Genomic DNA, 138,005 nt, shown 5'->3' with positions numbered 1-138,005 from the left:
CACACACTCATACCTACGGACAGTTTAGAGTGTTCAATCAGCCTACCATACATGTTTTTGGGATGTGGGAGGAAACCGGAGTTCCCGGAGGAAACTCACGCAGGGACGGGGAGAACATGCAAACTCCACACAGGAAGGCCGACGCTCGGGAGTGAACCCTTGATCTCAGAACAGTGAGGCAGACGTGCTAACCACTCAGCCACCGTGCCGCCCTTAATTAATTTAAATTATTATTATTAAAATAAGTTTTGAAAACGAATTCAGAGACTTAATGTACTTTAAAAGTGTTGAAATTACATAAAATGCACATATTACTTGTATTTTTGGTTTTAAACATATTGTACGTCTCTCACAGAATTACATTTAAAAATATGTGGTGTTAATGGCTCTCTCAGCCAAAAAGGTTATCCGACCCCCGGTCTATATAGATAACTTTGTGCGCAGAAAAAATATACCATTGTTTTAAAAAAAAAAAAAAAAAAAAAATCACAAAAATATAAGCAGTTACTCACAATGTTGCTCATTACTTGAGTATTCTTTTCACCAAATACTTTTTTACTTGTATGTGAGTACATTTTTTTTGGATGACTACTTTTACTTTTACATGAGTAATATTATTTTGAGGTAATGCTACTCTTACTGTATTAATTAATTGTAATTGTATTTTTGTGTTCTGTCAATTTTATATATATTGAGTGTTGTTCCAAATCTGTTGAACACTTTCAAAACTCTTTCTCGGGTGGGCTAGTATAAGAACTTTTAAACATCAGCGGATTTTAAAGGGCGGTCAAGGGGGGCAGGCCACCCTGGTGGCCGAAAAGTGTCATTGCATGTAATTTATTTTCCTATATACGTATATAAAAGTTGTAAAGCAATAAAATTGCAACAAAATTAATGAAATGAACAAAAAAATATACTTTTAAAATGGGTCAAAATTGTTTTGCGAGCACCTTAGACGGTCATTTGCTTTGCATATAATTAAAATTTTAAAAAAATTAGTAAAACAATATTTTTTTTAAATGTTTTTTTTCTTTGATCGAAAATATTTTTTGTGATTGAAGCAACTTTTTGGGGGGATTGAATGATTTAGACACAAATGTCCTTATCATAATATGGCCCAAACACAAAAAGGATTGCTTCAATCAAAGAAAACTTTTTCAATGGAAAAATTAACTGTTCAAATGCTTTTCAAAAGTTTCAAAAGTTTTTCAATCTCAAATATTTATTTGCATTCATAAACTTTTTCTATGATTGTTTTTTTTTTTTTTGACTGAATTGATTTTCTTTTTGAAAATCTATATATTTTTTTTGAAGCAACTTATTTTTTGATTGAATAATTAAGACAAAAAAATTCCCAGTCAAAATGTGGCCAGAAAATTAATCAACATTACTTCAATCAAAAAAGTTGCTTCAATTAAAAAAAACAAAAAACTTTGCTTCAATCAAAAACAACTTTACTTCAATCCAAAAAAAAAAAAAAAAAGAATCGAAGAAAAATAGCTTTCACCTGCATTATTTTTTTTTTTTTAGTTTTTTGAGTTTCAAATTTATTTTTGCATTCAAACAATTTTTGGGGGGATTGAAGCTACTTTTTTTTGGGTTGAAAATATATATTTTGATTGAAGCAACTTTTTTTTTTTTTTATTGAAGCAACTTTTTTAATTGAATAATAAAGACACAAATCTACCTCCATATGGCTCCGCCCGGGGGATACAATTTTTGACTGGGGTGACTACATTGGCACGACACCGACGGGCGTATCATTTTCAATGAATGATGTTCTTGCCGAAACGTATTGCCTAAGTTGCCTGATTTAGATTTCCCCTCAAGAATGATGGGAAAAAAACGCTCATTGTCAACTTATTATTATAAATATTCTTGTAAGTTAATTTTATTGCTTACACTGCATTATGGAGTCATCAACATGTTGTGCCCCCCAGCCCCAAAAATCAAACTCCGCCTAAGCTTTTAAAGTGTTGAAATGAACTCTGTGGGAGTTGAATTAACAATCCCAAATTTGCAGTGAACTATCTATATTTGATTAATTTTTGCTACTTTCATAATGTTCGTGAGTTTAAATGAATACAATGGCTGCTGTAGACGGGGATAAACAAAAAAACGAATGTTACGAATATCAAATTGGTTCTAGTCAAAATGGACTGGACGTCTTTCACCATCATTGGCAGCTAAGGAGGTATTAGTAGAGAAGGAAAAGTATTGTGAAATGCAGTGTTTATTGTATTTTTTTTCTTTAGCCCACCTTGTCTGTTTGCTGTTGAGTAAGAATTTCCCGCACTACATGCAAAGTTAATATTAAACTGGATTTACCGTCAAACTACGAATCTTGGGGATAAAGTTTACGTGCTCGATGAAGCAAGCCACGCGTAGGAGGAACTGCAGAAGAAAATGAAGACCGTCCTAGTTGCTATTTTCGTCTTTATACTGCTCGGCCAGGGTGAGTGTTTCACGCTCCATTGACAAGAAAACAGATTTACTGTATGAAAAAACATGTTTCTTTGTGTAGGTAAGGCTCTGAAGTGTGTCTGCGGAGGAGAACGTCAGTGTCCACAATCGACAGAAACCTGCGCTGGTGACAATGATGTCTGTGCCACTGTTTTTCCCATTGGTTCAGGTGAAGAGTTCACCCAAGTATTGTTACTGTATATTTTAATAATGAGTTGCAGGTAGCACAGAGGAGAAAATAAAAAATATCCAGATTAATTATTTTTTTATGTAAGTATAACAAAACTTAAAATGGTTATAAACGTTTCAGATTTTACACTAGATGCACAAAAATCACCAAATGCAGAGATAATCACCTATATTTTCAGGATCAATAGCAACATTTAACATATCATACAAATTTTTGCCCATAGCAACTTACATTTTTTTTCAAGCAAGTTTTTTTCCATTGTATTCAGGTTTCAAAATGCATGCATGGTACAAAAAATATAATAATTACCTTAAATCCTCGAACAAATCACTCCTGAGACAATCCTTCCTGTTTGTATGCTGTACAGCTGTTGTAGTTCTTCAAAAATCCAAGCCTAAATCCGGCTTGGAAATGAGCGTGCGCTGTCTTCGAATGACTATTTTTAAATGAAGCTCGGCCCCCTATGGTAGGACGAGACGCAAAGAATGACAAAGTGTTAGGTCAATTGAGTTTTGAAGTCTATGAAACATGATCTTTCACAACCCTTTTCTCTTTCAAATACAACTTTTTACAAATTTTTATTATCATTATTTTTCCCTTAAGTAAATATAAATTCACATACTGTAAATCAGGATGGTAAAATTGACAGCCCGCAGGCCGGAAGCGGCATGCCAGAGTGTCTAATCCTGCTTGACAGGCACAGTGTAGCTCGCTCATACTGTACATACAAAATCACGTGATTTTATTTTGATACTGGCGCCATAAAACCAAAAATTTGGGATTTGTGCACAATTGCTCTTGGCTTACTTTCGTGTCCGCGGTTACATTCGTTCATTCGCCCCCTCCCAGTCAAAATATATTGGACGTCTAACACTGTCGATGGCAGCCAATCAGTTAACAAGGAAGTCACTCAAAAATGCCGCAAAACCAACTCATTGCCTGCCATTGACAACAATAGAGGTTCAATTCAGTAAGATTAGATGCACTGGCTGTGAATGGTCATCTTCCAGTGCCACTAAAAAAAGTAATTTTCTCAGCTGAATTTTTATTTTACTTTCGGAAATTTTTTGTAACATGAGACATTTTTTACATATTCCCCAACCACAGGTGCCACTAAATTCAAAGGCTGCAATACATGGAATGAATGCATGAGATCGTCTGATACCACCCATGTACGTTTCTGCTGCACGACTGATTTCTGCAACCGTCTTCTTTGATGGATCAAAAAAAATAAGAAGAGTGAAATAAAAAAAGTGTCAAACTTGCAACCCCGTCCACCGTTGGCATTGAAATGATGTTGGTTTTCTAAAATAAAATTGAGATAAAATCAGAGTATGTTCACTGTTTTTGTTCCTCCTTTTTTCAAATACTTTAAAAGTAAATAGATTTGTTTTCCCTTTTCCAATTGATAAATCTATTTGATTTTGTTTTTTTTTTTTGGTGTGTTTTTCTTCCGGAATAAAGAGGCTGCAGCTAAAAGCAGTTTCTGCTCTTGCACTCCCTTTCAAATGAAACTGCTTTATTTTAAGACAAAACAACTGTTGTGTTTGATAGAACAATATGTCTATATGCTGCCATAGCAGATTCATCGCGAATGAAGCCCCCGAACTATTTTTAATTTGCCCGTTTTACCCTGGAAAACCCAATTTACAAATGTCCTGCAACCGTTTTTGTTTTAACCCAGCCATGAAAACAAGGTAAGTAATTTTATTTATTTTTCAAAATGTCATTTTAGCTTAGAATCGTTCATTGATGTCTAAAATTTAGTTTAAAAAAAACGACTTAAAAAAATTATTCACTTGCATATTTTAAACTTCTAAACAAATTACATCACAATGTAAAAAATGGCATATGTAAAAAAGTCACGGATATTTACCTCCTAACTATCGCAAAATTGTATTTTTATGTTACTGTCACATTTTACCCGATATGTTAGATGATAAATAATTGATCCAAAACAAAGAAAATTGGAAAAAAAACAAACAAACAAAAAACGTTTAAAAGGGTAAATATATGAAAAACAAAATCTCAACCACTCCTTGATATCTGCGATTTCTGCATCGCGACCCTTGTTATATTACCATGTTTCACCCATAAAACCCCCAAAAAATCCAGCTGTGGCCATTCACAGCTGTGTCTTGACACTCAGTGATACATGCGACATGGAGTTTTTGGATTGAAACAAAGTAAGTATGCGATAATATCTCGTTAAAGTCATGGCGTCTGTAATTCTGCTCTCGCGTGCGCTCACCTCCAGATAGGGTTTTGCTGTTTAAAAACTTTTTTTTTTTTAAATGGCCTCCTGTCCAAAATTTTTCTTCCCCCAGAAAATTGAGATTTGAAGTTTTCCAATGATGTATCACACATGCATATCGGACAATTTTGAAATTTGGCCAAATTGAGGGTCTCAGAGCGGAACTTCAGGTCACATGAGTGTTTTCTGCTTAAAATCTCAATTTTTGGGAGGACGACAAATTTTGAACAGGAGGGCACTTTAAAAAAAGATTTTTTTAAACAGCAAAACCCTAACTGGAGGTGAGACCATGAGAGAGCATAATTAAAGACGCCATGATTTTAACGAGATATTATAGCGTGCTGACCTCTTTTCGGTTCAAAAACTTCATGTCGCATGTATAACTGAGTGTCAAGACACAGCTGTGAATGGCCACAGCTGGATTTTGGGGGGATTTTATGAGTGAAACATGGTACTACTAGTATAACAAGGGTCGCGATGCAGAAATCGCAGACATCAAGGAGTGGTTGAGATGTCCTTTTTCATATATTTAACCTTTTAAACGTTTTTTTTCTTTCAATTTTTCTTTGTTTGGATCGACTATTTATCATCTAAAACAACCTTGATAATAACGTATGCTAGGCCGCGGGCGCAGCACATTTGTTCCCGGAAATAATTAGCCCCCACACGAGCTAAGATGACTGGAAAACAGACGTTTTTGGAGATATTTTTACGGCGAAAAGGGCACCTGACGAGCTACAACCTCGAAGACCCACGAACTGCGAAGGTGTGGATTCCTGACCCGTTTGTGAATAAACCGAGTGACTCAAGCATGTCTGTGCAAAAGGAAGATCAACCTGTAGAGATCGCAAATGACGGCGACCTTATTAAACGTACATTTGAAACAACAACTCTACCGAGGTTCTGGATTAAAGTCATTCTGGAATATCCTGACATCGCTACAAGAGCATTGAAAATCTTGCTACAATTTCCAACATCGTATCTTTGTGAAGCGGGCTTCTTAATTAATGTTTAACGACAAGGCGAAGTCGTTAATGGTGAGAGCGGTGTGCAGTTGTTGTGTGCAGCTTACATGGCAGGATGTATCTGAGACCTTTTCTACAAGTCCTTCCATGATCAAACGTAAGTTAATATTCCTTTCTTTCAAGAAAGTTTGTAGTGTTTACTTTGGAATCGCTGCATTTGCAAATTTTGCGGCTATGTTTACGTTGCTCGCATGCGCAGAACCGCTTTGTTGCAATTTTTGATGGGTTGCAAAATTTGTCAGAATACCGGTCCGTGAAAAAAAGACCCAAATAACACCGGTCTGTGGTGCAAAAAATGTTGGGGACCCGTGATCTAAAATATCGGGGGAAATGCGACAGTAACGAAAAAATACAATTAATCGATAGTTATGAGGTAGATATCCGTGACTTTTTTACAGACACCATTTTTTTTCATTGTGACGTAATTTGTTTAAAAGTTAAAAATATGTGAGTGAATAATTTTTTAAAGTCGTTATTTTTTAAAACTAAATCTTCGACATCAATGAACGATTCTAAGCTAAAATGACAGACATTTTGAATGATAAATATAAATATAATTACTTATCTTCTTGGCTTGGTTGAAACAAAAGCGGTTGCGCGCTGTCTGTAAACGGGGGTTTCCAGGGTAAAACAGACAAATTAAAAATAGTTCTTTTGTTGTGTGATGAATGCTTTTATTTTGGCATAAGAAGCATAGAGGTATTACTTCCGCACATACACAGAGTTTAAGGGGGGACTGAGGGCATAGCCCCTCTGGTGGCCGACTTTCTAATATATTAAATAAAAATTAAGACTTTCCCGGTAAAATGCTGTCTATAGAAGTTGTAAAGCAATGAAACAAACAACAAAAATGAATAAAATTAACATAAAATATATTTTTATTATGAGTCAAAATCATTTTTCGAACATGTCATGTAAGGAGACGGTCATTTGGTAGGCGTAACCAAAAAAACAAAAACAAAAACAAAAAAAACAGAAAAGGCAAGATGGATGTACGATTTTTTTTTTCGAACCTAAGCTTTCAAAAGCGACAACAACTACTGAACGAGAATGTGAGATGTGGACCATGAAACGCCGGAGAGCACTGTTTAAATGGTGAGCGGGGTTTAGTTTGCCCCACTAAAGACGTTAATTGTACAACAACAAAAACACTCTTTTTCAACGAATTATTCTAAATATTCCCGCTGGAATATTCAGTCAAAAAAAGGATGTGATGTCTACTTCACCACTAGGTAGGACAGAAAATTGATACAAGCTAATCGTTTGTGTGGACTGTAATTGCTGTTTCAGAAGCTAGTCATAAACACAAATCTGAATTGCTGTTTTTCAAGATGAAACTGATTTCATTTCATTTTTATTTTAGTTTCATTCTGCAAGTGTTGGTGTCATGAGCGACCGAATAAAGTCAGCAAACCACACGGACGTCTGACGTTTTCATTTCAGCGCTTAGCTTGCTGTGTAGCTAGGACTTAGCTTAGCTTATCTTGGCGAGGACAGTACAATGATGTATAATACATTTTTTGGATAGTTATTTTGAGATTTTGCGGTACTCAAAGGGTTCTGGATTCACACAGAAATTTGGGTTACATCACCAGCGTAGGAACAGAATTTGTTCGTAACCCGTGGACTACCTGTATCTACAAAACAACAGCGCAAATCAGGTGGCGAATCAATCATTCGTACCCTCTCAGTCAAATGGATTTCACGTCTATTGCCGTCATTTGCAAATAAAGAGATTTTAGGAAAGTAAAAAGTATCCAGTATAACAGTCTTTTATTTGCTTGTCTTCTCGCACAAAGTTAATATTAAACTCGATACGCCATGACTTTAACGAGATATTATCGCGTACTTATTGTTTCGATCCCAAATCTCCATGCAGCATGTACAGTGCCTTGCAAAAGTATTTGGCCCCCTTGCGTTAATACTTTGTAGCGCCACCTTTTGCTCCAATTACAGCTGCAAGTCGCTTGGGGTATGTTTCTATCAGTTTTGCACATCGAGAGACTGACATTCTTGCCCATTCTTCCTTGCAAAACAGCTCGAGCTCCGTGAGGTTGGATGGAGAGTGTTTGTGAACAGCAGTCTTCAACTCTTTCCACAGATTCTCGATTGGATTCAGGTCTGGACTTTGACTTGGCCATTCTAACACCTGGATACATTTATTTTTTAACCATTCCATTGTAGATTTGGCTTTATGTTTTGGATCATTGTCCTGTTGGAAGATAAATCTCCGTCCCAGTCTCAGGTCTTGTGCAGATACCAACAGGTTTTCTTCCAGAATGTTCCTGTATTTGGCTGCATCCATCTTCCCGTCAATTTTAACCATCTTCCCTGTCCCTGCTGAAGAAAAGCAGGCCCAAACCATGATGCTGCCACCACCATGTTTGACAGTGGGGATGGTGTGTTCAGGGTGATGAGCTGTGTTGCTTTTACGCCAAACATATCGTTTTGCATTGTGGCCAAAAAGTTCAATTTTGGTTTCATCTGACCAGAGCACCTTCTTCCACATGTTTGGTGTGTCTCCCAGGTGGCTTGTGGCAAACTTTAAACGAGACTTTTTATGGATATCTTTGAGAAATGGCTTTCTTCTTGCCACTCTTCCATAAAGGCCAGATTTGTGCAGTGTACGACTGATTGTTGTCCTATGGACAGACTCTCCCACCTCAGCTGTAGATCTCTGCAGTTCATCCAGAGTGATCATGGGCCTCTTGGCTGCATCTCTGATCAGTTTTCTCCTTGTTTGAGAAGAAAGTTTGGAAGGACGGCCAGGTCTTGGTAGATTTGCAGTGGTCTGATGCTCCTTCCATTTCAGTATGATGGCTTGCACAGTGCTCCTTGAGATGTTTAAAGCTCGGGAAATCTTTTTGTATCCTAATCCGGCTTTAAACTTCTCCACAACAGTATCTCGGACCTGCCTGGTGTGTTCCTTGGTTTTCATAATGCTCTCTGCACTTTAAACAGAACCCTGAGACTATCACAGAGCAGGTGCATTTATACGGAGACTTGATTACACACAGGTGGATTCTATTTATCGTCATCGGTCATTTAGGACAACATTGGATCATTCAGAGATCCTCACTGAACTTCTGGAGTGAGTTTGCTGCACTGAAAGTAAAGGGGCCGAATAATATTGCACGCCCCACTTTTCAGTTTTTCATTTGTTAAAAAAGTTTAAATAATCCAATAAATGTTGTTCCACTTCACGACTGTGTCCCACTTGTTGTTGATTCTTGACAAAAAATTAAAATTTTATATCTTTATGTTTGAAGCCTGAAATGTGGCGAAAGGTTGCAAGGGTCAATGGGGCCGAATACTTTTGCAAGGCACTGTATATAGTTGATTAGTCTTGTCATCACTAGTCACCCGGTGTCCCCTTTCCCCCCTCCCCTCTGGGGACGTCTTCACTGCAAACCCCACCCCCGCCCCCCATGCTCCTTTACTCCACGGCAACTCTACAAAGTGGAACTCCTTCTGCAACTACTCATCATCAGCCCTGACACATCTACAGCCTGTCCGTTCTGGGAGTGGATCTCTCCTGATTGTGGTTCTCCCCAAGGTTTCTCTTTTTTCTCCAAGGTTTTTTTTTTTGAGTTTTTCCTTGCCGCCATGGGGGGGTCTAAGGATGGGGGATGCCCAGGATATGGCCCCTTTTCTTCATCTACTTTTTTTTTTTTTTGAGTGCGTATTAAAATGACTCTGCAAAGCCCTTTGAGACAAACCTGTTGTGATATTGGGCTATATAAAATAAAATTGAATTGAATTGAAACGTGGTAAAATAACAAGGGTCACGCTGCAGTAATTGCAGACCTCAAGGAGTTGTCGAGATTTCCTTTTTCATAAATTTACCCTTTTAAACGTTTTTTTTTTCCCAATTTTTCTTTGTTTGGATCGATTATTTATCATCGGACATATCGGAGAAAATGCGACAGTAACAAAAAAAATGACAATTAAGCGATAGTTATGAGGTAGATATTCGTGACTTTTGTACAGATGACATTTTTTTCGTTGTGACATAATTCGTTCAAAAGTTTAAAATATGTGAGTAAATATTTTTTTAAAGTCGTGTTTTTTTTTTCAAACAAAATATGTGACATCAATTAATGATTCTAAGCTAAAAACGACAGAATATAGACAAAAATTTAATATAGACAAATTAGGGCTGTCAAAATTATCGCGTTAACACGCGGTAATTAATTTTTTAAATTAATCACGTTAAAATATTTGACCCAATTAACGCACATGTCCCACTCAGACAGTATTCTTCTGCCTTTTGGTAAGTTTTACAGCAAGGTTTTTTGTGCTGTCTAACAGCGAACTCTTGTGGTCGCTTTGCGACATGGTTTATTGCTTTCTTGCCAGTTCAATATGGCTGCACGACGTCTCGGGCTGACGCCTACGTTGTAATGTTGTGCTTATATGATCCTTGGACAAGATTTGTCCGTAAGTATGGTTGTTGTAAAGCATGTACATATTATGTTAGTAAGCGAAATGTTATATTTTTTGTATGAGACGCTTTTTGTTTATGTTTAGTGAACCTGTATAGCGTGCTAAGCTAACGTTGTTGCTAATGCAATGCTTGTGTACTTTTATTTTGTAGTTTTACGACGGTCTAAAGAGGACAATGGTTTGAGGCCATTTTATGAATAAATCAGATGAAAAAGGAAGAAGTCTAATTATTAAGGCGTCGTTCACTAGCTGTCTAGCTTTGGAAAAAGTAGACGCTTCGGAGTGAGGACAGCATAGACAGATTTAAATGACAGTAGAGTGAAATGCCCACTACAGTCCTTATGTACCGCATGTTGAATGTATATATCCATCTTGTGTCTTATCTTTCCATTCCAACAATTTATTTTACAGAATATATATATAATTTACAGAAAAATAATTCATATTTTATAGATGGTTTGAATTGCGATTAATTGCGATTAATTACGATTAATTAATTTTTAAGTTGTAATTAACTCGATTAAAAATTTTAATCGTTTGACAGCTCTAATTTATTCACAAGAATGTTCAATGTAAAAAGCTCTTTGTCTGTGTTTCCACTTGGTCAGTTTTGACGGAGATAGGCTCCCTATTAATCAGCCATGCGTCCCGTCAATATATTATGAAGTCTATAAAGTGTTATAGTTATAACCGCCAAAAGCTTTTTTTTTTTTTTTTTTTTTTTTTTTGCATTTCTGTGGTTTTAGGAGGTGTGACACCCCCCAATTAAAAAAAAAAAAAAATCTGGCTCCGTGGTGACCTATAAATCAGGGCGTTTTGGCAACAAATTCTAGCTACTTTCACCCCTGCCTTTAGCGGGTTTGTTTGCTATTGACCAAGTAAGTCAAATCTACCAAAACATGCAAAGCTAATATTAAACTGGACTTTGATCTTAAATAAGGACATAAAGGGTATAAAGGTAGAGAAAAATTGAGAAACCTCAGATCTTCACTCGGACAACATGAAGACAATCCTGATTGCTCTTCTCGTCTTTTTACTCGTCAGCCAGGGTGAGTGTGTCGTGCTCCATTCACACTGCAACGTTTTTGTAAAAATCATATTTCTTTGTCTAGGCGAGGCCCTGGAGTGTATCTGTGGAGGAGAACGCGTATGTCAGCGTTCGTCAGAGGCCTGCATCGGTAACGATCCTGTATGTGCCGTATTTTACAAGACTTTTTCACGTAAGTAGTTCTTTGAAAGGTTGCTATAGTCGTAATGTATAATGACTTTTCTTTGCTTGAAAAAACAGCATTTCGGTACTGGGTACCTTTCTTTTCCATATTATTACATATTTTTCTGTCTAAAATGGACAACTACATTTTTTGCAATTACATTTTTCCCCTTAATCAAATGCCATGAAATTGTCTTGGTCCTGAAAAAATTGCTATCCTGATAATACAGTGGGGTAAATAAGTATTTAGTCAACCACTAATTGTGCAAGTTCTCCCATTTGAAAATATTAGAGAGGCCTGTAATTGTCAACATGGATAAACCTCAACCATGAGAGACAGAATGTGGGGAAAAAAAACAGAAAATCAGATTGTTAGATTTTTAAAGAATTTATTTGCAAATCATGGTGGAAAATAAGTATTTGGTCAATACTAAAAGTTCATCTCAATACTTTGTTGGCATAAAACGGAGCCCAAACGTTTTCTGTAACTCTTCACAAGCTTTTCACCAGTGTTGGGAGTAACGCCGTTACAAATAACGCCGTTACATAACGGCGTTATTTTTTCAGTAACGGGGTAATCTAACTAATTACTTTTTCCGCCGTTACAACGCCGTTACCGGTTCTGACGGTCAAAAGCGGTGCGTTACTTACTCGGAATAAATTAAAGAAACTACCAGCCGTGTCGAGTCGAGACTCTGCTCTGTTGATTTGTCATCCAAGACTTGGGGTGCGTTCAGGTTCGAGGATAGCGCACGTACTTCTGACTCCAAGCTGTTTGTCCCTGCTCATTCAATTAGATAATGCTTTCCAAAGTTTGGTAATGTTTCTGTGTTTGCTACACCTGATGTTAGCCTCGTTCCCATCTCCCACTGTCAGCCAGCAATAATTCTGCTTCCATCTTGAGGACGGCAGACGCTTTGAAGGTGACGTGAATTTTCGGGAAACGGGCCTACCTGAATGCAGCCCCTGGAGAGATGCGATGGAAATGATTGTGATTGGCTGAGGGTTGGAGTCATGTGTCTTGGTAAGCCAATCAGAGCCGGTGATTTCACAAGCAACCCGGAACAGCGCGTGCGGCAAACACACACACACGCAAAACAGATGCACAGGGTCGGGATGGCAGAGCATTCAGAAGAAAAATTGTCCTTTAAGAGGTGGAGATATAGACACTATTTCAAGTTTGTCGAAATTAAAAGAAAGAACCTGCATGTAATGTGTAATTTATGTCCTGGGGCAAAGTTTTTGTCGACATCTGTGGTAAGCAATTCAAATCTGCTGAAGCACCTAACAAGTTAACTACCTGTCTGTTCTTCTCTATTCCACTGACTCGAATACTGCTCAGAAAATTTCAAATTCTTTGACATACAACAAATTCTTTTTAAAGTAACGGGAATCGTTACTTTCCCTGGTAACTAGTTACTTTTACAATAGAGTAATTCAGTTACTAACTCAGTTACTTTTTGGAAGAAGTAGTGAGTAATGTAACTAATTACTTTCTTAAAGTAACGTGCCCAACACCGCTTTTCACACACTGCTGCTGGTATTTTGGCCCATTCCTCCATGCAGATCTCCTCTAGAGCAGTGATGTTTTGGGGCTGTCGTTGGGCAACACGGACTTTCAACTCCCTCCTCACCCCATGGCGTCAAAATGATAACAATAACGGTGAGCAAAAATCCCAGAACCACACAGGGGGACCTAGTGAATGACCTACAGAGAGCTTGGACCACAGAAACAAAGGCTACTATCAGTAACACAATGCGTTGCCAGGGACTCAAATCCTGCACTGCCAGACGTGTCCCCCTGCTGAAGACAGTACATGTCCAGGCCCGTCTACGGTTCGCTAGATAGCATTTGAATTATGTTATGTTCAGATGAAACCAAAATAGAACTTTTTGGCAGAAACACAGGTTCTCGTGTTTTGAGGAGAAAGAATACTGAATTGCACCATACACACTGTGAAGCATGGGGGTAGAAACATGCTTTGGGGCTGATTTTCTGCATAGGGACAAGGACGACTGATCTGTGTAAAGGAAAGAATGAATGGGGCCATGTATCAAGAGATTTTGAGTGAAAATCTCCTTCCATCAGCAAGGGCATTGAAGATGAGACTTGGCTGGGTCTTTCAGCATGACAGGGCAACAAAGGAGTTGCTTCGTAAGAAGCACTTCAAGGTCCTGGAGTGGCCTAGCCAGTCTCCAGATCTCAACCCCATAGAAAATCTGTGGAGGTAGTTGAAAGTCCGTGTTGCCCAACGACTGTCCCAAAACATCACTGCTCTAGATGAAATCTGCATGGAGGAATGGGTCAAAATACCAGCAACAGTGTGTGAAAAGCTTGTGAAGAGTTACAGAAAACGTTTGGGCTCCGTTATTGCCAACAAAGGGTACATAACAAAGTAGTGAGATGAACTTTTGGTATTGACCAAATACTTATTTTCCACCATGATTTGCAAATAAATTCTTTAAAAATCAAACAATGTGATTTTCTGTTTTTTTTCCCCCACATTCTGTCTCTCATGGTTGAGGTTTACCCATGTTGACAATTACAGGCCTCTCTAATATTTTCAAGTGGGAGAACTTGCAGAATTAGTGGTTGACTAAATACTTATTTGCCCCACTGTACTTGTTTTCTTAAATGAATATAAAGTTAATGAATGTATACTTCTAATCTTATGTTATCTATGACTTATTTTTCCTCTTGAAAAAATACCATTTGATATTTGTAACACCTTCATCGTACGTGTGTACGGTTCGACCCACAGGTGACATCCAATATCAAGGCTGCAGTACACACCCTCGTTGCATCTCAACACCCAGAGCAAACTGCTGCCACAGTGACTTGTGCAACAGATAGTACTGTAATTTCATCTTCATGAGTGCCATACCTTGATGGATAAATAATAAACATTTTGTGAAACAATGTGTATAGACTTGTCCTTTGTGCTCTTTTTAACATCAGCCAATTCACCTGATGGCAATCATCACGTTCACCGTTTTATTTTCCACCTATCAATTTACTTTTTGAGTTATGCACAGAGGTGGGTAGTAAAGCATTACATTTACTCCATTGCATTTACATGTACTTCTTAGAGTAGTTCTACAATGCAATACTTTTTACTTGTACTTGAGTAGGTGAGTGAAAAAGAAACACTCTTACTGCACTACTGAGGGCTACACTAGAGTGGTTACATTTTTGCTCTTTATTCTACATATTGACTCATAGACTTCAGAATGTATTGACGGCTCAGATCGGTCATGAACTGCGCCTCGCATTCAAGTAGGGGCGGTCCACATCAAGAGGAGCTATTCATAAACACGCGCAAACAGCGATCTAACGCCGGATTTCCTTTGAAAAAGTGTCAAAAGCTGTACCGCATACAAATAGGAAGGATTATCTCAGGAGTGATTTGTTTGACGATTCAAGGTAATTATTATATTTTTCGTACCATGCATGCATTTTGAAACGTTGTGAAAAAAATCAATGGGAGAAATTAGCCGCTATTGCACTGGCATAATAGTTTGCAATATTTTCGTAAGATAAATGCTAACTGCGCTGTTTTTTTTTTTTTTTTTGGCTTTTAACCAAGAATCAAGATTGTTTTACGTCCATATCTATTAAGAATTCAGGGATTTAAGCATTCAATCACAAGAATTCTCACCGGGAAAGCTCTGTTTACATCAGTCGGCCACGAGCTACATTCACTAACAGACTAGCATTGTACTTCAACATATTTACGTAAAAGAAACGCTAATTGCATGTTTTTTTTTTTTTGCTTTTAACCAAGAATCGAGACTGTGTTACGTTCATATCTATAAAGAATTCGGGGATTTAAGCATTTATTCACAAGAATTTTCACCGGAAAACCTCTGTTTACATCAGGCAGCTGCTAGCTACATTCACTAACAGACTAGCTAGCATTGAACGTGGACATATTTACGTAAAATAAACGTTGACTGCACTTTTTTTTCCTTTTAACCAAGAATCTAGACTGTTTTACGTCCATATCTATAAAGAATTTGGGGATTTAAGAATTTATTCACAAGAATTTCCACCGGTAAAGCCCTGTTTACATCAGGCGGCCACTAGCTACATTCACTAACAGACTAGCGTTGTACTTCGACATATTTACGTAAAATAAACGCTAACTGCACATTTTTTTGCTTTTAACCAAGAATCAAGACTGTTTTACGTCTATATCTATAAAGTATTCTGGGATTTAAGCATTTATCCACAAGAATTTTCAACAAAAAAAGCTCTTTGTCTGTGATTCCACTTGGTCAGCTTTGACGGCCTCGCCAACAATGCAGGGCCCCTATTTATCGGTCCAGTGTCCCGTCAATACATTATGAAGTCTATGATTGACTTTATTTTTGCCAGAGATGCCGACAGACGCTGTCTGTTTCACAAAGGATATGTTGCAACAATAACCACATGCACCATTACACCAATCAAAGGAACAAATGTTTTTTCTCCACTAGAGAGCGCTCATGCTCTTTTACGGGTGATGTTTCACGTAGACATGTGCCAATACCGGTTTCAAGGTATACTGTGGTATGACAACGTCATGGTTTCAAAACCGTAAAAATTTTCCGTCATACCGTCCCTACAGTATTAGCTATTTGTTATGTTCTATTTTATTGAACATTAAATTAGGTTTGCATGCAATTTTCAGCTATTAAATTGGAATTTGTTTTCAGCAGGGGCGGATCTAGAAAAATATTTATCTATCTTTAAGGGTGGCAGTTTCCCCCCATGCCACCCTGTTGGATATCTGGTTATCAGACAAATTTTAGCAAAACAGTTCCACCAAAATTCGACTAGTTCCACCAAAATTTGACCAATATTCTCCTCAAATGAATACTACCTGATCCTGTTTTCTCTTCTCTTGAAACTAGATCGATCCACAGATTTATAACAGTAGACCTTTTTGTACGATTACAAAGTTAGTCAGTTGACCTGGGTTTTACAATCCAAATAAATAGAAAAATGAGCACATTTTTATTTATTTATTTTTTTACAGCTCTTTTTACTGTACATATTCATACAATAAAATCTCTTCCAAACTGTATCTCTCTCACACACACACGCACACTCGCACACACACTTGTGCTATCTGCCGTCTTTGATGTATTTCCGCTGCTTACCTATCAAATAATTTAAATTAAAAAGGGAAAATGGGCACTTGAAAATGATGATGATGGAAGTGATGACGATGATGTCCTCAGTGGTTACCAAGCTCCAAGACTTATACAGTGAAGTGCTGTGAATAAGCCGCGTTTAATATTAAAGAAGTGCTTTGGCGCCTTAATGATATGAGGGCAGGAGCTTGGTTTAGTCAGATAAAAAGTACTTTGCCGCCATCTTTAGGTGGCGCTAGGCAATCACAAGCCTTTTTGGCTTTCTAGCAGGGGGAAATCACTGCAGAGGTCAGGGGTTGGCGTCCCACAGGAAGGAGTCATTGCGCAAGACTTGCGCCAGTTTGCGGTTGAAGGGCGCATAAAAGTCGCGCAGAATGTGTTTGGTGGCGGGCAGCATGGGGCCCAGGTTCTTGTCAGCCGGCCTCCTGCTATTAGAGGCGGGGCTTCTGTTGAGCTCCGCCTCCATCTGCTGGCTCAGCGGTGCTGAAAACATATAAATGGGGTTATTTGACTTCATTTCAAGCATTAATTGGGGATTTTTTTTTTAAAGGTAAAACATGAATTGCAATTGAAAAGATTAGCCACTAGAGGGCAGTGTTGTATAATCAGCTTTTTGGGGTTATTTATGGTTCAAAAGAAAAACATATTACAGTTTTTTTCCTCTAATCGAGCAAATTTAGGTCTCACCCAGACCAAGGAAGTGGAAGACAGTGTGCATGGTGGACTTCCTGTTGGAGGCGTGGTCTTCTAACCGCAGGACGAGAATCTGCTCTCTGCCGAACACGCTCAGCCAGTCCAGCAAATAGACCACGTACAGGCCTACCTGCAGTCGTACCTGCCCACATATACGGTGAAAAGTTTATTTTTGAAAAATGTTTACTTTTGAACTCATTCACCGCCATTAATGGCGGTCTAAATGAATTGGAAATCAATCATCGTCAATGACAGTTTTATTAAACATACATTTTTATATAACAGTTATCTAACATATGAATATATGATGTCTGCTTTTAGCAAACAACTGATTATATTTTCCAAAAGCTTTTATTTTTTTGGACATCAAAATGTATATTTTTTTTATAGGTAACAATTTCAAATGAACCATGACTTGCTCAAAAAATGTCTCATCAGCCCAGTGACATAATAACCACACTCGAAAAGCATGTATGCCCTCTTCTGGCTAACTTGGAACCTGCAGGCAATCACAGGTCCACAATTAAGGAGATAAGAAAGTGAGTGAGACCTTGAGTCCTCCCTCCGCGTGGCTAAAAATGATAACTAATCTACATAATATTGTTAAAATTCCGACTTGTTCCAAGTTTGTGACTTTGAGCAAGCGTGGTTGTTTGCATGCAAAACTTTCGTCCCCACGTCTGTACAGACAGCTGTAATGTATTTTCCACGCTTCAGCGGGCGTGAGGCCATATTAGCGGATGGGCAATTAGGCCACTGGCGAAGTGCAGGCAGTCCGTAATGGGCCGGTCTGCTCAGGGGGCTCTGGGACGGGGGGCGTTACTCACAGGCATGGCGTTGTTGACGCTGGTGTTGTAGACGCACGAGCGAAGCGTGTAGTCGGCCAGGCAGCCGTCCAAAAGCTGCACGGACTCAGACACCTTCTCGTGAAAATCCTCCGCCGACTTGTTGGCGATGCCGAAGTACAAGTAGTCCGAGTAGAGCCTGACGAATGATAACATTCCGGAGTCAAGAGAGTGAAAAGGAAAATCGGGCCGGGGTCGACTAGGGCCAACCTTTCCACGGGGTCTCTGAGCATGACGATGAAGCGGGCGTCAGGCTGCAGGGCATGTAGGAAGTCCTGGATGAGGAAGGGCGGCTCACCTCCGCTGGTGGTGTTGTCGTAGAAGTACACCCAGGCGTTGTTGTCCCACATTGTGGAGGCGCTGGCTTCGCCTGAACAACAATATTTCAAGACAAAGTGAATTGATTGGATCTCATTGATGTTGACAGACATCCAATCGATGTTGCCATTTAATAATTTTTTTGGTAAGCCTACTTGATTCCTTATTCCAGTTATTTCGTTAGTTTATTATTTTGCTACTACTTAGTCAGGTAGTATATATTAGTTAGTTGATTAGTCGCTCCTTTAGTTAGTTTTTTGCCTTGGATGTTGGTTAGTTGGTTGATCAGTTATTCTAGCCAAACAGTCATTAGATTATTCTATTGCGTTAGTTAGTTAGTTAGTTAGTTAGTTAGTTAGTTAGTTAGTTAGTTAGTTAGTTAGTTAGTTAGTTAGTTAGTTAGTTAGTTAGTTGACTGGTATCTTGGTTGGTTAGTTAGTTCAGTTATTCAAGTCAAAGAACTATTAGTTAGTTCAGTTCTTCTAGTCAAAGAGTTATTAATTATTTTATAGCATTTGTTTGTTTGTTTGTTTGTTGAAAGGTATCTTGGTTGATTGGTTGTTTGGTTAGTTCAGTTATTCACGTCAAAGAACTATTAAATCGTTAGTTAGTTAGTTAGTTAGTTAGTTAGTTAGTTAGTTAGTTAGTTAGTTGTTTGTTCAGTTATTCAAGTCAAAGAACAGATTATAAGTTAGTTAGTTAGTTCAGTTATTCAAGTCAAAGAACTATTAGTTAGTTAGTTAGTTAGTTAGTTAGTTAGTTAGTTAGTTAGTTAGTTAGTTAGTTAGTTAGTTAGTTAGTTAGTTAGTTCAGTTCTTCTAGTCAAAGAGTTATTAATTATTTTATAGAATTTGTTTGTTTGTTTTTTGTTGACAGCTATCGTGGTTGATTGGTTGTTTGGTTAGTTAGTTCAGTTATTCAGGTAAAATAACTATTAGTTAGTTAGTTAGTTAGTTGCCTGCCTGGTATATTGGTTGGTTCAGTTATTCTAGTCACAGTCATTAGATTATTTTATAGCGTTAGTTAGTTGCTTAGTTAGTTGGTTGCCCGGTATGTTGGTTAGTTCAGTTGTTGTAGTCAAACAGTCATTAGATTATTTTATAGCATTAGCTAGGTACCGTGTTAGCTTCATTAGTTGGTTAATAAATTGTTAAGTTAGTTAATTAGTTCAGTTATTCTAGTCACAATTGTTACATTATTTTATAGCGTTAGTTAGTTACTTAGTTAGTCAGTTAGTTAGCTCATACCTTGGTTAGTTGGTTGATAAATTGTTCAGTTCATTACTTGTTTAATAAATTGTTGAGTTCATTAGTGGTTGTTAGTTTGGTTGATTTGGTTAGTTGATGAGTTACTTGTTGAGTTAGTTACAATAATTGGGTGGTTAGAGGGTTAGTTATTCTTGTTTGGTTGGTCAGTTGCTTGGTTTAATGTGAGTTAGTTGCTTACTTGGTTGGTTAGGAGAGCTTGTTCAAAGCAGGCGGACTTGCTGCAGTATATCAAGTATTCAGCATGATTCAAACTTGGGTTTGGGCACCAATGGGTGACGCCGACTCACCAATGATGACGTCGGGCTGAGCGGGTATGCCACTTTGGTTGGCCGCCTGGCTGCCTTGGATGAAATGAGCAGCTTGGTCAAACAAGTCCAGGTAGTCGTCCACCGGGTATCGGTCGTGGAAACCCTCGCTTAGACGAATGATGCCTGGAAGGAAACAAATAAAGTGTGAATCCATCAGTTCCCTATCGCAGCCAATTAATAACAGCACGCAAGGTAAAACAGCAAAGAACTCGCGAGTGGGTGTGCAGATAGCGGATAACGAGCAGATCTAGGAGAAAAAAAAACGCTCCCCAGCTGCATCATTATTCCAACATAAGTGTCACATGCTGCTCACAAGGTGGGACGGCGGCAGGCGATGCCGAGATGCGTCTCTCGCAGGGATTTTTTTTCCCCTCATCCTTCCTTTGTTTCATCTGGTTTCTTTTTGATCATCTCGCAGCTGATGCTAGTGAGTGGCATCCGCTTCACCACTGAGGAATATCATGTATAATGCAATTTCCTGCCAAAGGGCTGCATGATTGGAAGCAGGAGATTTTGATGCATAATTGACAGCTACATCAACTCACAATATTTAGTTTGCAACAATAAGTTTTTATTTTTCATTGGATGCCATTGACAGAGAGAGACTTCCAATCTATTTTGACTGGAAGGGCTACAAGCCTCTCCCAGTCTAAATGAAATGGGCATCTACATATATTATGATTACATTGCAATGACTACGGAAAAACATAAGATAAACTCAAAGCAACCAAAAACGAAATTTAGAAGATGCGTGCCAGGATATCAGCTGTGCAAACTGAGTCATTATCCCGCGATAACGCCGGAGCTGTTCTTAAAGGCGGTATTAGGAGATTATCAGTGTGCTGCGTGGGAGCGTGCGCCTCTTTTAACTCGCTGTCGTTATCTTATCTGCTTCCGTAATCAAGTCATTGCGGCTTTGAAGCGAGTTTTAACCCCGTCACCAATTGACTTATCGCTTCCGTTAAAATGTTGCCTTCATTTATGAGGCCCAATTAGAGGTTACAGTACAGTCTCAAGTTTTAATAGTGAAGCAGATAGGTGCTCTTCTGTCAATTTTATTCATTTTTTGGGGGGGAGTGAAACTTTCGATTTTTACAGATGAAAATATTGAGTAATCGTCAACTACAACTAGACAAAATAAGTTTTCATCAACAAAAACTAGATGAAGACAAACACATTTTTAAATGACTAAAATATGACTAAGACTAATTAATTTGTATTATTGTCCAAAACAAGACTAACACGGAAATTTAAAGGGCTGCCAAAAACAACACTGGAATAATGCAATATAAAGTGTCTTCAAGTGTCCAAAAACGCACTATGTAAATCCGAGGCATTATTATTATGATAATTCACTGCTAGCCCCTCCAAAAAAAAAGATTGGACATCCATTTCCGTCAATGGCACTGACCCCTTGAAATGAACTGGGTGTCTATCATCGTCAGTGGCAGCCAATGACAAGGCGTAGGTTTGCATAGGGACGGTAGGGACATAACACCACCAACTTTTCTTGGAGGGACAGAAGAAAAGAAACACAAGAGAAGAAAGAAAGGACACACAAACAACAAGAAATACATTAAACGTCTAGACTAGCTACTAATATGCTGGTGCTATCTTCAGCTAGATGTATTTCCAGTTAACACCATGTGGGGGCCTGTTGATCAGTGAAAGGGGGGGGGGAGTCTATAAGCTAAGTGATTGAAAGGGGTAGAGTGTACACAAATCAGTTCTGTGATCTAGAACCCAGTAATCGTGTGAATCCTTTGTGAGTGTAAGCCCGTTGGCGACCGACCCTACCCCGCCCCACCGCCAATCCCGGCACTGGGACCCCCCACCCGAGCGCGCCCTATCACATCCCGCCACACGCAAGCCCCTCCAGGCGCGCAACAGCCACGCAGACAAGCAGAGACGCCACGCAGGCACCAACCCAGGGCCCCGGCTCCCACCCAGCCAGCCCGGGGAGGGAGGGCGGGCGGGGCGGTGTTCCGCGCAGCCCATACCTCCTCCTGCAGCCGAGCAAAGGAGCCATCATCACACCCCCGGGATCCAGGGTGGTCCCCCGGGCCACATGCGCCCCCATCAACCGGCCCTCAGGGATGGCAAGAGGGGATGCACCACCAACCCCAAATCCACCCCCACCCCCGTCCGCCTACCCGGCCCGCGAGCCATAGCCGCAGCCCCCCAACCGGCACGGCATGACACGGGACCCCCAGCAGCCCACCAAGCCCAGGGCAGGGCAGGGTCCCCCGCCAGAGCAGGCAACACCCAGCCGATACACTGGCGCCCAGCCAGCGACCCGCGACGGAGGGGGGCTACCCAGTCAGAAAAGAGAGGGGAAGGCGGAGGCGGGAGAACGCTAAGGAGCCGCAACAGGGCTCCCGCGGCCAGCAGCCCAGGCAGAGGGGAGGCCACGCCCCAGGAGCCACGCCATAGGGAAAAAATGTGGGACCCACCTACCACCCTATTACTGTGGCTGCCAGGTTCCCGGCTGGCAGCCATTACCCAGCACAGTGGTGGGATTGTGAGAGGAGGGTAGTGCTATGTATGCATTAATAAAGGAGAGTTTGGCTTGGGGCAGTGGGACCGCAGCATGGAATTTCTACCCAGCCACCCATCCCACCGCCCTCTGCCGGAGCTCTTCTGTGGAGAATTATGTGTGTGGTGCGGTAAAAAAGGTGCAGGGCGGTAAAAAAGGTGCAGGGATGGCGGGGCTTGTCTTCAACTCTTCAGGAGACTCAAATTGTCCCCACTAACCTTTAAGCAACCTTATATGCATTATATAATGAGTTCAGGTATACAAGTAATTTAGATTGCCTTCCCATATGTTGTAAGGAAAGATTTGACCCTATCATTATTAAGTGGATTATTTTTATTATGTTCAAACTTACATTTACCCTTTTTCACTTGCTGATTGCGCCAGTCCATTTCCCCCCCTTCAAACGCACGTTTGATTGGCTGATGACTTGACCCACCCTCGACACATGCACACACACACACGCATGCTCACACTCACACAGCTCCTATAGTAATACATGCTGACAACATGCCCCCCCCCTTCGAAGACAAGGGATATTAGAAGCTTTTTTTTTTTTGGCCAGCAGCAGTCACTGTAAGTAAATTAAAAATAAGCCAGTGTTGTGGAAGTGGGAAACACACCACTAATTTTGCTACTGGAAGTCTGACCTGCGTCAGAGTTGGCGTAACATTAAACTGTGTGAACTTGCTAACCGGCAAAACTCGAGTAGGAAGCTGCTTAGAGGGAAGTGTCCTTCTGTTGGTTTTTTCTACTATTAACGTTAATTAAACTGTGAGACATGTAGTGATCCCTGCTGGAAACTGTAGAACCAGAAAAACGAGACCAAGAAGCCGCATTACCTCAAATGTTGCTCACACAACACAACATAATCATAATTAACTAGGTACATAAAAAGAAAAAATGTTTTTTTGCGATCCGCGAGCTACCAACACTAGTGTTGCTGGTCGATCGTGATCTACGTAATGAGCACCCCTAATTTAACATATCAATTAATTAGGTTCATATTCGTGAGAAATGTAGCCCTGACCCCTGTTCACCCAATCTGTTTGGTCTTATTAATGTCCCACCACAAGCAAAAAGTGTACATGCAGGTTATGCTGTTACAAGGTCCCTACCAATATAGAGACCAAACCTACGCCCTTGGCCAATGAGTTAACAAAACAGACTTGCGCACATTTATCTAAAACAAAAAGTTTAAATTATTATCTTAAACATCCTGATTTTCAATTTTGAGGTGACAAAATGCAACATAACTCCCACAGAATAAATGAACAGGCAGAGCTACACAACATCCAAAAACATATGAAGTCTGAATTAAGTCAAAGTCATGTGACTGAAGTCCCCCAACACAGCTGGAACCATATTTTGCAACCTAAGTATATATTTATCCACGAGGCACGCGAGGGAACGATTGTAATGAAATGTTAATAACACAGTATATAACGAAAAATCTTATCAGACCCTAGAAATCATCCCCGATTTAAATTTAGCCTATTTTAACGAGCCCCTCAATAAACATTACGAGCATCTGGCGTACTCACCGAACCTCTTGCGGGTCCACCAGTGCGGCTCTTTGAAGGTGGAGAACTTGACGTCTGGGTGCAGCCGCAAGCGGTCGTAAAGATCGGTGGTGCCGCACTTGGGCTGTCCGATAATGTAGAAATACGGCAGGCAACGGATGCGGTAGAGCTTGCCATCGCGGCTAAACAAGTGCTTTGGGAAGGCGCTCCTCAAGTGCTGGAAGACGGCACGAAAGCTGCGGGAGTAGCGCGCGTATAGGTTGGCGCTGTACGGGTCCGAGTTGATGTTCCCGGCGTATTCCTCGTGCCAGCAGGGGTTGCGGAAACCAGGGAGGAATTGACGGGGGATGACGGAAAACATCTGGAAAGTGGAGAAACAACTTCAATGGTTGTGTTTCACCGCCACTGACGATAATAAATGACCAATTTGACTGGAGGCCATGAGTCTCTCCCAGTCAAAAAGGATTGGTCGTCTATCATCGTCAATGGCAGCGAGAGTTAATGCTTTGAGAATCAGATCTATATATACAAATGTTGGCGCAACAAATGTAAACAAATAGTCATGGGCGCATATTCTTTATCCCTTGCAATAACTGTCTAATATTGATTGAATTAGGCAGAAAATGTGGCAAATGTTCTTTCGATTGAACTATAAATATACAGTGGGGCAAATAACTACTAATTGTGCAAGTTCTCCCACTTGAAAATATTAGAGAGGCCTGTAATTGTCAACATGGGTAAATCTCAACCATGAAAGACAGAATGTGGGGGAAAAAAACTGAAAATCACATTGTTTGATTTTTAAAGAATTTATTCGCAAAACATAGTGGAAAATAAGTATTTGGTCAATACCAAAAGTTCATTTCAATACTTTGTTATGTACCCTTTGTTGGCAATAACGGAGGCCAAACGTTTTCTGTAACTCTTCACAAGCTTTTCACACACTGTTGCTGGTATTTTGGCCCATTCCTCCATGCAGATCTCCTCTAGAGCAGTGATGTTTTGGGGCTGTCGTTGGGCAACACAGACTTTCAACTCCCTCCGCAGATTTTCTATAGGGTTGAGATCTGGAGACTGGCTAGGCCACTCCAGGACCTTGAAATGCTTCTTACGAAGCCACTCCTTTGTTGCCCTGGCTGTGTGTTTGGGATCATTGTCATGCTGAAAGACCCAGCCACGTCTCATTTTCAATGCCCTTGCTGATGGAAGGAGATTTTCACTCAAAATCTCTCGATATATGGCATTCTTCATACATTCATTATTTCCTTTACACAGATCAGTTGGCCTGGTCCCTTTGCAGAAAAACAGCCCCAAAGCATGATGTTTCCACCCCCAAGCTTCACAGTGGGTATGGTGTTCTTCGGATGCAATTCAGTATTCTTTCTCCTCCAAACATGAGAACCTTTGAAGCAAAAAAGTTCTATTTTGGTTTCATCTGACCATAACACATTCTCCCAGTCCTCTTCTGGATCATCCAAATGCTCTCTAGCGAACCGCAGACGGGCCTGGACGTGTACTGGCTTCAGCATGGGGACACGTCTGGCAGTGCAGGATTTGAGTCCCTGGCGGTGCATTGTGTTACTGATAGTAGCCTTTGTTACTGTGGTCCCAGCTCTCTGTAGGTCATTCACTAGGTCCCCCCGTGTGGTTCTGGGATTTTTGCTCACCGTTCTTGTTATCATTTTGACGCCACGGGGTGAGATCTTGCATAGAGCCCCAGATCGAGGGAGATGATCAGTGGTCTTGTATGGCTTCCATTTTCTAATAATTGTTCCCACAGTTGATTTCTTTACACCAGTACATCTCAAATAGTGGGGCGGGCCCCCCAGGGGGGCGCAGAGCGATGCTGGGGGTGGCGCATGTGACCTTGGGGAACGTACTTTTTTGCCGTACTAGAATAAAGTGTAATTGTACATCCACTCAGTGGGTGGCAGTGCCGCTCTCATTTTCAGCGTGTGCGCAATATTTTTGAACCAAACAAGAGCACACAGATAAGAACACCGGAGATATGAAAAGCTAAGACAAGGAAATATGACGAAGCGTATGCAGCATTTGACTTTTGGCTTTGACTTTTAGTACAGTGGGAGATGAGGAAAGACCGGTCTATTTACTTTGTGTAAAAATGTTCGCAGCGGACAGCAGGAATTTTTTTTTTTCAGCAGAAACGTGCCGAATATTGCCAACAATCCTCCTGCTGTGTCAGTGTTATATCAGTAAACCAGCGAGCACTTTCATATAATCATATAAGGTGGCATACCAAGTTGCTCAGTGCAAAATAACACCACAACATAGGAAAGGAGCTGATACTGCCAGCAGCAAAAATAAACTGTCTCTCTGTCCAATGACACTGTCGTTTTTGTTCTATTAATTGTTGTTTTTTCAGTCTAATTGTTTGGCATATTGTCCTCATGAGTTAATGTTGCTAATCAATTTGAATTTATTATTATTTATTGACTTTATTAAATTGTATTTTTCAGTATTAAACTGTGAAAAAATCTTGAGTGTATTTTTACAGTATGGATGAGTATATATTAGGGCTGTAAAACGATCAAAAATTTTTAATTGAGTTAATTACAGCTTAAAAATTAATTAATCGTAATTAATCGCAATTCAAACCATCTCTAAAATATGCCATATTTTTCTGTAAATTATTGTTGGAATGGAAAGATAAGACACAAGATAGATATATACATTCAACATACGGTACATAAGGACTGTATTTGAGTATTATAACAAATCAACAAGATGGCATTAACATTATTAACATTCTGTTAAAGCGATCCATGGATAAAAGAGTTCTTATAGAGTTCTTGTAGTTCTTAAAAGAAAAATGTTGGTACAAGTTATAGAAATTTTATATTAAAACCCCTCTTAATGTTATTGTTTTAATAAAATTTGTAAAATTTTCAATCAAAAAATAAACTAGTAGCCCACCGTTGTTGATGTCAATAATTACTTACACAATGCTCATGGGTGCTGAAGCCTATAAAATCAGTCGCACCCAAGCGCCAGCAGACGGCAGCAAAACTCCATAAAACACAACAAGTGAGCGTTTCACTGTACTGTCATTTAAATCTGTCTGAGCGGGGCATCTGCGTTAATTGCGCCAAATATTTTAACGGGATTCATTTAAAAAATTAATTAACGTCCGATAACGCGATAATTTTGACAGCCCTAGTATATATATTTATATATATTTTTACTTTATTGTAAGTTGATCTATATTACTTTTTTCTTTAATATTAAAAAGAACACAATGTTAGGCAGAGGAGTATATACAAATTATACTACAGTATATTTACAGAGGCGGCAGAGAGTTGGGGGGGCGCAGAACGTTTACATCTTCCTGGGGGGGGGGCATAACAGAAAATAATTGAGAAGCACCGCTTTACACCAAGCGTTTTACCTATTGCAGATTCAGTCATGTGCAGGTCTACAATTTTGTCTCTGGTGACCTTCGACAGCTCTTTGGTCTTGGCCATAGTGGAGTTTGGAGTGTGACTGAGATTGTGGACAGGTGTCTTTTATACCGATAATGAGTTAAAACAGGTGCCATTAATACAGGTAACGAGAGTTAGACCTCTTTGACAGTCAGAAATCTTGCTTGTTTGTAGGTCACCAAATACTTATTTTCCACTCTAATTTGGAAATAAATTCTTTAAAAATCAAACAATGTGATTTTCTGGGGGTTTTTTTCACATTCTGTCTCTCGTGGTTGCGGTTTACCCATGTTGACACTTACAGGCCTCTCTAATCTTTTCAAGTAGGAGAACTTGCACAATTGGTGGTTGACTAAATACTTATTTGTATATTTATTTAGTTTTCTGATAGGGTACATTTTACACCAACTTAAACACCAATTTAAAATCAAAGTAATTAAAGATATTCCATGGCTTTTTAAGACACAAAATTAGTCAAGCCTTTTGAGATTTTTTAAGACAGTCCATTCATCATCCGTCGACAAGGTATGATAAGTTAAGATTAATACAATCAACACTTGGATGGATCTACCCTGCGCTTTTGTCCAAAGAGGGATATAAATGCTAAAATCCTAAAAAGCATTCCTGAACGCAGCAGCACAGACAACTCACAGTCTCCTCACATTCCAGATTGTCTGAAGATCAAAAGGCCAACAAAGCCGAACGCCAGCTCCTCCAAATGCAATTAACGGCCAGATACGTCGGACGCGGGGTATCGATCGTCCCACGAGGCGGCCGCGCTCCTTTTCATTAACGCGTCGGACGAGAAATGAGTTATGTCGCAAACAGCCGAGGCAGAAGTCGTTATCGTTCGAATTAACGGCCAATCTGAGAGGGAGACAGCCACCCTGATGGGAAGGAGACCTGGAATGACTTTGAGATTTTCATTTTATTTTAGCAGCGGTTGAGTTGAAAACTGGAATCTCAGATTTGAAATCGGCATGGGAAAAATTGCTAGGGATCGTTGATCAGTATGTCTTTTAAAATTTAGCTCTCACCGAAGGTGTCACTGAGCACCATTACATTTGGTAGGTACAGTATGTCTCTCAAAACTCTCGAGTCTTGTACATACAACAAAATTTTAAAATCCAGGTCCTGTATGCAGTTTCACTCAGGCCATAGACTTCACTATCAGTTGATGGGACACGGGGCTCGGGGCTGATCCATCTGGCCAAAGCACACGGTCCCAGTTGAAGCCTCTGACCGAGTGTATTTTTGTGTAAGACCAAGATTGAGCTTTTTGGCAACAAACACTCTAAGTGGGTCTTGCGTGCAACGAAAGATGTGCATGCTGAAAAGCACCTCATACCCACTGTGAAGTATGGGGGTGGGTCAGTGATGCTGTGGGGCTGTTTCGCTTCCAAAGGCCCTGGGAACCTTGTTAGGGTCCATGGCATCATGAATGCTTTGAAATACCTAGACATTTTAAATCAAACTCTGTTGCCCTCTGCCCGAAAGCTGAAGATGGGTCGTCACTGGGTCTTTCAGCAAGACAATGACCCTAAACATATGGCCAAATCTACACAGAAATGGTTCACCAGACACAAAATCAAGCTCCTCCCATGGCCATCTCGGTCCCCAGACCTTGTTTTGTTGGCAAAAGGGGGTTGTACAAAGTATTAACACCAAGGGTGCTAATAATTGTGACAGACATTATTTGATGTCAAAATATTTTTTTCTTTATGTGGGATTTTTTCCCCACTGAATGAATGCACTTGCATTGAAGGTTGGATTTTTCTCTTTTTTTCCATTAAGGTCCCATGTTATTTGAATTAAAAAATATATATATATATATATATAAATATATATTAGAAGCTAAAAAAAACCCCATCTTTTTCAGGGGTGCCAATAATTATGGAGGGCACTGTATACGTCTCCATTAGCAGCGACATAAAAAAATTTAGAGTTGTTCTCTATTAAAATCCCGATTAATTAATTTTAATACAAGTTTCACAAAACTAAAATAACTATAAAATTCTCAAATTTTACGCAAGATGCACCAAAATCACCAAATGCAGAGTTAATCACCTGTATTTTCAGGATCAATAGCAATATTTAACATATCATATGAGTTTTTGCCCAAAATAGCAACTTAATTAATTTAGTGCAAGCTTTCCACAGTTAATGAACTACTCAGTTTTCACATCAGAAACTTAATACTAGAGATGTCCCGATCGATCGGCATCCCAATCGATTGGGTCCGATCAAGTCATTTTCAAAGTATCAGAATCGGCAAAAAAATATCGAACATGCCTTTTTTAATATATATACTGTATATATATATATTTTAATGAAATCGTTTTCTAATTGTATTTAACGTTACAAACATAATATGTTACACTCATCCAGAGTCTTTAGTTTAGACTTAAGGTAGGGTTATCAAATTTATCCCCCGATAACGGCGGTAATTAATATTTTTAAAAATGTATCATTTTAAAATATTTAACGCAAGTAATGCATGCGCTGCACGACCCACTCATGCATTGTCGCGCTCAATCTGTAATGGCGCCGTTTTACCTATATAGAGAGATAAAAGGCAGCGTATAAGGAGTAGAATGAATTTTGGCAGCCTTTGGAGCCTTTTTTTAATTGGCTAAAGCCTTAAAATCCCTCTCCCTATGATTAGAAATATCATGGGAAGCAATGTGGGGAAGCAAGGTAGCAATTGATCTTTTTCTTGGCTACAGTATCATTTACTGAACGCTCAACAAATACACTAGATGGCAATATTTAGTCACAATATACAAAGTCACAAGTCTTTCTATCCGTGGATCCCTCTCACAGAAAGAATGTTAATAATGTAAATGCCGTCTTGAGGATTTATTGCCATAATAAACAATGTTGAATGTATATATTCATCCGAGTTTTATTCATTTTTTTCTTAATGCATTGCCAAAATGTATATGATCGGGAAAAATTATCAGGAATGACTGGAATTGAATCTGGAGCAATAAAAAGCAATCGGATCGGGAAATATCGGGATCGGCAGATACTCAAACTAAAACGATCGGGAGCAAAAAAACATGATCGGAACAACCCTACTTAATACTTAAGCAAAGCATGCAGAATCATCTTAATTTTACTCAACAAGGCCCAAAGGAGGTCCAACCCCCCCAACCCACCTCCGGGCCAGAAGGGGGTGCAGTTTTTGTGTACAGCTAACATGGCGGGATATGTCTGAGGAGAACTTTTCCACATGTCCGTCCATGATCAAACTTACCGTAATTTCCCGAATATAATGCGCACTTTTTTTCCCCAAAATCAACTTTAGACAGGCCTGGACGTGTACTTTCTTCAGCAGGGGGACACTTCTGGCTGTGCAGGATTTGAGTTCCTGGCGGCGCATTCTGTTACTGATAGTAGCTTTTGTTACTGTGTTCCCAGCTCTCTGTAGGTCATTCACTAGGTCCCCTCGTTTGGTTCTGGGATTTTTGCTCATCGTTCTTGTTATCATTTTGATGCCACGGGGTGAGATCTTGCATGGAGCCCCAGATCGAGGGAGATTATCAGTGGTCTTGTATGTCTTCCATTTTCTAATAATGCTCCCACAGTTGATTTCTTTACGCCAAGCGTTTTACCTATTGCAGATTCAGTCTTCCCAGCCTGGTGCAGGTCTACAATTTTGTCTCTGGTGTCCTTCGAAGCTCCTTGGTCTTGGCCATAGTGGAGTTTGGCGTGTGACTGACTGAGGTTGTGGACAGGTGTCTTTTATACCGATAATGAGTTAAAACAGGTACCATTAATACAGGTAACGAGTGGAGCCTCGTTAGACCTCCGTAGACCTCGTTAGAAAAAGTTAGACCTCTTTGACAGCCAGAAATCTTGCTTGTTTGTAGGGCACCAAATACTTTTTTTCCACTCTAATTTGGAAATAAATTCTTTAAAAATCAAACAATGTGATTTTCTGTTTTTTTTTCCACATTCTGTCTCTCATGGTTGAGGTTAACCCATGTTGACAATTACAGGCCTCTCTAATCTTTTCAAGTAGGAGAACTTGCACAATTGGTGGTTGACTAAATACATATTTGCCCCACTGTATGCTTGCAGCCTGAACGCAGCCATAGTAATGTAAAATTTGCTCGTCAAACCCATGTCTGAAAAGACAGTGGAAGTCCCCGATTTTAATTTTAATACGTCCATTTCAAAAAAGAACTCTGAGGTTAATGTGCGAACCTTCAATCACATCCATTAGTCACATCAATTGACATTGTTACTCACATGTCGCTCACTTCGAGCCAAGGTCTCAAACACCGGCAACCGCCGTCCACCGCGAAACTCCACTTTGGCAGCGATGGACTTGACCACCGTCTGGAGGTGTGTGTAATTCTTGACCGAGGATAGGTTGAGGGCGAAGGGTCCCGGTGGGCTAGCGGAGTGATGATAAGGCGACGGCGTGAGCAGGAGGTCCTTACTGTCCCCCGTAAGAACATATGAGGCCATGACGGCGAAAGTGACGGCCACGCCGAGAAGGACGCCGCAGAAGCGGACCTTGCGGAAGCTGCCGGGCGTGCTCCACCTCCGCAGGTGCTCGGGCTTCACTTCCAGGACAGCGAAGAGGTTCATCGGTGCTTGGTCCACCTGCAGAAGCAGCGGCCTCTTGCGATAGTCATCCTCCCCAGTCCCCAGTAGGGTATACTTGTAGTCCATTTGAGTCACAGTTCGCAACTGCTCTTTCGCAGTCCACAGTTTGGAGGACGGTATGTGACTGTCCATGATGAGGTGGTGACAATAGGTCACCTCATCTGCTGACGCCTCCCTGAAACAAAGACAGATGAGCACCGATTAATGATTTCCATAAACATGATTCATCGACGCGTACGCAATTCAACGGAAACCACATTGATAGAAATCACAAGTTTGTGCTTATTGCATTTCTAGCAAATTTGGCACGGTAATGAGTCACTTGTGGATGACGCTTGTAGACGGTGTTGCAATCTGTCAACATTGCTTATGAAGTAATTCAATTGTGTTTAAATCCTGAAAAAAGCAAGCTCAACCAAAATGCTGTGCAAGATCTAAACTCTGACGCATGGTTGCACAATGTATTACATTACAGTCAAAAATGAAACAAAACTGTGAACCTTAGCAAGTCCGGCTGATCGCAAAAAATTCTCCAATAGAACTTTCAAGCTCTTTTACAATCAATGCGCGGTATTTGTATGTGAAAAGAACAAAAGCAAATAAAATGTTTCAAAATACACATTTTGATCTGTAATGCAACCACATTTTTTTTCAAAATGTAGCCCCTTAAGCTAGTTTCACTTACACAACAGAAATTTGGCAGAAATGTGCTTTATAAGCAGACCAACAAAAAAGTCTCAAGAAGCAAGACCTGAAAGGACACAGAAAGTCTGCCATTTTGGTTCAAAACGGATATTTCTGGGGTATTTTACACAGTAGTCATGCAAGTTTGAAATCTTTAAAAATTCAGCCCCTGAAGCCAGTTTCACTTAGACAACCAAAATTTGGTAGAAATGTCCATCATAAGCAGACCAATAAAAAAGTCTCAAGAAGCAATACCTGAAAGGACACATAAAGTCTGCCATTTTGGTACAAAACGGATATTTTTGGGGTATTTTACACAGTAGTAATGCAAGTTTGAAATCTTTAAAAATTCAGCCCCTGAAGCCAGTTTCACTTAGACAACCGAAATTTGGTAGAAATGTCCATTATAAGCAAACCCACAAAAAAATCTCAAGAGTAATACCGGAAAAGACACAGAAAGTCTGCTATTTTGGTCCAAAAACGATATTTTGGTTATATTTTTCACAACAGTAATGCAACTTTGAAATCTTTAAAAATTCAGCCCCTGAAGCCAGTTTCACTTAGACAACCGAAATTTGGTAGAAATGTACATAATGAGCAGACCAACAAAAAAATCTCAAGAAGCAATACCGGAAAAGACACAGAAAGTCTGCTTTTTTGGTCCAAAGACTAATATTTTGGTGATACTTTACACAACAGTAATGCAACTTTGAAATCTTTAAAAATTCAGCCCCTGAAGCCATTTTCACTTAGACAACCGAAATTTGGTAGAAATGTCCATTATGATTAGACCAACAAAAAAGTCTCAAGAAGCAATGCCGGAAAAGACACAGAAAGTCTGCCATTTTGGTTCAAAATGGATATTTTGGGGATATTTTACACAGCAGTCATGCAACTTTGAAATCTTTAAAAATTCAGCCCCTGAAGCCAGTTTCACTTAGATAACTGAAATTTGGTAGAAATGTCCATTATGATTAGACCAACAAAAAAGTCTCAAGAAGCAATGCCGGAAAAGACACAGAAAGTCTGCCATTTTGGTTCAAAACGGATATTTTGGGGATATTTTACCTACCAGTAATGCAACTTTAAAATCTTAATTTTAGTGATACTTTACACAACAGGAATGCAACTTTAAAATCTTTAAAAATTCAGCCCCTTAAGCCAGTTTCACTTAGACGACTGAATTTTGTGGTAATATCCATTATAAGTAGACCAACAAAAAAGCCTTAAGAAGCAATGCCAGAAAACACATATGAAGTCTGCCATTTTGCTTCAAAGCAGACGTTTTGGCGATATTTTACACAGTAGTAATGCAACTTTGAAATCTTTAAAAATTTAGCCCCTAAAGCCAGTTTCACTTAGACAACCGAAACTTGGTAGAAATGTCCAATATAAGCAGACCAACAAAAAAAATGTCTCAAGAGGCAATGCCGGAAAAGACATAGAAAGTCTGCCATTTTGGATCAGGGCAGGTATTTTGGGGATATTTTACACAGCAGTAATGCAACTTTGAAATAAAAGTTCATCCCCTGAAGCCAGTTTCACTTAGACAACTGAAATTTGGTAGAAATGTCCATTATGAGCAGACCAACAAAAAGCCTCAAGAAGCAATACCGGAAAAGACACAGGAAGTCTGCCATTCTGGTCCAAAGATTATATTTTGGTGATACTTTACACAACAGTAATGCAACTTTGAAATCTTTAAAAATTCGGCCCCTGAAGCCAATTTCATTTAGACAACTGAAATTTAATAGAAACGTCCATTGTAAGCAGACCAACAAAAAAGTCTCAAGAAGCAATGCCGGAAAACACATAGGAAGTCTGCCATTTTGGTTCAAGGCAGGTATTTTTGGGATATTTTACACAGCAGTAATGCAACTTTGAAATCTTTAAAAATTCAGCCCCTTAAGCCAGTTTTACTTAGACAACTGAAATTTGGTAGAAATGTCCACGATAAGCAGGACAGCAAAAAAGTCTCAAGAAGCAATACCGGAAAAGACATAGGAAGTCAGCCATATTGGTTGATGGCAGAGATTTTGGGGATATTTTACACAACAGAAATGCAACTTTGAAATCTTTAAAAATTCAGCCCGTGAAGCCAGTTTCACTTAAACAACTGAAATTTGGTAGAAATGTCCGTTATGATTAGACCACAAAAAAGTCTTAAAAAGCAATGCAGGAAAAGGCACGGGAAGTCTACCATTTTGGCTCAAATTGGATATTCTGAGGATATTTTACACAACAGTGACACAACTTTTAAATCTTTAAAAATTCATCCTCTGAAGGTAGTATTACTTAGCCATTTGCAATTTGGTAGGTATGTCTATCATGACCAGCCCCGCATAAAAGTCTCAAGAAGCTAAACCCTAAAGGATGCATAAAGTCTGCAATTTTGGTCCAAAGATGCAATATTCGGCTAATGTTGGGCATTTCCAACATGAACTTCTAAGACACAACAATTGCAGGAAATTCAGTATTTCAAAGGCTCTACTCTCCCCCGCCCCCACCCCTGGCGTATGGAGTTGCAATATGGAAGCAGCGATAAGAACATGTGGGATGAATTCCAAGGGGTGGCAGAGTGGGTCGGACATCTAATCTAACAAAACTCGTGTGGGTCGGTGGTGGGATTATATCATCAGAAAAGAGTATTTCTCAAGAGTCAGGAATGGGCGAAAAAGAAAAAAATCTTTTTTTTTTTTAACCAGAAAAAAGGATGTTTAAAGATAATAGAGGTCAGGGAACGAAACGGCAGACGGAGCGGAATCACATGGGACCTTTCAGTCTCTTATGCAGACGTAATGTGACGGAACGTGCTGTTACACCTGCGCTCGTTCATCAGCCGATAAGAAGCACTTTGGAGGTGACTCATCATCTACCGCCCCCCATCCCTCCTCTCACAGGTGCTCACCCCCCCCCCCCCCCCCCACTCTATCTGTGGAACCGATAAGAAGACGCCTCATCCTCACTCAGGCGGTGTCATTTACCTCGCCATCTTGCCACATCAACACAAGCGGAGGAATAACAAGTAAACCCCCCCCTTGCTCTCAGCTTTTTATCGATGGAAAAAAAGGCCTCGAGTGAGCAGCTGAACTTGTCAGATAGGAACTTTTTTTTTTTTTGTGGGAGTCTGACTGCAAATATCATCACACCACCTAAGAATCTAAAATGGTGGAAAAAAGTGCCCCACCCAGCATGGAAACAGCCATTTTTGCCCAGTTTAAAAGAGAAAAGTGGACTACAGAATAGAATAGAATAGAATAGAATTGAATAGAAAGCCTTTATTGTCATTGTACACAGTACTACGTGCACCACATAAAGCACAAGCAAAAGTACAATAAGGCTAATATAAAAACACAGGTTACAGTTGAAGGGAATAGTTGCCTTTCTCGCACACACCATATAATTGTTTGCATTACGCTAACACACGTAATATAATTAATCAGGGAATAGTATCATTTCTCATATTTACTGTAGGACTGTACTACTCTAACACACTTAATATAAAGTAAATAGCACACCATAGTTTAATGAAAAGAAGCAGTAGATACACAACGGCATCTTATCACAGGAGCCCAACGTGTGCGTCACGAACAAGATTGACGCACCAACTCTTGCAATCAGTTCTCCCGGCCACTCCAAGGACAAAGAGCAGGGCGCTCTGTCCTAAAACAAGTAGCGTCTCGCCCAGCCAGGATAAGAAAGTTGATAGCTGGCGCTTGGGACGTCAAGACCAGCGTCGGTCGCTGTGGCAACCACGTCCCATCCGCGCACGAACCTAACCGCTCAAAAACGGCCACAGAGGGATGATCCTGAAACAACACCCAGCCACACCTTCGGCCTGGCCTACTCCACCGCAGCCTTAAAAACACTGGACACTGAGATAACAAACAGTTTGCTGCTCGGAAACATTTTCTATCTAGCCTTGTTTTTAGATCCAGCATTGTTCCTCCGTCCTTTACTTTGTTTTTTTTTCTTGGCTATTAAGAAAGACCAGAAGGGTGTCGGATACCAAACTGACTACTTGGCTTTGTCAAACAATAGAACACTCAAACGAGCAATCAAGCAGAAAACCCCCTACACACTCCTGTGGAGTCGTTGCCTAGGTGTGAAGAGGGGGGGTTGACTCTGGATAGCTGCAATTAGCATCTTGAATATTTGCAAATCCAGGGCCCCCTTGGCTTTGTCACACACGGAGGAACACATTCTCCAATATGATTGACATGGCAGCACTGAATGCATGTGTTGTATCAGGCCTGCACCAGAAGGCAAGAGAGACAGGTGGACTTTTTGGTGGGTCTTGCAAAGGAATTGGCTCACTCTCGTGTGGGCGCAAAGAAGGCGCAGAAGGAAAAATTGCTTCAGCAACAACCTCCAACACCTAGCCACGGGAAAAGGGCAAAGTGTCATATGTTACCACATAAAAAATGTTTTATTTTGTTTTTTATTACACCAGCTCTTGTATATAATTTCTTTTGTTGTCTTTTTCACATACATTTCTTTATTTAATAAAAGTTTTTTTTGGTGCAAAAAATGACTTGTGTTGTGCACAGTGTTGGAAGTAACGCCGTTATAAATAACGCCGTTACGTAATGGCGTTATTTTTTCAGTAACGGGGTAATCTAACTAATTACGTTTTCCGCCGTTACAACGCCGTTACCGTTACTGACGGTCAAAAGCGCTGCGTTACTTACTCTGAATAAATTGAAGAAATTACCAGCCGTGTCGAGCCGACTTTCTGCTCTGTTGATTTATCATCCAAGACTTGGGGTGCGTTCAGGTTCGAGAATAGCGCACGTACTTCTGACTCCAAGCTGTTTTTCCCTGCTCATTCAATTAGACAATGCTTTCCACAGTTTGGTAACGTTTCTGTGTTTGCTACATCTGATGCTAGCCTCGTTCCCATCTCCCACTGTCAGCCAGCAATAATTCTGCTTCCATCTTGAGGACGGCAGACGCTTTGAAGGTGACGTGAATTGTCGGGAAACGAGCCTACCTGAATGCGGCCTCTCGAGAGATGCGATGGAAGTGATTGTGATTGGCTGAGGGTTAGAGTCAATTGTCGTGGTAAGCCAATCAGAGCCGGTGATTTCACAAGCAAACCGGAACAGCGCGTGCGGCAAACACACACACGCAAAACAGATGCACACGGTCAGGTTGGCAGAGCATTCAGAAGAAAAATTGTCCTTTAAGAGGTGGAGATATAGATACTATTTCAAGTTTGTCGAAATTAAAGGAGAGAACCTGCATGTAATGTGTAATTTATGTCCCGGGGCAAAGCTTTTGTCGACATCTGTGGTAAGCAATTCAAATCTGCTGAAGCACCTAACAAGTTAACTACCTGTCTGTTCTTCTCTATTCCACTGACTTGAATACTGCTCAGAAAATTTCAAATTCTTCGACATACAACAAGTTCTTTTTAAAGTAACGGAAATAGTTACTTTCCCTGGTAACTAGTTACTTTTACTATAGAGTATTTCAGTTACTAACTCAGTTACTTTTTGGAAGAAGTAGTGAGTAATGTAACTAATTACTTTTTTAAAGTAACGTGCCCAACACTGGTTGTGCAGCATTAGCCATCCATCATCAGCAATATGACAATTATAGCTCCATACATACAAGATACAGAGCAACAAAAAATTCAGAGAGATTGAGACAGCTGTTCTTTCTCAATGCTGTAATGTCAGACAGTCCTCCGCAACGTATCGCCAGCAAAAAAAAGTGCTGTGATATCTTCCCAAATTTGTCAAATCGTGCACAATTCGATCACATTAGACAACCATACTGAGCGGTTATCAAACACTAAAACTAGGGCTGTCAAACGATTAAAATTTTTAATCGAGTTAATTACAGCTTAAAAATTAATTAATCGTAATTAATCGCAATTAATCGCAATTCAAACCATCTATAAAATATGCCATATTTTTCTGTAAATTATTGTTGGAATGGAAAGATAAGACAAGATGGATATATACATTCAACATACGGTACATAAGGACTGCATTTGTTTATTATAACAATAAATCAACAAGATGGCATTAACATTATTAACATTCTGTTAAAGTGATCCATGGATAGAAAGACTTGTAGTTCTTAAAAGATGAATATTAGTACAAGTTATAGAAATGTTATATTAAAACGCCTCTTAATGTTTTCGTTTTAATAAATTTTGTAAAATTTTCAATCAAAAAATAAACTCGTAGCCCTATTCTGTCCTCAATGTGTGTGAGTACACAAATTGACAGATAGCGAACATAAGTTCCAAAAAGGAATCAGACGGTGTGGCAAAGTTGCATGGGCTTTACTGAAGTCATCTCTTTTTGGCAGGAGCACGTTTCTTGTATTTTTGTAAAACTGAAAATAACAAGGCAATGTGTCAATAACTTGCATAAATCACAAAATAACATAAAATGTACACACACGTGTCCATTTGAGCAGTAGCACTAGCCAATTAGCTCACAAGCATCTAACAATGTAACTGCATTTCACCATATATGTGAACAAATTCAAATACACATCATCAATAACTATCTAATGCTCATGAATATAAGCAAAGGAGGAATATAACTCACAAGCGATGCATGTATTAGACACAAACAGTGTGATGGGGCTATGAGAACTGCCACTGAATACTGGATGCGGACGTTAGCTGGTCTGAATAGCACTGTCTATTAGTGTGAGTTCGCGTCGACATATAATAACGTCAGAAAAGCGCGCCGAAACCCAAATAATCAGCTGCACTGAATCGCCAGCAGAGGGCGACATTACGCCACATAACATATGCAAGTCACACCCAAGCGCCAGCAGAGGGCGGAAAAACTCCATAAAACACAATTCACAAGTTGGCCTTTCACTGTACTGACATTTAAATCTGTCTGAGCGGGCCTAGTGCGTTAATTGCGTCAAATATTTTAACGTGATTAATTTTAAAAATTAATTAACGCCCGTTAACGCGATAATTTTGACAGCCCTAACTAAAACATATAAAAAGATTGTCCGCCCGATTGCCTGCCTGAGCGGTCCACTGTCCGACAAAGCCAAGGCAGCCTTGCCCTGCAAACACTCAAAAAGGGAATGACTAATGCTCACAAAAACATGCTGATTAGAGTCAGATGACCCTTCTCTGGGTACAAAAGTGACTTGTATTAACTGATCCACCCTTGGTAGTTCAATTAAATCAATGGCAATAATATAAGTGTTTCTAATAACATATTTTAGTAAAAGATAGGGCTGTCAAAATTATCGCGTTAACGGGTGTTAATTAATTTTTTAAATTAATCACGTTAAAACATTTGACGCAATTGACACAGATGCCCCGCTCACAGATTTAAATGACAGTACAGTGAAACGCTCACTGTGTTTTATGGAGTTTTGCCGCCCTCTGCTGGCGCTTGGGTGCGACTGATTTTATAGGCTTCAGCACCCATGAGCATTGTGTAAGTAGTTATTGACATCAACAATGCCGGGTTACTAGTTTATTTTTTTGATTGAAATTTTTACAAATTTTATTAAAACGAAAACATTAAGAGGGGTTTTAATATAAAATTTCTATAACTTGTACTAACATTTTTCTTTTAAGAACTACAAGTCTTTCTATCCATGGATCGCTTTAATAGAATGTTAATAATGTTAATGCCATCTTGTTGATTTATTGTTATAATAAACAAATACAGTCCTTATGTACCGTATGTTGAATGTATATATCCATCTTGTGTCTTATCTTACCATTCCAACAATAATTTACAGAAAAATATGCCATATTTTATAGATGGTTTGAATTGCGATTAATTGCGATTAATTACGATTAATTAATTTTTAAGCTGTAATTAACTCGATTAAAAATTTTAATTGTTTGACAGCCCTAGTAAAAGAGAACAATTGTAGCGTGTTACAGCCTACAAGTCTTTAAGTCCGAAGTTCCCTTTTATGTAAAGTAATTGCTATTATGGCTTGGTCAGACGCTGCTTAGCACATTGTCTGTCATTGATGGTGCTAGTCGTGCAAATGGATTGGACGTCTACTCGCGATAAAGTCAGAGAAAAACGGTGATTGGATGCCACAAGATTGGATGTCTATCATCTTTTAATCTAGAGGCCATCTTGGTTGTAAATTAAATACTGAAAAGTACAAATTGCACAGCATTGTCACGTTATTTATTAGTACCGTATTGGCCCGAATATAAGACGGCCCTGATTATAAGACGACCCCCTCTTTTTCAAGACTTAAGTTTGAAAAAAGACTTTTTGAACACCAACTTAATTTTTATACAGAAAATAGTTATAGTACATCTGAAACAAATGATTATAATAATATATTTGAGAGAAAAAGCATGTTATTTTGCCTCATTCAAATCTTAATATCTGAATATTTAAATATAGAAACTAAAGTGTGATCACATTCGTAAATGAATGGCTTCTGGTTTTTGAAATGTAAATAAACCAATCTATTGTGATAAAACAACAAAACTGCAATAACTGCATTAAGCATCAAAGTAAAGTCTAACTGTAACTGTAGTCTTGAAACAAATCTGAATGAGGAAAAACATTGCAATAAAATAACGCAAACTGGTTAAACTTGAGAGTAGCTGAGATCTGTCATGACAGAATATCGCTTCAATGATATCTGGCGCCATCTAGCGTCGTGAATGGGTATAATGGCTAGACCGCAAATATAAGATGACCCCCACTTTTTCAGTCTTATTTCAATGCAAAAAACACCATCTTATATTCGGGCCAATACGGTACTTGCCGATACCGATGACATCATTTTAGTGCTAAATAATCATAATAAATCATAAAAATTCAAGTCAACGGAGAAAACATTTGACTGTAGTTGGGGAAAATTGAGATCAGGAAGTGGCGAGAACTCAAAATACCAGCCATGCTAACGATAGTGAAGTCATTGGACGTCAACGACTTGCGAATGATTGATGTTCAGACGTCTATTGCCGTCAATGGCGTAAAATTGCTATTAGCAGAAAATTAGAAATGCATGGTCGCTCCGCTGCCCGCTGACAAGCTCCCAAATGAAAATATTTGTAAAATTCACATTTCTCGGGGACGACTGACGAGTGTAAATGACGCGTCTTAAGTGTGTCAACAAAGGGAATCAATTTCCACTAAGGCGTCAAATGAAGCGAGAGCAAACCTGACGAGCCAAGCGTGAAATTAATCCCGGCCTACGAGAGAAAAACAGGCGGCAATTGGATTTCCTCTTCGGCGCCGTCGATATCCGTTCGCGGACCCGAGCCGCGATGTCAGCGGCCGTGAAATGGCCGTGTCATTGGATTGTGGGACATGTAAAGTTGATCAAAAAAGTCACAGGCGTGAAAAAACATGGAGATATTTCATTACAAATGTCTTTGGTGTAAAGGCAAATGTACATTGTGGTTAGTATGGAGGAAAAGGATGCATTAATAAATAAAAGCGCTCATCCTCACGAGGGTCACGGGGGGTGCTGGAGCTGATCCCAGCTAACTGTGGGTAGTGGGCAGAGTACACCCTGAATTGGCTGACTATGATAATATGTGTAATATATGGGAACTTACACAAAAATTACAGTGGTACCTCAATTTACCAATGTCTCTACAGTGGGGCAAATAAGTATTTAGTCAACCACCAATTGTTCTCAATTGTTATCATTTTGACACCTCGGGGTGAGATCTTGCAAGGAGACCCAGATTGAGGGAGGTTATCAGTGGTCTTGTATGTCTTCCATTTTCTAATAATTGCTCCCACAGTTGATTTCTTTACACCAAGTGTTTTACCTATTGCAGATTCAGTCTTCTCAGCCTGGTGCAGGTCTACAATTTTGTCTCTGGTGTCCTTCAACAGCTCTTTGGTCTTGGCCATAGTGGAGTTTGGAGTGTGACTGACTGAGGTTGTGGACAGATGTCTTTTATACTGATAATGAGTTAAAACAGGTGCCATTAATACAGGTAACGAGTGGAGCCTCGGTAGACCTCGTTAGAAGAAGTTAGACCTCTTTGACAGCCAGAAATCTTGCTTGTTTGTAGGTGAGCAAATACTTGCTTACTTACTTACACCACGATTTGCAAATAAATTGTTTAAAAATCAAACAATATGAAATTCTGTTTTTTTTTCCACATTCTGTCTCTCATGGTTGAGGTTTACCCATATTGACAATTACAGGCCTCTCTAATATTTTAAAGTGGGAGAACTTGTACAATTAGGTGTTGACTAAATACTTTTTCCCCCCACTGTAAGTCAATGCATTCTAAGAGGCATGTTGGATGACAAGAGTCAACAGCAGGTGGCAGCAGAAGTTGACTGTCTCCCCCAAGGGAGCAGTGATAGCCAAATGAAGCTTCTTGAAGCAATAAAGCTTTGCACTAATTGGTTCAAAGTTTAATGATGGTTCATTTGGTCTTATGACAGTCGGTCATATTTTTATTGATTTATTTTCCCTTCAGGCATGACAAATCCAAACAAACATACAGCATTTATATGGGTTTACAATTAATTCAACCCGAAAAGAAAAGTGCTGACAGGAGAAGCCGAAGCTTATTGAAACCCGTCCCCAGTATAACATATAGGACGCAGAATATATCGAATATCAATTTTTGATATCGAATATTAATTTTTGATTTTTTGATATGATGCCCCTGTCAAATAAGGTTGTACCGGTTAATATCTTTTGGTGTAAATATCCCATGATACAGTGAGGACAGCTGTGGCTTATAGTCCAGTGCGACTTATTTATGAACAAATGCCGTTTTCGTGCCAAATTTGGTGGGCTGCGGCTTATAGTCAGGTGCGCCTTATAGTGCGAAAAGTAGGGTATTTTGGCAAAGATAGAAAGACATAAATGATATAAAAGGTCTACAAACACCTATTTAAATGTATTGTGTAAATGTATTGTGACCATGTAAACTCTAACTTTTACTATCCAATCGTGAAAAAAAAAACATCTCAGGAAGGCTTATTTTATATTCTAAAAGCATAGAATTTAAACAGAGGTGTGCAAACTTTTTCTCTCCACTGTATAATGCGTGAGCAGGAAGGAAACTCAGGTGGCCTCTGCTTATCTTTTATTCATCCGTTAATCTCACACGAGGCTGACGCAAGAAGGCGAACGGGGATACTTAACGGCGTAAACAATCGCCGAGCTAAAAAAACAAAACATTTTTTGCGAGGATGCATGCAAAATAATGCAGCCTCTCCCCTGATGAATAATTGATTAGCTTGACCTTGTTATGCGCCTGCAACTCATCATCCAACTTTAGAACACAAATTAGCAAAAGAAAATACAACAAGTGGGTTTGTTGTGTTTCTGTAATTACTCTTTCGTCTTTTGTATGTACTTCAACCTCTGAAAATATCAAAACAATGAATTTTCTTTTGTGAATAGTCCTGTTTTTTGAGCACTGATATGACTTGTGCGTGTAGATGATTTTTTTTTAGCTTTAACCTTTTATATAGGGCACTCATTTAACATATCGGCTGCCATTGACGTCCAGTCCATTTGGAGAGAGTCCAAATGGATTGGACGGCTATCATTGTCGATGGCAGAGAGTGAGTTAAATACTACGAAATTCAAAATATATAAAAAATAAAAAATGTAAATTTCAGTGTTATTGGGAGGTGTAACCAGAGTGTATTTCTGTTTTTATTCATTGATTCATTGATTAATATTTTATTCATTTAACATTTTAATTATTAGAGAAATATATATATATATATTTAAAATATAAAATATAGTTTTAATTGAGACCTGGCATATTCTTTGTTATGTAAGATGGACTTCATGTTACGGACTAAATGTTAATGTTATGGCCTTTATGGGGTTAAGTTTTATTTTCTTTTTTAATTACCAAAAATAGACACTATAAAGAGTTTAAATCGTAAATATAATCTTAATTATACACATTTATACAATCTTATAATATAATCTTAATTATATATAATAATAATAATAAATAATGTAAAATATATCAAATGAGAAACTGCCAATATGTTACAATTAAACAAAAAATGAAAATGAAATGAAAAAAAATAGTTACGTAAAATCAGAAACTAAAAATAGTATTTAAATTTAAAAACATATATTTATATGAGACACCTTAATCATGTTATAAAAAGAAATAAAAAATACTTAAAATAGCATTTAATAAAACACAAAATAAAAAAATAATGTGAACTAGTATATGGATTAAAAAAAAAAAAAAAAAAAAAAAAAAAAAAACTCATAGAAATGCGTAAAGACGTCCACGGGTAAATATAATTACCGTAATTTTCGGACTATAAGGCACACCTGACTATAAGCCGCCACTCACCAAATTTGACACGAAAACTGCATTTTTTCATAGATAAACCGCACTGGACTATAAGCCGCAGCTGTGCTCACAGTCAACCTCTGCTGCCGCCTGCTGTTAACACTGTTGTCATCTAACATGCCTCCTAGCATGCATTGCACAGCTACAAATGTAAATAACAATCAAATTGCATGTTCTGTGCTAGTTATTTCTTCAGTTCCGGTTCCAGTTGTTTCAGTAATTGCTAGCTCTGGTATTTGGTAACACTTTATTTTACACTAATGCCATAAAACTGTCATAAGACAATCATAATTACGACATGACACTGCCATGAGCATTAATGAATGCTTATGACAGATGTCATTTTGTGTGATCCTGCAGATGATCTCACTTTTGAATGGATGTAAAAGATCCGAGCTGGACATAAATGGAGTTAGTAACATAATTTGCCAGATGATACTTAATGACACCTGTCATAAGCATTCATTAATGCCCATGATAGTGTCGTGTCATAATTACAACGGTCTTATGGCATTCTTATGACGTTGCCGTCAAATAAAGTGTTACCTATTAACCCAAATAAATCAACAAATAAGCCACATTTGACTATAAGCCACTGGATTCGAAATGAGGGAAAAAAGAAGCGACTTGTCGTCCGTAAATTACAGTAGCTGACGGCAACACCATTATGTTCATAGGTAGCACAGGCGCATAATAATGTATTTTTTGTTGTTGTTCGTGCTTCTCCTCTTCTGTCTGCTTTGTTGCTTTCTGTCCCCCCATAATCCCTCCCTGTTCGCTGCTTTTCCTAATAAATAAAACATAATAAACAATCACAATGGGAGTATATCAAACTCCTATATGATACATTAAAACTGTTTAGACCATTAGGACACTTGAGCCGCTTTCAGACTTATATCCCAGCAAATTCCCATATAAGGTGACGCAGGATTTACCCGCGTCATTGCTTTCACACATGGAGAGATATCACGGGAATAACGCAGGTTGGACACTTTCACAGACTTGTCCCGTGTTGCCGACTCTGCGCTCTCTGTGCGGGGCGGGCGGCTGGCACGATTTTATTACCTGTTTTACATTATGCATGATTTTATCACCTTACGTTTTTTGGTCGGCATCGCCAAATAAATAAACCACACATTTCCAAAGATGGACGATGGACTCTCTTCCTCGGCTCTACGATCCAGTAGCAATTTAACTCATTTGCTCCCAAAAACGTATAAATATGTTCTATTTTTAATTGTTTCAGTGTCCCAAAGACGTATTTATACGTCTTTTACATTTTTTTTTTCACAAGAGACATCCCTAGGTTCTGATGCAACTTAGGTCCAAAGCACAATGCTGAAAATCATTTAAAGCAATAAAACTGGCCACTGAAGGGCAGTAGCGCATTTCGTAACAACTTGGATGTCCACTTTAATTTCTTCTAGCATTTTCAATGATGCGGGTCAGCCAATTCTGCTCATGCACAAAGACGAGGGGTCCACCACCTCTATTCATGCACAACGCACAAAGTTAAACCGGTTAGTTTGCACTAACCGGTAATAGTGCAAACTAGCGTCTTCCTCGACACATGTATTCCACGTGTGTCACTCCCACATTCCATGCTCGAGCGCCCCTGGCGGCCATCAGAAAAATACACCAATTGGCCGCATCACTGCACACGCCGTAGGACCCAAAATGAGGGAAAAAAGTAGCGGCTTGTAGTCCGGAAATTACGGTAATTGTACCTTTAGTATTTATTAACTCAATTGCTCCCAAAAATGCATAGATAAATTCTATTTCTAATTGTTTCAGTGTCCCAAAAACGTATTTATACGTCTTTTACGTTTTTTTTCACAAGAGACATCTCTAGGTTCTGATGCAACTTTGCTCCAAAGCACAATGCTGAAAATCCATTTTAAAACAATAAAACTGGCCACTGAAGGGTAGCAGCGCATTTGGTAAGACCCGCAACCCGATTCAATGGAATGAAAGGCCGGGCCGCCGGCGGAAGACGACCGAGTGGAAGTCCAGGACGCCAGGCGCGGGAAGTCCGAGCAGGACGACCGGGACACTAGGCGACGAACGACCAAGTGCGACAACCAGGAGGACGTCCAGGATGCCAGGTGGCGGACGACCGAGCAGAACGACTGGGACAACCAGTGCAGCAGACGATGCCGTTGAGTCTGTGCTGCTCGCTGAGCAGAGCCCGCGCCACCGTGCTCGGCCGCTCACGTCCCCCGCACCCACTAGTGTCCCGCAACTCAGCCGGAAATGCGCACGGCCGAACCAGTCCCCCCCAGGAACACAACATGCCTCACACAAGTTCCCCAGGCGAACTCCGCCACGAGGCAGTGGTCACCACAAAAGAAAGACTCAAAAAAATCCATCTTGATGAGACAAGCAGCGATGAGGGAAAAGTTTACCCCGGCTGTCGCGGCCACAACAGCGTCATCTCTCAGTTCAATAGTTTAGTTATGTGTAAATAAATTATTACTTTGCTATCAAAAGCTCTATCTGTCTTGTTGTTCATGATTTTTTGTAGAAGGAAAACATTCAGATGTTTGGGACACAAAAGAACAAAATAGCTGTGTTAAAGTCAAAGTTTTGAAATGTATGCTTTCACAAAAAGATCAATTTCTCTGTTTTTTCATCAGAAATTGGAAAATTGCTCAAACTAAGTTATTTTCTAATGCTGATTTCTAAAGAATGGAAAAAGATAAACTAACTTTTTTTCCTGCTGAAAGAAGAGAGTCTAATCTTTCTTTTGATGGGTTCCATGTTTATATAGCAATAGAACAGAATTTTCTGTGGGCCTTGCAAAATCGGTCAAAATCCAGTAAAACGGCCGGGAGCGAAGGGGGTTGCACCAGTGAAAATGGCTGGGAGTGAATGAGTTAATTTCATTTTGTTTTCAGTTTAATTTTGCTATTTCCAGTTTGCCATGTTTATAATTGCAATGTATATGTATCGCTTTTCGTCTTAGTGCGAAGAAAGAGGAAATGACGGTCAGCCCGCCATGATATTTACGTCATCAGCCATCGTGCTTGACCCGGGAATTTAACGCCTAGTTTCACACACACCGCTTCCCGGGAAAGTCCCGGACATTATACTAAGACGTGACTTGATAAATGTCCGGGTCAGCTCCGTGTCAGTCGACCCTGGAAATTGCTTTCACACATGAGGGCTCCCCGTTTAAATCCCTGGATTTTAACGGTGTTTAGGTATGTCTGAAAGGGGCTTTAGAGTCCCATTCTCTGTGTCTAAGCAGCTGAACAGTACAGGTAAAAAGAAATTACCAGAAAAAATGCATAAAGACAGCTGTGTGAAATGAGTTATTAGCAGTGTTGGGAGTAACGCCGTTATAAATAACGCCGTTACGTAACGGCATAATTTTTTCAGTAACGGGGTAATCTAACTAATTACTTTTTCCGCCGTTACAACGCCGTTAACGTTACTGACGGTCAAAAGCGCTGCTCTGAATAAATTGAAGAAACCCACAGCCGTGTCGAGTCGACTCTCTGCTCTGTTATCCAAGACTTGGGGTGCGTTCAGGTTCGAGAATAGCGCGCGTACTTCTGACACCAAGCTGTTTGTCCCTGCTCATTCAATTAGACAATGCTTTCCAAAGTTTGGTAACGTTTCTGTGTTTGCTACACCTCGTTCCCATCTCCCATTGTCAGCCAGCAATAATTCTGCTTCCATCTTGAGGACGGCAGACGCTTTGAAGGTGATGTGAATTGTCGGGAAACGAGCCTACCTGAATGCAGCCCCTCGAGAGATGCGATGGAAGTGATTGTGATTGGCTGAGGGTTAGAGTCATGTGTCGTGGTAAGCCAATCAGAGCCGGTGTTTTCACAAGCAAACCGGAACAGCGCGTGCAGCAAACACACACACGCAAAACAGATGCACAGGGTCGGGATGGCAGAGCATTCAGAAGAAAAATTGTCCTTTAAGAGGTGGAGATATAGACACTATTTCAAGTTTGTCAAAATTAAAGGAAAGAACCTGCATGTAATATGTAATTTATGTCCCGGCAGGGCCGGCGCTAGCTATTTTGGTGCCCTAGGCATAAATGCTTTGTGGTGCCCCCCCAGCCCCCCATCCACCTCCCAACGATAGAAATGAACAATATCTGAACATTTGTCAGTATTGCTTTATTTTACGAAATAACTTTGTTGTCAACATTAATATTTCACAATTATTCACATTTACAAATGTTTCAAAAACTGTCAAACCAAACAAGAACAAAATGAAACAAAAAACAAAAATAATAGATAAATAATAATAATTAAGTCTTTATAAAAAAAAAAAAAACTACCAATGGCAACAAATACTCAAATAAATAAAACTAAATAATTTAAAATAAAAATAAATAAATTCCTCAACTATTTACAAATAAACATCTGTAAATGAACATAAATAATGAACTTTAAATACAAACATTAAAGTGCAAGAATCAGTTGTTAGTGGCCCTACAAAGTTTTATTTTAAATACTATATATTGTTGTTATTATTCCAATTACTATTTTTTAGGATTTTTTACAAACTTGATTTTTTTTTTGGTGCCCCTTCAGGCAGTTGGTGCCCTATGCGCAGTGCGTGTTATGCGTATGCGGAGCGCCATGTCTGCGGGGCAAAGCTTTTGTCGACATTTGTGGTAAGCAATTCAAATCTGCTGAAGCACCTAACAAGTTAACTACCTGTCTGTTCTTCTCTATTCCACTGACTCGAATAGTGCTCAGAAAATTTCAAATTCTTTGACATACAACAAGTTCTTCTTAAAGTAACGGAAATAGTTACTGTCCCTGGTAACTAGTTACTTTTACTATAGAGTAATTCAGTTACTAACTCAGTTACTTTTTGGAAGAAGTAGTGAGTAACGTAACTAATTACTTTTTTAAAGTAACGTGCCCAACACAAGTTATTAGAAATAAATTTAAATTCTGAATCAATTATAACAATCACTGTGTCCTGAAATGATAAACAGTTGCGCATCAGCTATTCCTATCATCATGTCCTGCTCTAAACGTACTCGACATTAAAGCCCCCAAAGTGTCTTCATTCATCAGAACTGCTCTGCTGCACCAAACCTCGCCTAGGAGACCGGCCCACTTCCACTAATGCAACAATAACGTGACAACATCATCATAATAAGAAACAAACAGAGACAACATAATAAGCACCAGAATTCCGTGAATTTCTGCTAACAAATAGTAAGACGCTCATGAAATTTTCCATTTTCAATATTTCCATCCGTTCTGCTTGGAGAAATACACACCCGCACACACACTTTGTGTTTATGGCCGTCATCTTAATTAGGAGTCTGCCGCCGCACAATCTCTTAAAGGGCAATCGTGCGCTCTGATCACTTGACTGTGTAATCAAGGATCAGCAATGAGAAAAACAACAACGTTATAAACACTCCAGATGACCCACGCTGACATTAAAGCGGAACATTATGGATTTTCGTTCCTATCTGAAACACAGTAGGGGACGTGCCGCCGGCGTCTTTTTTAAAGGTCTATTTTCTCGCAAGGCGTGAATCTCATCAGATTGTTTAGCCACACAACGAGCGCTGATTGGTACTATGGGACGTTATGTGCACTCATCAAACTAAAATCAAAAGCATAGGGCGGAAAACACAGACAAGACTGAAACAGCAGTTTCTGCTCTTGAGCTCCTCTATAAAAGAAACTGCTGTATTTGAAGCCAAAACAACTGTTGCGTTTGATAGAACAACATGTCTATATGGTGCCATAGCAGATTCATGGCACATGAAGCCCCCGATTTATTTTTAATTTGTCCGTTTTACCCTGAAAACTACGGTGGCCGAGAGGTGTCAGGCGAAATGCAAAGTCCAAACACTTTGCAAACAGAAAAAGCACGAACCCCAATTGCAAACGCTTTGCAAAAGAAAAAAAGCACGAATGCAAACTGCCACAACACGATCCCCAATTCCTAAAGCGCGACTGCAAATTGGCAAAAGCACGAACCCCAATTGCCTCAACACGGCAGCAAATGGCTCGCAGCACAAATGCAAGTTGCCACAACACAATCCCCAATTCCTAAAGCGCGATTGCAAATTGGCAGAAGCACGAACGGCAGTTGCCACAACACGACACCAACTGGCTCGCAGCACGACAGCAAAAGGCTCGCAAGACAATTGCAAAGACGATGACCCAGAAGTTAAAAATAATAATAATAATAAAAAAGACGTCACTTTGTATATTGCTATATGTGCCCCCATCAGATGCAAATTTACATAAAAATGATGTTAATCATTTGTGCTGCAACGATTTTGTAGACACAGTATTATGCTTTAATTGAGATATTGATTTCGAGTGGGGACGTCACTCGTAGCTTTTTCTTAGCTTAGCTCCCCGCAGCTAATGGAGCGTACCGACTCTCTCAATAACAGAGGAGTGTCCTAACAACTAGCACGAACAGAGCACAAAAAAATTCGGGTCCGTTTTGCGGTAAATTGGGTGGCTTTAGATATTAATTTCAAGTGATGACGTCCCTCTAAGCCCCTCATTTACTGCAAAATAGCTCCGAATTTGTGCCATTCGTTTGTGCTACTTGTTAGGACACCCCTCTGTTATGTTATGTTAATGGAGCGTACCAACTCTCTCAATAACAGAGGGGTGTCGTAACAAGTAGCACAAACGAATGGCACCAATGTAAAAATATATTTTTTTGTTCATTTAATTCGTTTTTGTTGCAGTTTTATTGCTTTACGACTTTTATATATATACAGTATAGGAAAGTCAATTTCATGCAATAACACTTTTCGGCCACCAGGGGGAGCCTGGCCCCCCCCTTAAAATCCGCTTATGATCAAAAGATAAACAATAAGTCTGTCATTAACAGTGCAAGATGTCCAATCCATTTGAAGTAAGAGGGATGCCACCCTCCCGCTTCAAATGGATTGGACGTCTACTAGTGATCAACTCATAGCACTTTATTGAAAAGTAATTGCTATCATGGCTTGGTCAGACACTGGTTAACTCCTTGTCTGTTATTGACGGCGCTAGCCAATTGGATGCCAGGAAGATGCTAGGTAATAGTCAATGGCAGAGCAGCTATAATTGTGTTACGTTCAGTAAACAACTGGGAGCTGCAAGTAGCACCCCATACTGTATTTTTTTAGGAGTGGGAACTTCTTGGTACCTCACGATACGATACTATTTGCGATACAAAGCTCACGATAATGATGATTTAACGATATGACGATAGAACAATTATAGATACATTGGTCAGGAAATCATTCTAGGATATTCTACAGACAACTAATAAACAGAAAAACGAGCTTCTGCTGCAAATTGGAATGAGTTTATTATTAGCAGACGTCCAATCTATTTGAACCCTCCCATTTCAAACTGATTGAACGTCCATGGCCGGTAGTGGCAGGCAATGAGGTAATTTTGGGCCATTTAAAGTCATTTAGCTGTTCATTTTCAGTTACTTCCTGTTGATTTTGGGGTATTTTATGGGTCTCTTCCTGTTTATTTTGAGTTACAGAACAGGAAAGGACCTGGGAATCACCCAAATAAAGTGTTGAGATGTTTGTTCCTAGTGATAGAAGAGAGTCTTCTTTCATTTGATAGGTCAATGTTGGTTCTGTATGTTTTTTAAATTTTGAAAAATCAATTTAAAGTAGGAAATAACAAACAATTACTGTAATTTTTCGCACTCGAAGGTGCACCTGACAATAAGTCGTCACTCACCAAATTTGACCCGAAAACTAAATTTGTTCATACTGTAGATAAGCCACACTGGACTATAAGACAGAGCTGTCCTCACTGTATTATGGGATATTTACACCAAAAGATATTAACCGGTAACACTTTATTTGACAGCAACATCAAACGACTGTCATAAGACCATATGAATCACCATGAAGCTTTGAACTAATTGTCTGAAAGCTTCATTGCTTCAAGAAACTTCATTTGGCCTTCACTGCGCCCTTGCGGGAGACAGTCAACCTCTACTGCTGTCAATGCTGTTGTTGTCCAACATGCCTCCTAGCATGCATTGTAGCGCTACAGATGTAAATAACAATCAAAATTCCTGTTCTGAGATAATTATTTCTTCAGTTTCTGTTCCAGTTGTTTCATTAATTGCTAGTTATGGTATTTGGTAACACTTTATTTGACAGTGGGCCATAACATTGTCATTAGACCATCATAATTATGACATGACACTGTCCCGAGCATTAATGAATGCTTATAATAGATGTCATTTAGTGTTATCCGGCAAATTATCCTACTTTTGAATGGATGTAAAAGATCCGAGTTGGACATAAATTGAGTTAGTGTTACCTATTAACCCTAATAAATCATCTCTGTTGAACTATTAGCTGCAGGATTCAAAATGAAGGGAAAAAAGTAGCGGCTTATAGTCTGAAAATTACGGTAAATGATGTTTATTAAAATAGCATTGAATTATTTTGGTTTTAACCAAAAGAAAAAAAGTCTTGAATAAGCATCAATAAACCACCAATGAGGGATTTAAACAGGTTAATAATACATTTAGTGAAAAATCTGTGAGTCAGTGAATAATCAGTATTCATTTGAGGCTTAAAAAAACCCAAAGATTTAATTTTCTCTGGACTAATAAAGTTGCATTACCTCAATCCTACGCCTTTTGGGTCTCTTGACATACTTTAAGAAGTAAGTCACCTACTTTTCTTTTTTTTTCCCCGAGGAACGAAATACAAATTATAAGCGCATACAGGGTATGCTGTCAATTGTGTCCAAAGTTGAAGCTGAAGCAAACAAAGTTAAAGCAAACAAATCCATTAGTAGGATTTTATTTCTTCCTCCAATGAGACTCAATACAGGAATTGAAATCACTGGAATTATTTTTTTAATGCTAATATAGTCATCATATTTTTTCACATTCTCTGTACCGGAAAAGAAAGGTCTATTTCTATTATTTCTGTGGAAGTTTATATCACTTAATGCTGTGCAAAAGGCTTGTTTGGTGTCAGGGGAAATAAGGCAAATGCCAGATGCGGGAGTGGGAAGAAAAGTCAAAGTTAATTAAAATCTGAAATACGATTTGAATAGTGAATCACAGATTTTATTTGAAGGCCAAACATATTGCAAACCTACAAGAAAAGCAGACAAAGTCCCACAGGAGGTTTCGTGGAAATGACGGGAATATATCGTGGAAGTCGGGTACATCAAAGCCACCGCAAATGCTACTCACAGTCACAATATCATTCTCGCCAGCTGCCTGTGTAATTACATGTTTCAGAAAAACACACATGGAGAAACGGATTGCATAAGAAAATCTTAAAGATCTCGGCAGGGGAGTGCTGTGGTCATCTAGCAACATGCATGGAATTAGTGCCCTGATTTTATTATTTTTTTGTCAGCTCTTTGAGATGATTTGTATTAGTATTGACAACAGTGTAGTGCAATTCACCAACTTGCCCACTAGGGAAAAACATTTGTTGCATTCAATTACGACCAGTTAGTATATTTGCATATATAATGTGTTAGAACTAGGGCCGTCAAATTTATCGCATTAACGGGCGGTAATTAATCTTTTTAATTAATCACGTTAAAATATTTGACGCAATTAACGCATGGACGGAATGACCCGTTCATGCGTTGCCTCAAACAGTTTACAATGACGCCGTTTTAGAACATTGAGACTGAAAGGCAGAGAAATACGAGTAGACACAGGTTCATTGGACCGACACTTTTATTGGCTTTAGCAGCCACTACTAACAGTCTTGGTTGCCCAACTTCCCATCATGCATTTGGGCGGCGCAAGAGACAATCTTTTTTTTAACACAATTGAACACAGCGCAGAACATACTGTATACCATTTGCAGCCACCACTGACAGTCATGGTTGCCCAACTTCCCATCATGCATTTGTGCGGAGCAGTTAAGTCGCTACAGTATCATTTAGCGAAAGCACAACAAAAATAATATTCCTATCTCTCAAAAAAATAATGTTCACAAAAAGAAAAGCGCTCAATGTAAAGAAAACTGGCATTCCCAATCAAATAGCTAGGCAAAATACACATAAATGTTAATAATGTTAATACCATCTTGTGGATTTATTGTTATAATAAACAAAAACAGTACTTATGTACAGTGTGTTGAATGTTTATGTGCGTCTTGTGTCTTATCTTTCCATTCTAACAATAATTTACAGAAAAATATGGCATATTTTGGAGATGGTTTGAATTGCGATTAATTACGATTAATTAATTTTTAAGCTGTTATTAACTCGATTAAAAATTGTAATCGTTTGACAGCCCTAGTAAGAACATTTATTTTAAAAAAATAATAATAATTACCATGTTCATATTAGGATTATTACCTTGTTTTTTTACAATGACCAAATTTTGATTGGTAAAATTGGGGGGGGGGGGGGAATCATAATTGAATTTGTGGCCAGGTAAAATAATAGCGGTAATTTTCATTCAAGCACCAATGTTATGATTGTGCTTGAGTAAAAATTGGTGCATGAAAAAGAATGAATGAATTTGGGGATTTTTGACAAACATCACAATTCATTGACTGAAGAAAAGAACTAAATGGAAAAAAAAAATCCTCAGTTTTTAAAATTACCATAGTTTTTGGACTATAGGGCGCACCTGATGATAAGCCGCCACCTACCAAATTTGACAGGAAAAATTGTTCATAGATAAGCCGCACTGGAGTATAACCCGCAGCTGACCTCACTGTATTATGGGATATTTACACCAAAAGATATTAACTGATAGCACTTTATTTGACAGTGGCATCATAACACTATCATAAGACTAAATGAACCGCCATGAAGCGTTGAACTTATTGGCTGCAAAGCTTCATTTGGCCATCACTGCTCCCTTGGAGGAAACAGTCAACCTCTGCTGCTACCTGCTGTCACCATTGTTGTCATCCAACATGTCTCCTAGCATGCATTGCAGGGCTACAGATGTTAATAACAACTAAAATTCATGTTCTATGCTTATCTTTTTCTTCAGTTACTGTTCCAGTTGTTTCATTAATTGCTAGTTGTTCTATTAAGTAACACTTTATTTGACAGTGGCGCCATAAGACTGCCATAAGACCATCATAGTTATGACATGACACTGCCATGAGCATTAATGAATGCTTTTGACAGATGTCATTTTGTGTCATCCGGCAAATTATCTCACTTTTGAATGGCTGTAAAAGATCCGAGCTGGACATAAATGGAGTTAGTGACATAACTTGCTGGATGACACTTCATGACATATTTCATATGCATTCAGTTACGCCCATGATATTGTAATGTAATAATTATGACAGTCTTATGGCAGTGTTATGATGCTGCTGTCAAAAAAAGTGTTGCCCATTAACCCAAATAAATCAACAAATAAGCCACATTGAACTATAAGCCACAAGGCTAAAAAAAAAGGGAAAAAAGAAGTGTCTTATATGTAGTCCGAAAATTAGGTGACAGAAATTTGTCCCCTCAAAACAGGAAGAAAGCAAATAATAATGAAAATAGAAAAGTCATACAAAAATAAATGTCGTTTCTATAGTCAAGAAATGTTCCTTTTTCCCCACCAAATATAATCGAAAACATTTTTTAAATCATGATTGTGAATAAATTTGGTGATAAAACAACTTTTAAATGAATATTTAAAAAGCATCAACCTTACAACTTTATAAAATTATTGATATAAACTGTCTTTAAATAATTGTTTAAAGCAACACTTGGTAACTTTTCAGTTTTGGCCGATTTTAGCAACACCCGTGGACAAAAGCAGTAGTGTTTTGCCTTAATGATGATTGCATTTCCCATGAGGACCAGCGCACACCCGTACAGTGTCGCAAAATCACCAATTAAACAAAAATCAATCTCCTGGGCGCCTGCAAATGGATTAAACAAAATTTCTGTTTCCAGCAGCTGTGTGAAGGATTAATAGCAATAAGGTAATGAATTCAGTTTTGGCTAAACATTAGCATATGACGGTTAGCAACCATGTGGCTAACCTTCCACCCCACCCGAACTCGTCAGAGCTGACAGGGGGGCGTCATGCCAGCGAGTGAAAGCCGGGCTTATGTTTATTCTGTATATTGTGGTAGATTGCCTTTTTTTCCTCCTCAAACAAAATTTTTTGTCTCTGTTGTTGCTCTGCCATCTTTACAGAATACATGCGAAAGCGTTCACCTCGACTTCCGTCTTCATAATGAATTGGGAAAGGGGGAAATGACGTATGCCGTAAAGCAGTCAGCACATTTGTAGTTTATTTTTTTGTGTGGCAGGGTTCCAGCCACCCTCCTCAAAGGTAATTAATGCCGGTGAAAGCAATAAAGACCTCCTCAAGTAATAAAAGAGGTGTCATTCAACTACCGTATTTTCCGCACTACAAGGTGCACCTAAAAGCCTTAAATTTTCTCAAAAGCCGACAGTGCGCCTTATATATGAATCAATACTGAGCCGCAACAGTTTTGTTTTTGTTTTTTTTTTGATAGATTTATACAAATTTCCAAACAAAAACCGGCTTACAAAATTGCACCATTTTAATATGAAAACCACAAAAAACTCTCCATCATAATATACAAAATCTTACTTGCTTGCTTCAAAGAAAGAATTGTTCACAATGGCCTGGTTTGGGTTCTTTTTTTCAGGACACCTTGAACTTCATGTCCAAACTGTTGTTTTCTTCACTGACCAATTATAAATCAACATTTTGGGACCAAAAAGACAAAAAAATCCCCAAAAATTTTAAATAAATAGTTTTAGCAAAATAAGCAGCAGGTATAGTCATATGCGTTTTTGGCCTTTATACATGCTCTGGTCAAATACAGTGCATAAAATGGATGCATAAAATAAGCCCAGCCTCAATGTAGCGTTTATTCTATGCACCTTATAATGCGGTGCACCTTATAGTGCTGAAAATACGGTAGTTAGTCAATCAACATATTATCGCAAATGTTATGAAAATATTTTATAAACGTAGAAAAGTTACCTAGTGTTGCTTTAATTTTAAAAATAATAAATAATCCAATTCAAGGCTCATTGACCCATTGATCAGACTTTCGTCTTTGTGTAGTGAGGGTCTAAAAAAGGACCACAATACATGCATGGGTGAGGGGGCGCTGCGGGGGTCTTGGGGACCGGACCCCTCAAACAAACGATGACTTATCACGCGGCTTGTCAGTGTATTATTGGGTTCATTTGACAGGGCTCCAGCTGCAGACACTCGCACAGAGACGTGCCATTGATGGTGTGCGCTGAAAGGAGTCCGTTATGCGTGCTTCTCGAGCGGGGCGCCCACCAAACTTTTCCAGCCCGCATTAGACTCGGGCGTGCGTGTCAAGCGTGCAACAAATAGGTCTCCTGCACGCATATGCGCACATATGTTCATTAGTCCTACTTGAATGATGAACGCAAGAAACGTACCATGTGTTGCCGGTTGCCCCTCACGCGGCCGCCGGAATGAAGCAACTTCTCGGCGGGCTTCGGGCTTCCATTCCCAACTGAAAGAACAAAAACAATCCAGTGCTGAGATTGTCAAAAAAGATTGACGGCAAATCCGAGTTGATGCTGCCTCCGTTCCTTCCTGCCTGCGATGTGAACGCTGAGAGGCTCGCTCGCTGTTTCTCCCATCTGAGGGAAGGGAGGGGGGGCTGGGGGCAGGCAGGGGCAGCCCCCCATAGGCAAACCCCCTCCACTCACGTCATGCTATGACATACCTTTCCACCATTTCCACAATGTGACTTTTTCACACAAATAAAAAATATTTTGCTCATGTTTAATAGTCCAACTCAAACACCAAGTGCTGTCCTATACATGCATGCACACACAAATACATGACTAAAACCCTTACACATAAACTATTGAAATCGAAAAACTACTATTGAAATGCATTGGCGGAGTTTGACTTTTGAGGCAGGGGGGGCACAACATGTTGATGACCCCGAAACGTAGTGTCAGCAATTAAATTCAACTTTATAGAATATTTATAATAATAAGTTGACAATGAGTGTTTTTTTAGGGCTGTCAAATGTTTAAAATTTTTAATCGAATTAATTACAGCTTAAAAATTAATTAATCGTAATTAATCGCAATTAAAACCATCTATAAAATATGCCGTATTTTTCTGTAAAATGTTGTTGGAATGGAAAGATAAGACACAAGAAGGATATATACATAAGTACTGTATTTGTTTACTATAACAATAAATCAACAAGATGGCATTAACATTATTAACTTTCTTTTAAAGCGATCCATGGATGGAAAGACTTCTAGTTCTTAAAAGATAAATGTTAGTACAAGTTATAGAAATGTTATATTAAAACCCTCTTCACGTTTTTGTTTTATTAAAATTTGTAAAATTTTCAATCAAAAAATAAACTAGTAGCTCGCCATTGTTCATGTCAATAATTACACCATGCTCACTCATTGTAAAATAAAATCATTTGGACCCAAGCGCCAGCAGAGGGCGCCAAACACACCAAAAAAAACAAGTAACAAGCAGACATTACACTGCTGTCATTTTAATCCGAGCGGGGCATGTGCGGTAATTGCGTCAAATATTTTAACGTGATTAATTTAAAAAATTAATTACCGCCCGTTAACGCGATAATTTTGACAGCCCTAGTTTTTTTGTTTCCCATCTTTCTTGAGGGAATTCTAAATCAGGCTGCTTAGGCAATACTTTTTGCAAAGATCGTCATCCATTGAATATGGTACGCCGGCCAGTGTCGTGCCAATGTAGTTACCCTAGTCAAAAATTGTATCCCCTGGCGGAGGCCATATGGAGGTAGATTTGTGTCTTTATTATTCGAAAAAAAAAAAAAAAAAAAGGTGCATCAATTAAAAAATTTTTAAAAAGTTGCTTCAATCAAAATATATATTTTCAACCCCCCAAAAAGTCGCTTCAATCAAAAATGAATGCAAAAAATTCAAATTTAAAACTAAAAAAACTCAAAAAATGCATGTGAATGTGCATGCATTTTTTCTTAGATTTTTTGGGGGGGGATTGATGTTTTTTTTTTTTTTTTTTTATTGAAGTAATGTTGATTTGTGTTTGGGCCACATTTTTGTCTTTATTATTCAATCAAAAAATGAAAAATAAATTGCCTCAAAAAAAAATATACTGTATATTTTCAAAAAGAAAAGTCAATCCAAAAAAAAGAACAATTTCAATCATGGAAAAAAGTTTTGAACGCGAAAAAATATTTGAGATTGAAAATTTTGCATTTGAACGCTTAATTTTTCGATGAAAAAGTTTTATTTGATTGAAGCAATCCTTTTTTTGTTTGGGCCAAATTATGGGTATGACATTTGTGTCTAACTCATTCAATCCCCCCAAAAATTGCTTCAATCAAAATATATATATATATATTTTTTTTTTTTTTCAATCAAAGAAAAAAATCGTTTGAAAAATAAAATTGCCCTCCCCTATTTTTTTTTTGTAATTATATGCAAAGCAAATGACCGTCTACGTTGCTAGTCACATAATCTGTTCGAAAAATAATTTTGACCCATTATAAATTTTTTTTTGTTTTTTTTGTTCATTTCATTCATTTTTGTTGCAGTGTTATTGCTTTACAACTTTTATATATACAGTATATATGAAAGTCAATTACATGCAATGACACTCCCAGTTCACAACTGAAACAATTATGATGGAAATTATGAGTGTATACTGTTCATCCGCATCTCATGTTACCGTGAAAAATTCCCGGTCTTTTATAGGAACAAATGACGGTTGAACAGCAGGTGTGAATGACGCACGTTAAATTAATAGATCACTTTTGACTGATCAAGACTATATTTGTTCAACCAATAGTAACAAAGCATTGTGATAATAACCATATAAGGTCATGCTTTAGTGTTAGACTTCTCTCAGGTTGATGAAAGTTATACAACCCATAGCAAAAAGTACAGAATCACCAGTCTCGGACATTTTATCATGTAGAACAAACTCAGATAAAAAGCTTGAAAAAAATAATGAATTACTGCGTTGGCTCGAATATAAGACGGCCCTGATTATAAGACGACCCCCTCTTTTTCAAGACTCAAGTTTGAAAAAAGATTTTTTGAACTCTAAATTAATTTTTAAACAGAAAATAATTACAGTACATCTGAAAAAAAAACATGATTGTAACAATATATTTCAGAGAAAAATCATGTTATTTTGCCTCATTCAAATCTAAATATGTGAACATTTAAATATGTAAACTAAGTGCAATCACATTTGTAAATGAATGGCTTCTGGTTTTTGAAATGTAAATAAACCAATCTATTGTGATAAAACAACAAAATTGCAATAACTGCAATAACCATCAAAGTGAGGTCTAACTGTAACTGTAGTCTTCAAACAAATTTGAATAAGGAAAAACACTGCAATAAAATAATGCAAACTGGTTAAACTTCAGAGTAGCTGAGATCTGTCATGACAGAACATTCCTCAAGTTCAGCATTCGCTTCAATGATATCTGGTGCCATCTAGCGTCGTGCATGGGTATAATGTCTAGACGGCGAATATAAGACGACCACCACTTTTTCAGTCTTATTTCAATGCAAAAACACCATCTTATATTCGGGCCAATACGATGTTCAAAGTGCAACTCTTCAGCATTCAGAAACACTAAAAGAAATGAATAAAAAACATTGTGGTTTGTCAAGAGTCAAGAATCTGCATTGGACAAGGTGTCAAGAGTCAAGAATCTGCATTGGACAAGGTGATGATGCTGGAACTTTGGTTTGGTGCTGTTCCAGTGAGATTTACAGAGATGACTCCTTGAAGAAAACATCAAAATTCCCTCAGTCCTTAATGATATGATATGTCAGGCAAATGCATTGGGGGCTGTGGTTAAATCTTCAATAAATGCACAAGTTTAAATTTAAATTTTAGACAGCTTTCTTATCCCTTCAACTGAAAATATGTTTGTCATTTTCCAAGATGACAATGCATCATGCCACAAAGCTAAAACTGTTAAAGCATTGCTTAGAGAAAGACTCATCCAGTCAATGTTATGGCCTACAAATAGCCCAGATCTCAACCCTATCTAAAACCTGTGGTGGAAATTGAAAAAAAATGGTCCACAGCAAGGCTACGACCTGCAAGGATGATCTAGATGATTGTTATTTCTTTGTTTGTTTCTCATTATTCCATATTTTTTTCTCAGGATGGAGTGATTCCATATATATTTCCCTGCACTTGCTCTATATAAGTAACATTTATTGGCTACCACAATGTTTTTATTCATTCCTTTTCGTGTTTCTGAATGCTAAACAGTTGCAATTTTGAACTAATTCATTCTTTTTTTCAAGTTTTTTATCTGAGTTTGTTCTACATGATAAAATGTCTGAGTGAGTGCTCGTCCCAGACTGGTGATTCCAAACTTTTTGTTAGGGGTTGTAGACAGGTTTCCGAGGTACTTCCGTTTTACTTCTGCATTTCTGTTCGCAACTTCCATTTTACACTTTCTCCATCTAAAACAACATTGGAGCTGGAGTAGCATTACGCATCAAAATCCCTCAAAAAAGACAATTTGGAAATGCCACATCCATCTGCCATCATCATGACATGGGAGGACATGAAGAAATGGCTAAGAGTCGCCACAACCAAAATAGTTTTGTACTTTATCGATTTAATGGAAACGCCATCAAGGACCTGAAAATCTCCGAAGCATCCAGTTCAATGTGTCCTAATACATGAATATGGGAATTTTGTGTTCATGAAGGCAAATGTGGAACCAAGACAGTGCCACCACAAAGAAATAACAGGTACAATTATGTTCAATTTGACTACATTTGTGTGTGTTGCATCAAAGCTAAGTCATCATTAGCTTTGCATTAGCTTCAACGATAAAGAAATGGAAAAAACTCATCTACTACAAGTCATACTCGGGCTTTTAACCCTAAATGCATAAATTCAAGTGTTACACGTTTTTTGTTTGTTTACAGGTGGAAAACACTGGTTGGCAAGGGAAGAAACTTGATGTGCCTCAAAACCACATTTATATTGATGGACATATCGAGATTACGTGCATTCTACCTTGATGATGGACGTCTTTTTCTAGTAATTTTATAAATTGTGATTTATTGACCTGTTTTGCATATGCACCAATTGCTTGAAATAAAACAAGAAATGGAATCATGTTGTCCAAAAGTTTCATTGCGATCAGTCTCTGCAATAAAAAAGAATAACATAGAACTCATAATAAAGTACCATAACTATAACCTAACTAGATGAAAATGACCTTATAGAATTTCCTTGTAACAACAAAATCCATATCAGTTCTTCTGCATTCGGCAACTCTAACATTGTTTGTAATCTCGCCTCATTTTGGTCACTCAAGTGGACGGCGTATCAATCTACACCTCATGTTAACACAGGCTGCACAGATTGTTAGAATTTTGTCCACGAACAATCAACGAAGTGATAAAAACATACATGCAATCTTTTAGGTGGATCATTTAGGGTCAAAGCTGCGAGTTTTGATTTAAGGTGTATGATTAGGTAGATACACACTGGCGCGTTGGAGCTAGAAGCTGTCCACATTCCACTTCTAAGCATATATACAGTATAGGCGCTTCCAGGAGTTCACATAACCAAGCACAGCACAGAGAGTCCTGGAATATCATCTACGTCGTGCTGAATCCATTTTTGGAGAGTCTGTGGGTTCCTTTGGTTTGCTTTTGGCAGTTTAAACCTTTGTCTACTTCAACCGCAATTCATGGTGCTCTGTCTGAACCGGAAGTCCTTGGCAGAAAATGTCAAAGATGGAGCCGCCATGTTTCGCACAGGAAAATTGTCTATAAAAGTAGAAACAGCTCCCCACTCGGGTTAGACGCTGTGTTACAAACATTAACTTCTGTCACATTATTTTCGCCAAACTGCAGCTTGGAATAAAGAAATCTCATCATTGTACAAAGCTTTTCTTGTCTTTGCTTCCCTGGGCAAGACAAGATCTCTCACACTTATGATTGAAAAATTAATCATTCACCGTATCACTTTCAACTAGGAGTGGGAACCTCTTGGTACCTCATGATACGATACGATTAGCGATACAAAGCTCACGATAACGATGATCTGACGATATGGCGATACAACGATTATCGATACATTTGTACAATATCCTAGAATGATTTTCTGACCAACAACTAATAACAGAAAAACAAGCTTCTGCTGTGAATTGGAATGAGTTTATCACTAGTAGACGTCCAATCCATTTGCAATGGGAGGGTGGCAGCGAATGAACATTCGTTCATTCGCTGCCATCCCTCCCACTGCAAATGGATTGAACGTCTATGGCCGTCAGTGGCAGCCAATGCCAGGCAATGAGGTCGTTTTGGGCCATTTAAGGTCATTTACCTGTTGATCTTCAGTTACTTCCTGTTGATTTTGGGGTATTTTATGGGTCACTTCCTGTTGATTTTGAGTTACAGAACAGGAAGTGACCTGGGAATCACCCAAATGAATAGGCAGTGACTCAAACTCAACAGAAAATGACCTATAAATGCCTTAAAATGAACCACATGTGACCTGTAATGCCCTGAAAACCCACAGTCTAAATGGATTGGGCGTTGTGCACCGTCAATGCAGCCTTAGAGTTAACTGAGACAGTATTATGGTGGAAGATTTTTGGTAGCAACTTGTTGGTTCCTTTTTATTCATTTATTTTTTTTTAGATATTGACATCTTTTTAAAACGATATCGTGATTCTTGGCAGGAACATATCGATAACCTTTGGGATACGAAGTATCACGATATATCACCATCTCGATATTTTGTCACACCCCTACTTTCAACACTATCACTTACTCTAAGGTGGGTAGTAACGTGTTACATGTACAGCGATATATTTACTTGAATATCTTTTTGCGAAAAATGTACTTCTTTGAGTAGTTTTACCACACAATACTTTTAACTTTTACTTGATTAGATTTGTTTTTATTTACTCTGCTACCTTGGGCTACACTAGAGTCGTTACATTTTTCCTCTTTATTGATATATATACAGTACTGTGCAAAAGTTTTAGGCAGGACACCTGCCTAAAACCTTTGCACAGTACTGTATATTTTTATTATATTATGTATATACAGGATATACTGTATGTATATATTTTCCCCAAGTGGAAGCTTCCATGATCCTAATAAATTTAATAATTAAAAATATATATACAGGATATACTGTATGTATATATTTTCCCGAAGTGGAAGCTTCCATGATCCTAATAAATTTAATAATTAAAAAAAAATATATACAGTACTGTGCAAAAGTTTTAGGCAGATGTCCTGCCTAAAACTTTTGCACAGCACTGTATATATAAAATCTGATATATGAATATTGACTTTATTTTTGCCGGAGATGCAAACAGTGGCTGTCTCAGTTTCACCATTGAGACATCGCAACACAAATCAAATGAATACCAAACAGCGGTAGCAAATGTCTGGTCTAAATTAAATGATTTTTGTATCATCCTTTTGACCCAATATGGTCATGTAATAAGTTATAGTACAGTATAATAATAAGTTGATATATCACAGGTGTCAAACCGATTCCAGAAAGGGCCAAGTGGGTGCAGGTTTGTTTTCCAACCAATAATGAGGACACCTTTTCACCAATTAGATCTTTTACATGTGTAATCAGTTAAACTTTGTCAGGTGCTGCTTGTTTCAGCAGGAAATTCATTGGTTAGACTTTCTGCGCGTTATCGGTTGGAACAAAATCCAGCACCCACTTTGCCCTTTCTGGAATCGGTTTGACACCTGTGATATAGATGGAGATGTTGAGAAAAAATCGGACAGTTACTCACAATGTTACTCATTACTTGAGTATTCCTTTCAATGAATACTCTTTTACTTGTACTCTAGTAAATTTTTGGATGACTACTTTTACTTGAGTATTATTATTTAGAAGTAACCTACTTTTACTTGATTCAATTTTTTGGGCTACTCTACCCACCACTGCACACACTACTGAAACATATGCACATTCTACTGAAAAATAATTTACCCAAACAATGTACTAACTAAATCATGCTCATACATTCACTACTGTAAAACTCACATACCAATCAACTATAGTGGTGTGTAAACACAAACACACGAGTAAAACTGTCAAATAAAAAAGTACCTAAAATACAGAAGCACTTAAATTTTATGCTGAATAACTTTCCCTTGTACTACTGAAATGCTCTTGCAATTTGCTCAAAAATGCTCATATATTGTGAACTACAGAACCGGATTCACACACACTACTGTAATTCACCCAATTCAAGAGTGAAGCACTCTTCCCCACTTACTATAGAACAACTAGAAGAGCACCCGAGAGAATAAACTTCCACCTAAGCAACCAAATTTAAAGTATCACAACATTTCTGACCTTTGACCCTTTCGCTTCCACCATAATCACCTGACCAGTAAATTTGGTCTAAATATGCTAATCCATAATCAAGTTTTCTGACCTCTGTGAACTTTGACCTTTGACCTCATTTCCCCAAAATTGAATCATCTCTTCCATATTACAAAACACAGACACACGAAACAGAATGCATAAACTCCGCCTTCCGTAAATTTCACCTACTAGCAGATAATCAATAGTACAAATAACAGAAAAATATTTACCATTTTTGAAACATTCCTATACATTACAAATGTGTCTCACACACTACAGAAACATGTATTGAAAAAATGTTTTTCTATTATTTTAATTTTTTTCTTAATACAGTGGGGCAAATAAGTATTTAGTCAACCACCAATTGTGCAAGTTCTCCTACTTGAAAAAATTTGAGAGGCCTGTAATTGTCAACATAGGTACAACATGGGTTGTCAACCATGAGAGACACAATGTGAGGGAAAAAAACAGAAAATCACATTGTTTGATTTTAAAATAATTTATTTCCAAATTAGAGTGGAAAGTAAGTATTTGGTCACCTACAAACAAGCAAGATTTCTGGCTGTCAAAGAGGTCTAACTTCTTCTAACGAGGTATAACGAGGCTCCACTCATTACCTGTATTAATGGCGTCTGTTTTAACTCATTATCGGTAAAAAAGACACCTGTCCACAATCTCAGTCAGTCACACTCCAAACTCCACAATGGCCAAGACTGTTGAAGCTGTGCTGAACAATGGACTCAAATCCTGCACTGCCAGACGTATCCCCCTGCTGAAGCCAGTACACGTCCAGGCCTGTCTGGAGTTTGATAGAGACCATTTGGATGATCCAGAAGAGGACTGGGAGAATGACATATGGTCAGATGAAACCAAAATAGAATTTTTTGGTAGAAACACAGGTTTTCGTGTTTGGAGGACAAAGAATACTGAATTGCATCCGAAGAACACCATGCCCACTGTGAAGCATGGGGGTGGAAACATCATGCTTTGGGGCTGTTTTTCTGCAAAGGGACCAGGACGACTGATCTGCGTAAAGGAAAGAATGAATGGGGCCATGTATCGAGAGATTTTGAGTGAAAATCTCATTCCATCAGCAGGGGCATTGAAGATGAGATGAGGCTCGGTCTTTCAGCATGACAATGATCCCAAACACACAGCCAGGGCAACAAAGGAGTGGCTTCGTAAGAAGCATTTCAAGGTCCTGGAGTGGCCTAGCCAGTCTCCAGATCTCAACCCCATAGAAAATCTGTGGAGGGAGTTGAAAGTCCGTGTTGCCCAACAACAGCCCCAAAACATCACTGCTCTAGAGGAGATCTGTATGGAGGAATGGGCCAAAATACCAGCAACAGTGTATGAAAAGCTTGTAAGAGGTTCCGAAAAAGTTTGGTCTACGATATTGCCAACAAAACATAACAAAGTATTGAGATGAATTTTTGGTATTGACCAAATACTTATTTTCCACCACGATTTGCAAATAAATTCTTTAAAAATCAAACAATGTGATTTTCTGTTGTTTTTTTTTCACATTCTGTCTCTCATGGTTGAGGTTTACCCATGTTGACAATTACAGGCCTCTCTAATATTTTCAAGTGGGAGAACTTGCACAATTAGTAGTTGATTTATTTGCCCCACTGTATATTATTTTTGCAATATTATTATTGCAATAGCAAAAACATTTCCTATTTACATTCACGTCAAAATGTCATCAACTTAATACGTTCTGCTGGGTTTTTTTCTCCGCCATGCTTGGGTTGATGCGATGTTGTGGAGAATCGATGGAGTGTGTGTGCGGGGGGCGTGTTACGTGGGGGTGGGGGCAAGTGACAGTGGGGGAAGGGAGCCACCGCTACCACCACCACCAAGACAGCTACAGCTCAATAGCTGCTTACACACTACCATTAAGACATTTTTTTAAAAAGCGTAATAATAATGACCGACTTATACAGGTTTACATATAGATGCATATGTAGTGTGTAACATAAAAGCGTCTTATCGTTCAACAGCGTTTGCATGCGTTGGACAGTGTGCTCCATCAGGTGATTTATTCGGAAGCGTGTGTACGCTCAAGTGTGTGTGCCATTTAGATGCCACATCCATCAATGAAGCCCATGCTCTCGGGAATTTTGTGGGATTTCATACCAAAAAAAGCAATCAGTAGATAACACACTACATTGAATGCATGGATGTCATTAAAAGTAATCAGCACTTTTTGGTCAAAACTCAAGGGCGGCGATAGACGTCCTGTTTTTTTTTTTTTTTTTTTTTTCTTTTTTTTGATTGGGATGGGCTGGGAGAAGGCCTGCAACTATCGATTATTTAGGTAATTGATCATTCTATCAATTAGTTCGAATAATCAAGTAATTTGATTAGGACCATTGGATGCATTGCAGAATACATTTTAGGAGATGTGAAACAAAGGCTTGCTCAGATTGCACTTTCAAGAGAGGATTAAATGAAAAAAAAAATAAAAAATGAAATTCCCGAGTGTTTCTTCAAACTGCAGAATTGTAATTTCATTTCACAAGAGCAATAAATGCTTTTAAAAATAAATTAAAATACTCAGTTACCCAGAATGTAAGAGTGATTAGTTACTTGGCAAAGTAACTGATGATCATTTTCATGTTTTGTTTTTTTTTCCTCAAAAAAAAAAAAAAAAAGCAACAAAAATAAATTTGGTCACACTATGTGAAGTTTAAAATGTTTTTGGGACAATTGGCCCTGGCCCAATTCTTTACCCTAATTTACCGTTTACCCGGAATCAACCGTTAAAAGTTGTTAAAATTGCTCCCATTATTGCATTAGTTCCCTTCTGTCTACTTTTGACATGTGGAAGTTTTAAAACTGTTTCATCATGTAGAAATAGATTCAAGTCAAGATTTTGCCGATTTAGGAGTATTTTAGATAAAAAGTTACTTAGGTTCGCTAGGAAGGTTCTCTACAACAGAGCCTTCCTAAGAAGTCTACTGCTTTAAGATGGCGGCTGTTTACTAACGCATCTAGTTCCTACACTGTACATGTTGCTAACGCCGTCGTGTCCGCCATTTCGCATCTAGTTCTATATATGTATATGTGATATCTACCATGTCTACCATGTCTACCATATCATGTGGGCGTAGTTTGTAGGCTATCGGCTACAGTCAGGTATTACTGGAGCCACCTACCATTGCGTTTGCTTGGCGTCACAACTTTTTTGCCCCCTCCCCACTCCTGCTCTGCTCTGTCGTCTCGGTGAGTCCGTCTCCCTCAGACTTTTCTCGTGTCATCAACCAATATAGTAACGCACGCCTTTTCATCCTCAGTAACGGTAACGGCGTTGCCAAGATGAGAAAAGTAATTAATGAGATTACTCACTACTGAAAAAATAACACCGTAAGTAACGCCGTTCATAACAACATTGACCAGGGGAGGAACCTTTGTTTTCTGAATAAAGTTTTTGTTGCGAGTACTCCGCAGCTGAGTCCGCCTCGTCATCACAGGCTGACACACTCGAGTCAGAAAAACACGAAAAAATCAGATTTGTGCTTTAAGACCTGCGGTATGAACCTAGCCTAAGACTAATAAGTATTATTGTCAAAAAGACTAAGACAAAAATTACAAGGGCTGCCAAAATCAATTAATAGTGTTAAAAAGATTTAGACCATTCTTAGGTGAACAATGTCAATAAACTATTAATCGACTCAAAATAGCTGTCGTTTAATTTGATAATCAATTAGTTGAATAGTCGATTAATCGTGACCACCTATATACAGTGGGGTAAATAAGTATTTAGTCAACCACCAATTGTGCAAGTTCTCCTACTTGAAAAGATTAGAGAGGCCTGTAATTGTCAACATGGGTAAACCTCAACCATGAGAGACAGAATGTGGAAAAAAACAAAATCACATTGTTTGATTTTTTAAAAAAATTTATTTGCAAATTACAGTGGAAAATAAGTATTTGGTCACCTACAAACAAGCAGGATTTCTGGCTGTCAAAGAGGTCTAACTTCTAACTAGGTCTAACAAGGCTCCACTTGTTACCTGTATTAATGGCACCTGTTTTAATTCATTGTCTTTATAAAAGACACCTGTCCACAAGCTCAGTCAGTCACACTCAAAACTCCACTACGGCCAAGACCAAAGAGCTGTCGAAGGACACCAGAGACAAAATTGTAGACCTGCACCAGGCTGGGAAGACTGAATCTGCAATACGTAAAACGCTTGGTGTAAAGAAATCAACTGTGGGAGCAATTATTAGAAAATGGAAAACATACAAGACCACTGATAATCTCCCTCGATCTGGGGCTCCACGCAAGATCTCACCCCGTGGCGTCAAAATGATAACAAGAATGGTGAGCAAAAATCCCAGAACCACATGGGGGGACCTAGTGAATGACCTACAGAGAGCTGGGACCACAGTAACAAAGGGTACTATCAGTAACACAATGCGCCGCCAGGGACTCAAATCCTGCACTGCCAGACGTGTCCCCCTGCTGAAGCCAGTACACGTCCAGGCTCGTCTGCGGTTCGCTAGAGAGCATTTGGATGATCCAAAAAAGGACTGGGAGAATGTGTTATGGTCAGATGAAACCAAAATAGAACTTTTTGGTAGAAACACAGGTTCTCGTTTTTGGAGGAGAAAGAATACTGAATTGCATCCGAAGAACACCATACCAACTGTGAAGTATGGGGTGGAAACATTATGTTTTGGGGCTGTTTTTCTGCAAAGGGACCAGGACGACTGATATGTTCAAGGAAAGAATGAATGGGGCCATGTATCGAGAGATTTTGAGTGAAAATCTCTTCCTTCAGCAAGGGCATTGAAGAAGAGACGTGGCTGGGTCTTTCAGCATGACAATGATCCCAAAGGAGTGGCTTCGTAAGAAGCCTTTCAAGGTCCTGGAGTGGCCTAGCCAGTGTCCAGATCTCAACCCCATAGAAAATCTGTGGAGGGAGTTGAAAGTCCGTGTTGCCCAACGACAGCCCCAAAACATCACTGCTCTAGAGGAGATCTGCATGGAGGAATGGGGCAAAATACCAGCAACAGTGTGTGAAAAGCTTGTGAAGACTTACAGAAAACGTTTGGCCTCCGTTATTGCCAAGAAAGGGTACATAACAAAGTATTGAGATAAACTTTTGGTATTGACCAAATACTTATTTTCCACCATGATTCGCAAATAAATTCTTGAAAAATCAAACAATGTGATTTTCTGCGTTTTCTTCCCCGTTCTGTCTCTCATGGTCTAGGTTTTCAAGTGGGAGAACTTGCACAATTAGTGGTTGACTAAATACTTATTTGCCCCTCTGTACATAAAAATATCTTATTAAATCAAGCATTTTAGGAACTTAAACAAAATGGCCTTTTATCCAGCTTGTATAGTGTGTGCGAACGTGGATGTTTTCTTAAAGGCACGCCGCTGGATGCTTTTCAAATAAGAGTCAACTTGCATTATTATTGCGTTTACTTATTGCAATAAGCAGCCAGCCTCCTTAGGGGTTCTGGCAGTCTCACTCTCACTGTATAGATTTTTACAGAATTTCATCATCTTGCTTTATGAATCCTTGTGTGGCACCATGAGGATGATGCCAACTTTTATTAAAAAGGGGGGGGGGGGGGGGGGGACAACCTGTGATACAGTTTGTGAGGGATTTCCAAAAATGGATTGGACGCGTATCGCCATCAATGCTGATGAGTTAATAAAGACGAACTGCTTGCGTGCTTTGACATGCTTTTCCACAGCGTGGCTGCACAAATGAAGGTCATGTTCCACTGCCGTACAATAAGAGCAGTGTTCCACTCCCGACAGGGGGAACCCTTGCACTCCCACCCCCCACGGTTCCATGGAGGGGGTCACCCGCCGGGCTATTTTAAGGCCTCACTATAAAAATAGGAAGTGTCCATCGAAGCGGAACATAACAGTCAGCAATCTGTTAGTCAGGAATTTGAGATTAGGAAAAAAAATCATGGAGCCACTAGCAGAGCTCGTCACTGAGGTGCCGAAGAGTCGAGTGGAAAAGCAAACGTCTCGGATGGAGGGGGGGAGGGGGGATGGAGTCTGGAGGGGGCAAGTGGGAATTTACAGGCAACTCTGCTTGGTATGGTCTGTTCACGTTGACTGCATCGCATATTTGACATATTGTAGCATGCCGATGCTAAAGTTCTACCTTTAAATCTCATCACCTGTGCTGTAAACAGGCATAAATCGAACAAGCACGCAAGTAGAATGGCTTTGTAAGTCATTGTGGTGTTTAGGGATTGAAAGTTTACACATAAAAAGTAGGTATTTTCAGAAAATATAAATTTTCGTATGGATTTTGGCTTTTTTTGCATGGAAGTATAAATGTAACTGACACACAAGCTGAACCAATTTGCACATAAAGGTGGTGCTCATGAATATTGGATAATTGGACCAGTCAAAAACAAGACATGGTGTATTTAATTTAAAAAAAAAAAAAAAAGTATAACATTTCCTATTCAATTTGACCATGACTATTTTGCCCAACGTAATGGTATAAATGGAAAAAAACACAAGCAGAAACACTTTACACCTTTAGTTGGTGATTTACAGTAGTTATTGCACTGAATATGGACCAATCAGTCTTCATCCATACAAAAACAAGGTAAATTTTAAAAGTGTGCTTTTTGCAAGGTAATTTTGTTTTGTTTCATGTTTCTGTATCCAACACAACTGATAATGTCACTGTGTTTTTACTTTTCTGTTTCAATTTCCGATTGGCTGATTTTGGCCTTATTGTTGCCACCCTGTTCACTTTATATGCCAGTATATATATATCCAGTATATCATATACATATATATGGGGCCAACCAGCCTGACATAGTGGTGGTCGATAAACATCAGAGGACAGCAGTAGTGATAGATGTAGCAATCCCGAGCGATAGCAACATCAGGAAAAAAGAACACGAAAAGCTGAAGAAATATTAAGGGTTGAAAGAAGATTTGGAGAAAATGTGGGGAGTGAAGGCAACAGTGGTGCTAGTAGTGATCAAGACACTAGGGGCAGTAACCCCCAAGCTAGGTGCATGGCTCCACCAGATACAGTGGTACCTCTACATACGAAGTTAATCCGTTCCAGGAGCTTGTTTGTAAGTCGAAATGGTCGTATGTCGAGCAGGATTTTCCCATAGGAATACATTATAATTCCATTAATTCGTTCCACAGCCCAAAAACCTGCACTAAATCCTTAAAAAATACTGCTGGTACTATTACAAATGGCAATTACATATAGCAAAACAAATAAATAATAAATAAAAATCGGATTAATAATGTAATAATAATAATAATTCCTGTAATAGTGTAACGAAACGGGTTCTATTAAGGCGGACGTTTTTTTCTGTACCTGAAGGCACCGCGGCGCTGACGTGACAAAGAGGGAGGGGAGCGGGTGAAAGTTTACTTTCGCTTTCAATGCTTTCTTGAGAACATCGTCAATTGCGGCAGACAGCAGGCGTTTTGTGTTGAATAAGTTGTGAAAGAAATGATGAAAACGTGGCGAAGCTGGCGATTTCTCTGGAGATGTTACCACAATAAGAATTGTCAGCTTAACTTATAAAGACTGGCGAACGATGGTCAGAGGAGGACCGTGGAGATGTATTGTTGAGCCATTTCACGGATGCCCACCCTACGCTCATATTTTTCTGTCATTTGCATCTTCATTTAGAAGGTAAGCGTCAACTTTTTCCTTGTTTCACCACCTGTACCAACCTTTTCTGAAACCTGTGTTGATTTGTCACACAAGAAAATCCGCCGTGCATTCGTCTGCGGTGCTGCCATTGTCGTCGTATTTCGAGCATGTCGTCGGATGTAGAAACAAATGGCGAGTCAAATTTTACGTCGGATGTCGAAAAGTTCGTGTGTCGAAGCGATCGTATGTAGAGGTACCACTGTACAAGGAACAACGTCCGACGTCTCCGTTCAGAAGAGCGCAATCCTAGGGACAGCTAAGATCCTGTGCAGGACCCTCAAGCTCCCAGGCCTCTGGTAGAGGACCTGAGCTTGAAAGGAGAGACTGTACCGCCCGGGTGGACGAGACAACGATTTTTAAAAATATATATACATATACATATATATACACAGGGCCGGCCCAGGCCATTTGGGGGCCCTAAGCAAAATAATGCAAAGGGGCCCATATTTTTGGCCCACCATTTCGTCACAGTGCACTGTGAAACCCATACATGCAATCCAACCCATACGTCCATATTTTGTATATTAATCAGATTTTGTTGCACTGCATACTTCAAACTTCTCACCCCAAATGATTGTCAGTACTTACAGTAGATAGCGCCAAACCTTTTTCTAAAAGAGGAAAGAAAGAAGTTAAGGAAGAACTTTAATTTTTTAAGCTTGTAATCAAGTATCAAAACTCACAAAAGTCAAATAAAGCAAACTTTAGTAAACAAAACAACAACAACAACAAAAATTAAACAATTGCCAGATTGGGGGCCCCCAAGTGGTCAGAGGCCCTAAGCAGCTGCATAGTCTGCGTATAGGCTGGGCCGGCCCTGCATATACATATGGCGGAAAACACAGACAAGACTGAAAAAGCAGTTTCTGCTCTTGCACTCCTCTTTAAAAGAAACTGCTGTATTTGAAGCCAAAACAACTGTTGTGTTTGATAGAACAACATGTCTATTTGCTGCCATAGCAGATTCATGGGGCATGAAGTCTCCGAACTATTTTTAATGTGTCCGTTTTACCCTGTAAACCCCCGTTTACAGACGTCGCGCAACCGCTTTTGTTTCAACCCAGCCGTAAAACAAAGGTAAGTAATTATATTTATTATTCAAAATGTCTGTCGTATTTAGCCTATAATCATTAATTGATCTCATATTTCGTTTAAAAAAAAAAAAAAACGACCTTAAAAAATTATTCACTCGCATATTTTAAACTTTTAAACAAATTATGTCACAATAAAAAAAACGGCGTCTGTAAAAAAGTCACGGATATCTACCTCATAACTATCGCTTAATTGCATTTTTTTGTTACTGTCACATTTTCTCCGATATTTTAGATGATAAATAATGGACCCAAACAAAAAAAAAAAAAAAAACATTTATAAGGGTAAATATATGAAAAAGAAAATCTCGACCATTCCTTGATGTCTGCGATTTCTGCATCGCGACCCTTGTTATATTACCATGTTTCACCCATAAAATCCCCAAAAAATCCAGCTGTGGCCATTCACAGCTGTGTCTTGACACTCAGTGATACATGCTACATGGAGTTTTTGGATCAAAACTAGGTAAGCACTCGATAATATCTCGTTAAAGTTGTGGCGTCTGTAATTCTGCTCTCGCGTGCTCTCGCCTCCAGATGGGGTTTTGCTGTTTAAAAAAACTTTTTTTTCTAAAATGCCCTCCTGTTCAAAATTTTTATTCCCCCGGAAAATTGAGATTTTAAGCTTTCCAGTGATGTATCACACATGAATATCGGACAATTTTGAAAGTTGGCTAAATTGGGGGTCTCAGAGCGGAACTTCGAGTCACCTGAGTGTTTTCCGCCATATATATAGGGGAAAAAAACGTATATAAGGGTATATATATATATGAAAATGAAAATCTCAATTACTCCTTGATGTCCGCGATTTCTGCGTCATGACCCTTGTTATATTCAGTGTTGTTAATAACGGCGTTACAATATAACGGCGTTACTAACGGCGTTATGTTTTTCAGTAGTGGGTAATCTAATTAATTACTTTTCTCATCTTGGCAACGCCGTTACCGTTACTGAGGACGGAAAGGCATGCGTTACTATGCGTTACTATATTGGTCGAAAAGTCTGAGGGAGACAGACTCACCGAGACAACAGAGCAGAGCAGGAGATGGGAGGAGGCAAGAAAGTTGTGACGCCGAGCAAACGCGATGCTAGGTAGCTCCAATAATACATGTTGTAGCCGATAGCGTACAAACTACGCCCGCATGTTATGGTAGATATGGTAGACATGGTAGATATCACATGTACTGTATATAGATATAACTAGATGCAAAATGACAGACATGGCACTAAATGCGTTAGTAGACAGCCGCCATCTTGAAGCAGTAGACTTTTTAGGACGGCTCTGTTGTAGAGAACCTCCCTAGCGAACCCAAGTAACTTTTTATATAAAATACTTCTAAATCGGCAAAATCTTGACTTGAATCTATCTTTAAATGATGAAACAGTTTTAAAACTTTCATATGTCGAAAGTAGAGAGAAGGGAACTAATGCAATAATGAGAGCAATTTTAACAACTTTTAACAGTTGATTCATTTTGAAATTTGGCCAAATTGGGGGTCTCAGAACGGAACTTCAAATCACCTGAGTGAAAGAGGGTAAGCTCAAAGTGTGTCCGCCTGTGAGTGCTTTGTGACGGTGGAGGGGCTCAGCGGCACCTGCTGCTCAGTAGGGAAAGAAACTAGAGTGCCAGAAGTCAAGTCTCCAAACACAAGCAGCTACAATAAAATATAAAACTCCAGAAATAGAAGCTCATCTATTCGCTAGTCGTTTTTAACAAAGCATGTGTCGCTAAGATGATTATGAAAGTTCAAAACAACAATATCAAAACAACGGAACAACGGAATGAAAATTGAAAAATGCCTCCCGTGGATTTTACTACGATAAAATCAATGATTCGCTCATTTCGCTGTAAACCAAAAAGGGGTTCAGCCTCAAACTGATTATCCAATTATTATTCAGAGAAGTAAAGCTTCTGGGCCAGCCGAGCCTTGCTCACTGCCCATAGACCCCCAGAGACTAGCAGCGTCCGATGGGCGGGATAAACGCAACCATTAGCCAATCACTCGGTTTTTTTTCGCTGTTGTGGAACAATGCACTCGCAACTCTGGAGACGTGCAGCGTCCACACTGCTTAAAGGACTGTGAAGCTTGGCAAATGAATGAAAAGCAAGCTGCATTGTAACCAGTGATAAGAAGCTAATTCTCAACAAAAGTTAAGCGCATTTTAGCACATATTTAGTCAACGACATGTACACAAAACACTATACATTTGAATACTTATTTTTTGACATTTTAGGGGAAGCTGAACTTCCCTTGCAATCCTCGGGAATTTATTACCTCTCCACAGCCACAACTCTACGACGTTATAGTAACGCTGCCATATTTGCAGGCAGGTGGTCAGGAATTGAAAAGACCTCCAGCCCCTTTTTGGATGATTGTTTTTGTGCCTCGCAGCATTATGAGCGCAACACCTGTGGGGTAAAAGCCGCCTTCTCCTTCTCCTCCTCCAGAGAATGACATTGAGATTTTTTTTCCCACAAACAAACAAGACGCCTTTAAGCAAGTTCCAATCGAGTAGGCTTACGACTTACGTCATTCAACCATCAGCAAACATGAACAGAAATGGAACATGCAAAAACAAAAGTGGGGGAAAAAGGGGAAAAAAACTCTCATGGGATTAGCCACAATTAGTAATGCTTCCTCATGAATATTAATGAGATGCGAGTGTCTTTATCAGCCGTGCGCAGATGACTACCTTGGGCCCTTTTTGAAGGCACACAGCGGTCTCCTTTAATGCTGCCTATTATCTCCTCAAACTCACTTGGATGCGTGATGTGGATCTCTCGACACCAAAGGGAGTGATTTCTACATCTCTTTATGTCCAAATCAATGTGTTCAATATGGGAATGAGGCTGTAACATAAAATGTCCGCTTTTTGAATGTGAGATTCTTTGGCTCGGTGTTGCACTGATGAATCAGAAAAAGTCCCTACTGGCATAAGCGGATTTTAAGGGGAGGGGGCAGGGGGCCAGGCCCCACCTGGTGGCTGAAATGTGTCATTGCATGTAATTGTCTTTTCTATATATATATATAAAAGTATATATATAAAACTGCAACAAAAATGAATGAAATGAACAAAAAATATATTTTTATAATGGGTCAAAATTATTTTTCGAAAAGATCATGTGACTAGCAATTTAGACGGTCGTTTGCTTTGCATATAATTTTTAAAAAATTTTAAAAATTAGGGGAGGGCAATTTTATTTTTCAAATGATTTTTTTCTCTTTGATTGAAGCAACTTTTGGGGGGGATTTTTCATTGAAAGATTAAGTGTTCAAATGCAAATTTTTCAATCTCAAATATTTTTTCGCATTCAAAAACTTGTTTTATGATTGAAATAATTCTTTTTTTTTTTATTGAAGTGATTTTTCTTTTTGAAAATCTATTATTGAATTTTGATTGAATAATAAACACAAAAATGTACTCGCCAAAATGTGGCACAAATCACACATCAACATTATTTCAAAAATTTTTAAAAAACTTGACTTCAATCAATCAAAAAAAAGAAAAAAGAAAAAAAAAAAGAAAGAAAAATAGCTTTTACATGCATTTTTTTTTTTTTTTTTGGAGTTTCAAATTTATTTTTGCATTCAAACACTTTTTTTTTTTAATTCAAGCAACTTTTTGGGGGTTGAAAATATATATTTTGATTGAAGCAACTTTTTTTTAATTGAAGCAACTTTTTTTGGGATTGAATAATAAAGACACAAATCTACCTCCATATGGCTCCGCCCAGGAGATACCATTTTTTGACTGGGGTAACTACACTGGCACGACACCGGCGGGTGTACCATATTCAATGGATGACGATCTTGGCAAAAAGTATGGCCTAAGCAGCCTGATTTAGAATTCCCCTCGAGAATGATGGGAAACAAAAAAACGCTCATTGTCAACTTATTATTATAAATATTCTTGTAAGTTGATTTTATTGATGACACTGCGTTTCGGGGTCATCAACATGTTGTGCCCCTCCTGCCAAAAGTCAAAACTTCCTACTGGCTGTAATAATGTTGAAATTGGAACGAAACCTTAATTTCTACACCCTTCTTAAAAGCAACAAAATCGGAGTTAGCCCAGTTTTGTTCTTATTGGCTAAACACCAGATTCAAATTATTTTAAATGGGAATCCTACGAGATTGGAGTACATCAGCCTTTGATTTAGCGAATGAGTGCCGGAGTGGGCTAACTCAATTTTATCTCACTTTTACTAATCATTATTTATATGGCAATTATTTGTAAAGCTTAGCTGATGTTTTTGCAAGTGGCTATCTTGGAAATGGTAGCTAGCCCAATATTGCACTGATGATTGAGAAAAAATGCAGAGTGCAAGAATGGTGTTTATTTGACTTTCCGTAATTTTTGCACTATAAGGCGCCCCTGACTATAAGCCGCCACCCACCAAATTTGACACCAAACGACATTTGTTCATAGATAAGCCGCACTGGACTGTAAGCCACAGCTCTCGTAGGCAGAGTTTGACTTTTGGGGCAGGGTGGGCACAACATGTTGATGACCCCAAAACGCAGTGTCAGCAATAAAATGAACTTACAAGAATATTTATAATAATAAGTTCACAATGAGCATTTTTTTTTTTGTTTCCCATTATTCTATAGGGGAATTCTAAATCAGGCTGCTTGGCAATACTTTTCGCCAAGAACGTCATCCATTGAATATGGTACGCCCACTGGTGTCATGCTATTGTAGTTACCCCAGTCAAAAATTGTATCCCCTGGGCGGAGCCATATTGAGGTAGATTTGTGTCTTTATTATTCAATTTTAAAAAGTTCAATCAAAATATATATTTTCAATTAAAAAAAAAAAGTCGCTTCAATCAAAAAAATGTGTTTGAATTCAAAAATAAATTTGAAACTCAATTAAATGCATGTGAAAGCTAATTTTCTTTGAATTTCTTTTGGATTGGAGTCAAGTTTTTTTTTTTTTTTTTGATTGAAGCAACTTTTTTGATTGAATTAATGTTGATTTGTGTTTGGGCCACATTTTGGCTAGGACGTTTTTGTCTTTATTATTCAATCAAGAAAATAAGTTGCTTCAAAAAATTATATTTTCAAAAAGAAAAATCACTTCAATAAAAAAAAAAAATTTAAAAAAAAAATTCAATCATAGAAAGGTTTGATGGCTATTTTTGCTTTTTATAGTGTCATTAATGAAAGCCAAAGCTGTACTTACTTTCAGAATCATCTATCAACTGGAGAACCTCATTTTCTGTGATGTTTTGGCAGGAGGCCATCTTGGAAAGGCACTGATGAATCAGCTAAAGAGCTGAGGACAATAATGGGCAATTCACCAGATTCCCAAGTTGGACTAATATTTCAAAATCAACCAATTTTCATCCTTTTCTTATTCATTTCCGCGCCTAGAAAAAAGGGGGAAAAAATCAAGTTATCCCACTCTGAAAAAGTAATCCACTGTATGCTAAAGCAGAACATGCTAGCACAAATTGACTTTAAATTGAATGTGACACGAACAAGTGTTTTGCCTGTACGCTGAGGTAGGTTAAAAAACAAATCTGCTCTTTATGAAAGGAAAAAATTCTGAAAAGTGTTTTTGTGGTTGAATTCACACGGTAAGCGTTCAGCTTTACGTCGCTGCACAAACACATGCACCTGCTTGGATTAACAAGTCATATGTGTTCCAATTACATGGAAAATAACAAAGTTCCACTTAGCATTACTTACTCCTACAACAATATTGTGTATAGCAACGATTTGACTCGTTTTTTTCCTCATAAAACTCAACCATCTTGGACGTATTTTTTCCTGTACCATTAAGACATGATTATTGCAAAAGTAAGACTGTTATAATCCTAACATAAATGTCAACTTTATTTGGCTTGGTTGATGAAAATCGCTGACAAGGCCGCCGGGTTCAAACCCATACAAACAAATGGTTCCCGTGGGTTCCTCCCGACCGGTACATGCTTCCTGATGAATAGCGACTAGTGTTAGCGCAGGATGTGAGCTCACCACCTAGTACGTTGGGCAGCCCATGACGACCGCCTCACCGGTACCAGAACCAATTAATTTCCCTCCTGACTACATTCTTTTCGTTCACCTGCTGCAACAGCTGCTCCAATCTTCCCGCTTTTCTCGTCTGCTCTTTCACAAATTCTTGTTGCGGACGTGAGCCTCCTTAATTTCATAGATGGACTTTTTGACAGGCCCATAACTCAGGTTCGAGATCATTTACTCAGCAGGAAAAGCGCGCGCGGTTTCTGGAAATAGTGTGTAGGTGTTGTGATAACAATGTAAAACTGACACTTTTTCTTGTAAAATCACATATATTTGTTAAATGTAAACCATAGGACCAGGGGTGGAAATTAGGGTGCTGGGAGCTGGGCAACAAAGGGGCCTAGTTTGCGGGCGGAGAGTAGGATTGATTGGGCGAGGGATGGGTCAAACAGAAAGGTAAGACGATGTGCAGCAACACTAGATAACTTTTCGACCTTAATAAAATATTTTCATAACATTTGTGACGATATGTTGACTGACAACTATCGTAATTTTCGGTCTATAAGCCGCTACTTTCTTTCCTCATTTTGAATCCTGCGGCTTATAGTCCAGTGCGGATTATTTGTTCATCTATTTGGATCAATAGGTATTACTTTATTTGACAGCAGGGTTGTTCCGATCATGTTTTTTTGCTCCCGATCCGATCCCGATCGTTTTAGTTTGAGTATCTGCCGATCCCGATATTTCCCGATCCGATTGCTTTTTTTTGCTCCCGATTCAATTCCAATCTTTCCCGATAATTTTTCCCGATCATATACATTTTGGCAATACATTAAGAAAAAAAATGAATTAAACTCAGACGAATATATACATTCAACATACAGTACATAAGTACTGTATTTGTTTATTATGACAATAAATCCTCAAGATGGCATTTACATTCTTAACATTCTTTCTGTGAGAGGGATCCACGGATAGAAAGACTTGTAATCCTTAAAGGATAAATGTGACTTTGTCTATTGTGACTAAATATTGCCATCTAGTGTATTTGTGTATTAGTGTAGTGTAGACTTGTAATCCTTAAAGGATAAATGTGACTTTGTATATTGTGACTAAATATTGCCATCTAGTGTATTTGTAGAGCTTTCAGTAAATGATACTGTAGCCATTTAATTGTTGTGCCCAAATGCATGATGGGAAGTGCACCCATGACTGTGCGTAGTGGTATCAATTGATAAATCTTCTCTGCATTGGGAAATAACATTGGGTGTTAAAAAAAAGATCAATTAGTACCCTTCTTCCCTACATTGCTTCCCATGATATTTCTAATCGTAGGGAGAGGGATTGTAAGGCTTTAGCCAATTAAAAAATGCTCCAAAGGCTGCCAAAATTCACTCCACTCATTTTATGCTGCCTTTTAGCTCTATATATAGGAAAACGGCGCCATTACAGATTGAACGCGACAATGCGTGAGTGGGTCGTGCAGCGCATGCGTTAATTGCGTTAAATATTTTAACGTGATCAATTTTTTAAAAAATTAATTACCACCATTAACGGGATAAATTTGATAACCCTACCTTAAGCCTAAACTAAAGACTCTGGATGAATGTAACATATTATGTCTGTAACGTTAAATACAATTAGAAAACGATTTAATTAAAATATATATATATATATTCAGGGGTGCACATAAGTGGTCCGCATGCGCGCATGTGTACTGGACGTAGACAAACATGCTGGCCCTCAACGGGTTCCATACGCTTTTGCGTACCGATGGCTGACCACTGTATTTGCGGCGGACACGAGAGAATCACTTCTCAAAATGTCAAAGAGGCAGGCCCTATTAAGTAATTATTTCCGTGTTCCCCCAACCCCGTCAAAAGACAGACGACAGAGACGTCACCGGAGCTACCGGGAAAAAAGGACTTTTGCTGAAAAGTGGCTGCAGGAGGTACCACGGCTAGAAGCAAATGATGCTCGCACGGAAATGTGGTGCAACATTTGCCGTGAGAATCCTAATATCGCTAATAAGAGCAGCGTATTTTATGTAGGGTCAAAGAATTTTAGCCATCCAAACTTTGAAAAGCACGAAAAAAACAGAGCATGTGGCAATTAAGCAAACTATCGATGTCAGACAGGACCCCAATCGCCCTATGGACAAGTGGCGGAATAAAGTTATTGAAGAACAGCGCCATGCACGGACAAACGTGTTTTTGCTCGCATTTCACAAAGCTAAACATGCACGTTCAATGAGCTCTTATGAGGAGGACATCCCACTTTTACAAAGGCTTGGAGTTAATGTGGGAGCGGCATACGAATGCCCTTTATTTTTGAATTACTGCTTTTATGTTTATTTCTTTACAGTTCACTTCAAAGTAATGGCAAGTTTGTTGTTCCAGTTGATGTTAATCAAGCGTTAATTGTTTATATAATTAATTAAAGGTAATTGGCTCTAAGTAAAGCTTGTCATAATTTCATCGCATAAGGCGGGTCGGCTCTCAAGCTCAATGAGGACCAAGTGACATCTCCAGGTCCTCCTCTGAGAACCTGGGCAAAAAAAATATGTGCACCCCTGTATATATTTAAAAAAGGCATGTCCGATATTTTTTTGCCGATTCCGATACTTTGAAAATGATGTGATCGGACCCGATCGATCGGCATCTCTACTAATAAGTATTATTGTCCAAAGGACAAAGATGAAAATTAAAAGGGCCACCAAAAACAACACTGCTGTCATAATTATGATGATCCTATGAGTTCAAATAAAGTGTTACCAAATACAGTAGATTTTTCTGAATACACTTCAGCTCTTTTTTAATATAAAATATTACCCACTCGTATGTCACACCTCCAACCACCGGAGTCATCTTTTTCAATTTCTTTTACTTATTTATTTTTTTTACAAGCAAGCTTTCATCTTGTCCGATTAAATATTTCATACGCCACCGTGCTTATGCTTGTTCACTGTCTGTATTGAAGATACAGCACACTATAGCGAATGGCCACGCTCAGTAAAAATACAATTACAACTTTTCTTCTTATACTTTATGTTTAGAAATTCATGAATTTTCTTACTGCTCCTTATCATTCGTTTCACCCCACACTTGTATCCTTCCACCCTCTATTCCTTCATTTCAAAAGTCTAAACCTACTTTTGAATACAGTCTATTCATTCCATTTGTAGTAGCCTTTTCCGTTTTGAGTGCTCCCATGAGACTTTTAAAATTCTCTTTCAAAAAGTTCCGGGCACTATCAAAACAACTCCAAACCGCCATGTTGGCTTTGGGCAATAACAAGCAGCCTTTCCACTGTAGTGGTGGCTGCGCTTACTTTAAGCACATGTGGCCACGCACTCGACCAATAAAAAAAAAAAATGTTTGTTCCATCCCAATTCATCCCACAGACAGAAAAATCCTTTTTTGTCCCCTTTAAAGACACCAACAACCAAAAGCGACGCTTGTGGCGACGAACAAAAAAAAAACGAGAAAAGCGGACTTTCATTAAAATGCAACTATTGAAGCCATAAATCTGCAAACTTATAAAAATCCAGTCGCCATATATGGTGTCTTGGGAGAGGATTAAATGACTTGTTTTTCCAGTCATTTTATTTTAATAAAAGAAAAACATTTCTTTTTGCGTTACTCTCAGCAGTTTCTGTTGACTTGACAACAAAGAAGAGAAAGAGTGTCGCAATGTTTGAAGTGGCTTGTGTAATCTGAAATGAAATGAGTGAAAACTGCATGAATTTGCATTTGTTGCCAAATTTAAACAAGGCACAAAAAGGACAGTTTTTTGATTGTTCGGCCAAAGCACCAATTCTTTTATGGTTGCTAACAAAGTTTCTCAAAAGAATGAAATCAAATGATGTAACTGTTTCTTACAAAATTTCAGACAATTGGACTTGAGTCAACTTCAGCCGCCAATTTGATGACTCGTAACTCGACTCGGACTTGAAGAAAAAAAAAACGTGGACTCGGACTTCACTCGCTTGAGTTGGGAGGGTCCGAGACTCAACTCAACAGGCAGGCAATAACTCGAGACTCGACAAACTGACTAAAAAAACTTGGATTGTAGATCGGAAACCTGAGTGCTTTGTGGGTGGGCTGGGAAGCATGGTGAAGGCCTTGCCCATCCTGTGACTCAACAACTTTTTAACTTGACCCGATTTGTCTTTACAACCTTGTGACTCGGCTCAACTCGACATGACCTCTAGACTCGACTCAACTTGACAATAGCTCGAGACTCGAATCGATATGACCTCGATACTCAACTCGATATGACCTCGATACTCGACTCCATTGGACATGACCTCGTGATGTGACTGGACTAGACATGACCTCATGACTCAACTGGACTGGACATGACCTAGTGAATCGACTCGACTGGACATGACCTCGAGACTCGACATGACCTCATGACAAGACCTCATGACTCGACTTGACTCGGCATGACCTAGTGACTCGGCTTGACTGGACATGACCTCGAGACTCGACTCGACTCGACTCGAAATGACCTTGTGACTCGACTCGAATGGACTGGACATAACCTCGTGACTCGACCCGACTGGATATCACCTCGTGACTCGACCCAACTGGATATCACCTCGTGACTCGACTTGACATGACCTCGTGACTCGACTTGACTCGGCGTGACCTCATGACTCGACTCGAATGGACATGACCTCATGACTCGACTCAAATGGACATGACGTCGAGACTCGACTCGAATGGACATGACCTCGAGACTCGACTCGAATGGACTAGACATAACCTGGTGACTCGACTCGAATGGACATAACCTCGAGACTCGACTCGAATGGACATAACCTCGAGACTCGACTCGAATGGACTAGACATAACCTGGTGACTCCACCCGACTGGATATCACCTCGCAACTCGACCCGACTCGAGATAACCTCGTGACTCGACCCGACTCGAAATAACCTCGTGACTCGACTCGACTCGAAATAACGTCGTGACTCGACTCGAAATAACCTCGTGACTCGACTCGACATAACCTCGTGACTCGACTCGACATAACCTCGTGAATCGAATCGACTCGATATAACATCATAACTCGACTCGACTCGACTCGGCATGACCTCGTGACTCGACCCGACTCGGCATGACCTCGTGACTCGACCCGACTCGGCATGACCTCATGACTCGACCCGACTCGGCATGACCTCGTGACTCGACCCGACTGGACATGACCTCGTGACTCGACCCGACTGGACATGACCTCGTGACTCGACCCGACTGGATATAACCTCGTGATTCGACTCGATTGGACATAACCTCGTGACTCGACTTGACTCGAAATAACCTCGTGACTGGACTCGACTTGACATAACCTCGTGACTCGACCCAGCTGGACATAATCTCGTGACTTGATTCGACTCAAAATAACCTCGTGACTCCACTTGACTCGACATAACCTCGTGAATCGACTCGACTCGACGAACCTCATGACTTGACTCGACTCGACTTGCCCACAACAGGTAAGAGCCCGGGATTTGCTTGTGAGTTGGACTCGTGCAATAGTCTGCAAATTTACTCATATAATACGTCATTTCTAAAATTGCAAACTTGGATTGTTTTACTTTAGCAGTTTGTGTGTTAGCAAGGAAACATGAAAATTACTTTGAATTATTTTCTTCAGAATTTTGGCAAATCTGAATATTTTTTTAAAAACTCTTTTAAAAACAAATATTTGGGGGAAGTAAATAAATGGCTTTTTATGTATGGCTCTAGAGTTGTTAAAATAATATCCGAAAATATCGGCATCTGTTTTGCAGCAATGTATATTATTATGTTTTTATTATTTATTCTATGTTGATTTAAAAAGCTTACAGCCTATGTACATGGACTAGCCACAGCTTGGCACAGCAGCTATGCTTAGAATGACCTGTAGATGGCTCTAAACCAGTGCTTCTCAATTATTTTCTGTTACGCCCCCCCAAGCAAGACGTAAATGTTTCGCGCCCCCCCAAACTCTCTGCCGCCACTGTAAATAGTATTATTTGTCTATAAAATTACTATTATAAATACGCATCTGCCTAACATTGTGTCCTTTTTTTCTAATAAAGAAAAAAAGTAACATAGATCAACTTATAATAAAGTATAACTTTATTAACATTGTTTTGTTTGTAACAGAGACTTGACGTGCATCAATTTGCCCGAATTAAAAAAAAAAAGTCACATTCAAACTGTAAAAATACACTCAAGGTACATTTTTGACCATTTGATACAGAAAAATAAAATGTAATAAAATCCGTAAATAATAACAAATTCAAATTGATTAGAAACATTCACTCATGAGGACAATATGCCAAAAAATTTGACCGAAAAAACAAAAATGAATAAAGGAAAAAAAGAGTGTCCTTGGACAGAAGGACAGTTTTTATTTTTGCTGCTCACACTCAGTATTACCTCCTTTGCAATGGTGTGGAGTCATTTTGCAATGAGCATGCTAACAATGCTCACTGGTTTATTGATATAACACTGACAAAGCAGGACGATTGTTGGCAATATTCGGCACGTTTTCGCTGAAAAACGGCTTATCAATGAGATTGGGGTCAAATGTCTTTAAGTGGCGTCTTAATTGATTTGGCTTCTGGCAGTCCGCTGTAATTATTTTTAGACACAGTAAACAGTGGTATTTCCTCATCACCCATTGTATTAAAAGTCAAAGCTAAAAGACAAACGGCACGAAAAAAGCGCATTCTCGGCGGCCGAGGTAGAACCGTAGGTGAGGGCGGTCGTCGTGACGATCCCAAGCCGAAAATGGCACTTCTCGGGCGGCGACGTGAGAACCGGACAAGACAGTGGGTCGCTGCGTGAGTGAGTCCGGTCGGAAAACGGCTTTCTAAAACGGCGGCGGCGCGCTGCTCTTCATATCTGTTTTCTGTGTGCTGAGCGCTCTTCCTTAGTTCAAAAATACTGCACGCACTCTGAAAATGAGAGCGCCACTGCCACCCACTGAGTGGATGTGCAAGTACACTTAATTCCAGTCAGGCAAAAAAGAAAAAAAGAAAAAAGTATGTTCCCCGAGGACACATGCGCCCCCCCTGGCATCGCTATGCGCCCCCCCAGGGGGGCGCGCCCCACTATTTGAGAAGTACTGCTCTAAACTAAGATGCTTGGAATTTTTTAAGTGAGCAAAGACTATTTGCATTCATAGTGCACAAATAAAATGAACTATAAAATAAAAACAATAAATTATAAACTCATCACATATAACTACTGCGTTACCAGAAAGGAATAGTCATTAAGAAAACTAATAAAACTAATTATATATTGTTCTCTAATTTTTCAAAAAAGGTTTATGTCGAATACCTTGAAATTGTTACATTTATCATTATTAAAGCATTACAACACAATTTACCATTATACGTTAAGTCCACGCCCGCATATCTTGGTATCAAATTGATATCAGTATCAGATTTTGGTCAAAAAGTCATTATCAGACAGCTCTAACTGGTGCCAGGTCCTTTGCAAAAGCTATCTCCTTCACTGTTAAAGTGAACACTCCTTAAATAATGATAATAATAATTTTCCGCACGATGGCACAAAATTTAATTTTACCATTTCCTACCATCTTGAGGAATACCGAGAATTCCCCAAAAATGACTTCACAAAACTTTGCATCGGAAGAAACTAGTCTTGAAATTTTCAACATTTATATAGCACTGAGTGTTTTCACGTCTTTCATATTTTTCACTGATTTACTGGTTAATTCCAATTTCACTGACAAAATCAATTCATTGGCTGCCATTGACAGCACCGTCAATGACACTGAAAAATGAACATTCCCTGCCAAAATGCAGTCCGGGATTCTATTTGCTTGTAGATTCTGTGGGTACGTGGACACCAAGGGCATACTAATACCAGCCAGGTCCAGCTGCTCGCCACGCTTGGACGGGTAAGCCTGATTTTGAAACATCACACAGCCTCACTCACACCCCCACCCCCACGAATGGTAGTCGCGAGGTTGCTCACCACTGTGTCGTCCTGCAGGCTCCCGTCTCCTCTCATTGCTCACTGCTTATTACTCAAGCAGGCGGCGGGTTCTGCGGTGTCAGTGAACCTGTCGCGCAGCCGGAGTTCTTCCATGCATACAGATGCGCCTGGAGTAGTAGAAGGAGTTGTTAGGATCAGAAGGAAAAAAAATAAACGAATAAATAGAAGCAGCTGATGTAGAGAGGAAGTCATGAAAAGGCTAATGGAGGTGACGTCTCGACGCTTCTAATACGAGAGGGTGAGAATACTATATTAGGAAGAGAGCTGAGTGGAATTAACTCATAGGCTGCCATTGACGCGGGTAGACGTTAAATCCATTTGAAAGAGATTGAGGTGAAATGTTATCGGAAATGCTACAAAAAAAAAACCTATCAAAATTCGTAATTAGGCCAAAATTTTCCAAAGATTTGAAATGCAAACAGCTAGCACCCCTGGCGCCCCTAAGTCAACCACCAATTGTGCAAGTTCTCCTACTTGAAAAGATTAGAGAGGCCTGTAATTTTCAACAAGGGTAAACCTCAACCATGAGAGACAGAATGAGGGGGAAAAAAAACAGAAAATAACATTGTTTGATTTTTAAAGAAATTATTTCCAAATTAGAGTGGAAAATAAGTATTTGGTCACTACAAACAAGCAAGATTTCTGGCTGTCAAAGAGGTTTAACTTATTTTAACGAGGTCTACTCGTTACCTGTATTAATGGCACCTGTTATAACTCATTATCGGTATAAAGGAAACCTGTCCACAATCTCAGTCAGTCACACACCAAACTCCACTATGGCCAAGAACAAAGAGCTGTCGAAGGACACCTCAGTCAGTCACACTCCAAACTCCACTATGGCCAAGAACAAAGAGCTGTCGAAGGACAACAGAGACAAAATTGTAGACCTGCACCAGGCTGGAAAGACTGAATCTGCAGTACGCAAAATGCTTGGTGTAAAGAAATCAACTGTGGGAGCAATTATTAGAAAATGGAAGACATACAAGACCACTGATAATCTCCCTCGATCTGGGGCTCCATGCAAGATCTCACCCCGTGGCGTCAAAATGATAACAAGAACGGGGAGCACAAATCCCAGAACCACACGGGGGGACGAAGTGAATGACCTACAGAGAGCTGGGACCACAGAAACAAAGGCTACTATCAGTAACACAATGCCAGGGACTCAAATCCTGCACTGCCAGACGTGTCCCCCTGCTGAAGAAAGTACACGTCCAGGCCCGTCTGCGGTTCGCTAGAGTGCATTTGGATGATCCAGAAGAGGACTGAGAGAATGTGTTATGGCAGTGCTTCTCAAATATTTTCTGTTACGCCCCCCCTTGGAATGCATAAGGTTCAGCACCCCCCCAACTCTCTGTCGCCACTGTAAATAAACTGTAGTATAATTTGTCTATAAGATTCTTATTATTATAAGTACACCTCTCCATAACATTGTGTCTTGTTTAAAATTAAACAAGAAAAAAAAGTGTAAAAAGAACACATCCATACTCTAAAAATAGACTCAAGATCTATTTTTGACCGTATGACACTGAAAAAAAAAAAAAAAAAAAAAAAATCAATACATAATCATAAATTCAAATTGATTAGCAACATTAACTCGAGAGGACAATATGCCAAACTATTAGACTGGGGAAAAAAAAAAATAATCGAACAAAAACGACAGTGTCATTGGACAGAGAGACAGTTTTTATTTTTGCTGCAGGAAGTATCAGCTCCTTTGCTTTGTTGGGTGATTTTGCATTGAGCAATTTAGTATGCCACCTAATGTGATGCTGACAGTGCTCGCTGGTTTACTGATTTAACACTGACGAAGCGGGACGATTGTTGGCAGTATTCGGCACGTTTTCGCTGTAGAAAAAAAAAAAAAAAAAGAATTTCTGCTGTCCGCTGTGAACATTTTTAGACAAAGTAAACAGACTGGTCTTTCCTCATCTCCCACTGTACTAAAAGTCAAAGCCAAAAGCCAAATGCTACATACGCTTCGTCATATTTCTTCGTCTTAGCTTTTCATATCTCCAGTGCTCTTTGCTGTGTGCTCGTTTGGTTCGAAAATACTGCGCACATGCTGAAAATGAGAGCACCATTGCCACCCACTCAGTGGATGTGCAATTGCACTTTATTCTAGTAAGGCAAAAAAGTACTGTATGTTCCCCAAGGTCACATGCGCCACCCCCAGCATCGCTCTGCGCCCACCAGGGGTGCCCGCCCCACTATTTGAGAAGTACTGTGTTATGGTCAGATGAAACCAAAATAGAACTTTTTGGTAGAAACACAGGTTCTCGTTTTTGGAGGAGAAAGAATACTGAATTGCATCCAAAGAACACCATACCCACTGTGAAGCATGGGGGTGGAAACATAATGCTTTGGGGCTGTTTTTCTGCAAAGGGACCAGGACGACTGATCTGTGTAAAGGAAAGAACGAATGGGGCCATGAATCGAGAGATTTTGAGTGAAAATCTCCTTCCATCAGCAAGGGCATTGAAGATTAGACGTGGCTGGGTCTTTCAGCATGACAATGATCCCAAACACACAGCCAGGGCAACAAAGGAGTGGTTTCTTAAGAAGCATTTCAAGGTCCTGGAGTGGCCTAGCTAGTCTCCAGATCGCAACCCCATAGAAAATCTGTGGAGGGAGTTGAAAGTCGGTGTTGCCCAATGACGGCCCCAAAACATCACTGCTCTAGAGGAGATCTGCATGGAGGAATGGGCCAAAATTAGTTAGCCACACGGTTTCTAACCTTCATATGGTATTGTTTAGCCACAACTGGATTCATTACCTTATTACTATTCATCCTTCACACAGCCGCTGGAAACAGAAGTGTCGTTTGATCCATCTGCAGGCGACCAGGAGATGATGATTTTACGACACTGTGCGGGTATGCGCTGGTCCTCAAAGGAAACGCAGTCTTCCTTAAGGCAAAACACTGCCGCTTTTGTCCACAGGCATCGCTAAAATCGACCAAAACTGATAAGTTACCTAGTGTTATTTTAAAAGTCAAACGAAAACTTCCAAACTAATAAAAAACAAACTAAATGTTCTTGATTATCATACAAGAAGACAAAACTCGACCAAATTCCCTGTGAAAAATACACTTTTTCTGTCAAACAAAATTCAGAATCTATCCGAACACGGCTTCTAAGACTTAAATTCAACTCGATGTCCTCACTGCCTTCCTTCCTTCCAGCTGTCTTTTCGGCGAGACAAAAGGTTAGAGCACATCTTAACGTGAAACCACTGACCTTTTGGTTGACCGATGTTTGGCGCTTCCGCCGCACTTTCCATTAGCTTTATTTCCTTTGTACACTGGACGAGCTTACAGTGAATAACCAAGTTTCCACCGAGATTGATTGATTAAAACTGTGATTTTGAACGCTTCCCATTTTAAAAAGATCGGTCGTCTATCCTTCTCAATGGCAGCGAATAAGTTAACGCTTCTCGAAATTGATAGTTAAATATTCACGGTGGTGCAACACGTGTAGACAAATAATAAATCTTGATCAACTTGATGAAGGTAACCAATCGACCAAATGATCCATTTGTCTATTCTAAAAATCCACCATTTCCCAGCTACACTTACCATAAAGCCCACATGCGAGCTCACGCGTGGAGGACGTGCGCTATCGGCCCGAAAGTCGATACCGATGATGAGGGTTTATCCTTTATGACACTTGAGAGCTTCTATGGCAGCGAGCCCAAAGCCTAGCTCGTTAGTCTAACCTTCCATCCCAAAATCCATCCCTCCTCCTCTCCTAGGACATCCACAATGACCGCTACTGTTTTTTTTTTTTCTTCTACGATTCCTCGGGGCACTATTAAGCATCCTTTTTTTTCTTCTTTTAATAGAAATATAGTGGAAGCTGACAGTTTCGGACCTTCTGCTTCATTCTGAGCTTCCCGTCTGCGGTTTTCGGCTTCTCCAAACAACCAAAGGCAAAGTAACGGCAAAGAGTTCCAGATTTCATGGTAGTCTTGGCATCTAAGTCTGCCACATGAGAGCGTCGGGAACCAGTCGCTCGTAACTGACAATACTGGATTTGGAGGGCCAAAATTTAAATTAGGAGGTGCGGTGCACCAACTGGGACACATGTTAAAGACGAGAGATGAAGAATTTGTTTTACTGTCTGGAGCTTTAAAGGCTACTGGCAAATAGATAGAAGTAAAAGTAGAAATTCTGTACTGTATTTTATTAACACTCAGAGGAAGGGAAAATCTAAATCTAACGTGAGACAAAAATTTGAGCAATGCAGGTAAAAGTGGTGGAATATAATTGAGTTGAAAATTGTACAAAAAAAACCCCAACTATATATATAAAAGAGGTTGCGCTAGACATTTTCGTTGTCTGTCATTTTGACTGACAGGGTCATAAAAATCCGGTCATAGTCTATTTTTACCCGTCACTTAAATGTTTAACCCTTTAAGGTCTGGGCCTATTTTGTCTGATTTTGCATGCCTTTGAAGTTGCCTTTATATTTCAAAGACAGAATTGTTTACGATGGCCTGGTTTGGTCCCTTTTTTTGTGACACCTTGAACTTCATGTCCAAACTGTTGTTTCCTTCACTGACCAATTATAAATCATCATTTTGGGCCCAAAAAGACCAAAAATTCCAAAATCGTTTTGTCAAAATTTTTAATATTGATGTCCAATTGACAACCAAACATGCGTAACGAACCGTTTCGAAACTTTGTAATATTTATTCAACATGTTAGGATGAACATTCAACCAAAAAAAATTAGAATAGTCTTATATTTGACAATTCAACATAAACAACAGGTATAGCCATAGGCGTTTTTTGCCTTTATACATGCTCTAGTCAAAACAGGTTATATACAGCAGACCGAACAGTGAAAAAATATATACCATCTAACACAAAAAGTGTTTAGAGGCCATCTCTTTATGAGTTTAGGTATTGCGGCCCATCACTTGATGAAAACTATGTACACACAATCAAGCTTCTTGAACACACATTTATATACACAAATTGAGAAGACTGATTGTGGGGGAAAAAATATATATATAACATTGGGGGGAAAAAAGTATTTTCAAAAATATTTACAATAAACAAGTTAAAATTTTTTCAGGCATGCCACTCTGAAAAGCAGTTTCGTCCTGGAATTAGACACAGGGCTACATCAGACAGCCCACACTTCCATGGGGTGTCGGTCCTCTTTCCACCCTTCAATTTTCATTTCACTTTACTTTCATTGTCACTATAAATGTACATGAAGAAAAAGTCAGTATGAAAATAATAAAGTATAAAATAAAAATATATACAGCAATAAATAATAATGGAAATCTATATGTATGACAATAGAAAGAATACCATAGCTGAATATGTGCTACATCCCTAATCTTCATATAGAAAGAAGAACACCACAAATTATAAATTCCTGCCTGGCATACACACAGTGCACGTACGACTTTGATCTGATATGCACATTTTATTACTATATACACGAACACACACTTATATTGCATCAAAATTAACTTTGTCTTGCAATATCAAAAGAAACTTTTTCAGCATTAAAAAAAAAAAAAAAGTGAGTTGGCTTACCTCTGCTCGTCGATGGCGTCACCCACGTGTTCAAATCCGTCACTATCTTCACTCGGGGACTCTTCCGAAGAAGACGATGATGACGAATTTGGACCATCCTCTTCCTCAAGTTGATCAAAAAGCACAATTGCTTGCGCTAAATTTAGTTTTCCGTTCATTCTCAAAGTCACACAAAGTCGCTGCTCGATCCAAACGGCCGTCGCTCGCCACCTCGCTGCTTCAGAGCACTCCTCCCTCTCGTTCGGTGGAACCTCGCACGGCAGTTATATTCATTAAAAAAAAAACGCATTTTGTGCTTCCACTGTGACTTCGAAAGGGTTCGTTTGATTTGTGTTTTTTTCATGGAGCTTCCGTTTTGAAAAAGGACAAGAAATGATGGAAATATAGACATAAACAAATGATCCATGCAGCGTTTTAATGTTTTTTTGAGAGGACAATAAAACTATAAAACTTAAATGACAATATCTCACGTTTTAGTTGGTCGATTGACTTCAAATAATAACGAGAGTAAACCGCAACTTCCGCACTTGAAAACGAGACTAACCAACGGCATGTGGGTGACGTAATTAAAACGTGAGGGCGCTTCAAAGACGACGTGCGCTGAGGACGCGCCGGCGCGTCCTTCGACTCTCAAGGGTTAAAATGATAATGATGACATATTCAATAGTATTTAGTATTCATTCATTTTTAATTAATATTGTAACGCTTGCTTGGCGGCGAAAAATTAGACACGGAAGTCGTGGTATTTTTCTCCCTTTTTACTCTGCTTACCGCCAACAACTCCGCCCCCAAAGAAAAAGAGGCAACGATATAGACCCCAATCACCAACGTCACACAATGATCTTAATTGTGGTTGTCAGCCCAAAATCTTCTAAATATATATTAAATGCATCTTACCAGATATAAAAAGACTACTACATAGTCTGTGGTGATCGTTTGGTGCCCAGATTTCTTGTCGAATTACAGCAGTCCATCTCGCTCTCATCTTCGGGTCTCTCAGAATACGGTAGAACTTCAAGTCTCTCCGTCTATCTTCTCTGTTACAGCAACCAACCGCCACACACGCCTTCACCATTTTGATTATTAATATTAACGAGCAGAAAAACACGCCGTAATAGGAGGCATGTACGTAGCGGTAATGTGTAAACATGACGAGCTGACACACAATATGGCGGCTCCGGTCAGGGGGGCGGAGTTGTGACGTCATGTGATTGGGGTCTATACACAGGCGACAATCTTGTCCATCAATTGGATGACGCGCTGGCACACCGGGTGCACTAATAAGAACCTCGCGTTGATGTGTCAATCACGGTGCCGCCGCCAGACCCCAGTGACGCTACAATATTCTGACAGAAGAGCCAACGACGTCATGCATTAAGAGAGACAATAGCTAATTAATATGCTCACTCGCCACCCTGTGGTCTGGGGTGTGAATTGCAACCTGTCAAAATGACGGACGGACTTCAGTTTTTTCCGTCACCGTTTTAAAAAAACGGTCAACGACGGAAAATATCCGGTTAACGCGACCCCTGATATATATATACTGTATATACTGTATGTATATATACACATTAGTATATATATGGCGGAAAACACTCAGGTGACTTGAATTTTGACTTTCAAAATTGTCAGATATGCATGTGTGATACATCATTGGAAAGCTTAAAACCTCAATTTTCTGGGGGAAGAAAATTTTGAACAGGACAGCATTAAAAAAAAAAAAAAAAAAAATGAAATAGCAAAACCCTATCTGGAGGTGAGAGCATGAAAAGACCAGAATTAAAGACACCATGACATTAAAAAGCTATTATTGCGTACTTACCTCGTTTCGATCCAAAACTACCATGTAGCATGTATCACTGAGTGTCAAGACACAGCTGTGAATGGCCACAGCTGGATTTTGGGGGAATTTTATGGGTGAAACATGGTAATATAACAAGGGTCGCGATGCAGAAATCGCAGACATCAAGGAGTGGTCTAGATTTTCTTTTTCATATATTTACCCCTTTAAACTTTTTTTTATACATATCGGAGAAAATGCGACAGTAATAAAAAAAAAATACAATTAAGCGATAGTAATGAGGTAGATATCTGAGACTTTTTTACAGACACCATTTTAAGTCGTTCGAAACCTTTCGAATTTGAGATTCAACAATGTTATTGCTAGCAATAAGTGAAGCAAAATTCAGTAGGAAATGTAACCAAAACTTTTTTAAGAGTAGAAAATTTTGTTAGGTAGGTGATGAAGGTAGGTGAATATTTTTCATGGAAAAATATTTACAAAAACTAATTGATAATGTTACGAGTGAATACATATGTGCTAGCGTATTAGCAGCATTTCACATGAACATGAGCATATCAATTTCAGAATTTCCAAATGAAAAAAGTCATTTAAGCTCACAATACTTTTCCTAGTACAGTTGTATATATTTTCTTTTCTTTGTGCACCAAGCACTTCTTGGTACTAAAACCAGTGGGCATAGCATCCAACGTGCTAATGGAAATGTGTATCAAAAACTCCCAGGAGTGGGCATGCCCTTCTAATGGCCACGCTGGGCCTCATCCATATAAAGTGGACATATTCCCCAGCGGCAACTCAACTGGGAAAAATGGTCCGTGTGCGAATCTATTTAAGGATGTTGTGCCATTTATCACTGGAGTTGGATGTCGTAAACGTATCGCAGGAGCTACATTAGTATGATTTATCAGTGGCAGGGTAAAATGGTGTATGGCTCATAATTCCCAAGTTGGCATTTCATAGATGTAGAGCTTGTTTAATTTGATCCCGAGTCTTAAAAGGTTTTTATTTATGACATTTTGAGCAACGGCATCTTCCGATTTGGCCATTTTGTCAGGAAGTAATAGTTAATCGGGAGAGTAGGTAGAATAATCGCTGACGGGAGCAAGGAGTTTATCGGGGATGAGGCTTTTAAACTTCAGCGCACACTTGAAAAAAAAAAGCTACTGTATGAGAGGTAATTCAAGTGTTAAAATGTTGCATGTTGTGGAAATAGTAATTGTTAGAATTAAAAATTGTGACTCACAAAAATGTTTAGATTTTTCTTTTCTAAATGGTTGGAACAGTTTAAGTCATTATTGCATAGGAAATGAGGGGGGGGAAACAGCAATGGAATAAAATGTATGATGAAAAAGAACAGCTAAAGTTTTTTATAAGCAAAATTTTGTAGTTTTGTACTAGAAGTCTATTTAGAGAAAAAAATACAATAATACGAGGACAAATGTACCGCAATTTTCGGACTATAAGCAGCAACTTTTTTCCTTCATTTTGAAGCCTATGGCCTATTGTTCAGTGTGGCTTGTTTGTTGATTTTTTTGGGTTAATATCTAACACTTAATTTGACAGGAGCGTCATATGACTGTCAAAAGACCATCATAATTATGACTGTGACATGGCACTATCATGGCCATTAATGGAATGCTTATGACAAATTTCATTAAGTGTCATCCGGCAAATTATGTCACTAACTCCATTTATGTCCAGCTCAGATCTTTTACATCCATTCAAAAGTGAGATAATTTGTCAGATAACACTAAGTGACATCTGTCATGAGCATTAATTAATGCTCATGACATTGTCATGCCATAATTATGATTGTCCCATGACATTCTTGCCACAGTCAAACAAAGTGTTCCCAAATATCATAGCTAGCAATTAATGAAACAACTGGAACAGTAACTGAAGAAAGAATTAGCACAGAAAATGAATTTTGATTGTTATTCACATCTGTAACACTGCAATGCATGCTAGGAGGCATGTTGGACAAAAAAAGTGTTGATAGCAAGTAGGCTTGCCACCTTTCAGAAATAGAAATAAGGCAGTCCCTTAGCTGTACAGGGGGAAAAAAAAGGGGGACATCCCCAAAACTCCTAAAATGCATGTAAAATGTGAAATGTCAAATTTACCGCGTTAACAGGTGGTAATTAATTTTTTAAATTAATCATGTTAAAATATTTAACGCATTTGACGCATACGTGGAACGACCCACTCATGCATTGCCGCAAACAGACTACAATTGCGCCGTTTTACGTATATTGAGAGTTAAGAGGCAGAGACAAGGGAGTGGAGTGGACACAGGCATTCATTAGGGCCGTGCTATTTATTGGCAAAAGCTTTGGCATCTCTTCCACATCATTTATAACTATTGTGGCGAGCGACGTGGAGAAGCATGACAGGAGATGATCTATTTCTTAAGACCCTGTATTGAACACAACGCAGAGAAGATATAACATTTGCAGCCACCACTGAAAGTCATGGTTGCCCAACCTCCCATCATGCATTTGGACAAACTTTATTTAAACATTTTATTTAGCTCAACAAATACACTAGATACTAGATAGCAATATTTAGTCACAATATACAAACTCACATTTATCTTTTAAGAATGACAAGTCTTTCTATCCGTGGATCCCTTTCACACAAAGAATGTTAATAATGTTAATGCCATCTTGTGGATTGTTATACTAAACAAATACAGTGCTTATGTACAGTATGTTGAATGTATCTATCCGTCTCGTCTTATTTTTCCATTGTAACAATAATTTACAGAAAAATATAGCATATTTTAAAGATGGTTTGATTTGCGATTAATTACGATTAATTAATTTTTAAACTGTGATTAGCTCGATTAAAAATTTTAATCGTTTGACAGCCCTAATTTATATATATTCCGTATTGGTTCAATGAGGAACGCAAATTTTTTAATTCCCAATTCGTAATCCTTTGCTGGCATTTTGTGGATTCCAAAGCTAATTTGAAACCTTTTTGAGAGTTACTTATTTACACAATACAGCATTACGACAACGTCAGAACAGACACAAAAGTTGTGGCATATTTCATGACTTGTCCCTGTACTTTGGCACATCTCAGAAAGTGTCTTCAGGCTGGTCAGCGACTGCCAAAGCGTTAGACCTCACCGTTCCCCAACCTGTCAGCGCTCTGCCAAAACCGGACCTCATTTGCGGAGAGGGGCACCGGTGGCCGAGCCCGAAGGGGCCTCGCTCGCGTTGTTTGTGTCACCTGGCGATAAAAGCCCAGTCGCTGCTGCCAACCTCGGATTCCTCTCATATTTCACAAGCAAACTCGGAGGCCTCGCTCGGCTCGCTGCCATACGGAATAATGAGCTGTCCTGTGCTTTCTGATTGAAGACACTGCGCGCTTTTGTCCTCTGCAAGCCTCCCATCTCAAAAAGACAAGTACATGTAAAATTGCCAGAATCAAGTTATTACTAGGAAAAAATGCTATAATTTTAATTATGTGAGTTCACTATAAAAACAACTCAAGATAGCCCTACTAGAACATAGCTGTTACGGGAAAAAATTAAAATATTGTAAAAATTTTACAGGCCTTTTACAGGACTTTTTCGACTTAATTTAACGAGAAAAGTAATTAAGGTGTAAAAATACTTAGTTATGTCACAAGCAGTGCCGGAACAAATGTGAACCAGGCCAGGGTGCATAGACGGGATACCCCGAGTGGATTGTTCGACAGGGGGTTGGTGGTGCTAGTGGTCAATCATTCGCGGGCAGAGGTGGGTAGTGAAGGGAATAGTATCTTTTCTCATATTTACCGCTCGACTGTTTGTATTACTCTAACAAACCTAATATAATCAATCAGGGAATAGTATCTTTTCTCCTATTTACTGTTTGACTGTTTGTATTCCTCTAAAACACCCAATATAAAATAAGTAGCATTTACAGTATGTCATGGTTTAAGAAAAAAACAACCAAATATAAAGCGCCGTAAAAAATGTAAGTATTTAACATAGAGCGCTGCCATCAACATGACTCGAACGCGCGGATTTTAAACTCTCTCCTAGTTTTTATTTGGCACCGATTGACCACAGAAAACTGGCGATATGATCCTTTTAATTTCATAATAGGAACTGCGTTGGAACAATTTACTATTCAAACAAGGAATTATTTTCTCCACTAGAGGGCATTCGTGCCCTTTGGACAAATAAAGCTCCATCACTACCGTAGCACTCTGTTTCGCTCTTTGCTGACGTAATTGCTGCATGAATTCCAATTTAGGGGACTTGACAGTTCAGACCGCAGCCACGTTCTGGAAAAATGTGGCCCAGACTGGATTTTAACCTTATGCGAAAATGACCTACCGGTAGATTGGACTTGAAATGGTCCACTTTTATGTAACTTTTCCCATTCAGACCTTCAAGTTAATGCCTTACTTGTGTCGGAAAAACACGAAAATATCGGATTCCTGCATTAAGACCTGCAGTGTGAACATAGCCTTAGTTTGCCCCGACTCTCAGCCATGGATGCAATATTGAAATATTGCTCATTTGGCACACAGAAAGAAAACCCAAGATTTCTCTGGCTTACCTTTTTGCATTTTATATTTTTTATGACTGTGGTTGAAGACCGCCTCCTGCCTAAAAGCAGAGTTCAAGCTAGACACTAACGCGAATGAACAGATCAGTTGCTGATGCCGTCCTCCCACACTCTCTTCTCTTTGCTGACGTACTTGCTGCATGAATACCGATTTGGGAGACTGGAGAGTTCAGACCACCGCCACATTTTGAGAAACGTGGCCATGATTGGATTTAAAAGGGTCCACTTCCATGCGACTTGTCCCGTTCAGACTGTCAAGTTAATGCCTCACTCAAGTCGGAAAAACAAAAAAATAGCCGATTTGTGCATTAATAGCTGCGGTGTGAACCTAGCCTTAGCGGCCCGGGGAAGAGGTCGCACTGCCAGCACCCTCCTAAGTTCCGCCCCTGGTCACGAGTAAAAAATTGTGAACGACCAAAATGGTGGCATGGAACTTCAGACTCACCGCTGTTCCAGCAATAGAGTCTAGCGACCATTTCGCAGATCAAATTTCCAGAGCGTAGCAAGCCACAGCAAACAACAGCGGAGTGGACCAATCAGCGACGGGCGGACGTGACAATGGTAAAGCGACATGAAACTCTAGCGCGAGGAAATAAACATACGGGTAGAACGGAGAAGTTTATTCAACATGGCTAGCGCGAGACAGACTGTTGATTTTAGAGACTTAATGCGTCTTTGGTCATTTAAAACTTGAATTTACCGTGGATTTGAACATATTCTCGGCTCTCCCGTTCGCCATCTGTGTTGTTGTGGAGACTACTTCGGAAGCGCAAGAGTGACGTTGCTCGTTAAGAACACGTCACGCTAATAGACGAATCCGATTGCACGGTGACTTTCGTTCGGGCTCGAGAGGCCAATGAGGAGCTGGGTCCCAGACTGTTCTGCCGGTGTTTAAAAAAAATACAGGGAGAACAGTGTGGCCGTGACGGGCAACCAAAATGGCTATATGTGGATTTTGTGGAAATGTCAACAACAGGAGAAAGATGTTACTAGGAATGCTTTTAATAACAGCAAGCGATACGCAGCAGAATGATACATTCTTAAAATAATTTACCAATGGTAGTGCATTCATGTAGTATTAAAATAAATGAAGTTTTCCAATACCTTTCTATAGTATTGAATGCATCCGTTATGTGTAAGTTAGGTCCCACAAAGCTACATTTGTATTCGAGGTCACTGCACCACCTAGCGGCCGTCTTTGTCATTAGTGAATTCTAATCAGTTAGAAACAACTTATTTAATTCACACCACAAATGAAATAATGCAATAATTTATTAGAAGAATTTCTGATTTTCTTTCATGTAACAAAAACTGGTCTTTGACAAGACAATACGCTGGAACCTTCAATACTCCCGTTAGAAGCTTGACAAGTAACAGTTGTTACATTGTGCCAACTTAACACAAAAGGTAACATTTTACATTCATATTTATATCTTAGTGTGCACTTCTTGCAAAATTTTGTTCAGTGAAACCTCCATTATCGAATAAGAAAACCCTTCAAATTTCCGCTTTTAGTTGGACTGCTGTTTTAGCTAACACATTCATTCCAAAACCAGCTTTAAAAGACAATCCGATGTCTATATAATAGTGCTATGCAAACATGTTTGTTCCCTCTGTGTTTCGATACTTTTATTAGTCCCACAGTGTGGATATTTGCAAATCGCACTAATGGATTTTTCTATTGTCTTTTAAAAAGCTAATCTTTCATCATTTTTGTGCTCTAACTAGGCTAGTAACATTACTGTTTAAGTGCTATCTGCAGGGAAATTAGTGCTGATTTTGAGTTGAGGCGCTTTCTTTAAGCCAAAGTGTTCCATTATCACCATCATGTGGCATTACATGGACATTACAGAGCAGCATAGGAGCGTTATGTTAATTTCTGCTATGTGTGGCACAATTTGTTGCGCTAGCCTTCCTTTCCTTTTCATACCTGTACAGCTCAACTAACTTGGCATCGTTTCCTGTCAAAATTCCACATTTCTGTATTTGTATTTTTTACCAAATTGAAAACAATGCATTTAAACTAGTATCAAACCGCATCCTAACAAATCAAAATATTAAATATAATGAAGAATTGTAACAGCGGAAGGATCTTAATGTCCCGCCCTCATAGCAAGTGAACTATATACAAGAACAATGCCCATCTAAAAGTCCAAATTAAATCGGAAGGAGCGTGTTTCAAAGTTTCACCTAAAACCAAAATGATTACTTTGATATGTGTACTTTTAGAAGGACGAGATGGTTTTGTGGATGATGTCGATGCACTCTCTCAGCTGGGGCTCGTTGATGGTAAGGGGCGGAGCCAGACGGATGATATCGCCGTGCGTGGGCTTTGCTAGCAGACCGTTGTCGCGCAGGCGCAGGCACACCTTCCACGCGTCACAGTCTAAGCAGGGGGAAAATACGTCAGCATTGTTCCAACAAACATGAACGAATAGTGCCATACCTTCAGTTTCTTTGATGATGATGGCGTTGAGCAGGCCCTTGCCGCGCACTGTCGTCACAATATCGGAAGGCAAATTCCTCAGCTCCGAGCGCAACAGTTGGCCCATGCGTTCGGCGTTTTCTGCCAGCTTCTCCTCCTCCATCACCTGCAAGCAGCATTATGTTCAGCCAGAACTGCAATGCTAGTCATTCATTAGATCGCTGCTAGTCCTTCCCAATTTGAACAGGTTGTTTTTGTATCGCCGTTAATGGCAGCTAATGAGCTCGTCTATCAGTTACCAAACAAACATACTGCACATGTTTTGTCTTTTTTTATGTTTTATTAAATACAAGACAGCAGCGAGCAGGAAAGGGTTATTTGGGGACAGAAAGGAAGGAAGCAGACAGAAGAGAAGAAGAAACAACAACATGAAATACATACATTGTTACAAACCTATGTATTAGGGGTGTGACAAAATATCGAAATGGTGATACATCGTGATAAGGTTATCGATCTGCTCCTGCCAAGAATCGAGATATCGTTTTAAAAAGGTGTCAATGTCTTAAAAAAATTTTTTTTTAAATAAATAAAAAAATGAACCAACAAGTTGCTACCAAAATCTTCCACCATAATAGTGTCTCAGTTAACTCTAAGGCTGCATTGACGGTGCACGACGCCCAATCCTTTTAGACTGAGGGTTTTCAGGGCATTTACAGGTCACTTGCGGTTCATTTTAGGGCATTTATAGGTCATTTCCTGTTAAGTTTGAGTCACTGCCTATTGATTTGGGTGATCCCCAGGTCGCTTCCTGTTCTGTAACTCAAAATCAACAGGAAGTGACCCATAAAATACCCCAAAATCAACAGGAAGTAACTGAAGATCAACAGGTAAATTACCTTAAATGGCCCAAAATTACCTCATTGCCTGGCATTGGCTGCCACTGACGGCCATAGACGTTCAATCTGTTTGAAGAGGGAGGGATGGCAGCCACCCCTCCCATTTCAAATGGATTGGACGTCAACTAGTGATTAAAAAGTCATTCCAATTCACAGCAGAAGCTTGTTTTTCTGTTTATTAGTTGTTGGTCAGAAAATCATTCTAGGATATTCTACAAATGTACAGTTATAGGGGAACAAATTACTTCTCCCAAAAAGTAATTGCGTTAGTAACTCACCTGAATATAAGAGTAATTAGTTACTTGGCAAAGTAACTAGTGATAATTTTCATGTTTTTTTTTCCCCTCAAAAAAAAAAAAAAAAAAAAAAAAACAGGCCGCACAATGTGAAGTTTAAAGGGTTTTGGGGACAATTGGCCCTAGCCCAATTCTTTACCCTCCACTTAAATAGACACAAGGGTATTGCGATAACTAGATAGTAACCTTTGCTATGTGTGGAAGTCATTTAAAGTTGTGAATCAACCGTTAAAGTTGTGAAAATTGCTCCCGTTATTGCATTACTTCCCTTATGTCTACTTTCAACATGAGTACGTTTTAAAACTGTTTCATCATTTAAAGATAGATTTAAGTCAATATTTTGCCGATTTAGGAGCATTTTAGATTAAAAAAAAAAAAAAAAAAGTTACTTTGGTTCGCTAAGAAGGATCTCTACATCAGAGCCTTCCTGAGAGGTCTACTGCTTTAAAGTGCTTGTGACACGAAAAAGCATGTTTATTTCATAATACACGCGGTATTTTATGCTCCTGAATGATATGGACCGCTTGGATGTGTGTGGAAGCGATCGCTATATTTATTTAGTTTTTTGAATCCCGCGCCAGGAAAATGAGTGACTTCCGGCTTCGGTCTCGCATTGAGGAGGAGGGCGCTGTGACGTGTACGGTAGAAGACGTCCTCTTCACGCTACAGTGTACTGTTGTGTATGAGGACGAAGGATTCAGCTGATTTTGCGGATTAATACTTTTATTTTTTGCATCACGCCAGCCAAACGGCTGCAGAAAAATCATTCTGTATGCGGGAGAGGCGTATGCGCCTTTTTGGAGTTTCAAAAGGTTCCCATTCACCGTGGATATTTACTGTGGGACCATTGGACTTACAAGGAAGTGAGTAAACATCTTGTTTTGTATTATGTCAAATACGAATACAGTGATTACAAAGTAAACACTATAAAATTCCTTTAAATAAAGGACTACTTAAGTTTGATCATTGATAGGCATGTAAAAAGCTATCCTCACACTCATTAGCAGTTAGCTGTTAGCACGTTAGCTACACAAGAATTCCAGCCACCCTCCTCCAGGGAACGAACTGTAAATTGCTCTCCGCCGGGCGGTTTGCCGATCCGCAAAGAAACTCGACAACCGGGTCGTCATGTCAAATAATCCAGGCTAGTTATGTGTGATTTTCCACTTCGAAGACTTTGAAACATCCCTCGGTTCGGGTTAGCATGTCGGCTAGCTGTCACTCCTTCTGGTCTGTTTAGATTCTCCGAAGCCGGGGAAGGGAAATGACATATGTCCGATTTAGGTGTCATAAAATATCGTTCGGCAGGTGTGACAGTAAAGGTAAAGTCGACTGTTTTGACCATTATGGAGTAATTTTGCCATGTCGTCTTGAATAAATGGATTTTTATTATTTTATATTCCATTTAGCACAAGTTATTTGTCATGACCATGCCATTTATTTAGCAATTGGGGAAAGTACTTGGGTAAAAAGAATATCCTGTAAAAATATTGAAGTAAAGAGACAGAAACAATGACATTTTGCCACTCTCTTCGTCGCGTTTTCCTCATTGTGAATAGTTCCCCCTCGACGGGCTGACTGTTCCTTCTCAAGCCATTTATATAGCTATTGGGGAAAATACTTGGATAAAAAGAATATCCTGTAAAAATATTGGGAGTAGAGAGACTGAAACAATGACATTTTGCAGCTCTCTTCGTCTCGTTTTCCTCATTCTGAACAATTCCCCCTCAATGGGCTGAATAGTAAAACCGATGAGCCTAGTCTACCGCTGACGTCATCCACCTGTTGGGGACGCTAAAGCCCTATAATTGTAGGCGTGGCTAACCGGCAGATTAAAAGACTAATTTCTCGTCATCTGCGCTTTGCTAAATTGTTGTATATAGTCGAATCGTCTCAAAATATGATTCTAATTCACATAATAATGCCATTTAAGACTTTTTTTCTGGTGTCGTATGCTCTTTAAGATGGCGGCTGTTTACTAACACATGTAGTCCTTAAAACATGTTGCCAATGCAGCCGTGTCTGTCATTTGCATCTAGTTCTTTAATATGTGGTATCTACCGTATCATGTGGTCGTAGTTTGTAGGCTATGGCTACAGTCAGGTATTATTGGAGCCACCTAGCATCGCGTTTGCAATGGCGTCTTCCCCACTCCTGCTCTGCTTTGTCGTCTCCGTGAGTCCGTCTCTCTTAGACTTTTTTTATTCAACCAACTTAGTAACGCATAGTAAAGCACGCCTTTCCCGCCTCAGTAACGGTAACGGCAAGATGAGAAAATTAATTAATTAGATAACTCATTACTGAAAAAAATAACGCCGTTATATTCTAACGCCGTTATTAACAACACTGATCGTCAGATCATCGTTATCGTGAGCTTTGTATCGCAAATTGTATCGTACCAAGAGGTTCCCACTCCTATTACCAATGAACATAGTGGTATTATTTTTAGCGAATTATATTCAACTGTGGACACCATGAGAGGTCTGATAACCGACTATACATCTTTTTTACTCACCTGAAGAGCAGCGATGGCCACCTGACAAGCGATGGGGTTCCCTCCATACGTGGACCCATGCTCGCCCGGCTTGATGGTCAGCATGACCTCATCGTCGCACAACACAGCTGACACCTGATACGCACGTGACAGTTACACATTGCACTAAACACTAATCAAATTTGCTTTTATAAGTGCCTACAGGGTAAACTCCTCCCGAGAGTGCTTTTCCTAAGATGACAATATCTGGACGTGCTTCCTCGTGGTCCACTGCCAGACGCCTCCCGGTTCTCGCCAGACCCGTTTGCACTTCGTCGGCGATCCACAGCACCTGGAATAGATTTTTCCATAAAAATACATTCATATACGAAGTAGCTAAACGTGCAGCTTAAGTGCATACTCACGTTGTGGCGCGTGCACAGCTCTCTGATCTGGGTTAGGTACCCATTGTCAGGTACCACCACGCCCGCCTCGCCCTGGATGGGCTCCACCATGAAAGCTGCGACATCTGGATCCTGGAGGGCTTTCTGAAATAGGCGTAACGGTCCCACAAAAACTGTCAAAATACTATTCACTCTTGTTTTTTTGGGAATACATTCCAAAAGCACACCTCAAGTGCCGGAATGTCGTTAAACGGGACCAGCTCAAAGCCAGGCATGAAGGGGCCGAAGCCTTCGTAGCTGCTGGGATCTGTGGAGCTGGATATGGCTGCCATGGTGCGGCCCCAGAAGTTGCCATCTGATTCAAAAAGGACATACAAAGCGTTTTACGGTCTGCTTGTTAAATTACACAGCTTCATTAGTCACCAACGACAACCTGCGTACGAATACGCTTACGTGTTCGTTTTATTACTGTTTGTTCAATGAAGTAGGCAAAAGTGCACTGGTGTTTGTGACTACTCTTACGTTATTTCTAAGCATTACGGCGATAATTGCTGTACAAATTCTTTAAAAAAAAAGTTTCATCATTTATTAATAAGCATACATATATGCCAAATGTACACTATAATGAGGGACTGGTACCTCCCTCAGCAATACATCAACACATGGTGCATAAGTTAATAAAAATTGGGGAAATATACATAGCCACAACTAGTGCATTGGGAAAGAATTAGCCATTAAAAAAAGCAGTCAAACATTTAATTAACAATTTTTGTTTACAAATTTCCCCTGCAAGGCATACTGGCAATTAGGAGTGTAAAATAATATCGAAATGGTGATATATCATGATACTTGTATCCAGGGGTGAAAGTGGGTAGAATTTATTGCCGGAACTCCCTGACATGAAGGTCGCCACGGAGCCAGAATTTTTCTTTATGTATTCATTTATTTGGGATGGGGACTATATTACACAAAGTGAAATGGAATATATTTTGAAGATCGCACAAACATGGACTTTTTCAAATTTTAAGGAAATTGCCTAACCTAAATGAACAAAAAAAAGTCCTAAGTGCACATTGACAGGTCAGAGAAAATAAAATGAAATATAATAAGCCTCCTCAACTCTTCCTTGCTCTGAAAGAATTTATCAATTTTCAGTTGCATTGGCCTTTTTTATCAATAGCGTACCGCACGAATGCTATTTTTAGACCGTGACGTCACCATCTTAAACCGGAAGTGGGTCAACACGGGAGCGCCCTCTCATACAACCCATGTTAATACTGCTTGTTTTCTGCCAATCATCTTTCAAAAAAGAACATGCTGAGTAGACGCTGCTGCTATGAAAATTGTAGAAACGACTCTAGATATTACAGCATATGAAGGATGTTTTCTTCATATGTTTTTCTAGCCAAAAACTCAAAAAAATGTGAACAATGGATCAACTTGTGCTGACATCCAAAACACCAGTTTAACCGCAGCAAGGTGAAGCCATTCACCTTCATATGCAGTAAAAATTTTGTTAGGGCCCATGCTCCTACAGATGACAATTGTGATCCATTGCCTGCCCCGAAGAGGTAAGCCATTTTGATATTTTTACTCATTTTTTAGCGTGGCGTTTTGCCGTGCTGCTTCTGTCTGACAATGAATGACCTAATAAAAATCAAAATGGTATCCGACTGCCACTGTTTTTACCTTTTCTGTTGTAAAAAAAAACAAGTAATGGGTAAGTGTAAATAAATTATAGAATTAAAATTTGTTATTAATGAAAAAATTAAAAGTGTTCGTTGGCGGTCACTGAGTAAGCATTTGCGATCGCTACACAAAAATAGCAATATAAATTACTCCCAAGAACGGTCAGAGACGTAAGACAACCAGAGGATATAATATATAAGAAAGACAGGGCATATGGTGGTAAAGGATAGATTGTTCAAACAGGAGAATGTCATTGTCAGTGGCGTAAGGCAATGCACACAAGAAAAATGTGTCTCGACACTCAAGCCATCTCTTCAACTGAACATTTGTATGTTCTTTCAAATCTTTACCAGTGAGTTTGACACCAGGGACATCTTTTTTGGGCAGAATTGGTAGGTTTAGTTTAGTAAACATCTCATTTGTACACTATTTACATGCATATAGCATTAGGGACAAACGCGAGCTTGACCCGCCTAGCAACAGTTGCTAATGTTATGACTATTAATGAGCAAAAGTGACATGTTGCGTGCGGTATGCCATTAAACAAGCTTTTCTATTCTTTTTTTTTTTTTTTTTGCTGTTCCAGAAAACGTGCATTTGAACCAACCAGAGCTAACTAGCTCTGCTGATAACATGTCAGTATGTCAGCCAATTGAACGGACAACTGGAGTTGATGGTTTGCTTTGCCGCGTGCTTACGCACATTGACGTGACTCGTCATCGTCAGACTCAGATAACTGCAGTAGCTGGGGAAACCTCTGTGCCTTCCGTGTAATAAAATAAATAATAAAAATTGTGATACATTACATGATTTTTGTGAAAAAAACACATCTTTATCGTTTACGAATTGTTTCCCAAAGGCTACGGCCAGTTTGACTCACCTGCAAAGACGATCTTGGCTTTGTTCTTGGGGACCCCCTTCACGTTGTAAGCCCACTTACGAGCCAACTTGCATGCCGTCTCACCGCCTTCCACACCTTCAACAACGAGACTACCATCAGTATCCCTCAGGTGCTCCTGCTTTCGTTTTTCCTTACCTGTGTTCATGGGTAAGACCTTGTCATAGCCGAACAAGGTGGTGACGAACTCTGCGTAAGCGCCCAGCATGTCGTTGTAGAAGGCACGGGAGGTCAGCGTCAGTTTGGACGCTTGTGCGGTGAGTGCGGCGACGATCTTTGGGTGGCAGTGGCCCTGGTTGACAGCACTGTAGGCGCTCAGGAAGTCGTAGTAGCGGCTACCTTCAACATCCCATACGTAGACTCCTGTAGAAAAGTGGCTAACAATGTTAATATGGATGGTTTGTTAACATAATTTTACATTGTCGTATAACTGTGTTAGCTTACCCTCTCCCCTCTGCAGCGCCACAGGCAGGGGATGATAGTTGTGCGCACCATGCTTTTCCTCGCGGGCGTAGATCTCCTCGGGGGTAAGTGGCTGTTCCGCCTTGCGAGTGGGGGCGGGACGCGCCGCCGAATGGACGCCGCGGAGCGTGCTGAGGGGCGCGGAGCTCCTCAGACTGCGACCGAGCTGGAAAATCATTGACTTCATCTTCGTATGATTGTGTCTAAGGGAACAAAAGCACACAAACTTAGCCAGTTGTGTTTATTTAACAGTGACATACTGATACTATGTCAATCTGTTATTCTGTCAACCAGTCAGATAATAAACAAGCCGATCTCAAAAGCCCCCTGTAGCTATTGAAGCCAAATAAAGTCAATCCTGAATTTAAACACTGACATGCCCATTCAGCCTGTTGAACAATGATTCTCTTTCCCGCAGCAAACAATACTCTACGAGTGTCAAAATTGCTGTCACGGTGGTATTTTGATTGCTGGCAATCATATTATTGCACAAACGCCTCTGCATCCGGCCAAAAGATTTTTAAAGTAAATGAATAACTTTTTTTAATCAGTTGTAAAGCAACATTGGCTCAAGGTAGGAGTGGGCAGTAGAAACGGTATTCATTCCCCAAAGTTAGAAATTTTGTCACTGAGGCTCATCGCAATATATAATGTTGAAAGTAAGCAAGTACAGACATATTGCTCCTGTTTACAAGTTATTTTTAGTAATACAACTTTACTCATAAATAAAATTACGTTTAGAAAAAAAAAATAGGAATGCGATGTAACAGGTGTTTGCCTTCATACGGTTAAAAGTTGTCCGATAATAACTTTTTAACCAATAATCGATATCCCAATGTTGTCCAATCTCCAAAAATCCGATACAAATATCAAACCGATATATTTGCTCATCTACTTAACATGTTATGGCTAATTCTAATTTGATGCCCAATTGGATGCTCTAATAATGATAAATGTAACAACTTCAAGGTTTTCCAAATAAACATTCTGTTAAAAATAAGAGGACAACTTTAACTGAGGTTATGGAAAAGTGACTATATTGCACCACTACATTTTTTTGTTGAAATCAAAATAATGCAAACATTTTTTTGGGCTCAGGTACAAGTGCCAATATGGCATTGCTAAATGCATATTGGCCCAAAACGATAATCAAAAACTGATGTCGATATTATCCGATATCATTTTAAAATGCTTTGCTGCTGCAATAATATTGGACAACACTAGTTAAAAGGTTTTTTTTTTTCCATACAAGAGCTTCTTGTATCTAATTTAATGATCACATAATTTGACTTCATAACTTTCTTGATCCAATTTTCAAAACACTGAAGGTAATTTAATAACGTAATTAAATTGAATTCATGAACTATGTGAAACATGTAAATATCAAGGTAACAAAAAAATGTTCAGAATCCTATCTAAAGTCCTCCTATTACCGTAGTTTTCGGACTATAAGGCACACCTGACTGTAAGCCGCCACCAACCAAATTTGACACAAAAACGGCATTTGTTCATATATAAGCCGCACTGGACGATAAGCCGCAGCTGTACTCACTGTATTATGGGATATTTACACCAAAAGATATTAACCGGTAACACTTTGACAGCGGCGTCACATGACTATCATAAGACAGTCATATTTATGATATGACACTGTCATGAGCATTAATGAACGCTGATGACAGATGTCATTAATGTCATCTGGCAAATTATCTCACTTTGAATGGATGTAAACAATCCGAGTTGGACATAAATGGACATAATGCTCATGACAGTGTCATGTCATAATTATGACGGTCTTATGACGCCCAGTGTTGTTAATAACGGTGTTACAATATAACAGCGCTACTAACGGCGTTATTTTTTTCAGTAGTGGGTAATCTAATTAATTACTTTTCTCATCTTGGCAACGCCGTTACCGTTACTGAGGACGGAAAGGCATACGTTACTATGCGTTATTATATTGGTCGAAAAGTCTGAGGGAGACGGACTCACAGAGACGACAGAGCAGAGCAGGAGTGGGGAGGAGGCAAGAAAGTTGTGACTCTGAGCAAACGCGATGCTAGGTAACTCCAATAATATATGTTGTAGCTGATAGCCTACAAACTACGCCCGCATGTTATAGTAGATATGGTAGACATGGTAGATATCACATATACTGTATATAGATATAACTACATGCAAAATGACAGATACAGCACTAGATGCGGTAGTAAACAGCCACCATCTTAAAGCAGTAGACTTTTTAGGACGGCTCTGTTGTAGAGAACCTTCCTAGCGAACCTAAGTAACTTTTTATCTAAAATACTTCTAAATCGGCAAAATCTTGACTTGAATCTATCTTTAAATGATGAAACAATTTTAAAACTTTCATATGTCGAAAGTAGAGAGACGGGAACTAATGCAATAATGGGAGCAATTTTAACAACTTTTAACAGTTGATTCAGGGTAAAGGGTAAATTAGGGGAAAGAATTGGGCTCGGGCCAATTGTACCAAAAACCTTCACAAAAAACTTCACATAGTGTGGCCAATGTTTTTGTTTTTTGAGGAAAAAAAAAAGTAATTATCACCAATTACTTTGCCAAGTAACTAATTACTCTTACATTCAGGTAATTGAGTTACTAACACAATTACTTTTTGGGAGAAGTAATTTGTAACTATAATTAATTACTTTTTTTCAGTAAGATTAACAACACTGATGACGCCACTGTGAAATAAAGTGTTACCTATTAAACCAAATAAAACAACAATTAAGCCACAGGTTTCAAAATGAGGGGCAAAAAGTAGCGGCTTCTAGTCCGTAAATTACAATCGTTAAGTATGGTAATATAATGCCTAGAAATAAATATGGCCATTTAATAACTTATCACTGAGAATCATTTTCACCAAGTTGCATACATAGTTTTTATTAAAAAAAAAAAAAAAATTAATAATGAAGAAAGACTCCACAAGTTGGCAAAATACATTTTGAGGGACAAACGTTTTACAATTAGGAGACATTTGTAATTGATAAAATTCATGAAATAATCCTTCAAATCTACCAAATTAGGCTGCCACGAAGAAAATACATACTATAAATGGCTTTACTCACCTATAGAATGAAATGGGTTTGTCCACTACAAATTCGGTTAATACCGCGCGTTTGATGGAGAATATAACAAGGTCGTCTGTTGACGTCAACGATAAGTGTGTCACTCAAAACACACATGTTTGAAAGCGGCTTGTCGTGTGACCACTTTCGACAGCCATTCAGCGACGGACCCAGCTTCACACCTACTAACATTTTTGGCAGTACAGTCCAGTTTAACCTGCCCCTGAAAGATGATAGGTTGTAACAGAGCTGCCTCCAAAAACACCCCCCCAATTGCAACCTTCATCACAGGTTGGACCTTAAAAAAGACTGATTGCCAAACTGGTGATTCACACCATTTAATGTAAATTCCAATTTAAATTGCCGCGTCCATTTTGTTTACTGTACTGCGGATTCATTAGCACATTAGCTAGGGAGCGTTCAAAGCTTAGCTGTCAAATAAAAGAGAAGCGAATTAAGAATGGCAAGACAAGAAAGGAGGGAAATAAATACCACAACGGTAGCGAAACGTCCTTCAAGATTCTCTTAGGAGGTGTAGAGTGTCAGATTGTCCGCGGGGTGTGCTTTTATTCGATGTTTGACGCGGCAGAGCACCGGCACGTTTTATGGATGACGTGGACGCGTGCCAAACGGCGGAAACATGCCAACCATGACGTTACAAGACACGCCCTCATGTTGCAATAATCGGCTTGATTGCGAGACCCAGAGTCAAACTTTGTCATATTGTGTCGAATGTTATAATTTCACAAATATGATATAGTACTTAAAAGTGTGTTTATTTAAATGAAATCTCCCCGGAAAAAAAAAATATGAGTAAAACTTCTTCGAAGTAGAATGCACGGAATTGATTGACAGCTGGAGTCCCACTGCTTTCGCGCATGCGTGTACGCGTATACGTCACATCATGGCCGATATCGGTTTCCCGAGATGTGCGGCGAGTTTAAAAGGCGTCATTCTGGACATGTGTGGAGTTTTGTATGACAGCGGGGAAGGCGACGGGGTTGCCATTCCCGGCTCTGTCGATGCCGTGAGGAAGTGAGTGTTGAACGCTACTAAAAAAAAAAGGTTTATTTTGATGTAAAGCTAGGTTCATGCTTATCTCAAATGACATGGCCTCCCTTGGTTTTTATTTGTTTGGAAGGCTGAAGGCTTCCGACTTGAAGCTAAGGTTTTGTACAAATGAGACTCAAGCCGCGAGGGAGAAGTTTGTTGCCAAACTCCGAAGATTGGGATTTGACATATGTGTCAGCGAAGTCTTCTCACCAGCACCTGCAGCGGTTGCTGTCCTGCGAGAAAGAGGACTGCGGCCCCATCTGCTGGTGTATGACGGTACTGTTTTATTATGCTTTAAATGAGGGGTCCTCAAATGCAAATCTTGAAGGTCCGCAACTGTTTTTTTTTTTTTCTCCATACAAACATGGGTCCATTTATTAATGTCGGTCAAGTACAAGGCAGGTCGAAGGTGGTAAAGGTGGTTTTCTTTTGACCAAACAAATATTCCATGCACATTCAAATTAAACAAAAATAAATTAACATGTTCTTGACTTAAAATGAAAATACAAAAAAAACAAAAACAAAACAAACAAACAAAAAAAAAAAACATGCAAGTACATTGTTAACACATGTACAGTAATTGACAAGATCTGTCAATAAGGTGCAAACATAATCATTATTGACAGTAACTTAATCTGTAGAACACTGCTCAATGAAAGAAATTTCATTTTGGGGTCAAAAAGCTGTTTACTCACATCATCAGCCAGTAATTTAGTTCGTCTTGTGGTTGATTAGTGTGAGAGTGAGATTTGTTTGATTTTTGTTGTCATGTCATGCTTTTCTTTTCCTTCGAACATTGCTGCCATCACTTCAGTCATACACTCTTTTATTATTTCTCCATCAGAGAATGGCTTCTTATGTTTGGCCAGCACCCACGACACTCTGAATGAGCACTCCGTAGCAATTTGTTGTTGTGTCACAGATCTAACAATAACCTAGCTTGACTCTTGATATGACTGCTTCAACCTGTTAATTTGTTTCCTTCTCAATTCTGATTTACGAGGAAACTTCTCTTCAAAAGAGCTGTGCACTGTAACATAATAGCGTTTCATATTTTTACTTTTTATCAGAGCAACTGTCTTGTAGCATATTAAGTAGCCTACATAGGTTTGATACTTGCAGTTGGTAAAATGGACGCATATTTGTCAGTCCATTCCTCGTTGAAATGGCGATTTTTGTTGTCCACTTTTCTTGTTTTGGTCAACTTTGAGCATGACATTTTGTTAGATTTGGTCTTCTACTGGTGGCATGTAAACAAACATTGCAAAGTTCTGGGTGCAACTCGCGTTTCACACTGCTGCGGTCCGTCCACTCTAGCAGTATGCAGGCTCTCTTAGCCAATCAGCGCATCCATGCACGCTCTCTCAGCCAATCAGCGCATCGTTGTCATAGAGATGACAACAGAAATGGGAACATGGAAGATATCTGACAAAAAATTAAACAGACTTTAGCGATAGAATAGTAGAGCATAGCGATTGATCGGTGACTGATACAAATAATACATGTTAAAAAAAAGTTTATTTTTTGTTTGTTTGTTTTTTTTTTTTTTTTAAGTGCCATTTGTTCTGGATCCACAGAGAGGTGTGCCGTGGTCCGGCCGTTGACCGTGGTCTGCTTATTGAGGACCCCTGCTTTATATGCAAAATAGCAGGGTACAGTGCTCTGTCAAGAATTTTGTAAACATTTTTTAAAAGTTGCTACTTAAAGTTATTATACTTAACGTAGTCAAGTCTCCTCCACTTGGTACTTGAGATTTTGAGCCACTCAGAACTCAGAAGTATAGAGAGATGTTTTATGACCAATTTATGTGGAAATGTATGAAATTCCAACGGTTTCACCATACTAGATTCTAACATGATGTTAAAGCAACAATTTTATGATATCTTGTCCCTCAATGACTGATTGATTTAGACACGCACAAATGAAAAAAGTACCGTATTGGCCCGAATATATGACGGCCCTGATTATAAGACGACCCCCTCTTTTTCAAGACTCAAGTTTGAAAAAAGACTTTTTGAACACCAAATTAATTTTTATACAGAAAATAATTACAGTACACCTGAAACAAATGATTATAACAATATATTTGAGAGAAAAAGCATGTTATTTTGCCTCATTCAAATCTTAGTATCTGAACATTTAAATATGTAAACTAAAGTGCAATCACATGCGTAAATGAATGGCTTCTGGTTTTTGAAATGTAAATAAACCAATCTATTGTGATAAAACAACAAAATTGCAATAACTGCATGAACCATCAAAGTGAAGTCTAACTGTAACTGTAGTCTCGAAACAAATCTGAATAAGGAAAAACATTGCAATTAAATATTGCAAACTGGTTTAACTTGAGAGCTGAGATCTGTCATGACAGAGCATCGCTTCAATGATATCTGGCGCCATCTAGCGTCGTGAATGGGTAAATGTCTAGACCGCGAATATAAGACGACCCCCTCTTTTTCAGCCTTATTTCAATGCATAAAGCGCCGTCTTATATTCGGGCCAATACGATAATTCACATTATTTAATGTGTGAATAAATGAATAAACAAATATGGGTTCTGCCTCCACTCCCAACAGCGCTTCTCTCGGAGTTTGAAGGTGTGGACACAAGCGACCCCAATTGCGTGGTGATCGGCGACGCAGCCGAAAAGTTCTCGTACGCCAACCTGAACGAGGCATTCAGGGTCCTGATCGGCTTGGAGAAACCCATTCTATTCTCGCTTGGAAAAGGGTAAAAAGGGTGTTATCTCCTTTAAGTACAAGAAGTTTACAACATGTGGATAAGTCAGACTCACAGCTGTTTCACCACAGGAAGTACTACAAGGAGACTGATGGCCTCAAGCTGGACGTAGGAGTTTACATGAAGGCCCTGGAGGTACTACATTATCACAAGGCACAAATTGTTTCAATTACAAATTTGATGCACCACCGTACAAGTAATAGAATAAACTGTTTCATCAAGAGTTTATTTTCCTCACAAGTGTTGTTTTTGGCAGCCATTTTAATTTTCGTCTTAGTCTTTTGGACGATAATATCGATTACTCTTAGTCATATTTTAGTCATCTCAAAATGTTTGTCTTCGTCTAGTTTTTGTTGATAAAAAACTCAAGACCAATTTCGTCTAGTTTTAGTCGACGTCAACTAAAAAAATTTTCGTTTGTAAAATTAAAAAAAATTTACGAAAATAAAGGTTTCCAACTATTTCGAATGAACATTGACAGACAAGCACTTACTGTAGCGTCTACAAAGACAGCAACACACTCAGCAGGAAAACAGTACATTATTTTCAATTAATTATACCCACCTTGACGCCACGAACTGTACGTAAAAAAAAAAAAAAAAAAATTGCCGCCGCTTGCCGTTAGCATGCTAACGTGAATGCTATGCTAACGCTACGAGTTACATTTAGTGTGGGAGGAATACTCCGCAGAGTCAGCACAGACCTTTAAAGGCTAAGGCAACATTGCATATCCTCTCTGGCCAAGAAAACAAATCTTACCGTGTGTGCAAGCCTGCGTGGAGACTGGAGACACACTGGTGAGTCGGGAAGGAAGGATGGGGGGCGCACCACGTCACGAGTGACACAAGCACACACTGCTATGATCCAGGCTAACTACACATTACGGAAACTATTGCTCATTTTTCTCTTGTTCTTGTCCGGTCAGAGAAAAACTGGCATTCATCTCGTTATGTTTTAGTCTCCCAAAACACATTTGTTATCGTCTCGTCATCGTTATGAAAAAAGTGTTCGTTGACGAAATATTTTCGTTATCGTTGACGAAAACAACACTGTTCCCCCAGTACGCCTGCGACGTGGAAGCCGAGGTCATTGGGAAGCCGTCCGCTACATTCTTCCAGAGCGTCCTCAATGACATGGCGCTTCAGCCACATGAGGTAGGAGTCTTGCTAAGTCGGCGCCATCTTTAAAAAACAAATAATATACAGTATTTCATGCTAAAATTTCACAGCAAATTTCTATCTGGCAAAAGCTGCTATACCTCATTTGTTAATGTTTTTTTTTTCTTTTTTTGTGCCCCTGGCAGGTGTTGATGATTGGTGATGATCTGGTGAATGATGTGGGTGGTGCCCAACAATGCGGAATGAAAGGCGTGCAAGTAAGAACAGGAAAATACAGGTCAGTGAATTAAACAATACACGCACGCGATAGTACTCTAATAAAGAACAATGTTATGATTATTAGTTATTAACAGCTTTTTAGTCTGTTTAACTGATTGGCTGAAACATGATCATTTGGAAATGTCTCCTCATCCAAAGCAGCCAAACTAGTACAAGTTCCATTTGGTCGAAGTACTTCCAGTTACTTGTCAACAGGGGACGCCCTGACACCAGTTGAATGCTCCTCTGCTTCTCGTCCCTCTTCTTTTTGAAACCTCCAGATTTGTACATTTTATTGGGGCCACTCCAAAAATAGCTATCCACATAAGTGGATCTCTACGCGGTTGACAAATTTATGAGACGAAGCAGCTCGGGTGCCTTGGCGACGATGTAATTACAGACATGTAGTTGATTATTCAGGGAAAAAAATTGCTTTTGCGGCTCATGGGGGGGGGGACAGAGCTGTGCAAGCAATATGATTGAAAATGCTGGGTTCACCTCATGAACAACACTGCTTTGGTGTACGTGCTGCCATTGAGTTGCTTTGTGAGGTTAGGATTATTGTCAAGAGAAAAACAAATGAACGGTTCTCCCACACTTTGTGTGCAAGTTCATGATCTCCATCCTCTTGCTTTGTTTGGTGGAGCCCCTATACACTATAAACTCCTAGTCAGATGTGGGAAAACACAGCTGCTTTTACGTCAAGCAGATGCTGAGCAGACCTCTGCTTTCCGTCAGACTCAGAGGAAAAAGAGGGATCGTTTCGAAAAGGCCAGGCGGGACCAAACTGGGAAATAAGTTAAATCAGGGACTGTTTTTATTGTAACTGTGTGGATTACATTCAATCAGCATTTACTCTTTAATTAATGTTTGGCCTTCCTTATTTACTGTTATATTACTATGGGCCTTAAATGTTATTTGAAAAGAAAAGTATTTTGTTTTTTTCAGAAAGAAAATGGAAAGTATAAGATTTTTAAAAAAATGTTCAATGTTTATCAAAATATCTTTCTAAAGGAAAAAAATAATATTTAATAATAAGAGGTTCATAAAAACAGATTTGTACTATTAGGAAGTGTCACTAAATGATTAATTGACTATCAAAAAAGTTAGCCCATTCATCAGAGAAGCACTAATTAACTTATTCCCTGCTATTGACACCCCTTTTAAACTCTACATTAAAATTATTTTTGCAACGATGAATCATTTAACCCGAATAAGTCGATTAGAAAAAAAAGCTACGAATCAAATTTTGCTGCTTCGAGGATTCTTTTAAATAGAGTGACCTTGTAATGGTTTGGTTTGAAAGTGTTTGCATTCAATGTTATTGATTTGGGTGGGTGCACTGCCCTCTAGTGGAAACAATCAATATGACATAACTCATCTAACATGGCTGGATCCAGCTACTCCCTGTTAAGACCAACATGAGGTTGTCAGTTTTTGTTTGAGCCAATATGATTGTTAGTTTAGAGGTCAGCGCAATTTTCGGACTATAGGACGCTGCTTTCTTTTTTTTTTTTTTTTTTTTTTTTTAAACCTGTCCTGTTCAGCTTTTTGACAAGGAGAATGGAAGTCTAAGTGTCTGGTTGGTCTTAACAGTTTTAATGTTTCACATTGAGAGTATGACATACTCCTATTGTGATCATTCAATATACCTCGTTCATTATGACAAAGCAGTGAACGGGAAGGGGTTATGTGGGAACACAAGAAAAGAAACAAGAAAAGAAACACCATAAACACAAACAACAACAAGAAATACATTGAACGCCTACACTAACTATTAATATGTCGGTGCTATCGTCAGCTAGATGTATTTCCGGTTGACACCATGTGGGGGGCCTGTTGACCAGGGAAAGAAGGGGAGGGAGGTGGGGAAGCTTCAAAGCTAAGTGATTTGGAGGGGTAGAGTGTACACAAATCAACTCTGTGATATAGAACCCAGTAATCGTGAGAATCCCTTGAGAGTGTAAGCCTGTTGGCAACCGACCCTACGCCGGCCCACTACCAATCCCGGCACCGGGACCCCCCACCCGGGCGCACCCAGCCACGCAGACGAGTAGAGATGCCGCGCGGGCGCCAGCCCAGGGCAATGGTCCCCATCCAGCCAGCCCGGGGAGGGAAGACGGGCGTTGGGGGGGGGGGGGCAGCGCAGCTCATCCCTCCTCCCGCAGCCCAGCAAAGGAACCATCGTCACCCCCCGAGGATCCAGGGGGGTCCCCCGGGCCACCTGCGCTCCCATCAACCGGCCCTCAGGGATGGGAAGAGGGGACACACCACCAACCCCAGTAAATCTATCATGGGCATTAGTGAATGTTTATGACAGATCTCATTAAGTGTCATCCGGCCAATTATGTTACTAACTCCATGTATGTCCAGCTCGGATCTTTTATATCCATTCAAAAGTGATATAATTTGCCGGATAACACTATATGGCACCTGTTATAAGCATTCATTAATGCTCATGACAGTGTCATGTCATAGATATAATTGTCTAATGACAGTTTTATGGTGCCACTGTCAAATAAAGTGTTACCATATACCATAACTAGCAATTAATGAAAGAACTGGAACAGTAACTGAATAAATAATTAGCACAGAACATGAATTTTGATTATTATTTACTGTAGTGCTGCAATGCATGCTAGGAGGCGTGTTGGAGAACAACAGTGTTGACAGCACGTGGCAGAAGAGGTTGACTGTTTCCCACAAGGGACTCGCTTGAAGTGCTGCAGTGATGGCCAAATGAAGCTTCTTGAAGCAATGAAGCTTTGTAGCCAATTGTTCAAAGCTTCATGGTGGTTCATTTGGTCTTTAGATGCCGCTGTCAAATAAAGTGTTACTGGTTAATATTTTTGTTGTCGAATAATCGAGTAATCGGATAAGGAACATAAAAAATTTAAAATTCCTGAGCTGAGCCTCAAACGGTCTAAAAAAATAAAATAAATGAGGATCTATGTACAACAATAGAACAGTTGGCTAACTTTCATAGCAAAAGTCTAGCTTAAATGCTATAAAATGCTAATGTTTTTTTTTAAATGCTCTTAACAAATGGTTCAGACACATATTCTCACAAAAAATGGATAAATATATCTATAAATTACGAATGCAATAAGAAAAAAAAGAAATAGCTCAAACAAAAACTTGTTGGTCTTAAGACCAACAAGTTGGTCAGCCATGTGAAATGAGGTAGACAAGGGGGCCGTGTATCCACCCAAATCAATAAAACTAAATGCAAACACTTTCAAAACAAACCATTACAACGCCACTTTAATTAAACGAATACTCGAGGCAGCAAAATTTAATTCGAATCTTTTTTTCTAATCGAATACTCGAGTTAATCGATTAATTGCTGCAGCACTACATTTTATAGCCTTTAAGCTTGTGGACTTTTGCTATGCAACTTAGCAAATTGTTCTTTTGTTGTACTTCGATCGTCATTTATTAATTTTTTAAAACCGTTTCATGCCAAGTTCAGGTATTTTAGTTTAATTTTAAATGCATTTATTGCTCTTGTGAAATGAAAGTGCAACCCTGCATAGTTTGAAAAACACTTTGGAATTTTATTTTGTATTCACATTTAATGCTCTTTTAAAAGTGCAAGTATAGCCTTTGTTTTACATCTCCTAAAATTTATTCTGCACCGCATTAAATGTTCCTAATCTGATTACTCGATTTATTTGAACTAATTGATCATCGATTACTTAAATAATCGATGGTGCCAGCCCTAATTAAAATAAGTTTCATCGTCTTTTTCAAACGGTAGACATTCCAACACAAGACAAACCTGATAGGATTATCTTGTCGAGTCTGCAGGATTTGTTCCGGAAGGACCGTGTTCATGTGTGTTTCTTAAATTGACTTGATTGTGTTTGACAAAGCTGGAGAGAAAAAAAAAGAAAAAGAATTCCGACCACATGGCCTAAAATGGAGGCTTTAATCAGTTTCACATGTACTGTACATACTAGGCTGCACCTCCTTCACATGACCATTAGTTTTATTATTCCTGCAGTTTATAAGTCGTATGACTATGAACGCCAATGAAGCCTGTTGAGACTATGCTTCTGAGACAGTTTTTCTCTAACATACAACACATTTGAAATAAAAAAATGGATGAAAATTTAATCCATTTGAACAGCGCCAGGAATTACAACGTCCAAAGGGGTCATTAAACGCAATTCCTCAAACACATTCGGCAGTGATTTACAAGCACTGTGGGTGTGACATGATGCCATTCATAATGCGTTCTACCATAAGGCACTTATTACTGGCTTGGCACATTATTAGGTACACCTACACAAACAATGGCTGCGAGTAAGCAGAAACCCGCCATGGATTCCCGTAGGACTTTAGCAGATGAGAGTGCACGGCAAACATTTTCACACAGCCCTCACCGCCTCCTTTAAAAAAGGTTTACAGTGTAAATCACAACGGCTGGTGGCCCACGCTTGACTGCACGTGCGAGCTGAAAACGGTGTTTCCGAGCAGGTCCGGCAGGATCCTGACTCTGGGAACAACTCAACAGGAAGCGAGAGTTTGGGTCGCTAAGCATCACAAATCCAGACACAAGTTTACATCTGCGTCTTATCTTTACTTTGACCTCAACCGGGCACATAAATTGCAACCGCGCTTTCGTTTTTGTCGGCGTGGGAAAGTAATCTATCACGTATCGTTAACTTCAAGTGTGAATATTATCAGTTATCTGGCCGGCGTAAAAGAAAAAACATTAGTGCTTTTGCGTTATCAGTCGCTCTGAAGTGTAGCAAGCATCAATCATATAAACGATGTTCTTGCTGTTATGTGTTGCATGAAATAATGACTGTATTTGCTGCACTGTCATACTGTGATGCTAATTAACTCATAGACTAATCCATGTTGTTCCACTCTGTTCCCCATGGATTGGAATTGGCAGCTATGAGCGTAACGTAAACACAATCAATTTCAGGAACGATTGCCGCGTCCAGCTGGCTGACCCAACAAGGCTGCTTTGTTCCTCCCGTCCCCCAACCGGTCTTTCTGCTGTTAACATTTGCATCCTATGCTTTAAGTAGGATATTCCACTAAAATGACCAGTTTTAAACATCCGTCTGCACCCTCGCTACAGGCTTTCCTGCTTCCCCTTACTGCCCAGATTCCTACCAGAGCATATCGGGCAATCTATTGTCTGGTGGAATGCTCCAAATATTGCAAAAAGATTGGTTTATGGTGACTGGGAAGCCAGCGTGGCTTTACTTAGTGATTCAAGTGAGTTTTGAGGATTAGCTCATGCAGTTAAACTGCATCTACATCATTCAATAGTGCCATAAAAAAAGTGTTTCTTACTAGTACTACCTATAAGGTAAAAAAACAGATAGTATTCAAAGCTACCTAACATTGCGTAAAAATGTAACTGCCCACTTAATTAACCGGGAAAAGCTGTAATCCATAACCGGTTATAAGTGTTTGACATTGTGGGTATATTTTGGCCCACTTCAACTCCAAAACCTTTATTTTATTTATTTATTTTTTTTTAAGCAACACTATGTAACTTTTCAGTTTTGGTCGATTTTAGCGACGCTGGCGGACAAAAGCGGTAGTGTTTTGTCTTAAGGAAGACTGCATTTCCCATGAGGACCAGCGCTGCGTTTTCAATGAGGACCAGCGCACACTGGCAATGTCGTAATATCATCAATCAATCAAAAATCATCTCCCAGTCACCTGCAGATGGATTAAACAACATTTATTTTTCCAGCGGCTGTGTGAAGGATGAATAGTAATAAGGTGATGAATCCAGTTGTTGCTCAACACTAGCATATAACGGTTAGCAACTGTGTGGCTAACCCCCTCACCCCACCTGGACTCGTCAGTCCTGACAAGTTTGGTTGGGGGGGGGGGGGGGTGTCACCCCAGCAAGTGAATGCCGAACCAATATATGCTGTATATCCTGGTAGCTCTAACCTTTTTTTCCCCCTTGCAGACAAAACTTTTTGTCTCTTGTTGCTCTGCCATCTTAGTCGAATTCGCACTTTCGTACGCATCGACTTCAGTCTTTATAATGAATAGGGAAAGGGGGAAGTGACGTATGCCGTAAAGCAGTCAGCACATTTGTAATGTTCTTTTGTGTGGCTGGGATCCTGCCGGTGAAAGCAATACAGACCCCCTCATAAAAGAGATGTCATTCAACTAGTTGTCAGTCGGCATATCACAAATTTTTTGAAACTATTTTATAATGGTTGAAATGTTACTTAGGCTAGGTTCATACTAGAGGTCTTAATGCACAAATCCGATTTTTTGCCATATGTTTTTTCTTGGGCGTGCCCGTTCAGACTGCCTTTGTCCATTGAGACGGTTCAAGTATCACGCATGCTCACTAATTTGCAGTCCGAGATGCGCTCAGCAAAGAGACCCTCATGCGCAAAAGCATCCAAAAAAATTACACATGCTAGCTGTATGTCATTCCAGAGTGATCATATTTTGATTTCCAAAAAGAGGACACAAATAAAAGATATTAATAATCCTCGTTTAGTCTTATAGTCAAAGTTTATATGGACTGATAGAACGCATACACGCACACACGAGCCTTGACGTGTGTGCGTGAAGTGACGTGGGTGTGTCAGTTTGCCCCGACTCGGCCATGTGTGCAATAATTAAATATTGCTCATTCGCCACACAGAATGAAAATCGAAAATTGTAAGGCTTATTTTTTTCTTCATTTTATTTTTTTATGACTGTAGTCAAGCCCGCTTCGTGCTTAAAAACAGAGTTCAAGCTAGGCGCTAATGCCTACATGGCTGTCGTCCTCCGTGCCTCTTGCTCTTTGCTGACGTAGTTGCTGCGTGAATTCCGATTTGGGAGTCTCGACAGTTCAAATCACCAGTCAAGTTCTGAAAAAATGTGGCCCAGATCGGATTTGAACCACATACGAAAGTCACTCAGATCGGATTTGAAATGGTCCACTTCTATGCGACTTGTCGCGTTCAGACCGTCAAGTTAATGCCTGACTCGAGTCGGAAAAAATCGGATTCGTGCATTAAGACCTGGAGTATTAACCTAGCCTTAGTGTTGTTTAAACCTTTCGGAGGTGCTTTTGCATGACTTTTGGATCATTGGTCTGCTGCAGAACCCAAGCGCGCTTCAGCTTCGTTACAAACTGACTGCTGAACATTGACTTACAGGATTTCTGCTAAGGAGTAGAATTCATGGTTCTACCGCTCATAGTATGTCGTCCAGGTCCTGAAGCATCAAAGCAAGTTATCGCATTACCACCACCATGTTTAACTGTTATGGTATGGTCTTCTTTCCTGAAATATTGTTGGTTACGCCATATGTAACGAGACATACTGTACCATAGTTTCCTAAAAAAAATTATATCATCAATTCATAAAATATAAATCCTTTTATGTTTTCTTTTTGGATAGCGGGTTTTTTGTCTAGTTTTTTCTCGATTGTATCTAGCCTACTTTGTATCACTAAGCAAATAAAATCCGAGGATATAAAATGTGGGACACGTTGTTCACGACTACAGTACCTTGATGCAGAATGAGCTTTATAAACCCTGGCCAGAGTGTTTAGATAAGCATCAGGTCCTAATTCCCACTTAAAACTCAATTCAGTGTGAGTATGAGGCGGTAAACTTTATTAAAAAGAGTGGATGAATGAGATAAAGTGCAGCCTTCCGTGGAGGGAGGATTGCATTTCTGACATTTTTATCACAAATCATCTTTTCTCAAGGGTGTTTTTACTGCATTCTGGCCACCAGTATTGTTTCTTTTTGTGAAGGACTATCTGCACATAGGAATGAATGAAAATTGGTTAAAGCCCGGCGATATAGTCGAAGAAAACCTCCCTAAATTGATTAAATTAGCCAAGATAGAAAGTAAACCTTTGTTATCTTTATGTCCTGTTTGTTCAGCTTGTGATGTTTGCGTTAGAAACGAACACAGTTCAGGCAACCTCATTCCCGTGTTGTTCTCAGGTGACTTTCGACAAGATACAGGATAGAAAAGTAGTTGTGAAGAAAGAGATCTTGTGTTCTTAACTAGAGAGAACTATTACACAACGGCCTAATGTTACCCCGTAAACGTTTGTACTCCGGTCGGCAGTGGCTAGAAATTCATCCAAGTGTGTGAAGGCCACAGTTTAAGCATCTGTCACATTCTGTTGCCATAACGCCCTGCTCTCCTCTGTTCAGTCCGCAGCCTGCAGCTGCATTCTGTCACGAGTGTAGACAGAAAGACTGTTAAAGTAGAAAGCAAGTTCTGTCTTTCTTTACCGCATCCTCAGGATTCAAAGTTCCAGATCCAGGAGTTTGTTTTTTTCGTCTTTTGGATCAAATCTCTAACGCCACAGAGCAGCAACATTTCCCTTTCCCTTGGGGTTACAATTAGACACATGAGACGCTACACAAAGTATTCTTAAGAATTAATCTGTGATAGATTTTTTAGAACTCAAAAATCTAAATTTCTGATGATTTAATGGACCTGAAATTGCGTCTGCAGCTTGGTTAGGTACGTAAGTGCATTGAGAATACTCTGCAGTAGGATGTAGCACAAACACTAGTCATTAGTAGAGGTGTGCAAAATTTCCGATTCTTAGATTATTCGCGATTCGGCCGTGGAAGATTCGAGAACGATTCACAAACATCCAAATTCCGATTACTTAAATATGCCAATTAAAGCGGAAGTACACAACACTCAGCGCGCCGCGCGGTCTTCGGGACAGAATGGAGCGAGAGTAGCTAAACATCATGCTTCTCATTACCCGGCCCCTCGGGTAATGCCAATGCTCAACTCACGGCTCTAGCTCAACTCATGCAACGAGATAAAAAAACACAACAACATACCTGACTGCTGCCGAAAAGTTGCTACAAAGTACATCCATATAATGTTACGATAGATATCATTTATATATGACTAGATGCAATATAGATTTGGTAGTGTTAGCAGCACATCTACAAAAAGCTAGATGCGGGCGTTAGTAAACGGCCGCCATCTTAAAGCAGTACACTTCCCTGCAAGGCTGTTGTAGTGAACCTTCCAAGCAAACCTAATTAACTTTTTATCTAAAATACTCCTAAATCGGTAAAATATTGACTTGAATCTATCTTTAAAATAGTTTTAAAACTTTCACATGTCGAAAGTAGACAAAAGGGAAATTATGGAATAACGGGAGCAATTTTAACAAATTTAACGGTTGATTCACAACATTAAATTAATTGAATGTAGTTTAAAGCTGCTGATACAGAATGGGGACTGGAGTTTTTAATGTTATTGTGTTTTTAATGTTATTTTTGTATATTTGTTTACTGCTATATGTTAACTTGATACTGAAATAGTAGTGTGGTTTAGCCTGAGAGTATTTTTGAACAATTTTGGAACTAATGTACAAAACATTTAAAAGAAAAAGAAAAAAAAAAGGAGGGAGGTGCATCAATAATCGTTTTATAATCGAATTGGAGCCTCTGAATCGTAATCGTAATCGAATCGTTAGGTGCCCAAAGATTCCCAGCTCTAGTCATTAGTGTTGTAGGTTTTAGTTCAAGATGCCTGCAGCTGACCTGTTTTGACCTCTAAAGACTTGCTATTGACTTGGTCCCAATAATTTCCGGTTTTAGGGAAGGTCTTGGTCCAGTCTTAGGTTAAAGCAGTAATGTGAAGTAAGGTTGGCCAATTATGTTTTTGAATAATATCAATGGCTAAACAGTTATAAGCATATTTTGGTTATTTTTTTTAACGCAACCCATCCAGATTCTTTGTTTAACCCATAGCAACGCCCTTGACAACGAAAATGCTTTTCTTTGGCAATCTTCGGAAATTACGTCACACCTAGAAGTGCGAGGGAAGTCCGCCATAGAACAGTATTGTTTGTTGCATTGCTTCTCGGTAAGATGCCACGACGGTGTGTGGCGATGTTTTGTTCTCACTCAAACGAAAAGTTGTATGAGTGGCCAAAGGATAGCAGAGCACGTAAATGGACATCTTTCGTTCGCACAAAGCGAATGAATTTCACGCCATCATCGAGTAGTGTTCTCACTTCGAAGATGCCTGCTTCCTTAACCGGTCTGCTTATGATCAAGGATTTGCCAAAAAGTAAGTGTGATTTTTGGATAGATGACTGATGACTTTGTCAAAGCAGAGCTGCCAACTGTTGTAGAATAAACAGTATAAGTTAGCGACGTTAGCCGAAAGTTAACTCGTGGCAATTCCCGATCATAGTTGTTGTTGCGTTCGCTAGGTTAAGCGTGTTTAAGTTGTGGTTCATCTACGATCTTGTCCGAAAGGGTTAATCCATTGTCAATCGGGAAAGGGGTGTGGATGTGCACATAAGCGGGTCGGCGTCGCGGTAATTCACGGTCACGTTGCAGTAAGAGACAGACACCGCCGGTGAGTTTGTGCACATTTATTTGTATTATGTATTTCCACCTTCATGCTTCAAGCATTGCATTACATATGTACGGTTCGGCGTTTCTTTCACGGTGATCGCTTGATAGCCTTCTAGTTTGTGTTGCGCGAGAGCCGCTGACAGGTGACAATTTAGCGTGTTGGCATTGAGTCAATCTCGCAGCGAATCAGCGAGCGGCTCAAGTCACGCAGTGAATCATGGGAAATGTAGTCTCGGGACAGCACTGAAGTGGTGCTTTGTAATCTGTTCGCTTGTGTGAAAAAACTACATTTCCTCACGCCATTAGACGCCACTTCCTGCCGAGAGCTGTGCCGAGCTGTGTTCTTACTGTTAGCTCCATGTGTTAATAAAGAAACAAAGTTGTCAGCACGTCGTGTGTTCGATACATTTGTGAACAAAAAGCTCATAACAAGACAGTATGCACGATCCGTTTAAGAGACGCTGGAGTAGTAGGAGGCGAGGAGGAGATCAGCGAGAAGCAAAACTTTCACGGTCGAATGTGGCGGCAGTCCGCTATTATTTTGTTTTCTTATTGTTGCCACAATAAAGTGGTGAAAGCTATCAACGACTCATCTCTTTCTTTCCCCCCAACGTTTTTATATTATTATTTTGTATGCACGAGCGCTGCCGGATCTGCCAAAATGAACATGAAGTCTTGATTATTATTTTTTTTAACAATGTCATCAGATAGACAAAAACATAAAATTATGTGCAAGTACCTGCATCTTCAAATCATGAAAATAATAACAGCCTTCTATATCTTACCAATCTTGTAATCTCGATGGGTCGTGTATCCATTCCATGTCAGGTAGTCTAGGCACATTGTTTGCATCCTGATTAGCGTCTGGCTAATACATGTTAGGTCCAACATAAAATTCCAAGCTCCTCTTCTTCCTCCAACTCTTCAAAAACTTGGATCTCCTCCCTTGCGCCCGATCTATCGCTTATATCGCTGTTTGCATCATTGTTTGAAGGGCTTTGTATGGCGGCCTTATGTATGGAGCTGCCATCGTTGTTCCCGGTGTGACGTATCACTTCCGGGTTCGTCCCATTTCAGGCTCGAACTTCGGAAACGCGATTATTTTGTCAAATATACAACATATAAATTATTTTTTTCATGCTTTATTTGTTGGACAATGTTTAATTACTTTAATTGTGACCCTATTTGGCATGTTATTAAATTACTTCACATTACTGCTTTTAGTGGTAACTTTATTAAACTATTAAACTTTACTATAGGTTTTAAAAATGTTACCGTCCCACAGAATTATTTTTAAACAAGAATAAAGTAGAAAATGCTTATCTTTATCGAATGCTTCATTGAGTGAGTCCACTCAAATTTGTTCAAGCTGCTCACTTAAACACAGAGTCGCCACAGCAACAGTTTAACAAGCTAAACGATGATTGACGCGGCGCTTTGAAGTTTCGGCTTCCAAGCATATCTGGCAAGATCGAACCTTAACGTCTGTCAATCATTGTTAATAAGCAACTCCAGTGCACTGCCTGACCAGAAAAAGCAGCATGAGGGGGAGTCCGGTTACGTGATCGGATCTGGACAGCTCATCTCTTCTTTATTCATATATTTTTTACTTGAAAAAAAAATCTGCGATGGACTGAGGGCATGAAGTTTGAAGCGTGTAGTAGTGAGGGATCACTGTACTACTAAATCCCCTAGAGAAGTGGACAAAATTGAAGTAAGCTAGATACTCAAATGCCAGGAACGCCCAATCATGACAAAACACCTCTGAAACAGGTTTCAGTACCACATAAGTATCAAAGAGGCTTAATAAAACTCACCCACAAGGCTTGGCTGAGCATAAAGGTTATCTCAAGCCTGTGGTGTCTTTACGGGGCATGACTCATTTTCTTGAGGGTGAGAAAGGTAGTGTTCTTGCCAATCGTGCCCTCACTGGTGTGCTATGAAAACGCTCACTTCTTCACAACAAACTTACTAGAGTGTTTTTCCACCCCACGCTTGGCAGGCTCTGACTGTTTTCCTTTTCAGCGTTGCTGCCGCATCGCTTATAAACGGGATTCCCCGTCGGTGGTGCCAGGTGAAGGCTGGCGTTATTTACACTAGTTGTTGTGCCTCTCATTCACACTGTGATTTGGCCATGCTGATATGAGAAAAAGGATTTAAAGTATTTCATTGCACGTGCTCTACAGTGTTGTTTTTGGCAGCCCTTTTAATTTTCGTCCTCGATTTTTTTGGACGATAATACTTACTAGTCTTAATCATATTTTAGACATCTCAAAATGTGTTTGTTTTTGTCTAGTTTTCGTTGACGAAAACTCAAGACTAATTTCGTCTAGTTTTAGTCGACGTTTACTAAAAATGTATTTGTCTTTAAAATATTTTTTTGAAAAACTCCCCCCAAAAAAAACAAACAAACAAAAAAAAAAGGATTCCAACTATTTTGAATGAACATTGACAGGCAAGCGTATTGCGTCTACAAGAACAACAACTTGGTGATAATACACACTCAGCAGGAGAACAGTACATTATTTTCATAGAATTATACCCACCTGGACGCAACGAACTGAATGTGGGAAAAAAAAAAAATTGAGAGCACACTTGCCGTTAGCATTAGCCTAATGCTAATGCAAACGCTGGGCTAACGCTACGAGTTATATTTAATGTGTGATGCTCACTCAGCACAGACCTTTGAAGGCTAAAACAACATTGTACATTGTATATTCTCTCTGGCCAAGATAAGAAAACAAATCTCACCGTGTGTGCAAGCTGGAGTGACTGGAGACAACAGTGGTCAGTCGGGGGGCGCAGTACGTTACCAGTTTTGATGTGCGCGACTACTGTAATCTTCGCACTATAAGGCGCACCTGACTATAAGCCGCCACCCACAAAATTTGACACAAAAACGACATTTTTTCATAGATAAGCCTCACTGGACTATAAGCCGCAGCTGTCCTCACTGTATCATGGGATATTTACACCAAAATATATTATCCGGTTACACTCTATTTGACAGCGGCATCACACAACTGTTGAAAGACCAAATGGACCACCATGAAGCTTTGAGGCAATTGGCTGCAAAGCTTCATTGCTTCATTTGGCCATCAGTGCTCCCTTGGAGGAGACATTCCGCCTCTGCTGCCACCTGCTGTTAACACTGTTGTTGTCCAACCTGCCTCCAAGCATGCATTGCAGCGCTACAGACAAACAACAAACCAAATTCTTGTTCTGTGCTAATTGTTTTTTTACTGACTGGTCCAGTTGTTTCATTCGTTGCTACTTATGATATTTGATAACAATTTATTTGACAGTGGCTGGACATAAATGAAGATAGTGACATCATTTGCCGGATGACACTTAGGCTAGGTTCATTCTACAGGTCTTAATGCACAAATCCGATTTTTTCGTGTTTTTCCGACTCGAGTCAGGCATTGACTTGACGGTCTGAACAGGACAAGTCTCATAGAAGTGGACCATTTCAAATCTGATCTGAGTCACTTTCGTATGTGGTTAAAATCCGATCTGGGCCACATTTTTTCAGAACGTGACTGGCGGTCTGAACTGTCAAAACTCCCAAATCGGAATTCATGCAGCAATTACGTCAGCAAAGAGCAAGAGGCACGGAGGACGGCAGCCATGTCGGCATTAGCGCCTAGCTTGAACTTTGCTTTTATGCACGAAGCGGGCTTGACCACAGTCATAATAAAATAAAATGAAGAAAAGAATAAGCCTTACAATTTTCGATTTTCATTCTGTGCGCCGAATGAGCAATGTTTAATTATTGCACACATGGCTGAGTCGGGGCAAACCGACGCACCTACGTCATTTCACGCACACACGTCAAGGCTCATGTGTGTGCGTGCATGCGTTCTATCAGTCCATATAAACTTTGAATATAAGACTAAACGTGGATTATTAATGTCTGTTATTTTTTTTCCTCTTTTTGGAAATCAAAATATGATCACTCGAAATGACATACAGCTAGCACGTGAAATTTGTTTTGATGCTTTTGCGCATGAGGGTCTCTTTGCTGAGCGCATCTCGGACTGCGAATTAGTGCGCATGCGAAATACTTGAACGGTCTCAATGGACAAAGGCAGTCTGAACAGGCACACCAAAAAAACAGATATGGCAAAAAATCGGATTTGTGCATTAAGACCTGTAGTATGAACCTAGCCTTACTGACATCTGTCATAAGCATTTAGTAATGCTCATGATCGTGTCATGTCAAAATTATGACTGTCTTATTACAGTCTTATGATGCCGCTGTCAAATAAAGTGTTACCTATTATTCCAAATAAATCAACAAATAAGTCGCACTGGACTATAAGCCGCTGGATTCAAAATGAAGGAAAGAAGTAGCAGCTTGTAGCCTGAAAGTTACAGCAGTCATTTAATCATTTAACTGCCTACTCATGTACAGTATTAAACGTTTCCTATTTTACTAGTCTGTTAAGCGCAGCATCAAGCGTCATACATCTTGGTCTTAATGCCTCTGCCTCTTTGTAAATAGGCTGAGCAGCCAGGGAGAGAACTAGTGGGCAGGGACACAAAGTTTGGGTAAGTAAGTAACACCTGAAGATGAGGACACTACATTGCAAGAAAGTCAGCAGTGTTTGGCAGTATTTTGATGCTGCAGACGAAACATGGTCACCTGTCGGTGATTTGCATTTTAAACTTTCAATTAAAATGTGCATTGAAGTGCGTACGACAGGAGAGAAAAAGTCTTAAATAGCAGTATTATGTGAATTAGAATCATATTTTGAGACGATTCGACTATATACAACAATTTAGCAAAGTGCAGATGACGAGAAATTAGTCTTTTGCTGGTTAGCCACGCCTACCATTATAGGGCTCTAGCGTCCCCAACAGGTGGATGACGTCAGCGGGAGAATGGGCTCATCGGTTTTACTATTCATCCCATTGAGGGGGAATTTTTCAGAACGAGCAAAACGCGACGAAGAGAGCTGCAAAATGTCATTGTTTCAGTCTCTCTACTCCAATATTTTTGCAGGATATTCTTTTTATCCTAGTATTTTTCCCCAATAGCTAAATAAATGGCATGGTCATGACAAATAACAGTCTTGTGCTAAATGGAATATGAAATAATAAAAATGCATTTATTCAGGACGACATGGCAAAATTACTCCATAATGGTCAAAACTTTGAGGGAGGTGCCTTTACTGTCGCACCTCCTGAACTATATTTTACCCCACCTAAGTCGGGCTTATGTCATTTCCCTTCCCCGGCTTCGGAGAATGTAAACAAACCAAGAGGCGTGACAGTTAGCCGACATGCTAACCTGAACAGAGTGATGTTTCAAAGTCTTCGAAGCGGAAAATCACACATAACTAGCCCGGATCATTTCACATGACGACTGGGTTGTTGATTGTCTTTGCTGATCCGCAACCCGCCCGGCAGCGAACAAGTGAGAGCTCGTCATTCCCCTGCTGAGTGCAGAGGGCTCGTTTGCGGGGAAGCGGCTGGACAATGACCGCCAGACAAACGGCCGACGTCGGAGGAGCGTGTAGCTGCCAAATGGTTAACACGAATATGGCAAAATAAAGCTTTACTAAACGGCAAAGTCGTCAACAGTGAGAGACTCATAGGAGGGCGGCTGCAGTTGTTATGCAGCTAACATGACAATATGTGTATGAGGAGAGCTTTTTACATGCCCATCCATGATCAAAAGTAAGTAGTCCTTTATTTAAAGAAAGTTTGTAGTGTTTACGTTGTAATCGCTGTATTTGCGGCTATTTTTAACACAAAGTTGCAATTTCTGATCGGTTGGAAAATTTGACAGAACACCGGGCACATGAAGAGGGCAATAAGCCAAGTAAAGTGCTCTCCCGGCGGGGGGATATGCGACAAGCCGCCGGTTGTCGGCCGAGGGGACAAGGAGCATGTCAGCCACAAAATTCAAGCCACCTACATATTAAAATGATCCCAGTATTTGACATAATACAAAACACGATGTTTACTCACTTCCTCGTTAGTCCCATGGTCCCACAGTAGTAGGGCTTGTTTTGGCCAATATCCACTGGTGAATGGGAAACATTTGAAACCCCAAAAACGCGTCTCCCTCATACAGCAAGATTTTTCTGCAGCCATTTTGCTGGCGTGATGCGAAAAATAAACGAATTAATCCGCAAAATCGGATGAATTCTTAGTCCTTCTCATACAACAGTACGGCTGTATAGTGAAGAGGACTCCTTCTCCCGTACACGTCACAGCGCCCTCTTCCTCAATGCAAGACCGAAGCCGGAAGTCTGTCATTTTCGTAGCGCGGGATTAAAAAAACTGAATAAAATATATCGATCGCTTCTTCACACATCCAAGTGGTCCATTTCATTCAGGAGCATAAAATACCGCGTGTATTATGAAATAAATAGGGTTGTTCCGATCATGTTTTTTTGCTCCCGATCCGATCCCGATCGTTTTAGTTTGCGTATCTGTCGATCCCGATATTTCCCGATCCGATTGCTTTTTTTTTTTTGCTCCCGATTCAATTCCAATCATTCCCGATAATTTTTCCCGATCATATACATTTTGGCAATGCATTAAGAAAAAAATGAATAAAACTCGGACGAATATATACATAAGTACTGTATTTGTTTATTATGACAATAAATCCTCAAGATGGCATTTACATTATTAACATTCTTTCTGTTAGAGGGATCCACGGATAGAAAGACTTGTAATTCTTAAAAGATAAATGTGACTTTGTAGATTGTGACTAAATATTGCCATCTAGTGTATTTGTTGAGCTTTCAGTAAATGATACTGTAGCCATTTAACTGTTCTGCCCAAATGCATGATGGGAAGTGCAACCATGACTGTGCGTAGTGGCACCAATTAATATATATTCTCTGCGTTGGGAAATAACAGGGTGTAAAGAAAAAGATCAACTACTACCTTTCTTCCCCACATTGCTTTCCCACGATATTTCTAATTGTTGAGAGAGGGATTTTAAGGCTTTAGCCAATTAAAAAAAGGCTCCAAAGACTGCCAAAATTCACTCTACTCATTTGACGCTGCCTTTTAGCTCTATATATAGGTACATCGGCGCCATTATAGATCGAACGCGACAATGCGTGAGTGGGTCGTGCAGCGCATGCGTTAATTGCGTTAAATATTTTATTGTGATTAATTTTAAAAAAATTAATTACCGCCGTTAACGCGATAAATTTGATAACCCTACTTTAAGCCAAAATTAAAGACTCTGGATGAGTGTAAGACATTTTGTCTGTAATGTTAAATACAATTAGAAAACGTTTTAATAAAAAAGATATATATATATATATATATATATATAAAAAAGGCATGTCCGATATTTTTTAGCCGATTCCGATACTTTGAAAATGACGTGATCGGACATCTTTAGAAATAAACATGCTTTTTCGTGTCACAGGCACTTTAAATTTTCTTGCTTATATATTAGTCAACTAGTCTCAAATAAAATCTGAGACAAGTCGGGAGGGAAATTAGTTGAAATTTCTATCCCTAGATACAAGTGAAACAACCAAACACTGCTAGATGCAGGCTAACTGCAAACTAAATATTAAAATTCCCACATTGTGAACATGTGACGGAAACTATGGCGCATTTTCGTCTCGTCTCCACAGACAAAAACTGGCTTTTGCATGAAAAATGTGTTCGTTGATGAGATATTTTCGTTATCGTCGTCGTTGACGAAAACAACACTGGCGCTATACAAAAGTCAGCGTCCGTGAGCTTGAAAACCGCTTCCAAACCGCCTGAACTGCTTCTAATGTTAATGTTTAAAATTTGTTTGCATGCATGTTTTAGTCTGCACCTGACGCCTGCAGTTACACATGAGCTTTGAAAATGACTTTAAGATATGCCAATAGACCTGATTTGAATTGAGTTAGTCTTATTTACAAGACAACCACTTCAAGAGATAAAGATATTCGCTGGAAGTTACTACACTGTTGGATTAAAGATCTGTGTGACGGAACAGACTTTGGTCAGAACGTTAAGGTGTTGCCGCATACTCTGTATGTCACCACCCTTAAACCAAAATAAGGTCACAGAGAGTTTTGCACACGCTTGACTTGTGTTCGTGTGGGTCTAATCTGCTTTATCGCCGCCTGCTAGGAAAAGCGTCTGACGAACAAAAGGTTAAGTTTATGAAGGTTTACACCCTGACAATCAGTAGAATATTCACCCTTTTTCTGCATCGCTGACATGCAGCTGAAGGTCACATTTGCGGCTGACAGTTGACACGTCTCCTCCAAACATCAACTGGAACATAATATGACAGTGCCACTATGGTGTGATTTCACACAGCCCCCGCCGCGTGACTCATTTGTATCTGCTTTCAGTTCAAGTCAGTCCTGTTTAATGGAGCCAAGTGTCACATAAGACACACAGTCATCTCATGTAGTAGAGAACATGATGCCATGAAATTACTTCTCGTTCCCTGATGAGTACAGGGCGTCAAAAGTCTTGACACATATTCAATTAGAATATGATTTTGTACATGTGTGAGCCAAAAGGTTGATACGCTTTGAGAGAATTACGTGAAATTAATGCATTAGACTGAGCTGATGTCTCAAGAT

General features: G+C 39.4%; 3 protein-coding genes and 1 long non-coding RNA gene across 11 annotated transcripts in view; 2 read left to right on the top strand and 2 right to left on the bottom strand.

The window, feature by feature from the left end:
- Positions 1 to 2,321: 2,321 nt before the first annotated feature.
- Positions 2,322 to 3,985, top strand: LOC130909793 (uncharacterized). The gene is made up of 3 exons (XR_009061802.1): positions 2,322 to 2,455; positions 2,525 to 2,632; positions 3,761 to 3,985. It is a non-coding gene; the product is annotated as an uncharacterized LOC130909793 (long non-coding RNA).
- A 12,600-nt stretch (positions 3,986 to 16,585) lies between these two features.
- LOC130909119 (carbohydrate sulfotransferase 15-like) lies at positions 16,586 to 93,013 on the bottom strand. Of its 4 annotated transcripts, none has more exons than XM_057825211.1 (11): positions 92,931 to 93,013; positions 89,333 to 89,460; positions 80,551 to 80,737; positions 58,637 to 58,713; positions 31,913 to 32,450; positions 24,237 to 24,576; positions 20,139 to 20,282; positions 18,476 to 18,635; positions 18,248 to 18,404; positions 17,415 to 17,562; positions 16,586 to 17,210 (listed from the first exon to the last, which is right to left on the bottom strand). In XM_057825211.1, the coding sequence occupies exons 5-11, from the start codon at positions 32,405 to 32,407 to the stop codon at positions 17,017 to 17,019; spliced, it is 1,638 nt and encodes a 545-aa protein (XP_057681194.1). In that variant the 5' UTR covers positions 32,408 to 32,450; positions 58,637 to 58,713; positions 80,551 to 80,737; positions 89,333 to 89,460; positions 92,931 to 93,013; the 3' UTR covers positions 16,586 to 17,016. The 4 variants fall into 4 exon arrangements, with proteins under 4 accessions (XP_057681194.1, XP_057681195.1, XP_057681196.1 ...); XM_057825212.1 differs by lacking the exon at positions 92,931 to 93,013 and adding an exon at positions 92,130 to 92,261; XM_057825213.1 differs by lacking the exon at positions 80,551 to 80,737.
- A 9,516-nt stretch (positions 93,014 to 102,529) lies between these two features.
- Positions 102,530 to 114,567, bottom strand: oat (ornithine aminotransferase). 2 transcript variants are annotated; one of them, XM_057825704.1, is made up of 10 exons: positions 114,400 to 114,567; positions 110,801 to 111,021; positions 110,495 to 110,719; positions 110,339 to 110,434; positions 107,997 to 108,124; positions 107,791 to 107,913; positions 107,589 to 107,717; positions 107,408 to 107,521; positions 103,722 to 103,866; positions 102,530 to 103,661 (listed from the first exon to the last, which is right to left on the bottom strand). In XM_057825704.1, the coding sequence occupies exons 2-10, from the start codon at positions 111,003 to 111,005 to the stop codon at positions 103,501 to 103,503; spliced, it is 1,326 nt and encodes a 441-aa protein (XP_057681687.1). In that variant the 5' UTR covers positions 111,006 to 111,021; positions 114,400 to 114,567; the 3' UTR covers positions 102,530 to 103,500. The 2 variants fall into 2 exon arrangements, with proteins under 2 accessions (XP_057681687.1, XP_057681688.1); XM_057825705.1 differs by lacking the exon at positions 114,400 to 114,567 and adding an exon at positions 113,908 to 114,072.
- Positions 114,568 to 114,775: 208 nt separating this feature from the next.
- lhpp (phospholysine phosphohistidine inorganic pyrophosphate phosphatase) overlaps positions 114,776 to 138,005 on the top strand; it is a 58,990-nt gene continuing 35,760 nt past the window's right edge. For all 4 annotated transcript variants that reach the window (XR_009061737.1, XR_009061738.1, XR_009061736.1 and 1 more), the window contains exons 1-6: positions 114,776 to 114,942; positions 115,049 to 115,236; positions 117,537 to 117,690; positions 117,771 to 117,834; positions 118,761 to 118,853; positions 119,003 to 119,094. Coding sequence is in view for 1 of the 4 variants with exons in the window: in XM_057825709.1 (XP_057681692.1) it covers positions 114,812 to 114,942; positions 115,049 to 115,236; positions 117,537 to 117,690; positions 117,771 to 117,834; positions 118,761 to 118,853; positions 119,003 to 119,094 (722 nt within the window). In the remaining 3 variants the exon portion in view is untranslated. The remainder of the gene's footprint in view (positions 114,943 to 115,048; positions 115,237 to 117,536; positions 117,691 to 117,770; positions 117,835 to 118,760; positions 118,854 to 119,002; positions 119,095 to 138,005) is intronic.

This window comes from Corythoichthys intestinalis, chromosome 21 (assembly GCF_030265065.1).
Source record: "Corythoichthys intestinalis isolate RoL2023-P3 chromosome 21, ASM3026506v1, whole genome shotgun sequence".
NCBI lineage: Eukaryota > Metazoa > Chordata > Actinopteri > Syngnathiformes > Syngnathidae > Corythoichthys > Corythoichthys intestinalis.
The sequence above is the reverse complement of the archived record's forward strand: the minus strand, read 5'-3'. Positions and strand labels throughout refer to the sequence as shown.

Excerpts from the sequence above, each read along its gene's own strand:
- LOC130909119 (XM_057825211.1), bottom strand. The coding sequence starts at position 32,407 with ATGGACAGTCACATACCGTCCTCCAAACTGTGGACTGCGAAAGAGCAG. Across the intron at positions 18,636-20,138 it reads TCAGCCCGACGTCATCATTG|GCGAAGCCAGCGCCTCCACA; the intron begins GTGAGTCGGCGT and ends ATTGTTGTTCAG. Across the intron at positions 18,405-18,475 it reads CTCAGAGACCCCGTGGAAAG|GCTCTACTCGGACTACTTGT; the intron begins GTTGGCCCTAGT and ends ATCATTCGTCAG.
- oat (XM_057825704.1), bottom strand. The coding sequence starts at position 111,005 with ATGAAGTCAATGATTTTCCAGCTCGGTCGCAGTCTGAGGAGCTCCGCG. Across the intron at positions 110,720-110,800 it reads GGCGCTGCAGAGGGGAGAGG|GAGTCTACGTATGGGATGTT; the intron begins GTAAGCTAACAC and ends ACTTTTCTACAG. Across the intron at positions 107,914-107,996 it reads ACGACATTCCGGCACTTGAG|AAAGCCCTCCAGGATCCAGA; the intron begins GTGTGCTTTTGG and ends CGCCTATTTCAG.